The sequence below is a fragment of the Thamnophis sirtalis genome, unplaced genomic scaffold (assembly GCF_051295495.1).
Source record: "Thamnophis sirtalis isolate CommonGarterSnake01/CBP01778 unplaced genomic scaffold, rThaSir2_p1.2 scaffold_3, whole genome shotgun sequence".
NCBI classification, from domain to species: domain Eukaryota; kingdom Metazoa; phylum Chordata; class Lepidosauria; order Squamata; family Natricidae; genus Thamnophis; species Thamnophis sirtalis.
In genome coordinates, this window is record NW_028261383.1 from 169,333,637 (window position 1) to 169,475,867 (window position 142,231).

Genomic DNA, 142,231 nt, shown 5'->3' on the forward strand with positions numbered 1-142,231 from the left:
GACTAGTATAGATCTACTTCAAGCTATTTAGCTCTCATCAGCTAGCCATACCCTTACTGGGATTCGAACCTGGGCTGTATTACATATTAGGTAGATGTGTTAACCACTAAGCCACAAGGTTCTCCTCCTTTATCAACTGAGCCAAGGAAATAGGTATGTATTTAGTGTCACAACCCCTGGTATGCCCAAATATGGGAGGAAGCCTATTGTTTCCTTTCTCTGTCTATCGGCTCGTCACAAGAGACCATCCAGACAGAAACCCAATGTTTTTACAAAGGCAACAGTAAAAATATTGGGTTTCTGTCTGGATGGTCTCTTGTGACGAGCCGATAGACAGAGAAAGGAAACAGTAGGCTTCCTTCCATATTTGGGCAAACCAGGGGTTGTGACACTAAATACATAACATTTACTATATTTATACAATTAATTAACTGTACAATTAGTTATTCATTGACTTAATAAGCAGCCACCATTATTTTGTGTGTGAAGTCTATCAAAAAGGGTTCCACCACAAATGCGCGTACGACAAAAGCGCGTGTGACTAAAGCGCGGTGACAAAACCGCACCGTCAAAACCGCGCGACAACAGCGCGCCGACAGAAGCGCGCTGTAACATAACCCTAAACCTAACCCTAAACCTTACCTTAAGTTAAATCGCGCTTCTGTGGGCGCGCTGTTGTCGGCGCGCTGTTGTCGGCGTGCTTTTGACATCGCGGTTTTAGCGCTGTGGTGTTGTCGGCATGCTTTTGACGTTCGCGGTTATGTCGTGCCACGATCAAAAAGAAACCATACCTTACGCTTTCTTGTACATGTCAAGAAAGTAGTAAGATTTTAAAAGAGTCAAAATTGTTACTTGAAGCATATTGACTGCTATCTGCTACCTAACCTGTAGAAAAAAAATAACCAAGGGGATAGTTTTAATTTACTTTTTGTAAAATCCCCACTTACTTTAAAAAAAACAAAACAAGAAAGATCATATTGTTTTACTACAGCATTATTGTTGTTGTTGTTGTTTTAATTTATCATCTTGGCTCATTTTTCTTCCTGTTGGGTGGTAGTTAGCAATCAGCATTGACTGAACCTCACCTGTTCAGGTGTCCTTGGGCTGAAAAACAAAGGAGCAAAGAGCTTGCTCTGAGTTCCTATTGTTTCAGATGGCTAAAATATTAGCTTTATACTTTCTTCTGTTGGGACAGAGCCAACAGGGAACTTTGCAACAGAATGTCTCAATGGGCTGCTTCACTCAAAAGGAGGAGTTGGAATGTTTGAACTGAGCTTGAAACACATTTCTCATTTTGTGAACATCTTTTAAGTAGAGGAGCAAATGAGATTTGATCATTTACATTTAAAATGATTGATGGGAAACATGAAAATGAAGGAACATGTTTTAAAAGGCAGAATAGCTGCCTGCAGCTTCCTGTCCATCCCCCTTTGTCAATGAGCCATTAAAGCCGGAGCTGGTCCACTTTACATAATAAAGAGTTCTCCCCTTCAGCTCCAGAGTGATGGGATTAAGGCATGAGAGCTTGTTTCACGAGAGAGAGGGGGTAGGGAGGGAAGGAGGGAGGGAATCAGTCCATTGGTAATTCAACCAATGGAAAAACTGTAAATAAATAAATTTTGCATTTTAAAATTTTTGTATGGGTGCTTCTGTTGGAAGAAATGTCCTTCTGGGTTCAGCTCCAAGTGGGGAAAAAGACTCTGGAGAGACATGGAATCTGCTTGGGAAGACGGTTTAATGGTGGACAGGACCACATGGCTTGAGTTCCTGAACAGAAAAGGTGATCTCATGCTTCAATGTTGGGTGAGGAAGAAGAGAGCAAAGAGATGAAAATTCCTGGCTTTGCATTCTCTGTTCAGCCCCATCTCTCTCTTTCCTGTCCCTGGGTAAGAAATGTATTCTGATTGGTTGTCAGACTCCCATGGGGCCGAGTTTGAGTTTCCACATGCCATGTGGTTTCTGTGGAAGGCTAATGCTATCATGCCTTAATCCCATCACCCTGGAGCTGAAGGGGAGAACTCTTTATTATGTAGAAAGACTGGCTTGGGCATTTTAATGGTCCATTGACAAAGGTGGGGGCTGTTAAGAGTGAGTCTGTTTCCTGCTTTAAAACATGTTTCTCCATTTCTGATCCAGGGAAATATAATATTCTGTCTTTTCAATATTTCCCAAGATATTTCGGTTTCCTAGCAGAGGGGTGGGTTTTAACTTCCTACACTTCAATTGTGCCTCCCTCATAAGCGCATCAGAGGAACGAGGTCACCATTTCAAAGGCAGCTTGATCATTACTCCCAATATGCCTAGTTAGGCTAACAGAGGTGAGATATGTAGAGAGAAAAAATTAAGGTGTCAAGGTAACCTAGAGTTAAATTTGACTAAAGACATAGATTGGCTTTTTGTTTATCACTCACAACAGGCTAGAAAAACTACTGTGCTCTGCTTATGTGCGGAGGTGGAGCAGATAGGATAAAAAACACTGTGTAGGAAGTTATCACCCAGCCCTCTCCCAGAAAAAAACGAAATATCCTAGGAAATATTGAAAAGGAAGGCAGAATATTCCTCTGGATGTGAAAAGGAAGGAACATGTTTTAAAAGACAGAATAGCTGCCTGCAGCTTCCTGCCCATCCCCCTTTGTCAATGAGCCATTAAAGCCGGAGCTGGTCCACTTTACATAATAAAGAGTTCTCCCCTTCAGCTCCAGAGTGATGGGATTAAGGCATGATAATATTGGCCCTTTTACCCAACTCGCCACATGGCATCTGAAAACTCAACCAAACCTGGATTCAAAACGCAGCCTAGAGAGTTGTCCCTGCACGGGCCCCATGGGAGTCTGACAACCAATCAGAATACAAGCTCAAGATCAAAGGCCAGAGAGGGCATAAAACCAGGGACTCAGTTTCTCTTCTGCCTTTCTCTTCTCTTCTCCACCAACATTGAAGCATGTGATCACCTTTTCTGCCCAGGACTCAAGCCATGTGGTCCTGTCCACCATTAAAACCATCTTTCCAAGCAGCCTCCGTGTTTCCAGTGTCTTTTTCCCCACTTGGAGCCGAACCCAGAAGGACATTTCTTCCAACAACTGTAACAAGTATAGAGGTTATGTTGCCTGTATCATGGCCTTTGCTGGAGCTTCACTCTCTCAAGATGATCGGGGGCATTGGGGATGGTGGTGCATATAATCTCAGGATGAGGATCCAGAAACAAAGAGAGCAGTGAACTTTCTCAGGTAGCTGTGCATAAAGGTAAAGTAAAGACTTCCCTTGCCCAATCACCTCTAAGGGGTGATGCTCATCAATGAGCAGGATAGTGTAGAATAATCCTATCCAAGGACCAGTGGTGGGTTTCAAAACATTTTGGAACCTCTTCTGTAGGTGTGGCCTGCCTTCCGGGTCCACTGGTGGAACCTCTTCTAACCGGTTCGGTAGATTTGACGAACCGGCTCTACCGAATAGGTGCGAACTGGTAGGAACCCACCTCTGCTGCCACTCATTGGTATTTAACCAAGGATATCCACAGGAAAAGTTGCCCCTTTTATGTCATTCCAAGTAAAAAAAAAGTGGGGGGCAGGGCTAAGATAATATAGTTGAGGTGTCCATTGTGACTTTTTCCACCACCTTTGAGGACACACCTGCCATTAACTCTAAACCAATGAAATCCCTTAGAATGCTGAAGCTGTCTCCAGCCTGATGCTTTCCATGAACGTTGGAATTTTATCTTTCAGGAGCATCAGTCAGCTTTGGTACAGAGCAGTGGTGGGTTTCAAAAATTGTTTTGAACCTACTCTGTGGGTGTGGCCTCCTTTGTAAATATGAGCATGATAGTAGCAATAGCAATAGCAGTAGACTTATATACCGCTTCATAGGGCTTTCAGCCCTCTCTAAGCGGTTTACAGAGAGTCAGCATATTGCCCCCAACAATCTGGGTCCTCATTTTACCCACCTCGGAAGGATGGAAGGCTGAGTCAACCCTGAGCCGGTGAGATTTGAACCGCTGAACTGCTGATCTAGCAGTAGCCTGCAGTGCTGTATTTAACCACTGCGCCACCTTGGCTCTTAAGTGTAGAATAATCATATCCAAGGACCGGTGGTGGGTTTCAAAATTTTTTGGAGCCTCTTCTGTAGGTGTGGCCTGCTTTCCGGGTCCACTGGTGGAACCTCTTCTAACCGGTTCGGTAGATTTGACAAACCGGTTCTACCGGTTAGAAGGTACTGTGAGAAGGTAATAGGTGTGAAGTGGTAGGAACCCACCTCTGGAACAGAGGGTTATGACTACTAAACTCATCACAACTTCTTAATAACTCTAAAAGCTTTAGCAGCAATTGACACGTTTCCAATAGCAAGCTATTGTCATGAAAGCTCCTCAGTTAAGAATAACCAGCTAATCTTTATAATTATCAATGAAACTATATCAGAAGATGCATTCGTTTATGTTTTTTTTCACATTTTATGCACCTGCTGTCCCTTAATGGTGCAGTGATAATTGCTTCCTTGTTAAGATTTAAGAATTCATGCTGTTTAAATGTGCATTTATGTAAAAATTATATTTGAAGCAGGGAGTTTTCCCCCCCACCATTTATTTGTACATCCAATAAGAAGCTCAACTTAGCTTTAAATCTCTCTTCAGTATATAGGTGGGTTAAATAGATTCTTTGCGGCTATTTCAAGGACAGGAACAATATACTGAATGCCAAACTTTTATTTCGGTCAGAAATACATGTGCAATGTAGTAAACTAGATGGCCATATCGCATACAATATTCAACAGCAGGTTATGTTCTTTTGCCAGTTACATACTTAATATTTTTAGATGGACACTTTAAAAAGTCCTAAGCGTATACATAGACACCTGAAGAAAATAATGCACAAAGTTGCTTTTGGTCTCCCTGTTTGTGGCTGAATTGCACTGCTGCTTGAGTTTCTAAATCAAAAAGATGCCTTATTCACCAAGCCCCAGTGATAACAGCTAAAGGTGGCAATTACTGCTAACTTTATTGGACCTTTCTACAAGAATCAATATTGCACCGGGCTCCACAATGTTGTTGTTATTGTTGTTGTTATAAAACCCATAAATCTCCTACTTTTTTTTAACAGGAGGGAGGACAAAACTAGGAAGACATTTGCTGCTACCAGACAGAAAGACGAAGGCTGAGTTATCCAACTCACAGCTAGATAGATTTCAGCTACATGACTCTGCAGGAACTGGACATCATTGTGAAAAGTGAGTTTCTTTCCCCCCCCCTAAAAAGTTCACCAAGAGAATGTGAGAAATCTGTAAGATGTGTGAAGTGAACATACAGGTCAAATGAAGAATTCATACCTGGGCAATTGCTGTTGTTTTCCCCCCTCATCCCTATAGTTGTATCCTTCCCTTTAACTGGATGTTTTTATAAAGTGGTTAACTGTTGCCTTTGTTCCACCCGGTGACAGTTTAAAAATATGATAATGCAATTCAAGGCACTGCAGAGCTGCTCAGTTAACATTAATGCTGTAAAGATGAAGTCCCAGAGATCGCCTGTGCGATGCCATTGGTGATGAAGTGGCCATACACAGCATGGCACTACAGGATGCAGAAGACACAAATAGGTTGGGAAAAAAATAAAGGTTCCTTTTATTCCTTCATGCATTTCTGGACTATAAAAAAAGACCAGAGGCAGGAAGTGAACAAAAGGAACTTTCCTCGTCTCAAATTATTTCTTTAGCGCCTCATCTTAGCATTGTTTGTATCCAGGGAAGGGAACGATGGCTTTTTTATGACTTGTAGACTGAGAATTCCTGAGTCAGCCATAGTTCCCTACCTCTGGTATACATATAACTTGCCTGTTGCTAAAAAAACAATTCTTAAGAGTTGGGCAAAAAACTTAGTAATGATAGAGGCTCCGTCACTGATGGCACCTACAGTATATGTATCCAGGCATATAGATGGAAACGCGTACATTTATTGACGAATGGAAACCCATTATGGATTTTTTTTGTGTAAAAATGAACTTGTGATTTATAGTTTTGATGATGAGACAGGATAGATTACAGAAAGAAGAGAGTCATGAGGTAACTTTAGAGAGAGAAGTTCAAAATATAATTGTAGCTGTAACTGTTGTGAAGAAGACTGGAAAAACCAGGTATTTTTATATCTTTTTTTTTCTTTTTTCCCTATTTTTCTTCTACTTTTCTTTCTTTTAGCACTTTTTACTTTTCTTTTCCCCTTCTTCTTTCTTCTTTTTCATTCTATTCTAGTTTGCATTAGCTCTTACTATTGTCAAAACTTTCAATAAAAATATAAAATATATGTTCGTGCATGTGTGCAATTCATAGATTCTTCTCTTCTTGCATGGAGGAGCTAAAATTGGTGAGGCCCTGAACATTCCTTGTTAAAAGGCTACTCCAGAAAGTTTTTGCTAAGGTCCATACCAAAACAGGATCTTGGGATGCCACAAAAATAAAAAAATGAAAGTGTGTCTGTGTCTGTGTGTGTATAAGCCTTTAAATTATTTAATAGTATTTAAAGTGAAAAAAAAGCATTTCTAAATGAGTCCATTTAGTGATTTTGCTCATAGATTATAATACAATATACCCTGGAAACAATCATTAAATGTAATTTTTAAAATAATTTTTACGATACATTAATATACATACCAAAATGCTAACAAAATTACTTTTTAAAAAAAATACCACTAATAATGAAATTGTCTGCAAAATCAGAAAACTGGCATTCTGAAATTTTGTGGGGCCTGAAACTGTTCCTTGAATTTAGCTTCTGCCTGAATTCAGCACTGCTTCTAAGAATATCCCTTCGGATACCCTACTTGGGAATGAAAATTGTTTTACGCAGAGCTTGTGGGTAAACAATTCTCTCAGCTATTCTTAACCTCTCTGAAGGTTCCCTATATTTATTTATTTTTTTCCTCCCTGCTTCCGATCGAGAGAAAAATACCCTCCCACCTCCCCACAATGAAAGATTGAAGATAGGGAGATGCATGTTCTGAATTAAGGTTGGGATTGTCATAGCTGAGAGCTGACCTGAAGCTTCTGGGTTCCTTCACTGGGCTGAAGATCTGATACTTAATGGGAGGATTGTGGGGGTGGGAGGGTGGGAGAGGAATCAATCCACAACTGTGAAATGATAAAGTGGTATTTGGGTCACACAAGTGTGTAGGGTTATAGAAATGGCTTGTCACTGCCCTTTTCTGGAATAGTACTTTTTTTAAAAAAAATCTTTTACATTCTTCGGGTATTTGAAAAGTGCTGTCCCACCCCATTCTCCCCCACCACCCCCGCCACCAGCTTCTTCAATATCTCTACTTCCTTGATCATCCTCAATGTGCTGGATCCCAACCACCCAAAAAGTTAAGCCTGCACCAGAGTGAAGAATAGAAATGGAGGATTTGGAGCCTGATTCTTCTGGTTTCATTACCCATGTCCTTCAGGTTCCCTTTCTATGAAACTGGGCAGAGATGGGTATTTTATAAAATAAACCTAGATGCGTTAGGTATATCTGGGTCCCAAATGCCCTATTTTTTACCCTTTCCTATTTTGGAAAATCCCATTGCTATCTATTCCCTGCCCGCTTCCCATCTACTGTACAATAGGGTTGTGCAAAAGCTTCACATTGGCAATTCGGTTATGTAATAGTTGGACTGGACCTCTGAATCAAATTAACTTCCAAATCAGATTGACAATTTGGATCAAAAGGTCAGGATGCCGGAAGACCTGATTTTCCTATACAGAGTGGCTTTTGCGCATGAGCGAAAATCTCTCCCGCATCACTTCGGAAAATCAGGCAGACTCAATTCCTTGACTCAGTTCCAAGTTAATCAAATTAACCATTCAAATCCCAGATCAAGGAATCAGTCTGGAGCTGAACAGCATACCCCCAATGGATACATGCCCATTAAACCCTCAGACCCTGAGACTTTGGGACAAAAGGCTTCTCAGAGTTATCAACCGAAGGATCTCCTTCAGCTGACTGTTATCTGCAGTTTGGCGGTTCAAATCTCACCAGGCTCAAGGTTGACTCAGCCTTCCATCCTTCCGAGGTGGGTAAAATGAGCACCCAGACTGTTGGGGGCGATATGCTAACTCTGTAAACCGCTTAGAGACCCTATGAAGCGGTATATAAGTCTAACTGCTATTGCTATTGCTCCTGCAGTTATTCCATTATTTACCTCCATAGCAGATTTTTTCTAAATGTTCTTGTAAGACAGAAAACTAAATTGGAAAAGACAGGTGAGTTACCTATGTAGGACAGCATTGCTGGAGCTCTCATTATATTCTTTGCATATAGCAATGAACACCTCTTCTAAATACGCCTTAGCATCTGGGCCTCAGGAAACCAAGCATGGGGGTGGGGGGAATAATGATATTCAAACACTTTGAGATGGACGTGGCCGCAGGGACCTAATCTCCACTTCACTTTTCTGGAGTAAACGATGGCAGAACAAGGAGGGGTGGAGAAGAATGGGGACAGTGAACCGAGAAAACTTTTCTGGATCTTTTGTGCACCCACAAGTTATTCTCACTGTCTTCTTCTTCGATGTAAGGCATGGCCAATTGGAACAGGAGACAGGCTGGGCCTCTCTTACTTAAGAGAAAGAACCCCCAAAAAGGAGTGGCATTTCTTCCATCATCGACCCACCCTTGCCGAAATGTCACACCTGCTGTGGTCATTGGAATCTGAGTTGGGCAAAGGGCGATATATTTTGATTTGTACTGAAGCTAGGGACTTCCGAGCCAAGGTGGCGCAGTGGTTAGGGTGCAGTACTGCAGGCCACTACAGCTGACTCTTATCTGCAGTTCAGCGGTTCTAATCTCACCGGCTCAAGGTTGACTCAGCCTTCCATCCTTCCGAGGTGGGTGAAATGAGGACCCAGACTGTGGGGGCGATATGCTGACTCTGTAAACCGCTTAGAGAGGGCTGAAAGCCCTATGAAGCGGTATATAAGTCTAACTGCTATTCTTATTGCTACTTTGGTAAGCAGAATCTGCACAGGATTGTTGATGTTGAGGTCCTTGCTGCTGTTGTTGGATGTGTCAAAAATCCCTCATTACAGTTGCTCACATCTTAATCTTCCCAAACAACCTGCATTTGCAGGTATCAAGACAGGCCACTTACACATAGTATATAGGATAATTTACAAGGTCTATTTTTCTTCAATGAAGATGGTAATAAAGAGTAGAATCATGGGTGCATGCCCCACTGATTTAGAAGCCAGATTGCCCGTGGCTAGATTCAGAGGCTTAGATGTATAGAAGCCACAGGAGAGGTTTCAGTCCATTTAATCACTTCCTTTCCCCAAGGAATCTTGGGGAGTTGTTGAGTTTTTGCAGCCAGCTCACCAAACTATTCCTAGGATATTTTGGCAAGAGCCATGATACTTTAATTCGCATAAGATTGATGTACATTATATAGAGGTGACTTCCTCTTTTGTTTTGTGTGTTTTTTTTTAAAAAAAAGATATACAGAGGCTGATTTTGCAAGTTAAAGAAATGCAGAAACAGAATTCATTGGATCACCCAACACATTCTATAACATATGAAGGTTGCGGTCAGAAAAAAACGACATCCATACTGCAAGCTGCTAAATTCAGGGGGCGCATAAGTCGAGGACTGGTGTAGCAGGTCTGACAGAGCGGGCTGCTCATGCGAACAAAACTATAGACCGAAATCCCTTCAATTCCCACCCCTCCACCCCTGTTCTGCCCCAGACAAGCCAGCAGTAGCATCAAACCCGTTGGAACTAGAAAGGCAAGTATTTGTTTGCAGATCATAACGAGCTGATTTCAAATGCAGGACTAATGTAGGCTAGTTAAATGGACCATATTGTAAGAGCTTCGTCAATTTCTCTTCCCTTTGCTCTATGAACTTCCTTCCCATCCCTTGTTCTATCCCGAACATTGGCTGGGCTTGTAGAAGTCAACAATTCTTGACTTTCTTTTGTTTTTTTTTAGCATGACCATACTGGTGACTCACCCTTCTCCAGAATGGGCCTCATTTCACCATCGCCTGATTCACATCCCCCTCCCTACTCCCACCCCCACATTTCCCCATTGGGTTTACCTTGTCCCGCTACCCAACCCTCCCTCCCTCGTTTATTCTTGATTTTTTTTTATTTTTTGTAGTTGCCAAACTGGATAGCCAGGCGGTCAGTGGCACAGCGGAAGGTAGCTGGTTGAACTTCCCAATAAGGCACGGGGTTGCCAAAAAGGCTGATTCCATGGTACGAGGCACGCTTCACCCCAAAGCCCACAGGGCAAAAATCATTAACGCCAACATGAGTAATGTTGTTGGAATGCAAGTACACCACCTGTGGAAGAAGGCAGAAAAATTGGTTAGAATAGCAATAGCAATAGCAATAGCAATAGCAGTTAGACTTATATACCGCTTCATAGGGCTTTCAGCCCTCTCTAAGCAGTTTACAGAGTCAGCATATTGCCTACAACAACAATCCGGGTCCTCATTTTACCCACCTCGGAAGGATGGACGGCTGAGTCAACCCTGAGCCGGTGAGATTTGAACAGCCGAACTGCAGAACTGCAGTCAGCTGAAGTAGCCTGCAGTGCTGCACTTTAACCACTGCACCACCTCGGAGTGTCAACTGGCTTACCTTCATCAATGGAGACATTTGTCTTGAACAAAGGGAGTTCTCGACTTACGACCATCATTGGGGCCAGAACTTCTAAGAGCCATGATGGCGCAGTGGTTAGAGTACATTACTGCAGGCTACTCCTGCTGACTGCCGGCTGCCTTCAATTTGGCAGTTCGAATCTCACCCGGCTCAAGGTTGACTCAGCTTTCCATCCTCCTGAGGTGGGTAAAATGAGGACCCAGATTGTTGGGGAAAATATGCTGACTCCGTAAACTACTTAGAGATAAAGAGATATATAAGTCTAAGTGCTGTTGCTATTGCCAAGCATAGTGGCTGTTAAGTAAGCTGTGTCCAATTTTATGACCTTTTTTGTGCTATGGTTGTTAAGTGAATCACTGCCGTTCTTAAATGAATCACATGGGCATTAAGCTTCCCCCACTGATTTGGAAACAAGATGGGAAGTCACAAACGGCAATCACATGACTCCAGGACACCGCAACCATCATACATGCCAAGGACTCAAATTTTGATCGTGTGACCATGGGGAGGCTTGCAACAGTCACAAGTGTGAGGACCAGTCATGAGTAATTTTTTTCAGTGTCATTGTAACTTTGAACAGTCGCTAAATGAATGGTTGTAAGTTCAGATCTTAACACTTCTCAATGTAAAGACCTATCTCTATCCCAAAGGTGATTTTTTTTCCAACAGGCAACTGGACTTTCTTGTTTATCATTGATGCTTTTGCTTCTCATCCAAGAAGCTTCTTCAGTTTTGACCAGATGGTTTGGGAATGGAAGGATTTGTACTCCTTGTAGAAAGCTGGCCATTTGCATTCTTTTAGAGTTGAGGCCACTGGAGGTTTGTCTGTGTCACCTGAGTGGTGCAAATGGGTGTGGAGCCTTTCTTGGAACTGTTGAAAGAATTGTGTTATAGACTGGAGATAGAAGATGCCGCATCCCTCCCCTTCTGTTAAGAGAAGGCTGTTCAATTTTGGAACATTCCTATGGAATAATCTCCCCGTAGAGATCCGGACCCTCACTACTCCTCCGGCCTTCTGTAAAGCCACCAAGACCTGGCTGTTCCGGCAGGCCTGGGGCTGTTGATCAGCATCCAGCCCCATTTTAAGTGGGTTCCACCACAATACCGCGAAGCCCTTATCCACGGAGACATAAGCGCGAGTGCTAATCCGCGCCGTCTGAATCGCTAAAGCAAATGTGACCTTACTGCGCTGACATAAGGGCGGAGGGCAAATCTGCGCCTTCCGAAGCAACCTAAACCTAACCCTAAACCTAACCCTAAACCTAACCCTAAACCTAACCCTAAACCTAACCCTAAACCTAACCCTAAACCTAACCCTAAACCTAACCCTAAAACTAACCCTAAACCTAACCCTAAACCTAACCCTAACCCTAAACCTAACCCTAAACCTAACCCTAAACCTAACCCTAAACCTAACCCTAAACCTAACCCTAAACCTAACCCTAAACCTAACCCTAAACCTAACCCTAAACCTAACCCTAAACCTAACCCTAAACCTAACCCTAAACCTAACCCTAAACCTAACCCTAAACCTAACCCTAAACCTAACCCTAAACCTAACCCTAAACCTAACCCTAAACCTAACCCTAAACCTAACCCTAAACCTAACCCTAAACCTAACCCTAAACCTAACCCTAAACCTAACCCCTAAACCTAATCCTAACCCTTACCTTAATTTAAATCGGCTTTCTGCCGCCGCGCTGTTTTAAAGCGCCCTTCTGTCGCCGCACTGTTGTCGTGGCGGTGATGACGTCGCGGCTTTAGCAACGCGGTTTTATCACTGCTACTTTGACGAGCGCGGTTTTGTCGTGCCACGTTTTAAGTGTATGTATGTTGTGTAATTTTAAAATGATTATGTCTCTATTTTTAATTTTTTAAATTTTTAATTCCCTTGCTGTCTGTAAGCCGCCCAGAGTCCCCTGGGAGTGGGCAGCATACAAATACCAATAAACTTCAAACTTCAATTTTAACGTAGATGGCCTCTCTGAGCCCGCTTTCAAACCAGTGGTCCTCTCTGTCCAAAATGTGGATTTTGCTGTCTTCAAAGGACTCGCCTTTGTCTTATAAGTTCAGATGGACTGCTGAATCTTGTCCCGATGGATTTGTTCTCCCTATGCTGTGTCATGTATTTATGAAGTGGTTGTTTTGTTTCCCCCAATATACAGATCCGCACATGTCTCACTTCATTGTATTGCATATACCATGTTGCTGAGGTTACGTTGGGGTGTTTTATCCTTCGGGTGGACAAGCCTTCTCCCTTAGCGTATTCTTGGGTATAAAGTGTGCATGTATGTTGTGTTGACTGAAGACTGTGCCTGTGTTGACGGGGATGACTGAGAATCTCACAGAGACCTATCTGTATGCTAAAACTGAATCCAATGTTCAAGTTTCACCTTTAGATACATTTGGTGGCCCAAGTGTAACACTTGACGAAATGTCTGAAGCCTAAGAAATTAAGGTAAGATTAAGATTTTGAGGAAACAGGCAGGCTGCTTTTTAAAGCCTTGCCTCTCCCCATAATGAGTAGATGGGAAATAACATTTCTCCATGTGGTAAGAACAGGAAGAGCATAAGCAAGAAGGAATATATGTATCTTTCCCCCAGATCACATTCAACTTATTTTATTGTTGAATTTGAGATAACTTGAAGCTAGTCAAATGGCTGGAGATACCGCATAGAATCTATCATTCTTGAAGGGGAAACTCCTTTGTAAACCATCATATTAAAAAAAAAATCAGCCTATTTATTACCTTAAAAACTACTCTATTAGAGCAGCCAATGGCCGTATTGGCTGGGAATAGCAATAGCAATAGCAGTTCGACTTATATACCGCTTCATAGAGCTTTTAGCACTCTCTAAGCGGTTTACAGAGTCAGCCTATCGCCCCCACAGTCTGGGTCCTCATTTTACCTACCTCGGAAGGATGGAAGGCTGAGTCAACCCTGAGCCGATGAGATTTGAACCGCCGAGCTGCAGTTAGCAGTCAGCTCAAGTGGCCTGCAGTACTGCACTCTAACCACTGCGCCACCTCGGCTCTTGATGGGCGCTATAGTCCAAGTACAGCTGGAAAGAGACTATGCTAGGAAAAGCTGTTTCAGGCATTGTGTCCTCTGCCAACAATGGTTTTAGGAATCCAAAATGAAGAACAACAACAACCCCCCTCCCTTCCGAATCTCAGTTAAATCATTGGGTCCATTTGTGTACCTATTTAACAAACCTTGTTTTAGCAACAACTGGAATTTGTTGGGAATATGATGGGGTTTGGTTTGGTGGGGAGGAGAAAGTGAGAGAGATTCAATTGGTACAGGTTGCCATAGGGAAGTTGAGTGTCTAACGATCATGAATTCATATAAAGCCTTTACAGCAACCAGAAATAAGTTCTATTGATTTCAAAACAGCGTCCTTCCAAGGACATAACAATTGCCAGCTTTGCTGTTATTTGTATTGTTAACTAAGTTTTGTAAACTGTACAATATCCATTTTTCCTAGCAGGATAACTATATCTAAAACTCTCAGGTCTGTAACCTTCACCCGTGACCTGTCAAAAGCGCGGAGGACAAAATCGCGCTCGAGGAAAGCGCGCATGTGACATCATCACAGCGCGACGAAAAAAATTAAAAATTGAAATAAAATTAAAATTAAAGCAAGCCGATTCACATAAAGGTAAGGGTTAGGTTTAGGGTTAGGTTTAGGGTTAGGTTTAGGGTTAGGTTAAGGGTTAGGTTTAGAGCGTTAGCGTTAGGTTTAGCGTTAGGTTAAGGGTTAGCGTTAGGTTTAGCGTTACGTTAACGGTTAGGTTTAGGGTTAGATTTAGGGTTAGGTTAAGGGTTAGGTTTAGGGTTAGGTTTAGGGATAGGTTTGGGGGGGTTAGGGTAAGGTTTTAGCTTTATTTTTACATTTTTCGATCACAGCGCGATGTTTTCGTCGCGCTGTGATGACGTCAAATGCGCGCTTTCGTCGAGCGCGATTTTGTCCTCCGCGATTTTGTGGTGGAACCACCTTTACCTGGTCAAAGTGGTGTTTCATAGGGCAAAACCTTTTGAACCAAGCAACCTCAAATGGGCTAACGTAGAGAATGCATCTCCAAAATCTGACTCCTATGGGATTGAAATTTGGCAAATTTTGTGCAACATTTTATGATAAACATTATCATAAAGCATTTTATGACTATAAAAATGTCATAAAACATTTCTGGCGCGGAACTCCTGATGTTTGACTGCATGATATAGTTCAACATGGGCTGCTTTCAAGATAGATACATTTCTGAATACCTTTCTGAATTTTAAAGAACTTTTCAAGAACGTTAAAAGATCTGCCATTGTTGAAGGTATTGAAGGATCTGGTAAGGATATTTGAAAAGATAATCAAAAGGGACATAGGTCGGTCTAGTACATTTTAAAATTCCAATCAAATAACCATGATTATTGCTCATGAAACTATATAGAATATAGATAACTAAGGTATTTCGCTTTTATGCACCACAGAGAATTTGCAAAATGAGTTTTCTGGGTTGCAGAATCATCGTTCTGGACCTGCAGTGCAACAGAGCCAGATTCAGTATGGAAAAGGCAATATGTGGATTGGTAAAGGGTGACATTGAATACTGCAACGTGCTCTACATGGGGCTGCCCTTGAAGAGCATCCGGCGACTTCAGCTAGTCCAGAATGCGGCTGCGCGAGCGATTGTGGGTGCACCTCGGTTCACCCACATAACACCTATCCTCCGCGAGCTGCGCTGGCTACCTGTTGATCTCCGGATGCGCTTCAAGGTGCTACTTACCACCTTTAAAGCCCTTCATGGTAGTGGGTACTTGAGAGACCGCCTCCTGCCAATTACCTCCTCGCGACCTATTAGATCACATAGATTAGGCCTCCTCCGAATTCCATCCGCCAGTCAATGTCGACTGGCAACTACGCGGAGGAGAGCCTTTTCAGTAGTAGCTCCGACCCTTTGGAACGATCTCCCCGTGGAGATTCGTACCCTCACCACCCTCCAGACCTTCCGCACAGCCCTCAAGACCTGGCTATCCCGTCAGGCCTGGGGGTAAAGATTGTAATCCATCCCCACCCGAATGATGAATGGTGTTTCTATATTTTAATTATGTACTGTGCTTATATGTTATTGTTTGTATTCCCCTCCCTATAAGTTGTAAGCCGCCCTGAGTCCCCTCAGGGAAAAGGGCGGCCTATAAATAAACTTACAATTACAATACAATACATTGTCTTGTTCCATTTGCATGCTTTCTATAGGTATTTAAAAACTGGGCGTTGATGGCAAGAGGAACTGATGTAATTACTACTTAATACAATAGGATATTGGCTATGTAATAGTATACATGCGATTATATGTTATGAAAATGGAAAATAAAAAAAAGTATATTTTGAATTTTTTTTAAAAAAAAACCAGAATCGAGAAGACCGAGTTCTGGATTTCTTTGGATTATGTCAACCCAATTAATTTTCTATGGTTGCCCATTGTTGAAGCTTGAAGTACGATCTCCTAGACTTCATGCCTCCCTGAAACCTAGGAGATGAGCCGAGGTGGCGCAGTGGTTAGAGTGCAGTACTTCAGCTGACTGTTAGCTGCAGTTCAGCGGTTCAAATCTCACCGGCTCAGGGTTGACTCAGCCTTCCATCCTTCCGAGGTGGGTAAAATGAGGACCCGGATTGTTGTTGGGGGCAATAGGCTGACTCTGTAAACCGCTTAGAGAGGGCTGAAAGCCCTATGAAGCGGTATATAAGTCTAACTGCTATAGATCATAGGATTATAGAATCATAGAACTGGAAGGGATGTAGGAAGTCTTCTAGTCCTCCCCCCCCAAGGCAGGAGTCCTTACTCCATCCCGAACAAATGGTTGTCTAATCTTTTCTTGAAAATTTACAGTGATGGTGCACCCACAACTTCAGGAGGCAAAGCCATTCCATTGACTACTTGTTCTTATTGTCAGAAAACTTCTCCTTAGTTCCAGGTTAGATCTTCCTCTGACGATCTTCCATCCATTGCGTCTTGTCCTGCCGTCAGGTGTTTTGGAGAATAAACTGACCTAACTAAGAGCCGAGGTGGCACAGTGGTTGGGGTGCAGTACTGCAGGCCACTTCAGCTGACTGTTACCTGCAGTTCAGCGGTTCTAATCTCACCGGCTCAAGGTTGACTCAGCCTTCCATCCTTCCGAGGTGGGTGAAATGAGGACCCAGACTGTGGGGGCAATATGCTGACTCTGTAAACCGCTTAGAGAGGGCTGAAAGCCCTATGAAGCGGTATATAAGTCTAACTGCTACTGACCTCCTCTTCCCTGCAACAACCATTCAAGTATTGGAAGATGGCTATCGTATCACTTTTTCATTAGGCTAAACATACCTAGTTCCTTTAGCCGTTCATCAATATAGTCTAGCTTCTAGATCCATTATCATGTTCGTTGCTCTTCTGTCTGACTCTAGGATCTCAGCATCTTTTTTGCATGAGGGTGACCAGAAGCAGATGTAGTATTCCAAGCATGGCCTTACGACAGGGGTGGGTTTGAAAAATTGTTCGAACCTACTCTGTGGGTGGGGCCTCCTTTGTGGGAGTGGCTTGCCGCCCATGTGACCGGATGGGAGTGGCTTGCCGCCCATGTGACCGGATATGAAGATGCCGACGACACTTGTCAGAACCACCTTAAATTACCTCACACACAGCACTGGCATGCATAAGAATAGGATGTAAACTTGTTTTTTAAAAGGCATCTTTGGTTTGCGTTAAAACAACTTCAGCACACGCCATGTTCTGATTGCACCACAAACGCAGTAGCCATCCTTACCTTTCACAGAGGCACTGAGTTTTATAAATAGGAGCATGATAGTGTAGAATAATCATATCCAAGGACCAGTGGTGGGTTTCAAAAATTTTTGGAACCTCTTCTGTAGGTGTGGCCTGCTTTCCGAGTCCACTGGTGGAACCTCTTCTAACCGGTTCGGTAGATTTGACGAACCGGTTCTACCGAATAGGTGTGAACTGGTAGGAACCCACCGCTGGTAAGCACAATCAACCAGTGGAATGGTTTGCCTTCAGAGGTTGTGGGTGCTTCATCGCCGGAGGTTTTCGAGAAGAGACTGGGCAATCATTTTTCTGATATGGTATGAGGTCTCTTGCTCGAGCAGGGGCTTGGACTAGGTGACCTCTAAGGTCCCTTCCAACTTGTTATTCTATGTTCTACTTGCCCTAGCTCCTGGCCACCTAGCGAGAGTATGAATGGGTACCACTTCTGTGAGAAGGTAACAGCATTCCAAGCACCTCTGCACACAGCCATGCTGGCCAAGTGATCACGGAAACGTCTTCAGACAATGCTGGCTCCCTTGGCTAAGAAACATTGATGAGCATCACCCCTTGACGAACCGGTTCTACCGAATAGGTGCAAACTGGTAGGAACCGTGAGCTGCGTTGGCTACCTGTTGGTCTCCGGGTGCACTTCAAGGTCCTACTTACCATCCATAAAGCGCTCCATGGTAGTGGATCTGGCTATTTGAGAGACCGCCTTCTACCGATTACCTCCCTCCGTCCCATCAGATCGCATAGAGTAGGCCTCCTCCGAATTCCATCCGCCAGTCAGTGCCGACTGGCGACTACGCGGAGGAGAGCCTTCTCAGTTGCAGCTCCGACGCTATGGAACGATCTCCCCGTGGAGATCCGCACCCTCACCACCGTCCAGGCCTTCCGCACAGCCCTCAAGATCTGGCTATCCCGTCAGGCCTGGGGATAAGACCTTACTCTCGCCCCTCAAGAATGTTGAATGAATGTTGGGTTTTTACTGCTAATTATTTTCAATCACATTTTCTTTTTGTGTTTTGTCCTGCACTCCCCCCCCCCCCTATTATTGTAAGCCGCCCTGAGTCCTCTCAGGGAAAAGGGCGGCCTATAAATGCTTAATAAAATAAAATTTAAAAAAATAAACCCACCTCTGCCTTACGAGTACTATATATAGAGAGGCCTTATCACTTCTCATTATCTTGACACTAATCCTGTGTTGAGGCAGCCTAGGACTGCACTGGCTTTTTCGGCAACTCCAGCACACTGCTGGCTCATATTTAAGTGGAACACCTAGATCCCTCTCACAGGTGTTGAGCCAGGTACTGTCTTATTTTTACCTGTGCAAGGCCTTACATTTCTCACCACAGAACTGCATCTTATTGGATACCTGCAGAAACTTGAGATCAGGCAATCCCGGGGGGACTCTTGAGAGCTTGTTGTTATCCAAGTGCAGCTCACGCAGGATAGGCAAGAAAGCAAGACTGCCATTCTCAATCATGCGGATATTGTTGTGTCCGAGGCCCAGTCTACGAGGAGAGAAAGGGAATATAAAGAAAACGGAGGTTTAGTGTGATGCCAACGTCTGGTACTGCACAGTGTAGGAGAAGGTCAGCCCTCAATTCCTTGCATTCACCCTGCCAGTGAGGTGTTTTTCCTTGCCTCTCCCTCCCCGTCACTTGCCACTCTGCCCCAAAGTTTTTTTCAGTTTCAGTTCAGTTCAGTTTTCAGTTCAGTTCAGTTTATTGTATTTGTATGCCGCCCTTTTCCCCCGAAGGGGGACTCAGGGCGGCTCACAACTCGAACCGGGGAAGGGGGATACAGACAAAAAATTTAAAAAACAAACATAACAATATATAATTTAAAACTCACAACAGTCATACCAATTCGAGACGGGGGCAACAGCTCTTTAGCCCCAGGCCTGTCGGAACAGCCAGGTTTTGAGGGCTTTGCGGAAGGCCTGGAGGGTGGTGAGGGTTCGAATCTCCACGGGGAGTTCGTTCCAGAGGGTCGGAGCAGCCACAGAGAAGGCTCTCCTCCGGGTAGTTGCCAGTCGACACTGGCCGGCAGATGGAATTCAGAGGAGGCCTAATCTGTGGGATCTAATCGGTCTAGTGGAGGTAATTGGTAATTTTTCAAATGACTGCAAGTCTCGAAATTCAGAGGCGTGGGGGGAAGAGCCATGAAACGGAACAATAAAGATTTTTCTAACTTTTCCTTCCTTCAGCGGTGAAATCTTTGTTGCAGTTGGCCTGTCCTGGTTGCAAAAAATGAACAGGGAATTTTGATGATGGGAACTTGCAAATAGTAATCGTATGACCCAGGACAGTGCAACTGTCATAAACACATGCCAGCTGCTTTTAACGTCCATTCTTGAATAGTAGAGATGGCTAAAATATCATCATACCTCAAGGACCATTCAGATGAGAAATACAAGTTGGAATGGAGAAGATGGACTGATTATATTCAAAATAAATATGGGACTAAGAAATTTCAGTTAGCTTATGAATGAATGAGCAAGGAATGTTACAATTTATCTAAAGTCAGCTTTACAAAAGGGGAGTTAAAGTATAAGCAAAGGTACGATGCTAAAGTTAGTTAGCTTATTTTAGTGTATGATTGTTAAATGTTTATACCCTGTATTTGATCTGGGAGGTTGGGGGGGGAGGGTGGGATGGGATGTGGGATTGGGGGGGAGGGAGGGAAGGGGAAAGGTATATAATTGCAAAACTTATTAAAACTTTTTAATAAAAAAAAACACGTCAGCTGCCAAGCATCCAAATTTTGATCACATGACCAGGGGGATGTTGCAACATTCGTTAAGTACGAAAACTGGTCATAAGTCACTTTATTTCAGTGCTGTGGTAACTTTGAATGGTCACTAAATGAATTGTTGTAAGTTGAGGACAACCTGTATACAGCACTCTAATTTCCCCCCTAATAAATGTTTGGGGAAGAGAGTGCTAATAGACAGACCCCAAAAAACACTCAAGTAGTTTCTATAAGTGAGTTTAGTGTTGAAACTGGGGTTTCCCAGCCCAAGTCTAACATCTTCACTACTACATATCGAGCCGAGGTGGCGCAGTGGTTAGAGTGCAGCACTGCAGGCTACTTCAGCTGACTGCAGTTCAGCAGTTCGGCTGTTCAAATCTCACCGGCTCAAGGTTGACTCAGCCTTCCATCCTTCCCAGGTGGGTGAAATGAGGACCCAGACTGTGGGGGCGATATGCTGACTCTGTAAACCGCTTAGAGAGGGCTGAAAGCCCTATGAAGCGGTATATAAGTCTAACTGCTATTGCTATTGCTATCTCTCTGGCTCCTACTTGTTTAAGGTTATGTGTGAACTCAGTCCATTTCCATCTTACAAGCAGCATCAAGTTTATAGACGGGAGCAGTAAAGGAAAGTAAAATATGAAGGCCAGATTTTATATTTTCTTTTTGTCCTTTTTTTTGCAGCTTCTCCATCAAAGATGTATCTGTCTCTATTACAGACTCCATATCAAAGCTCAGGCAATATATTTAAATATTAGAGATGACAGATGAAGATGGTGACGAATGGGAAATCAAAGACCAATCAGTCCGAGCCTAGGGCATTCTGGTACAGACATTTCAATTTCCAAATGAAGCAGAAAGCAAATGCATGATTACGCTGCCATCTTCTGTCTGGTTCTCTCTAGCCAGCTACCTCATTCTTTCACGCAGCAAGCAGAAGTCTCGGTGCGCCACAACAAACTGCAGCTAAGGATTGGATAAGTGGACCAGGAAGGAAAAATGTGAGAAGGAAATGCAGAAGCATTTGGGCGGCTGTTTAAGTGACGATATAAAACTCCACATTTCTAGGGTCTGGAGGGCGGTGCTGTTTAAAAGCCTATTTAAACAGAATGCAACATAAACTTCTTTTTTATTTATTTATTGTGCCACGGTGTTTTTGGTGGCTAGGGAATGCAAGCTGGGAATTCTAGTCCACACATTTTAAAGTTGCTGAGTTAGAAAACAGGGCTGTACCACCTCAGAAAGTTGCGTAAAATATTGGCATATCTTGTTTTAAAAATTGAATCTATATTTCCACCCTCCCCCCCTCCCCCCCATGAACCCCCCCTCCCAGACCCCCTTCCAACTTCCCAGATCCCATTCCCGTCATCGTTCCTTATCAAGCAAAGTCTGGAGTATATTGAAACCAGATAGATTAAAAGTTAAAAAATAATAAAAAATAAAAAATAAAGGAAAAAAAGAAAAGAATAATTAAAAAATAAAAGGGGGAAACCCCCCCCCAGAAAAAAAAATCAATAAACTCTCTACCTTAAACTCAGCTTCAATATCGGCATATCTTAAAGACCATTCAAATGAGAGATATAAACGAGACTGGAAAAAATGAATTGACTATATACAAAACAAATATGGGACTAAGAAATTACAGATAGCCTATGCCTGAGATTAGGAATAATCTAAACTGTCCATAGCTAGCGCAACAGGAAGAAGCTGAGTTCAATGCAGAGATGTTATTAACTTCTTTTTTTTATTATTTCCTTTGTCTTAATATATTGTAGACTGTGTTTGTTAAAAATCTATACCGTTTACGGGCTCTGGGAAGTCGGGGGGGGGAGGGAGGGGGGTGTTAGGGGGGAGGGGGGAGGGGGGATACATAGTATGTGTTAGATTTTAAGGTAACACGACTGCACTTGTATACTGTTGCTCTTTAATTCCACTGTAAAAATAGGACAAGCTGAATATATTAATAGATTGTAGAAATACACCGAAGGGAGGAGTAGAGGGACAGAAGAAAGAGGGGTAGAGAGGGTGGGAGAGAGGACTGGAGGAGGGGGAGAAGGAAGGGAGGGAGCGTATCGGGAGAGAGGAGTGGAAGAGGGGGAGGGGAAATAGGGTAGAGGGGAATGATGGAGGGAAGATGGAAAGTTGGAGGGGGGCGAAAGAAAGGGTGTATGGAGGGTCGAAGAGGTACATTGGGTTTTTACTTTTGGGGGTATTGCTGACAAGAGGAATGGCTGTGTTTATTGTTTAATGTTATATGGCCCCGGTTATGCACAGTATATATGTGACTGTAAGAAAATGGAAATGGAAAATAAAAACACATTTACACTAAGAAAGTTGCGTATCCAAAAGCTGCATGCCAGAGGGATTAGTGCTCGATGTGCAACTTTGTATGAAATAAGGCTAGCTTTAAGGTACGGTAAGTGACTCCCCTGGATCGAAAAAACTGCCATACTTCCTGGGTACAGCTTCAACTTGAGTTTCTTCCTCCAAAATATTGACAAATATTAGGAGCTGGTCCCCAAAGGGGAGCAGTGTGGCAAAAGACGAGGATAAATCATGTCCCTGCATGGTTCTCTGAGTCTTTCCCAAGGCTAGGACTGCCCCGTGCAGCAAAATATGTGGGCCTCCAATGGGCACTGGGTTTGATCTTATGGGGCAGTAACAACCTTGGGTGGTGATTCAATTATGGGGGAGCAACCCAAAGGGAAAGTTAAATCCTTTTTCTAGCACTGCAGGCAAGCTGCTGCGTGACCCGTCAAAACCGCGTTCCACAAAAGCGCGGTCGACGAAAGCGCGCATTTGACGTCATCACAGCGCGACGAAAAAGATCGAAAAATTGAAATAAAAATTAAATTACAGCAAGCTGATTCACATAAAGGTAAGGGTTAGGTTTAGGGTTAGGGTTAGGGTTAAGTTAAGGGTTAGGGTTAGGTTTAGAGCGTTAGCGTTACACTTAGCGTTAGGTTAAGGGTTAGCGTTAGGTTTTTCGTTAGGTTAAGGGTTAGGTTTAGGGTTAGGTTTAGGGTTAGGTTAAGGGTTAGGTTTAGGGTTAGGTTTAGGGTTAGGTTTGGGGGGGTTAGGGTAAGGTTTTCGCTTTATTTTTACATTTTTCGATCTTTTTTGTCGTGCTGTGATGACATCACATACGCGCTTTCGTCGACCGCGCTTTTGTCTACCACGGTTTTGTGGTGGAACCAGCTGCTGAGCTGCTATTAACATTTAAAAACAAACCCTCAAAAGATTCTTTCCGATGTTATTAAATCAAAAGTGGAGGGATTCAGTTCTGAATCAAGGACCTTCATCCTTTGGGCTTTGTCTGGTTTTTATACAATAGAAGTGATGAAAGGAAAGGGCCTCTTGGGACTTGGGAGGCAGAGAAAGCAAATTCTTAGAAAAGGCTTTCCTGATCAAGTTTGCTTCTTCAAGGAAAGGAATTAGAACAGCCCTTAAAAAGTTGCTGACAAATACAGCTCTTTCCCCCTCTAGTGGCTGAAATATATATTCAACTTAAAAAGGCCAAACCATATTTAGATCTAGTTTAAGCTTAAGAGTGTATGATAAAACCCCCATCTCCTATTTTCCACCCTCATCTTTCTCAGTTGAAGCACTGGCTTTATTGTATCGATGCCACGTTATTTAGAACAACATTAGCTCTCCAAATATAAATTTGTGAATTGGGGGAGTGGGTGGGCTAAAATTCAAGAGCCTGACTGGACAACTTAATATGGCTGTATCTCCAACTAAATTTTACTTCAGTTAGTAAGTCCTATCCTAAGTCAGATTAACAGAAAGCTATTGAAAAATTTAGAAAACTGGATTTTTTGCCAGTTTTTCCAGGCCTGTCTTGTCAACCTGCCTAGAAACTGTTCAATTCTTTGAAATTATACTCTATAATAAAAGATGGTGAAAAGCAAGTATTTGACTGTGGGAAGTTATCATCCAGCCCTCTCCCAGAAAAATGAAATATCCTAGGAAATATTGAAAAGGCAGAATATTTCTCTGGATGTGAAAAGAAACATGTTTTAAAAGACAGAATAGTTGCCTGTAGCTTTCTGCCCATCCCCAGCTAATGGGCCATTAAGATGGCCAGGCTAGCCCACTTTACATAATAAAGACTTCTCCTCACTGCAGCTGTAGGGGGAAGGGATATTACTCAACTGACCACAAGGCAACTGAGAACTCATCACAGCCTAGAGAGTAGCCCCCTGCATGGCACCATGGGAGTGGTGTGTAAGAACCAGTCAGAATACATTTCTTACACAGGAACAGGAAACAGAGAGGTGGGACTGAACAGGGTATAAAAGCCTAGCAAGCCCCTTCCTCAGCCCTTCTCTTCTTCTCCATCAGTATTGAAGCATGTGATCACCTTTTCTGTTCAGGGCTCAAGCCACGTGGTCCTGTCCACCAATAAACCATCTTTCCAAGCAGCCTCCATGTCTCCAGTGTCTTTTTCCCCACTTGGAGCTGAACCCAAAAGGACATTTCTTTCAACATGACCATTCTGTGACTCGAGATGCTGCGTTCAATTTGCTTATCACATACATACACCCAGCCTTCATCTTTGTTCGTTGATTGTTTTAGATCCGTTTCTTTGGTTAGTGATATAGAGACCACTCAATTAACTTAGACGGCTTGGCGATGTCTGTTTTAAGTCATTCATGACAGGGGGGAAAAGAAAGGAACCAGCTGGCACAATTGCACATGGTCACACTTAATTATACACCATACCGAGCACGCTGCGCCAGTAGGTTACGTCTGCATATTTCTACCTCCCATTTCATGCTTGGAATACCTTCCCCTAGTCTGAACCATGGAAGATTACTTGGGATGACCTCATACAGTCGCAGTTCTTCTCTACTTTGGAGGAGCAATGTCACAAACCGCATCTCGACTAATCACGGAGCATGGATGGAAATGCTTTCACCTACAGCCTGGGGGTAGGGCGCGGGGGGGGGGAGGGTGGCAGTAGAAATTTCTCAGGAGCTTGTTGCTAGGGAGACTACAGCTGAGCTGGGTGGATATTTTAAACCCCCAGACATTTTAACATTTTAGCCAGTTAAAAGATTCTGAAGGAGTGCTTTTGTGGCACACACACACACAGACACACACATACACAAAGGAAAATGAGAGGGAGGTCTGGAGGTCTGACATTGGTAGGTGAAGATTGATGTTGCAGGTGTTGGTTTAGAAACAGAGAAGTGGAGTGAATCTTTGCCTATACAAGGGGATTCTCCTTGGTTTTAATAGAACTGCTTCCCTCTCCTCTATCTTACCTTATCCCTCCTCTCCTCTCCTATCCCTTCCCCTTCTTCTCCTTTCTTATTTGGTGAAACTTTTTTAAAGAAATGTACCTCTTAAATGCTGAAGCAGAATTTATTGCCCAATTGTAGGGATTGCAAATCAGGAACAAGGGAATGAATGGATGTTTGTATTTTGGGGGCACTGGATGGTGAAATGCTCTATTTTTGTGTTTTGAATTCATTTGTTTTCTCTTTGCAGTTATTGTTCTTTAAGCACATGTTTCTTGAAGATCTAAAATCCTCAGTTTTAACTACAATTTGTAGAAGGCTTTAGTTAGGATGGAAGTTGACTTTGGCCCCATACTTGGCACCTGGGCAAATTGCTCTCAGTATAGAAGGGGGTCTTCTAGGCAGAAACCTCCAAGATAGAATCTCTCTGTCAGTTACCAAGTTATGGAAGAGATGGAACAACTTTGCTTCTATATGCACAAAGATTAAAACTTCAATGGGCCAAAAGTGGGTTGCTTCCAGTTCGGCCTGGTTCGGCCAAACCGGTAGTGAAATTCAGAGCTGGGTCGCAGAACCGGCAGCGACCCAGGCCTGGCATGCCCCCGAACCAGTTCCCTTGCCGCCGCTGATGTCTCTGCCATGTTAGATTTTAGTGACTGCGAGAGTGCTTTTCACTGTAAATTGTTCTGCACAAGCGCACAGAACAATTTCCATTGAACAGCGCACACACGAGAGCAAAGTGAGCATCGCACATGGGTTGCGAACTGGTAATAAAATGGATCTCCTCCTTTGGTCCTTCTAACTCCATATATGGCATTTTGTGATCAACACGAAGTGATTCCCTGCAAAGACCTTGGAATTTACAAGGTCAGAGGAACAGGAAATGCAAAAAAAGATTCAAGGCCAGAGACAAAATATATTACTGTTTCATCATACTAAGAATTGCATCTCTAGGGGAACTAAAAGCTGTATCAAAAGTTTCGTGAGGATGACCAGTAAAAGAGACACATTCCTTCCATTAAAAAAACAAAACCTTAATATATGTTCACTCTGAACCAGTGACGTGCGGTGAGGTTTATGGCTGGTGAGGCACTGACACAGGGGTTTCAATTTTTTTTAGACTTGTGGAATTCAACTCCCAGAATTCCACAGCCAGGCATGCTCAGTTACGATTTAAAGTGACAGCATTTTTTCTCCTTTGCGAAATAAGTTTTCCTTCATTCTTTTTCTTCTCCCTCCCCCTCCTTCCTCCCTCTCTCCCTCCCTCCCCCACCTCTCAAACAGACACACACAGAGAGAGAAGTTGGATCCCTCTCTTACTCACTCACTCACTCTCAAACAAACACAAACACAGAAGTTGGATTGGATATATTTTCCAATGGCTTGAACGCAGCTCCTCTGCCATACCCTAAGGAAATGAGTGACTTTCCTACTTTTTGCCCCAAATTTCATCTGCCCAATCACGGCAAGCTCTTCAAGAATGACTTTCCTATTCACACTACCTGTAGATTTTGGAGTAGCGGATCAGATCCTCTAATTCAATTGCTTGGATCTTATTGTGGTCCAGATGTAGCTCGGTTAAGGTTTCAGGAAGGTCTGGTTGGAAGAGAAGAATAGGATAATGTTAGCTTTGTGAAAATCCACAGCAATCTACAGTGCTTCAAAACAGGTAATGCAACAATAAGAGGAGAAAAGTTATATTTACGCAATAGCAATAGCAAAAGCAGTTAGACTTATATACCACTTCATGGGGCTTTCAGCCCTCTCTAAGCGGTTTACAGAGCCAGCATATTGCCCCCAACAACAATCCGGGTCCTCATTTTACCCATCTCAGAAGGATGGAAAGCTGAGTCAACCCTGAGCCGGTGAGATTTGAACAGCCGAACTGCAGAACTGCAGTCAGCTGAAGTAGCCTGCAGTGCTGCATTTAACCACTGCGCCACCTCGGCTCTTGCAATGGACCAACAATGGTTAGCCGACTTTTATAGTTCCCTGGCTTAACTCAAGGGCCCGAGTTCATGTATAGCATTGAATCATCATTAACCAAAGAAGCTTGTTTTATTGAATGAACCCTGCCCTGCCACGAACGTTTTGAACTGAGATTGATGCTGCAAATGAAATAAAATGGGATATGGCAATACAAGTAGTCCTTGACTTACGACAATTCACTTAGTGACCGTTCAAAGTTACAATGGCACTGAAAAAAAGTGGCTTATGACCATTTCACTACTTAATGTAGATTATAAAATCTTTACTAAAATACTAGCAAATAGGTTAATGTTGGTTATTCAACAATTGATTCATAATGATCAGACAAGTTTTATTCAAGGGAGACAAATAAGAAGTAACGTAAGATTAATCGTTAATGCACTAGAATATTTGGGAAAGAATAACCAAATTCCTGCTGCGCTCATATTTCTGGATGCTGAGAAAGTCTTTGATCAAGTTAACTGGCAATTCCTGTTGAAAACACTGCATAAATGCAAATAGGAAAACGTTTCTTACAATCAATTAAAGCAATATATCAAGAGCAAACAGCTCAAATTATAGTTAATGGAAGTTTAACAGATTCTTTTCAAATTGAAAAAGGTACAGGACAGGGTTGTCCCTTGTCCCCATTATTGTTTATTATAACTTTGGAAATATTGTTGAATAAAATACGGGGCTTGGAGGGCCTAAAGGGAATTAAGATTAGGCAGCAAGAATATAGAGTATGTGCCTTTGCGGATGATCTGGTTATAATATTAACCCAACCGCAGGAATCTAGTAAGATCTTAATGAATATGATGACCATTTTCCACAGTTACCACCTTTGCAGCATCCCCGTGATCATGTGATCGATATTCAGACGCTTGGCAACTGGTTCATATTTATGACCATTGCTGTGTCCCAGGCTCATGTGATCCCCTTTTGTGACCTTTTGGCAAGCAAGATCAACGGGGAAGATTCACTCAACAACCACGTTGCTAAATTATCAACTGCACTGATTCGCTTAACAACTGTGGCAAGAAAGGTCGTAAAATTTGCTTAACAAATGTCTCACTTAGCAACGGAAATCTTGGGCTCGATTGTAGTCGTGAGTCGAGGACTGCCTATAATGCATTCTGAAATGTTCTGAGGCCACAACATTTGGGCTGGTCTACAGAAAAGCAGAATTTTTCCTTTAGAGGAGAAGAATTCCATTTCTGTTTAGCATTTACGAAAAGGTTCGGATCCCCGAGGAAAGACACAGAGTCTGGAAGGAGATGGAACTATCCCTAAAGCAAGGATCTTGTAACAACAGCTTTAAGACTTGCGTGCTTCAAATGCCAGACTTTCTGAGCCAACATTTTGGTTGCTAAGCAGGAGCGTTGTTAAGTGAAACTGATATTATATAACACTTTTAATTAAGAGGGTACCTTGAATAAACATAACTTTGAGTTTCAAATAATACTGATTTCGTTATTTGTCTTAGGTGACATCTGTGAAAAAAATTCAGGTGCTCAGGCATGAAAATATGCCGCTCAAACACTATACTTTTCTGCTCACACTGAAAAAAAATTAGAGGGAACATTGATTGCAGGAAAAGGAAATATGGATTTTGGGGTGAAGAGACTAGAGTTCTAGGGGAAGGATATGGGAAAATAAAGAACTCTGTGTCTTATTTTTTTTTTAAAAAAATATGGTCTCCCTCCTGAGTCACTGTTGCGTTCCTGAATTCAGCTGGTTCCTCTCAGTATTCTTTGAAAAAGCAAAATAGTTCCGCTGTTAACCCTGAGATCATTTTGGAAATTTTAGGGCTGCCACAGCAAGGCCAGTGGCAGCTGTGGGAATGTAAAGGGGGAGACAGAGCCAAAATCACATTCTTTCCTGTGGGAACCAAGGACATCCCCACCAGGTGCTTGGAAGGCGTGGACCAAAGACAGCTGGAGGAGGATTGTGACCTGATTAGGCCATATGATGGATATATGACCTGGGGGGACATCAACTTTGGGTGGAGAAAACCTCGGGTCCTTCAGAGTCGCTTTTCACCAGCTGTGCCAAGATGGCATTCCTAATAAAATTTTACTTTGAGGAAACCCCATGTCAGAGTTCCAAGTATCATGTAAAATTAAATCAGAGTCCAAGGCAAAACGATCCTTAAAGTTCCAATTTAATAAATCAGACATCTTGGCATTATGCTATGAAATCCCAATACTGGAAATTACATCAGAATCCCACCCAGTTAAAAGTTCATGATCTTGTCCCCACACTCATAATCCATCACATGGTCCAATCTTCTTCTTCCACGCTGGCATCCACACCCAGCTGCTTCTGGTCAGGTGCAAAGGTGCGGAGACAAAAGATGACCTTGAGCTTCTAGAAAGGAATTTTTTATTTTGAAAACAACACATTCTACCCCTTGCTATTCCCCCCACCCTTAATGAGAATGTGGCAGGCCAAAGATTCTTAAAGGAACAGCTGCAGGCCTGACACCCCAGGCCTCAGAGCTTTGATTTCGTTGGGTCTATTACTTGGAACTCTGACATCTGCACTACTACTAGGACAGGGGTGGGTTTCTCGCCCCGTTCCAACCGGATCGGTTGGAACGAGGCTGGCGGCGTCCTCGCGCGCGCACGCACGCACGCATGCGTACTAGCGTCTGCGCGATGCTCCAGCTGCTCCTGGAGGATCGCGCAGGCGTTCTGCGCATGCGTGGAAAGCGCAGAATTCATAAAAACAGGGTAAGAAGCGGGCGCGGGTGTACGGGCGCGCGCGGGCGTGGGGGGGGCCTTCGCCGTTCCTGGAAGTTACTTACTTCCGGGTTTGGCGACCAACCGTATCGCAGGGACCGGTGCGAACCGGTCGAAACCCACCCCTGTACTAGGATTAAAAGCTGAGAGAAGCCGTAGCCCTGAATTTTATTAAGAGGTAGATATGGAGAAGAGAGAAGATGGAGAAGATCTCACCTTTGGGTACACCAGTGAGCTTTGCTTCTGAGATCCTCAGGTAGTTCAATTTTAGGCCGTCAAAGGCTCCGGGTTCAAATCCACTGTTCTCCAGAGGGTTCCCACCCATCTCTGCAAAAAGAAGTAAGTTTCATATTAGAACAAACAGTGTTCGGCTTCATCAGATCCAGATTAACCGAGCCATCTGACATCTTTATAGAACTCCTGGTTCTCTATATACATGGCAGAAGGAGTGGAAGAAAATTATGAGAAACCCACTTCTTCCTGTCCACGCTGATCTTCCTCATCTATCAATTGGCAGGAAGCCAATAGGAAGCCCCCACTGGCCCTCGCTCAACAGCTGTCTAAAAATAGCAATAGCAATAGCAGTTAGACTTATATACCGCTTCATAGGGCTTTCAGCCCTCTCTAAGCGGTTTACAGAGTCAGCATATCGTCCCCATAATCTGGGTCCTCATTTTACCCACCTCGGAAGGATGGAAGGCTGAGTCAACCCTGAGCCGGTGAGATTTGAACCACTGAACTGCAGATAACAGTCAGCTGAAGTGGCTGCAGTACAGCACTCTAACCACTGCGCCACCTCGGCTCTTGACATCAACACACTGTGGAAAACCAAAGAGGCTGCTGAACGCCCAGATCCAGGCAGATACGTAGACGGCCCTACACAAAAGGTGCCAGGATTTGACCTTCCCCGCCAGCATTGGTTAACTCCGAACAGGATCTGTAGCCAACATGGGTTTTGCCAGAACTCATTGTTTAAGTGGGGTCTTGTCTCCATCCCTCAGTGTGACTATGATGCTCCTTGACAAAATATCCATCACATTGTGTCCGAATGTCCATCAAAACCTTACACCAGCCTAATGTCTTATTTTTTTTTCAACATAGACCATCCTGTCCTTGAACAGCTGGGTGTACTGGATATTAATATTTTAACTACTATTGTTGCAGAAAATGACAGGCTTTAGACTTCTCAGGATACAGGAAAAGTTTTTTTTTTGCTTATTATTATTATTATTATTATTATTATTATTATATCAATTTCATATATACATTCACAATTATATGATCTCATAACTGTTATTAATAATATGTATTTATAACAATTTTTCCCTACTGTTGACAATATACTTGAAGATTGCTTTTTTAACATCCCATAGATCCATCTTATCTTACAACGGTCCTACTTCTTCTTCCCTCCCTCCCTCCCTCTTTCCTTCCTTCGTTTCTTCTCTCCTACTCCCCTTCCTTCCCTCCTTCCTTCCCCTTCCCTCCTTCTCTCCTTCCCTCCTTCCTTCCCCCCTTCCTTCCTTCCCTCCTTTCTTTTCTCCTTCCCTCCTTTCTTCTCTCCTTCTCTCCTTCCTTCCCTAGGAAAAGTTTATTTGGCAGCCAGGTTCAGAAAAGCGAGCCCATGGCTTAGCATTGCCAGTTCTGAACCACCTTCATTATCGAAGCACGTGTTCTTATACATTCTCAAAAGCATTGCAACACGGAAACACTTAACTCTTAGTGGTTACCTTGAGGAGAAAGCCTTATAAGGAGATGGGGTCTTACTTCTCCTTTTGTTTATGGAGTACGTGTCATTAACGAACTTTAATTGAACCTTGTGGTTTGGACTTTTGACATAGGTTTTTGACATAGGGACGTTGGCTAGAACACCTTGTGGTTAGGCACTTGCTTCCTGTTCTTTTGCAAGCTGCAACTCTGTCTATGTGGCTTTCTAATATAGAAATAAAGGGGCCCCGAGAGGCTGTCCAGCCTGACCCAGTAGTTTTCACACTTAATGTGCAAATCTCACTTTACGTCCTACTTTATCATAAGTCCATGTATTTAGAGCCGAGGCGGCGCAGTGGTTAGAGTGCTGTACTGCAGCCACTTCAGCTGACTGTTCTCTGCAGTTCAGCGGTTCAAATCTCACCGGCTCAGGGTTGACTCAGCCTTCCATCCTTCCGAGGTGGGTGAAATGAGGACCCAGACTGTGGGGGTGATATGCTGACTCTGTAAACCGCTTAGAGAGGGCTGAAAGCCCTATGAAGCAGTATATAAGTCTAACTGCTATTGCTATTGCTATTTGCCATACGCTAAATAAACAGATGAATAAAATCAACCAAGCCCTCTTCCGCAACTTGTGGCATATCTTAAATAATTTATCTATGTGCCCTCCTTTTCTCTCTAAGGTAGCTATGTAAAGGAAGAATGAATGCAAAGGGTTACAAACAGGGTGAGACACATACTACACATCGTGATCAATCTTTAGGAGCCAAAAAGTACAATCTGTTTCCATTTGATCATGGATTAGTAAGGCCCATCTCCTCCCACCCTCTGCCAACTCAGCTCCAAATTACCCTGTCTTGAACCCATTTTTTCCCCCCCTTCTTGGAAAAAGCAAATTGTACTTGCTTGCCTGAAACACGCAGTTCCACTCTCAAAGCTTATGGAAAAAAGCAATTAAATGTTCGCTAAATGCGATGGTGATGTTAACAGAATAAGATATGCATATTTGATTCTATGCTGAATCATTTGCAGTTTTAAACAAATTTATTGGTGGAGCAATTTGGGCATTTTTCTACAAGTGGTCTTGCAGTTGTAATAAATCAGATGCATTGAACTATGATACAATTGTTTTTTGATAAATGACACACACACACACACACACACACACACACACACACACACACCCCTCCTTATCCTGCTGATATTACCATCATTTTCTACCCTGGCCCATGTGTGAGACACGGCAGTCTTAAATTGTCCTTAATTTTAATGTAGTGTTACCCTGTTATTCTGATTCTGTCCAACTACAGTCTCAAGTTGTATATCATCCACTGCATTTCACCACCCCTCAGGTCAGCAGTAGTAGTGAGAATGAGCACAGAAGTGCCATCTGGGTACTTCAAATTCATGATGGATTTCCCCCCCCTCTTTTCAAGTCCCCAGTCTCCTTTTTCTGCCACCATTTGCCTATAGACAGGACAGAGTTATTTTACTTATCACCGCAAAGAAAACTACATGGACACACCCTAGATATGGTTGATCCAGATCTATAGGGGAGACCATATTACTTTCGGAAGCGAATGTGATGTGGGAGTTACATTGGGAGCAAGAGTTTCCCAGGACAGAAATGTCAATTATGTCAAATGCCAAGAGTTAGCTTCGAAAACTTCGAGAAGCATAAAGCAAAATATTTCGAAATAGTTCTGAAGGAGCTTCTAGGGTAAGAAGCAAAATGTTTTCCAGCCAAAAACAAGAAGAAGAAGAAGAAGAAGAAGAAGAAGAAGAAGAAGAAGGAGAAGGAGAAGGAGAAGGAGAAGGAGAAGGAGAAGGAGAAGGAGAAGGAGAAGGAGAAGGAGAAGGAGAAGGAGAAGGAGAAGGAGAAGGAGAAGGAGAAGGAGAAGGAGAAGGAGAAGGAGAAGGAGAAGGAGAAGGAGAAGGAGAAGGAGGAGAAGAAGGAGAAGAAGAAGAAGAAGAAGAAGAAGAAGAAGAAGAAGAAGAAGAAGAAGAAGAAGAAGAAGAAGAAGAAGAAGAAGAAGAAGAAGAAGAAGAAGAAGATCCAATTGCCTTTTGAAAAGCATCATTGGGGCAACCGTGGCCTGGATGACTGAGAATCTCCCTAGACACAATGGGAAAGGGAGAAAGCTGGAATTAAATCATTGGGATGGATAAGAATTGGTGTCTATTTCCTGTCTTCACAGAGGGCAGTCAACTGTTTAAGGGGGTCTTCATCCCAGTATATAAAGGTACTAAGCTAGTTGTGCTGATTTCAGATGTCTAGCTTAGCTTTGACTGATTTTGGGCCCTGGAGTCTGATGCTTGTGGAGAGTGTAGAGGCTATTGACTGTGTAAATCAGGGGTGTCAAAGTCGATTTCATTGAGGGCTGCATCAGGGTTGAATTTTAGCAATAGCAATAGCAGTAGACTTATATACCGCTTCATAGGCCTTTCAGGCCTCTCTAAGCGGTTTACAGAGTGTCAGCATATTGCCCCCAACAATCTGGGTCCTCATTTTACCCACCTCGGAAGGATGGAAGGCTGAGTCAACCCTGAGCCGGTGAGATTTGAACCGCTGACCTGCTGATCTAGCAGTAGCCTGCAGTGCTGCATTTAACCACTGCGCCACCTTGGCTCAATTTTGACCTTGGGGTGGGGGGCATTGACAATTCAACGTCACTTGTGTCGGGGGCACCTGTGTTGGCCAAGTGCTAAGGCAGGTTTTCCTTCAGACCCTCCCTCCCTCTCATTATAATCTCCTTCCTTCCTTCCTTCCTTCCTTCCTTCCTTCCTTCCTTCCTTCCTTCCTTTTCTTTTCTTTTCTCTTCCCTCTTCATTCTTCTTTCTTCTACCTTTTCTTATTTTTTCCTTTCTTGCTCTCTTCCCATCTTCCCTTCTTTTTCTTTCCCTCTCCTCTTTCCCTTTCTCCTTTCCCCGTCCCTTCTTGGATGCTCAAATGCAAAACTGGAAACATTTCTCCTTTTGCTTTGCTTTGCTTTGCATTTGTTTTACTAGCCCTCTGCCAGCGAAAAAGGAGCCCAGCCACCCCCCCTCCCAATTTTCAGCCACAACGGCCTCCTGCAGCCCTTTGCCAGCACAATCAAGCTCTGTTTTCGCTGGCAGAGGTACCATGGGCCAGTCCTTTGCTGTTTCCAGGGCGGCTCCATGGGCCTTGAGCAGTGGTGGGATTCAAATAATTTAACAACCGGTTCTCTGCCCTAATGACCATCTGGGTAGGTGGGGCTCGGTGGTCATGTGACTTGGTGGGCGTGGCCAACTCAAAGTCACTCAGGTCGATGGGCGCTTCGCCTTAGCTGTTACAATGGTAATAAGGGTTAACCGGAGAGGCAGTTTCTGTAAGCATGGCAATAAAGATGAGGCTAGAAACAACACCAGAATGTTTCCTTCCTGCGTTCCTTACAGGATTAGCCCTGTAAAGTGGGAAAAAAACAAAAGGAGATTTCTTCCAAGAACCGGTTCTCCGAACTGCTTAGAAAGTTACCATCCGGTTCTCCTGAATAGGTGCGAACTGGCTGAATCCCATTGAGTTTGACACCCTTGGTGTGGGTAGTTCAGCAAATTTGCATTACAAGGATAGACCGTTCATCTGGTATTGTTCTAAGAACTGTCTCTGTTGTTGTAACCTTGCTGGATTCATACAAGGCTGCAATGGTGGCCCACACTCTCACAGGAAATGCTAAAAGTGACTCACTTCCCTTTGTGTTTCTTATTTGTGTTCTTTTTTAAACTTGTAATTCAGCTTGAGTTACACCTGAAAGGCATGTGGAAAGGAGGGGTATACAAGGTAGCCTAGCGATGACTAAAGGACTCCTGATGTCACACCCATCTTGTTCCTGCTGCTGTGCTGAGACTGACAGATGTTTTCCCTGCCTGTTGACAAGAGTGCTGGAGGGTTGGATCAATCCCTTGATCAATCACAAACTGCAGATGTGTATTTAGGGCAATATCCTTTGGAGCAGATTTTGAGTTGATGCAATACATGCAGGATAGGGATTAGCAAAGGGAGTGGGAACATAAATTTACTGCTGGGGCAGTTTTGGCCAACTTAAGGGTGAGCAGCAGTGGTGGATTTCAAAAAATTTTGGAACCTCTTCTGTAGGTGTGTCCTGCTTTCCAGGTCCACTGGTGGAACCTCTTCTAACAGGTTCGGTAGATTTGATGAACCGGTTCTACCGAATAGGTGCGAACTGGTAGGGGCTGCACTGGTTACCGATTGGTCTCCGGATACGCTTCAAGGTGCTAGTCGTCACTTATAAAGCCCTTCATGGTATTGGACCTGGGTACTTGAGAGACCGCCTGCTGCCAATTACCTCCCAAAGACCCATTAGATCACACAGGGTTGGCCTCCTCTGGGTTCCGTCTACTAGCCAATGTCATCTGGCTACTACCCGGGGGAGGGCCTTCTCTGTAGCAGCGCCGGCCCTTTGGAACGAACTCCCCGCGGAGATTCGGACCCTCACCTCTCTCCAGACCTTCTGAAAAGCCATTAAAACCTGGCTGTGTCGGCAGGCCTGGGGTCGATGAGTTCCCTTCCCCTCTCGATTGTGTGTCTGTTGGTTATTTTAAATGCTTGTGTTTGTAGTTCTTGTGTTTCCCTTCCCCTCTTGGGTTTGTGAGCCGCCCTGAGTCCCGCTGGGAATAGGGCGGCATATAAATAAAACGAAACCTGAAACCTGAACCCACCTCTGGTGAGCAGATAGCAAATAAACACTGCAACAGGGAAAGGCCCTAAAAATCTTGATGGGGTTTTGAAAGAGATAATGGATATTGTTGATTATGAGATGATATTTTGAATGAGTCAAATTTGTGGGAGGTGAGAGAACTCCTCAGCTTAAGATACTCTGAAATTTTAGAAGTTTTCCAAAGCTGATCCAGGAGCCAGTAGAATAATTTTGTGAATATATTTGACTTTCTAATGTTAATGTTAATGTTTAATAAATTTATATGGCACCCAATCCCGAAGGACTCCGAGCGGCTTACATAAAAAAAAAACAATTTAAAAGAATACTAAAAATTTAAAAAATAGAGAGACAAGGCAGTTAAAAAGGCACAACATGCACTCAACCTTAGTGGGGCTGGACCTCATTTAAGAGGTCAACAGCCCCAGGCCTGCCGGAAAAGCCAGGTCTTAATAGACTTTCGGAAGGCCGAGAGAGTGGGGAGGGTGCGGATCTCTGGGGGTAGATCGTTTCATAGGGCCGGGGCAGCTACAGAGAAGGCCCTCCCCCGAGGAGCCGCCAAACGACATTGTCTAGTTGACGGCACCCAGAGAAGGCCTATCCTGTGAGATCTTATCGGACACTGGGAGGTATGTGGCAGAAGACGGTCCCGTAGATATCCAGGTCCTAAGCCATGTAGGGTTTTAAAGGTGATAACCAGCACCTTGAAGTGCGTTCGGAAACCGATCGGGAGCCAGTGTAGCTCGCGAAGGATAGGTGTAACGTGGGTGTATCTTGGTACACCCAATATCGCTCGCGCGGCTGCATTCTGGACCAACTGTAGTCTCCGAACGCTTTTCAGCGGCAGCCCCATGTAGAGCGCGTTACAGTAGTCAAGTCTTGAGGTGGAAATACTCAACTTTTGGTGGATTGTGCTTTAATCAATTCTTAAGCATACTTAATGAACGCAGTGAAGAAGAAAAGTATACGCAGATTGCCACTCATGCTTTGTTCCTAAGTAACTAAATAAACCAGAAATGAACACTCTGAAACTTCATCTGAACCCCAAACTTAATTTATTCCTCCCAAATTGCTGGCTTGCAAATTTGCAATTCTTTGGGAAGAGGAAAAAAAGAATTTTTCGAGCCCTCTCTTCTTGATTTTTTAAAATTTGTTCATATGTTCACATGAACAATCTCCCTCCCTACCTCCCTTCCTCTCTCCATGCTACAGTATGTATTTATGCAGGGGAAGATGGTTATGAAAATGTTTGCCAGGAAGGCAAATAAACTCAAAAATATAGGTTGACTGGCTAACTACTGAATAAATTGTTAATGCATATTTGCATTTCCAAAATATTGGGCAACATTGGGGACACAGAGCTGCAGTGGCCTTTTGGTCTAGTCTTGTTTGATATTAACCATATTTATTTTAAGAACTAACCAATATGCCACACAATATTGGGTGTACTTGAGAGACCGCCTGCTGCCAATTACCTCCCAAAGACCCGTTAGATCACACAGGGTCGGCCTCCTCCAGGTTCCGTCCACCAGCCAATGCCACCTGGCTACTACCCGGGGGGAAGGCCTTCTCTGTGGCAGCTCCGGCCCTTTGGAACGAACTCCCCGTGGAGATTCGGACCCTCACCTCTCTTCAGGCCTTCCGAGAAGCTGTCAAAACCTGGCTGTGCCAGCAGGCCTGGGGTTGATGAGTTCCCCTCCCCTCTCGACTTGTATGGCTGCATGACTCTTGTGTATTTTAATCACGTGTATTGTGTTTTATGTTCCCTTTTCCCCCTTTGAGTTGTTCGCCGCCCTGAGTCCCTCCCGGAGAAGGGCAGCATACAAATAAACTAAATCTGAAATCTGGATGCAGTTTTCTGCCTTTTAAAGAACCATTCACCGGGGTCTGTGTCCCATGTTTCTAAAGAAAAAGCAGCAAATACAAAGCATGACTTGGGGAAAGAAAAGTGGGAAACGGTTTGATGCCTCACCAATGCAATTCATGTTCTGGAGCCCATTGAACACGGCCTTTGGGATCTTCTTGATTTTGTTCTCATGGATCCGGAGTTCCACCAAGGAGTTGGGCAGGTTAGGTGGAATCTCCACCAAGTTGTTCTTGGAGATGTAGAGCTTCTGCAGCTTAATCAGAGGACTAAAAGCTTTCGGATGGATCTTGGAGATCTTATTGTTCACCAATACCAAGGCCTGTGGGTAGAGTCATAGAAAGAGATGACATGTGAGCAGCATTGAAGCACATGCTTCTTACATAGATGTAAGAAGGTAGAATCCATTATTATCCTGGCGACTAAGTCTTGCAGAGCTAGAGAAATTTGTGAGGAAGTCTTGCAGAGAAATTAAATGTCAGACTCCTATTGGTACAAATAAGATATCTGCACACTTTTCAAATCCGCTTGCAGAAGGTAACATATAAAGAAAGAAGCAACATTATAAATAAGGTCGATGCAATTGCTTGCACTTCAAAATACAATTTGGGGACTGGAGTGAGACCTCCAGAAATCTTTTAGCAGAATATCATGATAAAGAATACAGCCAGTGGCTTGGGATTTCCGGGAAGCATAAGCCCAGAGTTCCTGTGTTTTAATCCCAGGGGTTTGAGAGAAGTGGAGGTTGGAAATATTTTTTTAAAAAGATTTTTATTTTATCAATTACTTATATACATTCACAATTATATGATCTCATAACTGTTATTAATAATATGTATTTATAACAATTTTTCCCTACAGTTGACAATATACTTGAAGATTGCTTTCTTAACATCCCATAGATCCATCTTATCTTACAACGGTCCTACTTCTTCTTCCCTCCCTCCCTCTTTCCTTCCCTCATCTCTTCTCTCCTACTCCCCTTCCTTCCCTCCCTCCTTCCCCTTCCCTCCTTCTCTCCTTCCCTTCTTCCTTCCCTCCTTCCTTCCTTCCTTCCCTCCTTTCTTTTCTCCTTCTCTCCTTCCTTTCCCCCTTCCTTTCCTCCTTCCTTCCCCCCTTCCTTCTCTCCTACATTCCCTCCTTCCTTCCCTTTCTTCTCTCCTTCTCTCCTTCCTTCCCTCCTTCCTTCCCTCCTTGCTTCCCTCCTTCCCTCCCTCCTTCCTACCCCCTTGATTCTCTTTCTTCTCTCCTTCCTTCCTTCCTCCTCTCCTTCCCCTTCTCTCCTTCCCCTTCCTCCCCTTTAACCTTCCCCTCTTCTTCCCATTCCTCCCCTCTTTGAGGTTGGAAATATTGAAGGCCATTCATGTTCAGAAGTTGAGTGTTCCAGGATCCAGTCCTGGCAGAACAAATAGATTTTCATTCTACACCTGAGGGTAGCGACTGTGTATTCAAAGTGGACCCAACTAGGTTCTCCTGTCCTGCTTATATCCATCAGAAGTGGAGAGGGGGGTCTTTGGCAGTACATACATAGAGGCGAAAGAGCCCTTTAAAGTCATCTTTGCGCAGCTCCGTAATGTGGTTGTTTTGCAGATCTAGTAATGTGGTGTCTGGTGAGATTTCCTTAGGCACTTGCTTGAGACCTGGAAAAAAACCGGAAACAGATGGGTCAGAAAGTCGGGATTGGCTACACAGCAGAGGTGGGTTCCTACCAGTTCGCACCTATTCGGTCGAACCGGTTCATCAAATCTACCAAACCAGTTAGAAGAGGTTCCACCAGTGGACTCGGAAAGCAGGCCACACCTACAGAAGAAGTTCCAAAATTTTTTGAAACCCACCATTGCTACAGAGACAGAAGATGGGATATCCAGGGCAGCTGGGGTGGGTTTCAACCGGTTCGCGGCGGTCCCTGCGAACCGGTTGGTCACCGAACCCGGAAATAAGTAACTTCCGGAAACGGCGAAGGGGCCGCCCGCCCGCCCACGGTCTTTACCCGGTTTTGACGAGTTCTGCACTTCCACGCATGTGCAGGATGCATACAGCGCCTGCGCGATCGTTCAGGAGCAGCTGGAGCGTCACGCAGACGCTAGTACGCATGCATGCACCGCGCGTGTGCACGAGGACGCCGCCGGCCCTGTTCCAACTGAACCGGTTGGAACGGGCCGAGAAACCCACCCCTGCAGGGCAGAAGACCTGGCCAGGTTAAAAGAGGACTAGCTACACTATACTGGAAAACCAAAATGGATGAGGCCCTGTACTGTGAATCACAGAGAAGAGAATGAATTTAGCACCTGCTGAAATTAAGACTGGCTTCTTTTGCACTTAGCTACTCAGCTCCACACATTAGTCACAGCTGAGCTTGCCAATCAGAAAGGTCAGCAGTTTGGCAGTTCAAATCCCTGGTGCCGCATAATGGAGTGAGCTCCCGTGACTTGTCCCGGCTTCTGCCAACCTAGGAGTTCGAAAGCATGTAAAAATGCAAGTAGAAAAATAGGGACCACCTTTGGTGGGAAGGTAACAGCGTTCCGTGCACCTTCAGCCTTTTGTCATGCTGGCCACATGATCACGGAGACTTCTTCGGACAGCACAGGCTCTTTGGCTTTGAAACGGAGATAAGCACCGCCCCCTAGAGTCAGGAACGATATTAGCACATATGTGCGAGGGGAACCTGTACCCTTACTTACATTGATAAGACCATCTACTCAAGCAATGGGGGAGGGGGAAATATTCAAGTTCTTATTTACAATTAGTCAGCGAATTCTTTTTAAAAACCTTGCAAATCCTATAAATATATTAGCAATACGTATTCCACCACTCCACACCCCCCCTTCCTAAGTACCATGAAGTGTAATCACTGATTGGGGTGGGTGGGTGGGTGGGTGAGGTAGAGAGCATCATGGACGGCCAGGAGAACTAAAAAAGGGGGCAGAACTTAGCAATAGCAATAGCAGTTAGACTTATATACCGCTTCATAGGGCTTTCAGCCCTCTCTAAGCGGTTTACAGAGTCAGCATATCGCCCCCACAATCCGGGTCCTCATTTTACCCACCTCGGAAGGATGGAAGGCTGAGTCAACCTTGAGCCGGTGAGATTAGAACCGCTGAACTGCAGATAACAGTCAGCTGAAGTGGCCTGCAGTACTGCACCCTAACCACTGCGCCACCTCAGCTCTTTGTAGTCCAGCATGCTATCCAGTTTCTTTCCTCTCTTGGCTTGCAATTGTTTCCTTGCCAACTCACAATGTATGACCCAAAGCAGCAGAGTGTGGGTTTTCCACACACCTGTGAGCCAATGACTTGAAACAGTCCAGCACAGCAGCGTCACATTCACAACTTGACCGTTGCAAATGCCCACAAGAAAGAGAGCACGAAGATGGGATGGTTCTGCCTTTTAGAGTATTGTGCTGCCTTACAGTTAGCTCTGCTTCATTATGCAGAGGGCATATGATCCTCCAAGTACTCTTGCTCAGTTATACCTGGCCGATGCTTTTGTACCAGTGGTGGGTTTCAAAAATTGTTCGAACCTACTCTGTGGGTGTGGCCTCCTTTGTGGGCGTGGCTTGCCACCCCATGTGACTGGATGGGAGTGGCTTGCCGCCCATGTGACCGGATATGAAGATGCCGACGACACTTGTCAGAACCACCTTAAATTACCTCACACACAGCACTGGCATGCATAAGAATATGATGTAAACTTGTTTTTTAAAAGGCATCTTTGGTTTGCGTTAAAACAACTTCAACACACACGATGTTCTGATTGCACCACAAACGCAGTAGTCATCCTTCCCTTTCACAGAGGCACTGAATTTTATAAATATGAGCATGATAGTGTAGAATAATCATATCCAAGGACCAGTGATGGGTTTCAAAAAAGTTTGGAACCTCTTCTGTAGGTGTGGCCTGCTTTCCGGGTCCACTGGTGGAACCTCTTCTAACCGGTTCAGTAGATTTGACGAACCGGTTCTACCGAATAGGTGCGAACTGGTAGGAACCCACCTCTGTTTTGTACCTAAGCCACTGAACCATAGGGAGCCATAAGCCGCCTTTGTAAGATTTGCTGTTTCCTCGAGAACAGGGATGGCCCGGTGACTTTCAAGAGCCACTGAATTGTCTTGAGAAGCTATTTCGTGTCATATTACAGGGGGAGCTGCGTATTTAAGGATGGTGTATAGCTCAAGGGAAGAGGGCGAATGCTTTGCATGCAGAAAACATCATGTTCTTTCCTTGCTCTCTGTAGCCAAAAAAAAAAAAAAGGGATCACATGGAAGAAACTGATGGGAGGGAGGCGGGGGGACAGAGCTGGTTTGGAGGGACATGGCCACCACCCAGCCAGAGCTGGTGTAGATAAAACAGAAATGCCTTCAAGCAATTTGATTGTCCTCTTTCTGTCTAGAACAGTGTTGCTTCAGGAGCTATCGTGCTCCGAAAATGGGCCACTGGCAGAATGCCAGTTCTGGCTCTCCTGCGTCGCTCAGCTGGTGAGAGCTCTGATCTCATCATTTTGAGCAGGAGCGAAGATGTTTGCATGGCCAGCGTTGAAATATTTTGCAGCGGTTGGAGATGGGAAAGAAATCCATGCAGAAGCGTCCTTTGACTATCTTCCCAACACACGTTATTATGACCTAGAGCTCCACATGTACAATATACCATGAGCTATTCCATACCTGGCTGTCCCTCCTCCTCCTCCTCCTCCTCCTCCTTCCCCCCAAAATCTTACAATCTGGACTGACAAGCTGTGCCTGGGCTCTGATTAAAGTCTAAAACAAAAAGATGTCAGCTTTCCAAGGAATTCCTCTTCCTACATGGGTGGGACAATATTGGCAGCAGACGTAACTCCTTCATTAGCTCAGTAAAATACAGGCCTGAGCCCAGGCGCCACAGTCTTATTCTGATCTGAGTTCTGGATCAGAATAAACCGTGCTGTATTTTGGGTTGCTATTACAGTCACAATATCCTCACGTGGATTCACTGTGACTCTGCCCACATAACTGCATTCATCTATTTACCCTGTTTGCAGTCACACAATGCTAAGTCACGCTTGGTAAATGTGATGGGACTCATGCATGATTCATGTGCTAGCAGTGAGAGAGCCGTTATTCAAGGCTGCAGGAGGGATGAGGGATAAATACTTTTGTCTGCACGTGCCTGAAAAATATCCACAGGATTGTTGCTGCTGTATTAAAAGTTTGTGGTAGAGATCTTGTCTTTTCTTTATCAATTGTGTTGGGGATGCCTTGTCTGGACTGAACATTAAATTCTTGCCAAAACTGCATCTGTTGAATGGCTGCCTGCTCCATGTCTCCTTGTCTGCCTCTGATTTATTCACTAAGTCTTAACTATTCATTTACGGTGATTAAGATGGCCTAACTCACTACACCATGAAGAAACCCTGTTGCACAGCTCAGAACTGTCAATAGTGAATTGTTTTTTTTACGTTGACCACTTCAAATAAGGCCCTTAATGAGCTCGCCCAATGAAGAATGAATAAACGGCTGTAAATGACTGTTTCCAAAAATCAGAAGCAAAAACAAGGTTTTCGAAAGAGAAAATTGCCTGCTCTAAAGCCTTTGAGAGTTTCACAAATGCACAGATAACCCCGCAATCAGAATTGCGTTCCTAGGCACCCTCTTCTTTTTATACAGAAGTTGGAACCATATCAAAATAATGCATTCAGATAGAGCTGCGCATTACAGATAAAAGTCATTGAAAGGTTAACATTAAAATAAAGATGTTTCCTCCTACTTAGTCTTTGGAAACCTTGTTTAAGTACCCTGGGGTAAGGTAAAGGTAAAGATTGATTGATTGATTGATTGATTATATTTGTATGCCACCCTTTTCCCCTGAAGGGGACTCAGGGTGGCTCACAATTCAAATCAGGGAAGGGGGTACAGACAAAAAATAAAACAAAACATAATAATGCATAATTTAAAAACACACAACAGTCATACCATTCGAGACGGGGGCAACAGCTCTTTAGCCCCAGGCCTGTCGGAACAACCAGGTTTTAAGGGCTTTTCAGAAGGCCTGGAGAGAGGTGAGGGTTCAAATCTCCACGGGGAGTTCGTTCCAGAGGGTCGGAGCAGCCACAGAGAAGGCTCTCCTCCGGGTAGTCGCCAGTCAACACTGGCCGGCGGATGGAATTCGGAGGAGGCCTAATCTGTGGGATCTAATCGGTCTAGTGGAGGTGATTGGCAGCAGGCGGTCTCTCAAGTACCCAGGTCCAATACCATGAAGGGCTTTATAAGTGACGACTAGCACCTTGAAGCGTATCCGGAGACCAATAGGCAGCCAGTGCAGCTCACGGAGGATAGGTGTTACGTGGGTGAACCGAGGTGCACCCACGATCGCTCGCGCAGCTGCATTCTGCACAAGCTGAAGTCTCCGAATGCTCTTCAAGGGCTGCCCCATGTAGAGCACGTTGCAGTAGTCCCTTCGCACATATGTGCTAGTCATTCCTGACTCTAGGGGGCGGTGCTCATCTCCGTTTCAAAGCTGAAGAGCCAGCACTGTCCGAAGACGTCTCAATGGTCATGTGGCCGACATGGCTAAACACCGAAGGCACACGGAACGTTGCTACCTTCCCACCAAAGGTGGTCCCTATTTTTCTACTTGCATTTTTACATGCTTTCAAACTGCTAGGTTGGGAGAAGCTGGGACAAGTAACCAGGAGCTCACTCAGTTACACAGCACTAGGGATTCGAACCGCCGAATCACTGACCTTTCGATCAACAAGCTCAGCATCTTAGCCACTGAGCCACCGCATCCCATTCAGATATTCTTACCCAAGAGTACACCCTTGGGTACTTGGGTAATTCTGGTACATCTTGACCAGTGGTGGGTTTCAAATTTTTTTAGAACCTCTTCTGTAGGTGTGGCCTGCTTTATGGGAGTGGCTTGCCAGCCATGCGACCGGGTGGGAGTGGCTTGGCAGTCATGTGACTGGGTGGGCGCGGCCAGCTTGTAAAATGTGGTGAAACTCACTTAACAATGTTCTTGCTTAGCAACCAAAAAGTTGGCTCAGGAACTCTGGCATTGAAGCATGCAAATCTTAAAGCTGCCAAGTTACAAGACCCTTGCACCACTAATCCTTTAGGGGGAAAAAACCCCAGGGGTGTTCAAACTTGACAGCTTTAAGACTTGTGGACTTCAACTCCCAGAATTCCTCCTCTCGCTCTTCATCTTGATGATGTGCGGACGGGCAGGAGGGAGGGATCTGGAACCGGTTCTAAACGGCACTGTAGATTTGTGGAATCTCTTCTATAGAAGAGGTTAGAACTGGCAGTAACCCACTCCTGATCTTGACCTAGGGACCAGAAAGAATTGCTTCACATTCAGAGTCTGGTGATTTGGGCATCGCTGATATGCCCCTCAGACACCCTCCTCTGTAATTTCTATTAGATTATACAGGTAGTCCTAATTTAGCAACCATTCAAAGTTAGGATAAATTTCCCTAGAGCTGCCTGCATCCCACTTCTGGAGTTCCGATGTCCACACACCCTGTGATCATGTGATCACATTTTGGATCCTTGACAACTAGCTCACAGTTACAGCGGTTTGCAGCATCCCAGAGTCACATTACTGCATTTTTTTTGCGGTTTTGCCCGTTTCTGGCTTTTACTTCCAGCTTCTGTCAAAAAATGCAAATTGAAGAAAATGAATTCATTTAACCATCAAGGGACTTGTTTGCTTAATGACCACCACCACCAAAAGGTTATAAATTCAGTCACATAGTGACCCATTTAATGATTGCCTTAATGATACCCACTGTACAACTGTAATTACAGGCTCAATTATAGCTGTAAATTGAGGACTACCGGTAAATGCTTTGGAATCAGTATGCCCTGAAGAGCACAGGTAGAGTGAATCTGAATTTCTTGGCAAATCTCTGGGGGAACTGCAATAAGGATATCTGAGTCACTGGTGGGATTCAGCCGGTTCGCACCTATTCGGGAGAACCGGTTGGTAACTTTCTAAGCAGTTCGGAGAACCGATTGTTGGAAGAAATCTCCTTTTGTTTTTTCCCACTTTACAGGGCTAATCCTGGAAGGAAGGCAGGAAGGCAACATTCTGGTGTTGCTTCTAGCCTCATCTTTATTGCCCTGCTTACAGAAACTGCCTCTCTCATTAACCCTTATTACATTGTCACAGCTAAGGCGAAGCGTCCACCGACCTGACTGACCTTGAGTTGGCCACGCCCACCCAGTCACATGACCACCGAGCCCCGCCTACCCAGATGGTCATTAGGGCAGAGAACCGGTTGTTAAATTATTTGAATCCAACCACTGATCTGAGTCCTGTTCGACCACAGCAGCAACAAAATCACTAGATTGGAATTATGAGACAGAAGAACTTTCAGCCCAATGAATTTCTGCTCATGTAAACAAACTTCTGGTCTCCAAATTCTTTGCTTTTAAGTGCATATATTTCAACTAGGGCTCCAGAATTTGTTGTCTGGGGGTGAGGGGCAATGGCAGCTTCAGTTAAAAATGAAACTGAAAATCACATAAATTTGCCTATCATTGCTAATGGAGATACATACACATAGATACCTACATGTACATTGTTCTAACCCTGGAAAGGGGCTAAAATCTTTTATAAGTCCAAAACCTCCCTGATTGATTATATCAGTGTTTCTCAACCTTGACAACTTGAAGTCCACAGGACTTCAAATTGCCAAGGTTGAGAAACACTGGATTATATGAATAACAAAATAATATAATATGATTTAGTATGAGAAGGCAAGGGAGTGACAGCACAATCAGTCTTGCAGGACTTTCTGTCTTAATTATTAGTTTTTGTTAGTTTCTACCTCTTTAATTTTAAAAAATTGAATAAAGTTTAAAAAAAAATAAGACAGCCTCTGTTTTACTAGTGTTTCAATAGCAGTCTCTGGAATGGCCTGGCAATCCTATTTTAACCTACTGTCCTCCGGATGGTGCCCTTGTCTCAACTCTGAGCTATTGATTTATGCAGTTCTGCACTTGCAAAACACCCATTCTGTTGAGAAAAACGAGGGGAAAACAAAGAGCATCAGGACAGCTGTAGCCCCCACCCTCATGCCAAACTTTTTATGTTGTCAATCCAAGGTCTGGATCAGTGGTGGGTTTCAAAAAATTTTTGAACCTACTCTGTGGGTGTGGCCTCCTTTGTGGGAGTGGCTTGCCGGCCATGTGGCCTGGTGGGAGTGGCTTGCCGGCCATAGGGCTTTCAGCCCTCTCTAAGCGGTTTACAGAGTCAGCATATCGCCCCCAACAATCCGGGTCCTCATTTTACCCACCTCGGAAGGATGGAAGGCTGAGTCAACCTTGAGCCGGTGAGATTAGAACCGCTGAACTGCAGATAACAAGCAGCTGAAGTGGCCTGCAGTACTGCACCCTAACCACTGCGCCACCTCGGCTCTACCAGTTTACCTCTGTTCGTAGCACTAGGATCTCCAGAATGAATGCTGGATCAGAGTCTTGCCCAATTGCTGTAATCTCCTCCCCCCCCCCCCCGCTGAAAAGAGAGACTCACCCAGATCGGAGCATTGGACCACCCGTAGGTGGCAATGGCAGCCAAAGGGACAGAGGCCTGGGTAGAAAGGAATGTCTTCTGCCTCAGCTCCACTCGAAGTAGGGAAGATCCCAGATGCCTCTTCCTCTTCTTGGACCGAGGGATCGTCCATGGAGAAGTCCCAGAATCCTCTTTGTACAAATGGCAGTTCGCTGCTCACCAGACCCAGGAGGGGTATCAGAAGAAGGAAGTGCTCCATAGTGGGAGGTCCCAGGCTAAAGTATGGAAAAAATGGGCAGAGATCAGAGAGTGCTTGGAGTTGAGATTCTCGGGGTCTTCAGAATCAGAGTTTCTTTGTTATTGACAATAATTCCAAGCATGGTATCATTGGGCACTTACCACAGCCCAATGCTCTGGTAAGACAACCAGAGCTAATCTTTGGATTTTTCTCATTCCTCTTCAGTGACATTATAAAGGTAGGACAAACTTTGCTCAAGCCCATTCTACAACTCCCCACATTACCTGTTCCACTGGTTACTCTGTCACAGCTACCCACTTCCCCCACCCCCTGTTTTCCCCTCTCTAGAGATCTAGAGTTGCTGCCCTCCCATTCTTCTCACCCCCAGATGATCATGTGATAAATGGAAATGTCCCTTTTTGTCCTTTTGCATGAAACTGTAGTGCAACAAAGATCTTACTGCCATGGATGAGCCGAGGTGGCGCAGTGGTTAAATGCAGCACTGCAGGCTACTTCAGCTGACTGCAGTTCTGCAGTTCAGCTGTTCAAATCTCACCGGCCCAGGGTTGACTCAGCCTTCCATCCTTCCGAGGTGGGTAAAATGAGGACCCGCATTGTTGTTGGGGGCAATATGCTGACTCTGTAAACCGCTTAGAGAGGGCTGGAAGCCCTAGGAAGCGGTATATAAGTCTAACTGCTATTGCTATTGCTATGGATATAGCCCAGGGAAAGAGAGGGGAAAGGGGAAGTATGGAAGGAGGGAGGGAGGGAGGGAGGGAGGGAGGGAGGGAGAAAGGAAGGAAGGAAGGAAGGAAGGAAGGAAATGCAATGGACCCACTTTTTCTCCAGTAAATTCAAGAGGATATAATTTTCAATTGTTTCCCTCTGATGCTAGGTGCTAAGAAACAAGTTTGAACTGAGTCTCATCAAGCCAACTACAAGCCAACATTTCTGGGCAGCCCAAGGGTAAGGGACGTTGCAAATTACTGTAACTTTTTTTTTTATTTCTGTTATTTAGGGTAACACTCTATTAACTTAATTTAATTGAGTTTAGTTTAAATAGGGAACTTTATTTAATTAATGCAAGACTGACATGGATGTGGCAACAGAATGACTCCCTAATGGAATCCAGATTTGAATCAAGCACTTCCCGGTTGAGACTCCGCACCGTTAATCATTTCATTATATGAAGGAGAAGAGACAAAACCCCAAGCCCTTACGAACCAGGAGGGACGGGTGATGAGTCAGGAACATCAGAAAATGTGGGAGGGAGGGAGCATCCTCACTCCAGTGTTGATTGTGCAATAAATATCTTTCAAAACTCAGCCCAGAATTGCTGGAGTAAGGACTTGGATCCTTGCCAATGGCCTATCCCCCCCAAAGCTGGGTTGACTTGGCAACGTATAGCTTCGTTTCATTCAATCCAGGGCCTGCAAACAGCTGTAACGCTGCCTCTCTGAGGGTGCCAACTCGGTCTGCCAAGAAAGACTCGTTTTGAAAGCACTGGTGGAAGATTTTGCTTTTTCTTGTTTGCAAAGGAAATGGGTGAAAAGGAAACCAGGCTCAGCTGGGGAAGCCTATTTGTTACTAAAGCTTGCTTATTTCAATTATTAACCACACCATACTTCAACCAAAGGCAATATGTTCTCTGGCCATCACCCAGATCCTCCATCTTTCAAGCCCAACTTTTTCTAATTAATTTGGGGCATTCTCTTATTCCTCATTTTTGGGAGATGGGAACAAAGAGTGCCTCTTAGTTCCTGGCCCACAATTCCCCCCGCTGCTAGTTGCTACATTTGGAGTCTCTGATTGCTCCATGCTCTGGTTTTTGACTTTTGCTTTGCATTTAATGAAAGGCTACCTTACTTTTGTTTATGTAACTGAACTAAAGCAGTTTCTGGCAGGGCACTCAGCCGGGTTAAATTTGTCTCCCTCTTTCTGTTACATGAGGTACCTTACCATCTAGACAGCAGTCAACCTCTGCCTCATTTCTCCTCCCATGCCAAAGCAACCGTTAAAACAGTTTTGTCCTCTACACAGCAGCTGCTTCATCCTTCAGATCTGAGTTAACCTCACATCTGGCCTGCAACATCCCTATTATCTGCCTTGGTGGTCCTCTCAGCTATCCTGCTGGGACTCTCCTCCTCTAGTCAGTACAGGATACAAAAAAATATACATCTCACAGATTTTCAGTGCAGCCAGTTATTTCTCCTTTTAATCCTCCTTAGAACAATTGCCATTCATCCGTCTAACAATTCTAGTCTTCATGATGGAACCTGCCTTTCTCTATCATATCTTGCCTCCCATTGCCTTCTAGAACTGCAGAGCAGTGGTGGGTTGCTCCCGGTTCGGCCCGGATTGGGTGAACCAGTAGTGGCAGCAGTGGGAGACTCTGCCCACCCACCCGGATTCTTCTGCACATGCGCAGAAGTGTTGCGCGCACACGTAAGCGCACACACGGGCACAAGCAAACTGATAGCGAAAAAAATTGAATAGCAATAGCAGTTAGACTTATATACCGCTTCATAGGGCTTTCAGCCCTCTCTAAGCGGTTTACAGACTCAGCATTATTGCCCCCAACAACAATCCGGGTCCTCATTTTACCCACCTCGGAAGGATGGAAGGCTGAGTCAACCTTGAGCCGGTGAGATTTGAACAGCCGAACTGCAGAACTGCAGTCAGCTGAAGTAGCCTGCAGTGCTGCATTTAACCACTGCGCCACCTCGAAACCCACCACTGCTGCAGAGGCAGCTGTCCCTGTTTGGTGCCTACCACAGTAACATCTGTATTGCATCCCATGATCTTCAGGTTCAATTCAAAGTATTGGTGATGGCCTATCCATGGCATATGGCCGGGTTTCCTAAAGAATCGACTCTCTCACATGTTTTTTGCCCACCTCCCCGGTGAGATTCAATAGAGTGGGCATGCTGCAGGTCCCATCTTTGAAGCAATGCACCTGAGCGTACTTTCCTTACCATGACATCTGTCCTCTAGAACAGTGTTTTTCAACCTTGGCAACTTGAAGATGTCTGGACTTCAACTCCCAGAATTCCCCAGCCAGCGAATGCTGGCTGGGGAATTCTGGGAGTTGAAGTCCAGACATCTTCAAGTTGCCAAGGTTGAAAAACACTGCTCTAGAATACTAATCCCTGTCAGCCTCTGCTTTGCTGCTGCTTCGGCTGCCATGAAACGGGGAGGGGGGGGGGCATGGTATTTGGGAGGGGTTACTTATTGTGCTGGAGGAAGATTCTGGAGTTCCGCTGCCTGTCAAACTACGCATGCGGAGGAGGTTCCCCGCCAAGGCTAACAGCACCAACATTCCATCTTGGTGATGCCTTTCGAAGTTATCTCACACCTGACACTTAGGAGAATTATGATTGGACTGGAACTGGGATGCCAAGGGGTGGGGAATGGGTTATTTTATATATCAATTGCTTTCGCGCCTAAATAATCAGTCTTCGCTTTGCTACACCTTTAATCATTTATAATTAGTAAAAGTACACTTGATTTCTACCTATGGAGTCTCGTGGTCTTCTTTCCTAATTACTCAATGAAGAGGTGCTGACAATCCCCCTCCCTCCTGAAGTTTGCATTGCCTTGACCTTGTCATCCTCTAAGTCAGGGGTGTCAAACTCAAGGCCCAGGGGCCGCATCCGACCCACAGGGTGCTTAGATCTGGCCCGTGGGGCCGCCCTGGAAATAGCAAAGGACTGGCCCCTGGTGCCTCTGCCAGTAAAAATGGAGCTTGCGAGGGCTGCAGGCTGCCCTCCCGGAGTCCGGTTTTTGCTAGCGGAAGGTTGCAGAAGGCCGTCGCAGGCGAAAATGGAGCTTGGGAGCCCATTTTCATTAGCAGAGTGCTCAGGCCACCATAGGCGCCCCCAACACAAGTGATGTTGAACTGGCCATGCCCTTCTGGCCAATCCCCCCCTCCCTGCCTCCCCACCCCGAGGTCAAACACAACCCTGATAGAGCCCTCCATGAAATTGAGTTCAACACCCCTGCTTTCAGTGAACCTTGAAAATAGAGTTCCCAACCTCCCAGGACCTGAGAGGTTTTTTGTTGAATGATACATGACTAGGTCTTGTTCTCTTTTTTTAATGTATGCTGGTTTGACTCTCCTGGGGGGGGGGTGTAGGGCAGTGTTTCTCAACCTTGGAGACTTGAAGTCCTATGGACTTCAACTCCCAGAATCACAGCTGGCTGGGGGATTCTGGGAGTTGAAGTGCACAGGACTTCAAGTCTCCAAGGTTGAGAAACACTGGTGTAGGGTGTTATTATCGGTTGCCTTTACTATAAACCACCCAGAGTTGGTTGAGTTAGGCAATTCTAGAAATATGATCAAGCAAACAAAGACATTCTCATCAAGTTCAGCAACTACAGCCAAGAAATTCTGGGAATTGTAGTGGCAAACATTAGGGGGCATCATTGAGGAAAGTATTATGTACAGCCTACAAATAGATTAGGCATCTTCTTCATAATATGTAGCAAGTCTGAAGGAGAAGCTGCATTTTCACAGTGCGGATTCTTTGGCAGTCAAATGGAACAAAAGTAAAATACGTAAATAAAATAAATAAAAATTTAAAGATCAATGACACAGGAATGTGTCTTTGAAAAAAAACATTTCCGAAATGGAATGAACAGATAGCATAAGGTGAACAGACATTTCACTCAGAACATCACCATCAAAATTGTGTGTGTGTGTGTGTGTGTGTGTGTTTGTGTGTGTTTGTGCCTTTAAGCCAGTTTTGCCTTCTGATGATCGCCTAAACCTTTCAGTTTTCTTGGCAAGATTTTCAGAAGTGGATTGCTCTTCCTTCCTTCCTTGGACTAAAAAAAATGGACCGGTCAGCCCAAAAAACCAGCTGCTTCATTATCTCTTGCTTTCTAGCCTCATGTCCTAACAACTACGTACACCAAACTGGAAAACAGTAATCAATGAACTCACATGAAACTGTCTTAGGGTCAATATCATTCAACCTTTTTATTAATAACCAAGTTAATTAAAAGGTAATCAAATATGCAGGGAAGGCTGAGCAATGCCCATGATAACAGCATGGGGTTGTAATCTAATCTGCATAGATTGGAAGACTGGACTAAGATTAAGATGACCAGATTTTAACATTGGTAAAGCGGGACAGGGGTGGGGATGGGAGTGGGGGTGGGGTGGTTCTTCATTAAAAATTTGGTCTATATGGATTCTCTCCTCTCCTCCTGGCACGCACCCCACTGATTAAAGCGCTTCCTTTCGCCCACAACAGAGCTTGGGCGGGCGAATCACCGGCACGCACCCCACTGATTAAAGCGCTTTCTTTCACCTGCCCGAGCTCTGTTGCGGGCGAAAGAAAGCACTTTAATCAGTGGGGTGCCGGGAGAGAGGACTGCGTCATGCATTCTTTCCAAAAATCGGGACTTTTTTAAAACGCCGCGGGACGCGGGACAAATTGTTAGAAATCGGGACTGTCCTGCCAAAAGCGGGACGTCCGGTCACCTTAACTAAGATGCCCTTCAACAGAAAGAAAGATGAAGCATTACATCCGAGACAGAGAAAATATAGGGAACATATAGAAGATATAGGATTGATGGCTTGAAAGCACTAGATTGGAAAGGGATTAAGGTGCGGTCATTGACAACACGCTAAACATGGGCCAGGAGTGTGAGACAATTTCTAGAATGGTTAAAGCCATTCTGGGCTCCGTCGTAGAAGTGCTGCCTGAACAACAAGCGAAGTCTTTATTCCCCTCTGCTTTGCACTGATGAAACCACACCTGGATTACTTTTTTACCACTCGATTTTCCAAAAGGTTAGGTTAGAAGGGTTTTGGAAGACATCAACCAAGTTAATATAAAGACTATGAGGCTAGGTGGCAGAACCGTGGATTGTTCAATGGGGGTGGGGGGTGGGGGTAGAAGATTAAGAGCCAAGGTGGCGCAGTGGTTAAATGCAGCACTGCAGGCTACTGCTAGATCAGCAGTTCAGCGGTTCAAATCCCACCGGCTCAGGGTTGACTCAGCCTTCCATCCTTCCGAGGTGGGTAAAATGAGGACCCGGATTGTTGGGGGAAATAGGCTGACTCTCTGTAAACCGCTTAGAGAGGGCTGAAAGCCCTATGAAGCGGTATATAAGTCTACTGCTATTGCTATTGCTATATTAAGGGAAGATAGGATATGAGCCACTTCTTGAGAATAGAATAGCAATAGCAATAGCAGTTAGACTTATATAGCGCTTCATAGGGCTTTCAGCCCTCTCTAAGCGGTTTACAGAGTCAGCATATTGCCCCCAACAACAATCCGGGTCCTCATTTTACCCACCTCGGAAGGATGGAAGGCTGAGTCAACCCTGAGCCGGTGAGATTTGAACCGCCGAACTGCAGAACTGCAGCCAGCTGAAGTAGCCTGCAGTGCTGCATTTAACCACTGCGCCACCTCGGCTCTCTATTCTAGAATAGAATAGAATTCTTTATTGACACACAAGGAATTTGTCTTTAGTGCATAACCTCTCAGTGTACATAAAAGCTATAAGTGATAAATCATGATCATAGTCATCATAAAAATACATTCATCATACATCATAAGATACAACACTTAGTGATAGTCATAGGATACTAAATAAGCAATCAACATAAATCATACTAGGAAATTAAATAACAACAATATAAATCATAAAGATACAAGCAACAAAGTTATAGTCATAAGAAGAAAAGGAGGTGGGTAATAGGAAAGATGAGAAGAATAATAGTAATATAGCCTTACTAAATAGTTTGACAATGTTGTGGGAATTAGTTGTTTACCAGAGTGATGACATGGGGGGGGAGGGGAACTGTCCTTATGTCTAGATGTTCTGATGTGCAATGCCCCATTTAGCGTAATCTTGACAGTAGAAGTTGAAACAATTTTTACGTCCAGGATGCAAGGAGTGAGTGGTTTAACTGTTTTTTCTTGCAGAGGGCTGAGTGAGATTCTTATGTTCCCTTCCAAGTCCACAGTTCTATGACTCTACAAGTCTAAAAATTGTAATTGTAATTATCATTTTAAAATTCAAATTCTCCTCCACATTATCCTAATTGCAGTTGTTTTCATATCAGAGTCGTTCAGCGTTTCTATGGGCTGGATGTTCTGCATTTAGCCGAAAGCGAATGTCAATTCTCCTAAAATGATTCTCCTAGAAAATTTACCTACAGGCAAGTGCTATTCAGAATAAAGGTCTCATAGTTTGCTTTTTAAAAAAAGTTCCTTTTTGTGTATAGAATCCTTAAACAAGTACTCTTTAATTAAAGACACTACAACTGGTATAGTAGTATATGTCCATTTCACTAAAAGAACTGCTCTCGCCATTGCATTGTATTATCAGCCATCCCCATTCCCTAAATTTCCACCCAAAAAAAGAAAATCCAGAAGAAGAAGAAGAAGAGGAGGAGGAGGAGGAGGAGGAGGAGGAGGAGGAGGAGGAGGAAGAGGAGGAGGAGGAGGAGGAGGAGGAGGAGGAAGAGGAAGAAGAAGAGCCGGTGAGATTAGAGCCGGTGAGATTAGAACCGCTGAACTGCAGATAAGTCAGCTGAAGTGGCCTGCAGTACTGCACCCTAACCACTGCGCCACCTCGGCTCATTGGTTGCCCTCTCCCCTCTTTGGAAGAGCTTTATAGCTCCCGCTGCCTTAAGGAAGTTCAAAACATTCTTAAAGATCCATCTCATCCTGGGCACCCTTTTTTTTGAACTATTACCATCTGGCAGATGGTACAGGGTAATAAAAACAAGCACAAATAGGCTGAAAAACATCTTCTATCCCAAGGCCGCAGTGGAGGGATCCTGCCAGTTTAACAACCGGTTCGGTGATGGCTTGCTTTGAAAGAAAATACTGGGTTTGGTGCAGTGGTTTGAGGCACTGGGCTAGAAACTGGTGGAAGATGGAGCCGGGGTGGCGCAGTGGTTAGGGTGCAGTACTGCAGGTCACTTTAGCTGACTGTGATCTGCAGTTCAGCGGTTCAACTCTCACCGGCTCAAGGTCGACTCAGCCTTCCATCCTTCCGAGGTGGGTGAAATGAGGACCCGGACTGTGGGGACAAGTTGCTGACTCAATTTGCTAAAAGAATTTGTAAACCGCTTAGAGAGGGCTGAAAGCCCTATGAAGCGGTATATAAGACTAATAAATAAATAAATAAATAAATAAATAAATAAATAAATAAATAAATAAATAAATAAATAAATACATACATACATACATACATAAATAAATACATAAATAAATACATAAATAAATACATAAATAAATACATAAATACATAATTTTTTAGGCATGAAGTCATTTGGGTATCTCTGAGCTAATCATTCTCTCTCAGTTCCTGGATAAAGGCAGAAGTCAACCACTTCCAAAAATACTGCTAAGAAATTAATTTTAAAATGAGTTAGATGTTCATTATAAGCTTTCTGCCCAGTAGCGGGGACCTACCAGTTCAGACCGATTTTGCCGAACCGGTAGTGGTACGGCGGCCTGGGTCACTGGAACTGTAGCGACCTGCCATGCTGTGCCACGCCCCAAACCGGTTCCCCAGTCTCTTCTGCCGCTGCGGGCATATTTCTGCGCATGTGCAAAACCGTTTTTAGTCAACTGCACATGCGCAGCAACGCACGGCAAGGGCATGTGCGAGCGAAGGGAGCAAAACGCCCTCTCAGAAAAACCGGTAGTAAACTGGTTAGGAACCCACCACTGTTCCCACCATATTAGAATATGTTGCGCCATCACAATATGCTAGGTGAAAAAACTCGAAGCTTTTTCTGCTCACTGCTGGTCATCCACCTTTGAGATCTGTGAACCCTACATTTCACAGTCCCGAAAACTAGAAGCTTATTTTTTTTTTAAAAAAAAATGTACATTTTGCATTAACAAGCCGTTAATTGCCAACTGCCCTTCTGACCTAGAAGAAAGATGATTGGCAGTTCTGGCATACAATCCCTAGTTGAGGCAGTAAGGAAGGATCAATCCCTCCACTGCTCACTCCCCGCATAGAATCAAAATATTCCATACCTTCAAATGTCTTAATACTTACGACCCGATTTGCTTGCTATTGGAGATCGCGCAAAGCTCGAGATGCGGGTGAATCTCGGATCGAAAACGCACCCACAGCCGGCTAAATGAGAGCCCAGTCCTCCCCCCCCTCCCCCCGATTTATCTATGCTGCTATTTCAGATTGCAAGCAAATCAGCATGTTTATAACTGTTTATAAATACTTGGGGGAAAATATGGTAGCTTTCCCTGGGTTTTTGCAGTAAGCAGATGTCCTGTAATTGCAAAAAGGAAAGGCTGTAATTTGGCCGTTATTTTAGCCTGCCTGTAGGCCTGTGGTGTTCAGAAACAGGCAGATTCCTGGATCCCCAGAGCTGCCTTGGGGGCTACTTTGGACTGAAAATCAAGCCGTGGACAGGAAGGACAGGGAAAAGAATCCACACTGGCCTTTTCTCTTTCTCCAGTCCCCACTCCCTGCTTTAGATGTGGAAAACTACAATTGAGACGGGGCTTCCCAGAGGGAATGCCTGGAGAGTTGAGATCATTGTCTCCCTTTCTTGCAGAGGTCCACACCCCTCTTTTGTCCGTAAGGAAGTGGGGCTCTTGAGAGCAGATGTCAGGTTATGGTTCGAGTGTGTTTAGGGCCCTTTCACCAAGCAAGCAGGGCAGCTGTCTCCAACCTGAAGCGGAACATGTTGGTTGATCATTAGAGGGGGGTGGGATGGCCAACACTTCTAGAAAAAAACCAAATATGGGAAAGAATAAAGTAGGAATCTTTGATTTCAAGAGCTTTCGTCTGTGTAGGTGGAGCTAGAGGGGATAAGATGGTGAACGTGGCATGACAAAACCGCGCTCGACTAAAGCGCGCCCGATTAAACCGCGTCGCTGATGTCATCAACAGGGCGACAACAGCGAGCGCGGAGAAAGAAGGGCGCTTTAAATAGCGCTTTGAAAGCAAGCCGATTCAACTTAAGGTAAGGGTTAGGTTTAGGGTTAGGTTTAGGGTTAGCTTTAGGGTTAGGTTAAGGGTTAGGATTAGGTTTAGGGTTAGGTTAAGGGTTAGGGTTAGGTTTAGGGTTAGGATTAGGTTTAGCGTTAGGTTAAGGGTTAGGTTTAGGGTTAGGTTTAGGGTTAGGTTAAGGGTTAGGTTTAGGGTTAGGGTTAGGTTTAGGATTAGGTTAGGGGGGTTAGGTTTAGGTTTAGGGGTTAATTTTAGGTTTAGCGTTTACAGCGTGCTTTTTTCTCCGCGCTGTTGTCGCACTGTGATGACATCAGCTACGCGGTTTCGTCGAGCGCCCTTTAGTCGAATGCGGTTTTGTGGTGGAACCGATGGTGAATTCCAGTGTAGTGTAAGCCAAAGTGTAAGACAAAGAGAGAAATAAAAGAACATGAGTAAAGCTCGGGTAAATGCTAAAGTTGAAGTATATATTGTGGGGGAGGACGGTTGGAAGTGATAAAACATACTTCGCAACTTCATAGTGCAATTTCTGCTTATGTACTTAATAAGTGATCATAAAACGCCAGACTAGATGAGGCATGTTGTTCTCCTGCCTTCTCCTGTAGAGGGCGCTTTTTTAGAGGCTTTTTTAAACAGTTAAGCACTAAGCAGAGTCATCCACGGTGACTCTGGGAGCAACTAGCTCAGCCTGACCTCAGCTCTTGCCTTTTTCCTTTTACATTTTTTTTTCTTTTCATGATGACAGAGGTGAGGCTCTGCCTCCCCTGCCTCCTCTGACTGCACGTCACTGGTACTTATGTATAATGCAAATACAAAAGGGTAAGGTTTTTATTGTGGCATCTTAATGCATTTTTTTTTTACTTTGATGTTATCATGGCTAGCAACAGACACTTCTGACTTGAGGCAATTTTATGAGTGGTTCAAATTCAGAGCCAAGGTGGTGCAGTGGTTAAATGCAGCACTGCAGGCTACTTCAGCTGACTGTAGTTCTACAGTTCGGCTGTTCAAATCTCACCGGCTCAGGGTTGATTCAGCCGTCCATCCTTCCGAGGTGGGTAAAATGATGACCCGGATTGTTGTTGGGGGCAATATGCTGACTCTGTAAACCGTTTAGAGAGAGCTGAAAGCCCTATGAAGCAGCATATAAGTCTAACTGCTATTGCTATTGCTATAAATATTCTTTTTTTAGGGACATGGATGAAATCTGAAACCAGAATGGTTATGTTTTCAATCAAGACTCTCTTGAGGTCGATAAGCTGCTGCTTATCCCTTCACTTTTACCCTTCCTGAATTGCCACTGCATCCACTATTCACCCAAAACAATCCCGCTCTCCATCCATCCATCCATCCATACGCAAATTTCTCATTGTTTGCAATGGCTTCCAAGCCTGTTGGCTTTATACTTGCTTAGGTAACTTCTCAGAGCAAGACCATGAGGTGACAAGTCAATCCGAAGAGCCACTGAAGAGCCGAGGTGGCGCAGTGGTTAAATGCAGCACTGCAGGCTACTTCAGCTGACTGCAGTTCGGCTGTTCAAATCTCACCGGCTCAGGGTTGACTCAGCCTTCCATCCTTCCGAGGTGGGTAAAATGAGGACCCGGATTGTTGTTGGGGGTCAATATGCTGACTCTGTAAACCGCTTAGAGAGGGCTGAAAGCCCTAGGAAGCAGTATATATGTCTAACTGCTATTGCTATTGCTATTCATTTGGAGAAACCCCAGGTAGAAGCATCAAAGCTCAAGGCTATGCTGGTAGCCTTCTTTTCGGTAAGCAGAATGAATTGGTTGCTCTGGATACTAGAGCAAATTGTAGATAGTAGATGCTTTGCTCCATTTAAAAGGGGACCAATCCTGCTATTGTTTCTACAAATCAAAAATGGTTCCCCCTTTTCTTTTCCTCTGACCAAAGAAGAAAAATCGGGAATGCTTGGAGAAACACATTCCAACCTCCTTAACTTAAGAGTACAATCACAGAAGCAAGATTCACACAGGCTTTCCTTATGAGTTGTAATGGCAAGAATTGGGGGTCAGGATACAGCATTGGGGGTTGGGGCTGCAGTGGCCCAGCAGTTAATACGCTGGGCTTGTCAACCAGAAAAATGCTTTGTTGCTGCATTCAATAAGGCAGGATTTCTCGGAAACCTCTGAGTCTCTTTTTCCCAAAATATTTGTGTGACAAAAAGTCTGTTTATTAGATAAGTCAGCAATGGGAAATCCCCTCATTTTTAAAATTATTTTTGCTTACTCCTCTTTTCTCCCCGCTCCTCCTCAGTCTCAGCACAAGTTTTTACAATGCAACCGAGTCCAAATGACCATCTCGGCACCTCCTTTAAATATCTGAACCACTCAGCAAAGAAATTTGCCCAACAAACACCTCACTTAAAAGTGGTCCTTTGTTGTAATATAGTTCCTTGTGTAGGCGTAGCGGTCACCCATGGCCCAGTGGATAACGGGGCATGCAGAGCCACGCTGAACCACACAGGAGAAAACAAACTCCTAAAACCCCATAACATCCTGATAGTTCATAACATAACATCCTGAGATGTGCCCTACCAATGACGCCCAGGATTTGACCATATATAGACAGAACTTCCCTGAGCAGTAGATTAGAAATTGTACTTTTACAGGTTGTTTTTAACCACATGCTATTGCTCCTCCTGCCTTTGTCCTATCTCAATAAAAGGGGCTCTCAGACCCCCAATCTGGGTCGCTCCATCCCGAGAAAGATCGTGTCCTGTCTTTTCTCCACATTGGCCTCATGGACGACCCACGGGAACATCACATTTTCTTAATATTCTTAGCAGAGCTCGCAGTAATGGGAGAAAGAACGGCTGCAAAAATAAATAAAAATCACTCATCGTTGATCTGGCTGTCTTCATCGCCAATGTTTCTAAGGCGGCGCGTGAAATAAGACAAGATAACTAGAACCGAGGTGCGAGTAAATAGCATCACGAGGGCAGGGGGTAATATTGGCTAATGCTGAGAATAAATGAAGAAAAAATTAGGAATACTCCGGGTGTCAAATGAATGATTGAAGGGTATGAAGTAAAGGTATAACGAAGTCAAGAAAACTGCATGGCTGAATTAGATTCCCTTCACCCCGATTCCCCCATCTCCATCTCCCAGACTCTTTCAGGGTCTAAGAAGCTGAAATAAATTGCATACCATTTGAGGAAACCATAAAAATACCATTTGCATAAAAACACCCTTATCTTTGCCACCATTCAAGACAGGCTGATAATAGAGTGGAGGTGAACATTCTCTGGTTTAAAAAACAAAAAAGATGGATGGATAGGAAAGGCTGGACTGGAGCAAAAGAAGCTGTCCTTGGGATGCCACCCACCCACATCTCTGCAACAATTTTGAGCAATAATAAATAAACAAGCAACTGCTTTGACATATCCCGTAACATGCTTAGAATTGCTTTGTGTGAAGATCAAGTCCTCCTCCTTGGAGGAAAATGGGAGCATTTCAGAGGAATGCAGTAGGCAAGCATTACCTTTAATTCTTAAACTCCTCCTCCCCCCATACACACACCCTAATTTGTGTTAGAGAAAGGAGTGATGGCAAATTAAGGTTGACTGAAATCCAATATTCTGGATATGTAGATGGAGAAAGCCAGGTTTTTAGAGGCTGGGGCAGTGGTGGGTTTCAACAATTGTTGGAACCTACTCTGTGGGTGTGGCCTCCTTTGTGGGAGTGGCTTGCCACCCATGTGACCAGATGGGAGTGGCTTGCTGCCCATGTGACCGGATGGGAGTGGCTTGCCACCCATGTGACCGGATATGAAATTATGAATTAGTACTTAGGTCGGTCCAAGTAGCTATTCAGAAGTTAGTGGTTAGAAGCAATCGTAAAGCAAGATATGGAATTAAAACCAGAAATATTTTTGTTGGCTATTTGAAAGGGATTATAATATATGTTTAATTTTACACATGTTAGCAGCTGCTGGAATTGTGTTTGCACAACAGTGGAAAAACAGAGGTATGTAAATGAATAAATATTACAATGTGCAGGAATAAATAAATTGACAATTAAAATCAAGAAGGCTCTGAATGCTTTTTCACGTGGTTTCAAAAAAAAAAATTGAAACTGGTTCGGTAGATTTGACGAACCGGTTCTACCGATTAGGTGCGAACTGATAGGAACCCACCTCTGGGCTGATTTCTAGAAGAGACATGTGCCATGTCAATATCCCCCTCCCTACATTTAGACTTTTATCTTTCCCCTCTTTCTCCTAATAAATTCTGGCTGTGAGGACTGAAGCTATAGAGCAATGGAAGATGGTGGAGGGAGGAAACCAGCACACAGCCTGTCTACCTTTTCCTTCTCACAGGAATGAACAATCTGTTACCTACCATGGAAAAACTCGATATTTTTTGACTGATCATGTTGTCTGTCGTTTACTTGTACTTTTACTGTAACTTTCACTAGTTAGTTTAGAGATTCACTGTAGTTGCTCCTAACGTTTTCTTCTCCTTTCTTTCTTTAATAAATGGATCAGATAAATATTCCCTTGAGCCTTTGTTTCTGATGACTACCGAATATAAATATGACCACGTAGTTTTCTTGGACGCAAAAGTGTTGGGCTAATCTAAATCCCCTCTCTCATCGTTATTTTTCGAGGCATGAATGGAAAAGCGAAGATGAAACTGACACAACGTGCTTATCGAAATAGGACCAAGAAGAAAAATGATTCTAAAATTCTACTTTGCTTTGATCAAAAGTGGTCTGTTTCAGTGGTGGGATTCAAATAATTTACCAACCAGTTCTCTGCCCTAATGACCAGCTGGGTAGGTGGGGCTCGGTGGTCATGTGATCATGAGGGCGTGGCCAAGTCAATGTCACTCAGGTTGATGGGGAACTTTGCCTTAGTTGTTACAATGGTAATAAGGGTTAACTGGAGAGGCAGTTTCTATAAGCAGGGCAATAAAGATTAGGCTAGAAACAACACCAGAATGTTTCCTTCCTGCCTTCCTTACAGGATTAGCCCTGTAAAGTGGAAAAAAACAAAAGATTTCTTCCAAAAACCGGTTCTCCGAACTGGTTAGAAAGTTACCAACCGGTTCTCCCAAATAGGTGCGAACTGGCTGAATCCCACCACTAATCTGTTTCCTAGTTCTTGAAAAGATCCCTGAAAAAAAATTAAAACCAGTCTTCCATACATAGGACAAATCTCTATTTTCCCCATTATTGGGGGGGGGGATTCATTATGAAGCCTTCCATTTATAGAGGACAGTGAAACAATGTGCTAAATACCAAATGTCCCCCTTACAGTCAGCATTTCCTTTTGGGTTGTAAGGAATATTTTCAAATATCCCATTCAAAACAATGGAAGGCATTCAAGACAGTAATAGAAACCTCAGGAGGATATAAACTTTCCTCAAAGGAAATTTGCTTAAGCATACAATAATATTTTCTCAGGCAGAGGTGATACTAACATTGTACTGTGTGAGAGAACAATCAAAACTGGAACCATTAGATACTGAACTGGGCTGAAAGAAGAGCTGCGTCCTTTAAGGGCAGGGGTGTTCAACTTTGGCAACTTTTCAGATTTGTGGATGTCAACTCCCAGAATTCCCCAGTCAGCCATGCTTGGACACTCCTGCATTAAGGTGTTCAGCAAAATAACTTTTGCCCCTCTAAAGCTTAAGCCTCATATTCTGAAGATCCCAAAGTGAAACCATTCTCAGAAATGAATTGTCAGGACTGGCTATAGGAAATTCAGTTCCTTGCTAAAGAAATTTTGTTGCATAAAGAAAAGCAGAGGGTGACACTCATTTCTGGTGCAGCCAATGTTTTCAACAGACTAGGAACTCTTTTTAAGGTTCCTGCGTTCATCTCTCCCCAATCCTGCTTCCTGAAATAGCCTTCTCCCTCTTGCTGTCTGATAGGGCCAGGCCTGAATTTGCTTAGGCAGAAAAAGGGTTGGATAATCTCCTATGTTTGCACAGACCCAAATTTCAGCCAGAAATTAAGAAGGAACAATTGGGGCTTTTATGTCTAGAATGTTATTTCTATCATGTTTCAACATTCAGTTGTAAGGGGGAGAAGCAAATTGGTAACAGTACATTATACTGGGAAATAATTTCTTAATTATTGGTGTACATTCATACAAGTCTAAACCCTGTCTAGAAGTTAAGAATATAGTCTTGATTCCAAAGATTTTTAGATTGGGTACTAAGAAGAGTTTTGAAACTCTTGTGAATAATACATTAGTGAAATTAATTGTCCCAAAATGCCAATCTTTCAAGGAAGGCTAAGTCAACAAACAGATAAAGCAGTAATTTCAGGAATGGTCTTTAAGTCCACAATTGAGTCCAAAATTTCCATTGTCAAACAAAACAGTTGCTCAGTGAGTTTTGGCCCATTTTACAACCTTTCTTGCCACAATTGTTAAGTGAATGACTGCAGTTGTTAAGTTAGTAACACAGTTGTTAAGTGAATCTGGCTTCCCCATTGACTTTGGCTTTTCAGAAGGTCTCCAAAAAATGATCACATGACTCCAGGACAGTGAAACCAACATAAATAAACGCCAGTTGCCAAGCATCCGAATGTTGAACTCGTGATTATGGAGATGCTGCAGTGGTTGTAAGTTAAAAAAAGGTCATAACTCACTCTGTTCAGTGCCATTGTAATTACTGTAATCCTTGAAAGTCAAGGATTATCTTCAGTAGGGTAGAAGAAGAGAATCTTGAAAGCCTAGTATATAATGAGTTTCTGTCTCATTCTATACTAAACAAAACCAAGGCAGGATTATTGTGAGTTTCTTTCTCACCCCTCGCCCTTGTCCTGCACCAAGTAATCTTTCCTCTAAGTCCCACTTCAATGGTCTTTTTTTTCCTTCCATATGCTCAAAGTCAAGTCTACCTTCTTTTAACAAAGGCATAATGGTGGAGTGGCTTTGAACAGAAGTTGAATAAATTCAAGGAGGGTGGGTCTCTCAAGACTATATTAGTCAGTGCTTCCTCTGGATTGGATCAGCATACTTTCAAACATCACTTGCTGCGGGAGACTGATGGGAAAGGCATTATATCTCTGTCTCACCAGGGGCGTCTGGTTGGCCACTGTAAGAAACACAATGCAGAACGAAGAGGCAAAAGTGCTATTCCCAAAGTCTTATGTTCGTACTGTAATCTTGGGGTAGAAAACAACCTGATTTTACTAATTGGGATGTATATGTTGTTGACAGAGACTGGAACTTTTTTAAAATTTAGTTTGTCAAACATGTACAAGATAACAGGTATAAGTATAATCATGGACATGAGCCAGGGGTGGGTTTCAACCGGTTCGCGGCGGTCCCCGCGAACCGTTTGGTCAGCGAACCCAGAAGTAAGTAACTTCCAGGAACGGTGAAGGGCCCACCCGCCCGCCCGCGTTCCTTACCCGGTTTTGATGAGTTCTGCACTTCCACGCATGCGCAGGACGCATACAGCGCCTGCGCGATCCTCCAGGAGCAGCTGGAGCATCGCACAGATGCTAGTATGCATGCGTGCGCTGCGCGCGTGCACGAGGATGCCGCCGGCCCCATTCCAACCGAACCGGTTGGAACGGGGCGAGAAACCCACCCCTGACATGAGCAAAGGAAATGAGTACAAATACATGGGGACAGTAGGACAGGGACGGTAGCAATGGTGGGATTCAAATAATTTAACAACCGGTTCTCTGCCCTAATGATTTCTTCCAACAACCAGTTCACCAAATTGCTTAGAAAGTTACCAACCGGTTCTCCCGAAGTGGTGCGAACTGGCTGAATCCCACCACTGGACGGTAGGTATGCTGGTGCGCTTATGCACGCCCCCTTTACAGACCTCTTAGGAATGGGGTGAGGTCCATGGTAGACAGTTTAAGGCTTTAAGCTGTGGGGGTTTGAGGATGTAACAACAGGGTCAGGTAGTGCATTCCAGGCGTTGACCACTCTGTTGCTGAAGTCGTATTTTCTGCAATCGAGTTTAGAGCGGTTTACCTTGAGTTTGTATCTATTGTTTGCCCATGTATTATTGAGGTTGAAGCTGAAGTAGTCGTTGACAGATAGGATGTTGTAGCGGACAATTTTGTGTACTATGATTAGGTTTTATAGGTATATTCCTCTTCATCATGTTCCAATGACATTTTCCTTTCATGGCTCCTCAGTGCTGATAATAACTTGAGGGGACAATTCTTTTTAACAGGGCAAAGCAGAGGAGAATTCCCTTTCCAGCAGCACCATCCTCCTCCTCCGTGATCACAACCTCCTGCCATATGGCTGCTATTTATAGTAACACAGCAGAAACAGCATAAGTTCAAGTGACAGGTTTAAAATCATGTGCAACGCAGTCCTTTAATACAGATTTACCACCTCAGCGACAAGCCTTTGTGGTAATAAATTACATCTTTTCACCTCACTTTCTGCAACTTAAGTTTTGAAACATGTCATATCCAAGTCCCAAATTGCAACTTACAAGAGCGCACGAGTCACCCGCTGCTTTTGACTCTTCCTGGTAACATGGGAATGAAAGGAAACTAGCAATGTGGTATTGTTGCATCATCATCACCTAGAATAGCTTCCCTCCACTTGATGCTCTCCAGATGTGGCTAGGAATTCTGGAGCTGCATTGTGGCATATCTGGAGGGCACCAGGTTGGGAAAAAAAGCTATTTCTGGATTATCAATCCATTGAACCTATCAGAGAGCACAGCAATTGCTGGTGCATTGTGGCTGCATCCCCTTTTCTGCAATACATTAATGGAAAGCTGCAGGAGCTGTGTAAATTGGCAATAGTTGTTGTATTTTTATAGCTTGGTTGCAATTCTCTTTTTTTTCATGTGTGAATCAGTCATAAATCTGTCCCAGAAGCATTCTGGCTTCTGATCTTTTACAGACTTGGAGCTTTTACCACAGCTAAACTGGAACAATTTTAATCATAGCTAAACTAGAACTGAAATGAAGGATATTACATGGTTTGATTCTTCCTGGTCAAGTTTAAAAAGGTTAAAATTAAAGGAAAGGAAAGAAGAGGTGCTTTAGTGGACCAGCTGCCAAGAAGAATTTGAAAAGACTGTTACAGCATACTGTTGAACCAAGATCCTTGGAAAGTCATGATGAATAAGAAGAAAAGATTGCCTCTATTGAACATCTGTACTCTTAATTATTGGATATGCAAAAGTTTTAGTATCCCACGCAGGTGAATATCCTCATTGTTGGATATTCCACCTGAGTTAATGGGTTCAGGACTAAGACCCTGCTGGAGCAATGCATAAAGAATACTTTATTGTGATCACACAATGTACAATGATCAGACAATTAAACACTTCAAGCTTTAGAGGCATCGTTTCCAGGAAATGCTGAAATCTGGCATGCATTTCTTAGAGTAACCATCTGTCATTAGGCAATTAAAGCCTAATGTGATGTTTTGAACATTTGAACATTCATAGATATGCATAAAATAAACAAAGGGAAAAGCAGTGCTGCTGAAGAAGACAGGAGTTCAACAAAGCAGAAGTAGCACAGAAACAGCCATTGTTCAATATTTCTGTCCTTAGGGTTGCACTTTCTGTCCATATATACGTATTTGGTGGTATAATAATGTGGTCATTTTTCACCATTCAATACTTATCCCAGCACAGAGGTGGGTTCCTACCAGTTCGCACCTATTCGGTAGAACCGTTTCGTCAAATCTACCGAACCGGTTAGAAGAGGTTCCACCAGTGGACTCGGAAAGCAGGCCACACCTACAGAAGAGCTTCCAAATATTTTTGAAACCCACCACTGGTGGGTGTGTAATGTCCCGCAGTTATCTACGCATTAAGAATGATCTAGTAATATTTCCTTATACATTTTAAGGACCTTTCCTTACATAATTGGCGTTTTCTTTCATACTTTTGGATTTCTAATTTCTGTTTCCGTGAGTTGGCAATTGCTAAAACCAATCCCACGCGAAAAAGTATTCAAAGCCTTCTTGATTTTAATTGTCAATTTATTTATTCCTGCACATTGTAATATTTATTCATTTACATATCTCTGTTTTTCCACTGTTGTGTAAACACAATTCCAGCAGCTGCTAACATGTGTTAAATTAAACATATATTATAATCCCTTTCAAGTAGCCAACAAAATATTTCTGGTTTTAATTCCATATCTTGCTTTACGATTGCTTCTAACCACTAACTTCTGAATAGCTACTTGGACCGACCTAAGTACTAATTCATGATTTCATATCCGGTCACATGGGTGGCAAGCCACTCCCATCCGGTCACATGAGTGGCAAGCCACTCCCAAAAAGGAGGCCACACCCACAGAGTAGGTTCCAACAATTTTTGAAACCCACCACTGAATCAGCCCCTATTCTGGGGTTTTCTGACTCACCCCTGGACCAATTTGACAAAACACATTATGTGTATTTGAAGCATCCATGGAGTCCTTCAACTCTCAAGTCCTCTGATTTTTCCGTCAGCAGTAAGAATGATTGAAACTCTATGGCTATTTTGCATTTCCACTTGCTATATGAAGAATTTTTGGAAACTTATTAGTCAACTGTATCTCTCCATTCCCCCAGGAAAACAACATATGTATGTGCATGAAGGACAGAAGGAGAGGAAAGACCAAGTTCCTTCACTTGTTTGCCTCTTAAAACTAAGTCCTACTGATAACCAATTTCATTGTATTTAAGTACAATGACAATAAAGATTATACTTATAACTATCCCCCTTCCATTCACTTCAGCTCTAAGAACGTAGCTCAGTATTTCTCAACCTTGGCCTACCTGAAGATGCGTGGACTTCCACTCCCAGAATCCCCCAGCCAGCAGAGCTGGGAGTTGAAGTCCATGCATCTTCAGGTAGGCCAAGGTTGAGAAACACTGACGTAGCTGAAAAAGGGTGTGGGAGAAGGGCCTTTCTGAACTTTGTCCTATGTCTCATCAGGGCACTTGTGCCACTAAGTTTAGAACAGGAGTCTTGTCTGAATCCTGATCCATTAAAATAAAATAAATGCACAGCACATAAAAATGTAACACAATCAATTGCACTTTGTACAGTGCGGACAGAAATTATTTTGGATAAAAATATGGTGGGTTATGCAAAATGTCCTTTAAAAAAGGATAAAGTTTACCCCTCAGTTATTTTTGTTAGGCATAATTACTGATTGTACATTTGTAGAGATTAACCTGATTTTGCACTTAATAACCGCAGCTAGACTGTTGGTGGCGCAATACTGGAAGAAGGAAGACTCGCCTACTATTCAAGAATGGACATTGAAAGTAACAAACCTAGCAGAGATGGCTAAAATATCAGCATATCTCAAGGACCACTCAAACGACAGATATAAACTGGAGTGGAGAAGATGGATTGACTATACTGAAAATAAATATGGGACTAAGAAATTTCAGATACTTATGACTGAAGAAACAAGGAATAATATAATCTGTTTAGAGCTAGTCTAGCAAGGAGGAGTTAAAGCTCAAATGAAAGATGATATTAACTTTTTTTGTTAAAGATTTATACCCTGTATTGGTTCTGGGAAGTCTGGGGGCGGGGGAAGGTTGGGGGAGGGTTAGGGGGGAGGGGGGGAGGGAAGTAAATATTTGTAAAAGTTTTTTTTCCCCAAAATTCTCAATAAAAAAAGAAATTATTTCCCTGTTGAAGCTGTTCCTTTGCATTTGTATTTTGAAGCAGCTTCAGAGGAACAATGTAGTCGTTACATACAGCCGAACAATGTGGACTATAAATTGTGGTGAACTGACTCCCTTTAGAATCTGCCTCCTCTTCTAATGTTTTCAATATGGTCTACTGAAATCATGCATCAAAGTAACATTAGGGAAGAGGGCAGTTAAAAAGAAAATAAGGGTTAGGGTTAGGGAGAGAGGATTGGAGGCAGGAGGAGAAGGAAGGGAGGGAATGTATTGGGAGAGAGGAGTGATAGAGGGGAAGTAGGAAGTAGAGGGGAATGTTGGAAGGAAGAACGAAAGTTGGAGGGGGGTGAAAGAGGGTGTATGGTGGGTCAAGGTGGTTACTGGGTTTGTATTTTGGGGGGTATTGTCTATAAAAGGGAGGGCTGTGTTTATTATTCAATGTTATATGCCCCGGTTATGCACAGTATACATGTGATTGTATGGAATGAAATGGAAATAAACATTTTTAATTTAAAAAAAAGAAAAAAGAAAATAAGGGTTAAATATTAAACAAGTATCCAAATATTAAAAGCAAATTTCACCATAAGATTGTGACCTGGAAGGTGTGTTATCCAAAAGCATCACGGAAGGTACTGAGAGAATTAAACCAATGTTCTAGGGCTATTTATTAAACACATTTTTAAAAATCTAGGCTTAGATGTCAAAGGACATTTTTTTCCCTATTAGTGAATTATGCTCTATTTCCCCCTCCCTTCCAGGCCACCGGCTTTGCAGTGCCATTGGCTCATGGTTGGCCTGAGCTTGCTGGACAGCAAACCTAGTTAGTTTTGGTTCACTGACAAATGCGCGCTCGACAAAAGCGCGCCAACAAAACCGTGGCGAGAAAACCGCGATTTCAAAATCGCACCCACAGAAAGGCGACGACAAATGTGCGCCGACAAAAGCGCGCCATCAACAAACAACACGAAAACAATGTAATAACCATAACCCTAACCCTAACCCTTACCCTAACCCTTACCTTAACCCTAAACCTAACCCTAACCCTTACCTTAACCCTAAACCTAACCCTAACCCTTACCCTAACCCTAACCCTAACCCTAACCCTAACCCTAACCCTAACCCTTACCCTAACCCTTACCTTAACCCTAAACCTAACCCTAACCCTTACCCTAACCCTAACCCTAACCCTAACCCTAACCCTAACCCTAACCCTAACCCTTACCCTAACCCTAACCCTTACCTTAACCCTAAACCTAACCCTAACCCTTACCTTAACCCTAAACCTAACCCTAACCCTTACCTTAACCCTAAACCTAACCCTAACCCTAACCCTTACCCTAACCCTAACCCTAACCCTAACCCTAACCCTAACCCTAACCCTAACCCTAACCCTAACCCTAACCCTAACCCTTACCCTTACCCTAACCCTAACCCTAACCCTAACCCTTACCTTAACCCTAAACCTAACCCTAACCCTAACCCTTACCCTTACCCTAACCCTAACCCTAACCCTTACCCTTACCCTAACCCTAACCCTTACCCTTACCCTTACCCTAACCCTAACCCTTACCCTTACCCTAACCCTAACCCTAACCCTTACCTTAACCCTAAACCTAAACCTAAACCTAACTCTAACCCTAAACCTAACCCTAACCCTAACCCTAACCCTAACCCTAACCCTAAACCTAAACCTAACCCTAAACCTAACCCTAACCCTAACCCAAACCCAAACCCTTACCCTAACCCTTACCTTAACCCTAATCACGCTTTTTTTTTGTAAAAGGTTTTTATTTTCCATTTTTTCATTTTCATACACTCACATATATACTGTGCATAGCCAGAACCATACAACATTAAACAATAATCGCAGCAATTCCTCTTGTCAACAATACCCCAAAGAATAGAAACCCAATATACCTCTTCCACTATCTGTACACCTCTTTCTTCCACCCCCCTCCAACTTTCTATCTTCCCTCTATCATCCCCCTCTACCCTACTTCCCCTCTCCCTCTACCACTCCTCTCTCCCGATGCACTCCCTCCCTTCCTTCTCACCCTCCCTCCCCTCCTCTCTCCCGCCCTCTCTACCCATCTTTCTTCTACCCACACTCCTCCCCTCACGCTTTTGTCGGCGCGCATTTGTCGGCACCCTTTTGTGGGCGTGATTTCAAACTCACTGTTTTCTCGGCACGGTTTTGTCGGCGCGGTTTTGTCGAGCGCGCATTTGACGGGTCACGTTTTGTTTTAACCTTAGCTTATTATATTACAATTCAAAGGCACCAAAGATCCTGCAACTGTAGCTAACAAAGGAATCCCCTGAGACTTTAGGAGTTCCTCTGTTCTTGCCAATGACTTTGGCTTAGATAACAAGGGGACAAAAACAATACAGACAGTCAGAAAGAGTACAAAAATTAAAATAACAATGGGTGGATTTGCAAGCAAAGCAGACACAACACCCTGCTGGCATGGAGTAACCAGATTTTATGAGATGTAAAACCAGATGATCTTAGCTTTCTCCCCAGCGGTCTCTGAGAAGCTAATACCATGCTTTTCTGCACATGCTTTTTTTTTCCACCCTGGAGCAACTCAAAACACAACCAAACCACAGAGATAAGAGCCAACAGCTTGACCGTGAAGCAGAATGAAACAGCTGAGTGAGATGACAGCTTTCAATAGTTAGTTCTTTTTCCATTGTCTTTATCTATGCTTAGGGTAATTTACATTTGCATATCGAGGTGATTGACATACCAGAAGAATACATGCTTGCACACTGTTATACCTACAGGGACATTATTTTGCACGAAGTGTGAACAGAACAGGGCAAGAGCTACATTGGAACCCTTTCTGTTTCAGAGGCTTTGTTTTGCAATAAATTGCAATTGTTATTTGGAGGGAGTATGTTAATGAATGCTAATTAATTAATAATACAGTATATTTTCCATTGCTTTTGCTATTCAACCTGGTGCCACACACTCGTCCTTAAAGTTTTCATTGACATGTTATTTACCTGTGAGCGCATATTCCAAGCAGAATGTTTTGTGCTTTGCAAACCTCCAGTTCAGACTATAATTTTAGTTTATTCCGTATTCCAATCATGCTGGAAAGTCATGTTGGGGTGTGCATGCTTTTTGTTCTTTTGCTTTTTTTTTTAACATGGCAGCTATACACCCCTAGGCGCATGCGACTGGCACAAATGTGTAGCCTTAAAAATAAAGATGTTCTTATTATTCAAAACTGCGCAATTTGTGTAGATCACAGAGAAAAACAGTCTTGGAGATTAAAAGCAATCACGGATTTCTAGTCTGTCAGAATGGGAAGGAAGAGATAAGATAAAATTATGTCAAATAGGTCCTACATTTTTAAATAGCAATAGCAGTAGACTTATATACCGCTTCATAGGCCTATCAGGCCTCTCTAAGCGGTTTACAGAGAGTCAGCATATTGCCCCCAACAATCTGGGTCCTCATTTTACCCACCTCGGAAGGATGGAAGGCTGAGTCAACCCTGAGCCGGTGAGATTTGAACCGCTGACCTGCTGATCTAGCAGTAGCCTGCAGTGCTGCATTTAACCACTGCGCCACCTTGGCTCTTACGTTCCCACCAATAAGACGTTCCCACCAATAAGACTTAATGAGTTATGTCTTGGATAAGAATGCATGTAATTGAATTATGTAGGGAGAGCATATTCAGGAGAAACCTTTATAAAAAGGGGGAATAGAATATAGAAGGAGAAACAAAAGGAGAAGAATAGGATGAGGAGCATCACACGTGTCACATGAGTGAGCTAAATATCAGAATGCCAGGATAATATTGTATGATCATGCAGACTGACCATCCGGTTAAACTGGCTATGTTTAATACTGACTTTAAGGGTTTATTCTGTTCCAAACACATTGGCCTCAATAAAACATTCCCTGTTACACACTTGAGGTTTCCTTCCTTCTTTTTATCTGTTCTCAATATCTGCACTCTTATATTTTTAACAACAGCTTGCCAGGGAGAAAATGAGCCCTGAAGTTTTTTCCTCTCCTTTAATCTCCATGTTGGAGACGGCTTCCAGTGATTTATTTATTTTTCCTTGTGAGACCACTGCTGATGGCACAGGAACAAAGCCAGGGAGAAAGGTGGCAACTCTATCAAGCAGATTGTCTTTAGTGGGACAGCCCAAAATATGAATGATTGCCTTCCTGGAAGAGTTACTTCCAGTAAAAGCTGCTTTCCACCCAGGCTGCAGCCAACAATTACAAGCAGCGAGCATCTCCCATGCCTCTTCCAAACCCACAAGGCACTCCGAAGCCCACAATAGCAGCCTTTATAATCCCAGGTCCCAAATGGTTGCGATTATAGGTGGAGTCACACCCAGTTTTCTATTCCAATTTTGGAGCTGACGCCAGGCTGGTGAAAATCTGTCTCACCCTTAGCAGCTCTCCCTGGCTGAACAGGTAGTCCTCAGCTTAGGACCCCTCACAACTGAACCCCAAATTTCTGTTCCTAACCGAGACAGTCGTTCAGTGAATTTTGCCCCATTTTTAGGACATTTCTTGCCACAGTTGTGCAGTAAGTGAGTTATTGCAGTTGTTCAGGTAGTAACATGGTTGTTACGTGAATATGGCTTCCTCATTGACTTCGGTTCAGAAGGTCACAAAAGGTGACCTTGGGATACTGCAACCCAGAGGTGGGTTGCTCCTGGTTCAGCCCGGTTCGGCCGAACCGGTAGAGGCAGCGGCGGGAGGCTCCGCCCACCTGCCCAGACGCTTCTGTGCATGCGCAGAAGTGTTGTGCATGAGTGAGCGAGCCAACCGGTAGTAAACAGTTAGCAACCCACCACTGCTCCAACCTCATAAATATAAGTCAATTGCCAAGCAATTAATCAATTAAATCAATTAATTGATTTAATCAAATCATTAAAAAAAAACGACTGCTGACCATTTTTTACACACGTGACTGTGTGAAAAATGGTCAGAAATCATTTTTTTCAGTGCCCTTGTAACTTAGAATGGTCACTAACCAAACTTTTGTAAGTCGAGGATTATCTGTATACACACTCTGGGCCTGAGACAAGCCAATGTAGCTTGGGCTGTAATGCAGTGGTGAGATTTAGCCAGTCCGCACCTATTCGGGAGAACCGGTTGGTAACTTTCTAAGTAGTTCAGAGAACCGATTGTTGGAAGAAATCTCCTTTTGTTTCTTTCCACTTTACAGGGCTAATCCTGTAAGGAAGGCAGGAAGGAGACATTCTGGTGTTGTTTCTAGCCTAATCTTTGTTGACCTGCTTACAGAAACTGCCTCTCTGGTTAACCCTTATGACATTGCAACAGCTAAGGCGAAGCGCCCATCGACCTTAGTGATGTTGAGTTGGCCACACCCACACAGTCACATGATCACCGAGCCACGCCTACCCAGCTGATCATTAAGGCAGAGAACCGGTTGTTAAATTATTTGAATCCCACCACTACTATAATGTGATGTGTGGACATCCTGGGGAAGGAAGAAGAGGATGTGTTGTTTGACCAAACCAGTTTGATCACTGTTGCATAAAAGCCAGATGGCCCCAGCCCCTCAATAAACATGATGTGTTGGAAGGTTTCCTTCTCAAATCTCTCTGAAATGAAGGGGAGCAGGGCTTTAATTAATGCAATATTAGGAAGCATTTGCAAATATGCACAATTTGTACAAGATGATTAATATTCAGTCTGGCCAGAGTCCAGGATTAAGCACTTTTAGGGGGAAAAAATACAAGCAGTATTTTGGAACCCAGAGTTTTGCTAGCAGATGGTGGATGAGATGTGTTTGATGGTCCTTTGATATGATTTTTCATTATGTTCATTGTTGGGAGATAACATTTTGTTATTCATCTTATTCCAGATAAAAAGGATAGGCTTCAAGTCCACACAACAAATTAAGTTCTAAAAAGACCAATGTGGGAATGCAGAGCAGCCTCTAATGCTCTACAGCAGCTTAACTGTCTCAAAAATGTGGGACTCTGTCTTTAGGTTGGCATTCTTCAACCTGGTGCCCTGCTGATGGGTTGGATCATAGAAGCAGCTGGCAATCTGGTACCCCCCCAGCTAATGTAGAGCAGGGGTGTCCAGCTTTAAGGCTTGTAGATGTTAACACCCACAATTCCCAGCCACCTTGCTGTAGGGTATAATTCCCGGTTCCACCACAAATCCGCGAAGCCCTTCTGCGCGGAGACATAAGCGCGAAGACTAAATCGCGCCGTTCTAAGCGCTAGGGGAAAACGCGACCCTACCACGATGACATAATCGCGGAGGGCAAAATCACGCATTCCCAAGCACTCAGTACCCTAACCCTAAACCTAACCCTAAACCTAACCCTAACCCTAAACCTAACCCTAAACCTAACCCTAAACCTAACCCTAAACCTAACCCTAAACCTAACCCTAAACCTAACCCTAAACCTAACCCTAAACCTAACCCTAACGCTAAACCTAACGCTAAACCTAATGCTAACGCTAACGCTAACGCTAACGCTAACCCTAACCCTAACCCTAACCTAAACCTAACCCTAAACCAAACCCTAAACCTAACCCTAACGCTTAACCTAACGCTAAACCTAACGCTAAACCTAACGCTAACCCTAAACCTAACCCTAAACCTAACCCTAAACCTAACCCTAAAACAAACCCCTAAACCTAATCCTAACGCTTACCTTAAATGAAGTCGGCTTTCTGCCGCGGCGCCGTTTTAAAGCGCCCTTATGTTGCCACGCTGTTGTCGTGGTGGTGATGACGCGTGGTGATGACGTCGCGGCTTTAGCGCCGCGATTTTATCGCCGCGATTTTGACCAGCGCGGTTTTGTCGTGCCACGATAATTCCCATGAGCCCTAACTAAGTATGGTCAAAGCTGTAATTCCTGCAGTCCCCAAATTATCCAGGCTACCAAGTTGCCAAGTTTTAAACTGTAGCACATCCATGTAGGATGGTAGTTGTAATCCAACACGGTGGAAGGGCACCCAGTTGGGGCAGGGCAACCTTTAGTGAGTAACACCACACACTGCCCCCTAATTTTAATCAGCTGAAAGCCATTGTTTCTCAGAAGATCTTTGATCAGCATTTAAATGAGCAGTTAAAAGAACAGTTTTTATTTCCAAAAAAAAAAAAAAAGTCAGCTGTGAAATGTACTTTATTGCCTTTATCTTTCTTTCAAGACAGCTCAGAGAATATCTATATTATAGATATACCCACACATTTATGCCCGAAGTAGTTATGTGAGGAATTAGAGCAACTAGTAACTTTTGTAGCTTGGCAAAGTATTAAAACCCATACCCCAGCATCCTAATTAAACTACCTTACTCTTGTGCTGCTCCAAAAATGCTAGAGAGCGGAGTTGTCTGTAGGAGTGGGAAGGTGGGTCGTAGCAATGCAAGCAGCATTGAGGCATTGGGACTTTAAGCTCTACCTGTTTGCTATGTTTATGGCCATGCAGTGACGTGCGGTGAGCTTTATGGCTGGTGAGGCAGCAATTTTTTTAGTCTTGCGGACTTCAACTCCCAGAATTTCACAGCCAGGCATGCTCAGTTCCGATTTAAAGCGACAGCATTTTTCCCCCTTGCAAAATAAGTTTTCCCATTCTTTTTCTTCTCCCTCCCCCTCCTTCCTCCCTCTCTCCCTCCCTCCCCCCTCTCTCAAACAGACACACGCACACAGAGAACTTGGATCCCTCTCTCACTCACTCACTCTCAAACAAACACAAACACAGAAGTTGGATTGGATATATTTTCCAATGGCTTGAAAGCAGCTCCTCTGCCATACCCCCCCCCCCAATTCCCCTGCTGCCTTCCAATCGGAGCCTTTGATTGCAGGTGGAGCAACGTTGCCTTTTCAAACTTGTAATCAGTGAAGCTGGGCTTATATACTTTTATCCAGCTGTGTGTGCGTGTCTGTGTGTGTGTGTGTGTGTGTGTGTGTGTGTGTGTGTTTGAAAAAGCAACATGGTTCTGCATGCAATCAAACTTTTTGAATTCCTCCCCCCACCCCACACACGGACCTTTTCCAGCTGTTTCAGAGAGGATTTCAACTCTGCTTTTGCCTGCCCTCATGAAAGGCCAGAGCTCTGAGTCAGACTGAGCTAGTTGCTCCCAGAGAACTCTAGAAAGCCTCTAAAAATGCCCTCTACAGGAGGCGAGAGAACACGTGCCTCCTTTGCATACGAATTTTTTTGCTTTTTAACCCTTGCTTAACTCTTAAAAGGCGAAAAATTGCTTATGCACAGGAGGCCCATAGTTCTCTCGCCTCCTCCTATAGTTAACACTAAGCAGACTCCAAGTCACTATGACTTGGAATCTGGCAGCAACTACCTTGGCTTGAATTATTTTTTTAAAAATTCTTTAAAATTCTTTCCTTTTCCTCATGACTGGTGAGGCCACGCCTCCCCGGCCTCTAGTGACTGCACGTCCCTGTGGCCATGTCACCGTGATGCACAAGGGCTCTGATGCTGCCTTTGTCATTCTGATGAAAACAGTGGGAGTCTATAGAGGCCATTGTGGACAGAGAACACTTCAAAAGGTCTAATCTAAACAGAGGTCCTTCAGTGAACTACTCATGCTCATACAGCCCTGGGAGTAAGACAAATTCATTTCATAATGGACAGAGCATTGGCACTTCTCTTTTTCAAAACGAATCACCGGCTGCAAGAAACAGAGACTGAAGAAACGGTATTCATGTATTTCTGGGGTAGTTCCAAAAATTAAAAACTTTTCGGAAGAGAAACGACAACCTCACAATCTTGGTTGACTTATGCTGATTTATTCACTTTTTCTGAAGGAGAAACAAAGTTAAGAACCGGAGAAAATCTGGCAAAGGAAGGCCAAGTTAAGGCTCCTCTTCCTGTCCCACCAGATTCAAGGACCCCATTCCCGCATTTTTCTATTTAAAAAATGATTAATTGTCCAAGCACCACAGCAGCTCACTGGGCCCTATCTCCCCCACCCAACTTTTCCATTATAATTCCGTTTGTAAAGATAAAAAAAAGGAAAATGCTTTAATCATTTGTAAGGCTCAAGACCTCTGCCCGTTCACTAAGACCTTCCCCCACTTTGACGTTTACAGTGTGTCAACCAGGGGTGGGTTCCTGCCAGTTCTAATCTCTTCTATAGAAGAGGTTCCACAAATCTACAGTGCTGTTTAGAACCGGTTCCAGATCCCTCCCCCCGCCCATCCGCACATCATCAAGATGAAGAGTGAGAGGAGGAATTCTGGGAGTTAAAGTCCACAAGTCTTAAAGCTGTCAAGTTTGAACACCCCTGGGGTTTTTTTCCTAAAGGGTTAGGGGTGCAAGGGATTGGATTGGATTGGATTTATTACATTTATATGCTGCCCTTTTCCCCAAAGAGGACTCAGAGCGGCTCACAATTCAGTCAGGGAAGGGGGTACAGACAGGGGATAAAAAGACGAACATAACAATACACAATTAAAACACACAACAACCATACCATTCGAGGAGGGGGGCAAAAGCTCTTTAGCCTCAGGCCTGTCGGAACAGCCAGGTTTTAAGGGCTTTGCGGAAGGCCTGGAGGGTGGTGAGGGTCCGAATCTCCATGGGGAGCTCGTTCCAGAGGGTCAGAGCAGCCACAGAGAAGGCTCTCCTCCGGGTAGTCGCCAGTCGGCATTGGCCGGTGGATGGAATTCGGAGGAGGCCTAATCTGTGGGATCTGATCAGTCTATTGGAGGTAAGGGTCTTGTAACTTGACAGCTTTAAGACTTGCGTGCTTCAAATGCCAGAGTTTCTGAGCCAACATTTTGGTTGCTAAGCAAGAGCATTGTTAAGTGAGTTTCACCACATTTTACAAGTTGGCCACGCCCACCCAGTCACATGACTGCCAAGCCACTCCCACTCGGTCACATGACCGGCAAGCCACTCTCACCCGGTCACATGGCTGGCGAGCCACTCCCACAAAGCAGGCCACACCTACAGAAGAGGTTCTAAAAAATTTTGAAACCCACCACTGGTGTCAACATACAATGCTTGTCCCCAGTCCAGAACCTCAAATATCTTATGTTGTGATCTCATGTGTAAGAATGGCAATACAATATGTAGTATGGCCCCATAGAAGCAGGAGTGTGAGGTAGACAAGTTTGGTTCAGTTGTTAATTTTTACAGCATATCAACTTCTTTTCTTCCCCAAAGGGTAGACTAGAAGGCGGGATGTTCCTCTCTGTTTCAAGAAGTCATCTCTCAAATGCAATAATACTATTGGTCCCACCTTCTGCTACTCAAATTGCTCCACCCCTTACTTGCTCAGGGACTGCTTGTTATCTAATTTAAATAATAGCCCTGAATCTGATATTGCGTCATCACAGCTACTAGGTGTATAGAATTTATAGCTCTTTATTTAAAGTTACCAAGATGTAGGCATGACCAAAGGTGCATTAGACCAGTGGTCTCCAACCTTGGCAACTTTAAGACTTGTGGACTTCAACTCCCAGAGTTCCTCAGCCAGCTTTGGTGGTCTCCAACCTTGGCAACTTTAAGACCTGTGGACTTCAACTCCCAGAGTTCCTCAGCCAGCTTTGGTGGTCTCCAACCTTGGCAACTTTAAGACTTGTGGACTTCAACTCCCAGAGTTCCTCAGCCAGCAGGTCTTAAAGTTGCCAAGGTTGGAGACCACTGCATTAGACGGTGCAGATATTCTTCTTCTATCTGGTCACCAGCTTTCTGTACTGACTGTTTTGCTTTTTCCTTCCCTACCTATCTAAATTATAATCTGTTTGATCTTGCTCAGTTTATTAAAAAAAAAATTATAGACACATCTTCTGACTGGAAACCATTTACGGTATGTACTTTTCGCTAAAACTATTTTAAAAAACCAATTTGTGATTTATGGGTTTGAGAAATAGCAAGGGTAGAATAAGGAAAAAAAGAAAGCCACAATATAACTATAGAGAGGATAAAATATAAATGCAATGACTATAACTCCTGTAAAGAAGACCAGAAACTGCTTTTTATATCTCTTTTTTCCTTCTTTCTTTTCTACCTTTTCTCTTTTATTTCTTGCTTATTCACTTATTCGTTTACTTTTTTGTTCTTTACATTTGTATAATTTTTTTCTCTGTAAAAAAAAAAACCTTTTCGATAAAAGTAATACCATAGTACAAAAAAAAAATTGTGGATACGTTTTTATGGTTGAGGCTTGATTTCCTGTACGTTTTTTTTCATTTCATATCATAAAGTATGCAATGCCCAGATAGGATGTCAGAAGAGGAGCAGACAGCCTGGGAAAGCCAAAGCATTGTCTTGCAATTCAAGAATATCGGGCCCAACCTAGTCAGGCTGCAGCCCCCTAGTTGGTGCTTGCTTGCTGGTGATTTACAAAGCCCGAGGGTCTGGAAAGAGTATGCATGCAGTTGGAATTGCTGCAGATGTAGGATAGGAATTGTTGATGCAAACAGCCAAGGTTAAGATGGCATGATTTTATTCCAACTCAAGGGGGGGGCGAGCATGGACTCGCAGAAGAGAGGGCCTAGTAAGGGAAAACAGAGCTATTCCAGCCACCAGCCCCATGCTGTGAATGTCAAAGTAAAAACTAATAAGAGTTGAACTTTCTCATCAGCCTTGAGAACAGGCAATTCCAAGTTCTCTTTTCTTTCTTGTTTGTTTAACTTTTAACACACTTTGACAGTAATAGGGAGGAATGTTAGAAGGAATGCGATATAAAGAAATGTAAACGTAGGAGCTTTCCAAACAAGGGCTTTATTGTGTCTTTGCCCTATTGCTTGGAATACTACTCTCCAGTGTGTGTGTGCCAGAGATGGGTTCCTACCAGTTCGCACCAGTTCGGTAGAACCGGTTCGTCAAATCTACCGAACCGGTTAGAAGAGGTTCCACCAGTGGACCCGGAAAGCAGGCCACACCTACAGAAGAGGTTCCAAATTTTTTTGAAACCCACCACTGACACACACACACACAGAGAGACAGACAGACAGACAGACTCACAGAGAGAGAGAGAGAGAGAGAGAGAGAGAGAGAGACAGACAGACAGACAGACAGACAGAGGGAGAGAGAGAGAAAGGAAGAAAGCAAAAAAGAAAGAAAAAGTGAGAGAGATGAAAGGAAAAAAGGAAAAAGGGACAGAGAGACAAAAGGAAGGAGAGAGAGAGAGAGAGAGAGAGAGAGAGAGAGAGAGAGAGAGAGAGAGAGAGAGAACACATGGCCGGCAAGCCACTCCCACCAGGTCACATGGCCAGCAAGCCACTCCCACAAAGGAAGCCACACCCACAGAGTAGGTTCGAAAAACTTTTGAAACCCACCACTGGTGTGTGCATACACAGATGTGTGCGTAGACTTTTATCCTCTGCCTTTGGAATACTCCTGTGTGTTCCCACTGTTTTGTTGGCCTTTTTAATTCTGACAAAAAAACGATCTTCTATGGATGGAAACCCGGACTAGGCACATCATGTTTTTGACTGGTAAGGTGTAGAAAAGTTCATACATGTAGTCCTTGCTTAATTAAAACAAGTTGGACCAACAACTCCATTGCTAAGCAACCCAGTTGTTGAATAAGACACCATGTGACCGCGACTTGCAATTTTATTGATGATTTCTTCCCTACAGTAACTCCGCTTGTCAGATGCTGGCTAGGAAGCATGCAAATAAGCAATCATGCTCAAGATGCTGCACGGTGCATAAATGCTTGCTGGTTGCAAACACCCAAATCTCAAATACCCAGTCGTAAGGATGTTCTGACAGTGGCAAGTGAAATGACCAGTCCTAAAGTTACTTTTTCAGTGCCGTTGCAGCTTTGAATGGTGACGGGAAGCTCCTTTGGGAGAATTGTAATGGAGGACTTTGAGTGTTACCCATCAAAAGCCAATGACTAGCTAATCCATCTTTTTCCCTCTTAGCAGATTTGAGACCAGGAAGAAACATTGGTTTGTGTTCTGACCTAGGCTTCCCCAAGATCATGAAGCAGACTCCTCATCCCGATAAAACCTCTTTTAATTAGCAATAGCAATAGCAATAGCAGCAATAGCAGTAGACTTATATACCGCTTCATAGGCCTTTCAGGCCTCTCTAAGCGGTTTACAGAGAGTCAGCATATTGCCCCCAACAATCTGGGTCCTCATTTTACCCACCTCGGAAGGATGGAAGGCTGAGTCAACCCTGAGCCGGTGAGATTTGAACCGCTGAACTGCTGATCTAGCAGTAGCCTGCAGTGCTGCATTTAACCACTGCGCCACCTTGGCTCTTAGGTTAAAGGGAATTCCTCTCCAGCAAAGTCCTGGCAAACAGTCTTTCATTTCACAACTACAGACCTTTATCAGGCTTGGAGAGTTGCCAGGCTGATATCTTCCAAACGCCATGCTGTAGCAGCAATTACTTGGCAAGAGGTTGAGGTTTGTTTTATTTATATGCCGCCCTATTCCCTGCAGGGACTCAGGGCGGCGAACAACTCAAACGGGAAAGGGAACATACAAATACAAGACAGGCATTTAAAATGACCAACAACCACACCTGTCGAGAGGGGAAGGGAGCTCATCAACCCCAGGCCTGCCGACACAGCCAGGTTTTAACGGCTTTTCGGAAGGCCGGGAGAGAGGTGAGGGTCCGAATCTCCGCGGGGAGTTCGTTCCAAAGGGCCGGAGCTGCAACAGAGAAGGCCCTCCCCCGGGTTGTAGCCACATGACATTGGCTGGTAGACGGGACCCGGAGGAGGCCGACCCTGTGCGATCTAATGGGTCTTTGGGAGGTAATTGGCAGCAGGCGGTCTCTCAAGTACCCAGGTCCAATACCCAGCTCAGGAACAGATCTTCACCCTAATAAATTGAACTAACTGTCTCCTGCAAACCCCCCTTCCTCTTTTGCTCCTGTTTATCCCCTATGGGAGGGGCCATTCACCATCCACCTGTGGCTTTGCTCCCGAGTCGGCCCTTGTTTCTTAGCTGTTCCCTTCTCCTGGCAGCTCTGCACATGCGCACATAAGGAACAGGCTCCAGCTGTTCCTCTGACCAATTAATATCCAACTCCGAAGGCAGCTGATAACTGTCGGACAGCACTGGCCCTATCTCTGCCTCCAATGCAGAGCCCTCATCAGAGCCTTCCCCAGACTCCAGGACTGGCCCATGTTCCTCCCCAACCTCCTCACTGTCTGAGTCTGCTACCAGCTCTGCTGGCTGCAGTCGGGCCACAACAATCTGTTCTGGGTAGGAAAGGAAGATTATACAAAGTGGAGAACCCCTGGAATGAATGACTTTTAATTCAACCTTAGCCAAAGCTCAGACTCCTGGGCTAATTGGAAGTTCTCCCTTGCACTCTCGGTGCCCTGTTGCAGAGCTGTTTTGCAATTGTTATTTATTTCCACGACACTTTCTCAGCAGCCTTTTGGAGTGGAATGTGCTCTCCATGATTGTTAATTAGAGCGTGTAGGGGTGGACTTCCTGCAACCAATGATCTTGGACCAGCCTTGAACATGTTCACATCTTGGCCCTGATCTTGCACTTTTCCCCAAATATCATGCAGCGCTCTGCATGAAGCTGTCAATTACAGGCGTTTCCCCCGCTGCGGCTGCCACTATGCCAGAGCCAGATTCTGCTTTTCATGAATAGAGGTGAAGAGTTTTGATTCCTACTCTCATCTGCACTGCAGCCCGGCAAACCTCTCCCCATTTCCAACCTAAAGGATAAAAACTGGAGCTTGCCTTTTCAAATAATTTGGCTCCTTGTCCATACAAAAGGCTCATTTAGGGTCTGAACTTTATTTTTTAAGAATAGTGCCAGTTGGAAGACAATGTCAACATGTGCACCAGGAACCAGCTGGCTACGACACCGGAATCTTCCAGATTTGCAGTCATGTGAGGGTGGGAAAACATGTTGAAAAGGGAGGATAAGTTGCTCTGGTTGGGTGAAAGGAACTATTTAAAAATAAATGCAGATCAATGTTGTTGTTTCACATCTCCTGCATGAGGCGTCCTTTGGACCTTTCTTTGCTGCTATGCTGCAACATTCTGCTTCCATACTGGAGGCAAGAAATTATACCAGCAAAGCATTGAGTATTCCCACAGCTGATCCCCATCCTGACTCTCCTGCGCTTTTCAGAATCACTGCAGTCCCCTGATTTCCCTCCCTCCAAGGCAGTGATGGGTTCCTACCGGTTCAGCCTGGTCGTGGTATGGCGGCCTGGATCGCTGGAACCGGCAGCCACCCAGGCCTGCCATGCCCCTGAACTGGTTCCCCGGTCACCGCCGCCATCTTGTTTTTTAGTTCTGCGCATGCGCACAACAATTTTAAATGAGTTGCGCATGCGCGCATCCAGCGTGTGCACGAGCAAACTGGCAGTAAAGCTAGCCCGAACCCACCGTTGCTCCAAGGCATGAGTGAGAAAGCCTCCTCAATCATGTTATACATCTTGAAGCTGCCCTTACGATAGTGTCAGAATACAGGTAGTCCTCAACTGAGCCCAATTGAACCCAACATCTGGCTTCCCCGTTGATTTTGCTTGTCAGAACACCGCAAAAGGGGGTCACATGAGCCCGGGACACTTCAACCGTCACAAATATGAGTCAGTTATCAAGCATTTTAATTTTGTTCATGTTGAACAAAAGAGAGCCGAGGTGGCGCAGTGGTTAAATGCAGCCCTGCAGGCTACTTCAGCTGACTGCAGTTCTGCAGTTCGGCTGTTCAAATCTCACCGGCTCAGGGTTGACTCAGCCTTCCATCCTTCCGAGGTGGGTAAAATGAGGACCCGGATTGTTGTTATTGGCAATATGCTGACTCTGTAAACCGCTTAGAGAGGGCTGAAAGCCCTATGAAGCGGTATATAAGTCTAACTGCTATTGCTATTGCTATTGACCATGAGGATGCCACAACAGCCGTAAGTGTGGGAAATGGTCATAACTCACTTTTTTCATGCCACTGTAACTTTTAACAGTCACTAAATTAACTGTTGTAAGTTGAGGACTTCCTGTGTATAAAGGGGGAGGGCAGAGTGCGAACCCAGGTGCAGCTCAGGATGTCTGAATACAATCTTATATTAAAGGATGGAAACAAAATGAGGACGAGGTTCGTGAGGATGCCACAAAAAACAGATATTTTTCATCTTGATTAGATATTACCGGTATTTGCAATTCTTATTATGGTTGCATCATGATTAAGTACAATTGGGACAAAGAATTTCATGACTCCCCCGTGGGGGAACCATTTCCAGCTGACACTATAGAAGAAGAATATGGAAGCATATCTCTGAGTTTCAAGAGACAATTTTGCGGTGGGTGTGTGCATGCATGTGCAGAAATAGGTGATAGCTTAATGTTGATGCATTTGCTTTCCAATTTCCGGTGTCTCCAATTAAAAATGTTCAATTAGGAGACCTTGTAGCAACTGTAGGAATTATGATTAATAATGATAGGCCAAATGGACTAATGATCAGAAAGATTCCTGCTGTTTTCAAACTATGCGTCTTTTTGAGTTTAAGATTTAAGATTTAATAAATTTGTATGCCGCCCAATCCCGAAGGACTCCGGGCGACTTACATACAGCAATTCTAAAAAATACTAAAAAAATTAAAATAGAGAGAGAACAAATTAAAAGGCACATCATACACTCAACCTTAGTGGGGTTGGACCTCATTCATGAGGTCAACAGCCCCAGGCCTGCCGGAACAGCCAGGTCTTAGTAGACTTTCGGAAGGCCGAGAGAGTGGGGAGGGTCCGGATCTCTGGGGGTAGATAGCAGTTAGACATATACCGCTTCATAGGGCTTTCAGCCCTCTCTAAGCGGTTTACAGAGTCGGCATATTGCCCCCAACAACAATCCGGGTCCTCATTTTACCCACCTCGGAAGGATGGAAGGCTGAGTCAACCCTGAGCCGGTGAGATTTGAACAGCCGAACTGCAGAACTGCAGTCAGCTGAAGTAGCCTGCAGTGCTGCATTTAACCACTGCGCCACCTTGGCTCGTTCCATAGATCGTTCCATAGGGCCGGGGCAGCAACAGAGAAGGCCCTTCCCCATGGAGCCGCCAGCCGACATTGTCTAGTCGACGGCACCTGGAGAAGGCCCATCCTGTGAGATCTTATCGGACGCTGGGAGGTATGTGGCAGAAGACAATCTCGTAGATATCCAGGTAAAGGTAATAACCAGCACCTTGAAGCACGTTCGGAGACCGATGGGGAGCCAGTGCAACTCGCGGAGGATGGGTGTAACATGGGTGTATCTCGGTACACCCAGTATCTCTCGCGCGGCTGCATTCTGGACCAATTGTAGTCTCCGAACACTCTTCAGGGGCAGCCCCATGTAGAGCGAGTGATTTTTTTTCCACAGCTGGCAATATTCCTTGATTTGTTTACTTGTTACTTGGATTGCTTCTTGTTAGGATGAGTCATTAGTCCATACAACAGTAACCGGTTGCGTTGCTCATCAAGAAATGATGCTTATCCACTGTTTTGTGTGAATTGTGTGCATGTTTGAATCAATCCCTAAGCCTAAGTAATTCACAGGTTGTTATGAAGACAGAAGGAATAACGCCTCCCCACAAACGCTTGGAAGAAAGGTGGAATATATATGTGTGATAAATAAATCAGCTTGAAATTTTGACATAGCATCAGAATGATATGCATAATTAGACTATGCCCATATTGGATAAAGAAATTAGTCACTATTGCTGCATTTCCTGCTTTTTTCATGACTTCATTCCAAACAAATACTACTTATACTCAAGATATTTTCTCCTTCGTTGGGATGTTCAGCCTGAAATTCTAGGCATACTTACCTATACATATTTAACAGGGCTTTCTTTGAGTTGACGAGTCTAGATTAGCATGAAATTCAATGGTGAAAAGAGCAAGGTTCTACATTTAGGCAAGAAAAACGAAATGCACAGGTACACTACAGGTGGTACCTTGCTCAATAGTAGTATCTGTGAGAGGGATCTTGGAGTCCTAGTGGACAACCATTTAAATATGAGCCAGCAGTGGGCAGCAGCTGCCAAAAAAGCCAACACAGTTCTAGGCTACATAAACAGAGGGATAGAATCAAGATCACATGAAGTGTTAATACCACTTTATAAGGCTTTGATAAGGCCACACTTGGAATCCTGCATTCAGTTTTGGTCGCCACGATGTAGAAAAGATGTGGAGACTCTAGAAAGAGTGCAGAGAAGAGCAACAAAGAGGATAAGGGGACTGGAGACTAAAACATATGAAGAACGGTTGCAGGAACTGGGTATGTCTAGTTTAAAAGAAAGAAGGACTAGAGGAGACATGATAGCAATGTTCCGATATCTCAGGGGTTGCCACAAAGAAGAGGGAGTCAAGCTATTTTCCAAAGCACCTGAGTGTAGAACAAGAAGCAGTGGGTGGAAACTAATCAAGGAGAGAAGCAACTTAGAACGGAGGAGAAATTTCCTGACAGTGAGGACAATTAATCAGTGGAACAGCTTGCCTCCAGAGGTTGTGAATGCCCCAACACTTTAAGAAGATGTTCGATAGACATTTGTCTGAAACGGTATAGGGTTTCCTGCCTAGGCAGGGGGTTGGACTAGAAGACCTCCAAGGTCCCTTCCAACTCTGTTATTGTATTGTAACAGTGTGTCAGCCTACTGCAATGGAGAGTATATAATTAAAGCGCTCAATTTGTAGATTCAGTGTCCCTGGCCTTTTCTTCCCTGGTGATTTGTGATATCTTATAGTGGTAGCCATCATCCCTGTGCTAAAGCCTGCTTTGGTTACTGTTGTACTACAAGTCATAATGCTTGGATGAGGCTGAAAGTCATTTGGGGAGAAAGGCACATTTTAATTCCAAATTAATTGCAACTTAAAGCCTCAAAGCTTTGGTTCCAATGTCACCTCCCTCATTCTTAGCCATGGCACCACAGCACCGTTTTACTTACTCATTTCTCCCTTAGCTTTATAACCCACTTGCCTACGAGGTCAGGAGATTAAGGCGGCCTGCCTCTCAAATTTACTCCCATGAAAACAATCCTCTGAACCTGTAAGGATATTTTGCAAGATTGCAGGGATGTTTTAAAGGGGTCTAAACAAAACACAACACCACGGAGATATGGCAGGGGTGGGTTTCTTGCCCCGTTCCAACCGGTTCGGTTGGAACGGGGCCGGCGGCGTCCTCGTGCACGCGCGCGGCGCACGCATGCGTACTAGCGTCTGTGCGATGCTTCAGCTGCTCCTGGAGGATCGCGCAGGCACTGTATGCGTCCTGCGCATGCGTGGAAGCGCAGAACTCGTCAAAACCGGGTAAGGAGCGCGGGCGGGCGGGTGGGCCAGTCGCCGCTCCCGGAAGTTACTTACTTCCGGGTTCGCCGACCAACCGGTTCGCAGGGACCGCCGCGAGCCGGTTGAAACCCACCCCTGAGATATGGTATGCCTTTAAAAAAAAAAAAAAACCCTAGAAGAGTGGGAAAGAACATTGGACTGAGATATTAGGTACACAATGCCTGACAAATTGGTCTCTCCCCTATGATGTAAGGAGAGAGGAAAAATGGGGACAGAATTCCCCATTTTTCCCCATTCCCCAGAATTATAGGTAGCTGGTCGCTACCTATAAAGCCCTACATGGCATCGGACCTGGGTACCTGAGAGACCGCCTCCTGCCAATTACCTCCCTCAGACCGATCAGATCTCACAGGTTAGGTCTCCTCCGGATTCCATCCGCCAGCCAATATCGGCTGGCGACCCCCCGGGGGAGAGCCTTCTCTGTTGCAGCTCCAGCCCTCTGGAATGATCTCCCTGTCGAGATCCGGACCCTTACGACCCTCCCAGCTTTCCGCAAAGCCACCAAGTCCTGGCTGCTCCAGCAGGCCGGGGGGCCTGTGAAACATCCAGCCCCGCGGAAATTGTGAATGTTGTGGTTTTGTTTTTAAAGTGTTGTCTTTGTCTAGTCTTCCCCCTTCCCTTGTCTATTGTGAGCCGCCCGGAGTCCTTCGGGAGTGGGCGGCATACAAGACAAATAAATACAAATACAAATACAATTCAAGTGTCAGGACCATTCAGGACTAGGGCTGCCAGTTTCAACCAGCGGATCCTAGAATCCATCCCGGAGTCCTGATTCCAGCCATGACAATAGCAATATAATAGCAATAGCAGTGGACTTATATACCGCTTCATAGGCCTTTCAGGCCTCTCTAAGCGGTTTACAGAGAGTCAGCATATTGCCCCCAACAATCTGGGTCCTCATTTTACCCACCTCGGAAGGATGGAAGGCTGAGTCAACCCTGAGCCGGTGAGATTTGAACCGCTGACCTGCTGATCTAGCAGTAGCCTGCAGTGCTGCATTTAACCACTGCGCCACCTTGGCTCATGACAATGTGGCCTTTGGTACAATCATGGGAGAAAGGGAAAAGATGGCAACTGGAAAAACCAAGTACAGGATTGACTGACCAACACAGCTCTGGAACAATCAAATTAAAAATAAGAAGCCTGCGGGCCGAGGGGTGGGGGTGGGGGGGGGGGAAATGCCACGTCCTGTGGGTCAGAGGAGCCCGTGTGGCTTTGACATCTGTGGCTCTGCGGAGCCAGCTTGAGGATTCTAATGGCAGGCAGTGGATCATGCCTGCCAGCTCAGCAAGCAGCGGGCTGCCAAAGGAATTGCTCGGCCAAGAAAGGCAGAGTTGGCGCAAGGATGCAGACTTGGCAAGCAGGCATATAGTTTTTTTCTCCCGGGCAGCCTTTCCTCCACAAGCCGTCTGGATCTGCTCTTCCAAAGATGGAGGCAGCAGTAAGGGGCTGTGCTCCCCACATCTGTTGGCTTAAGCTCTTCTGCCACTCCCCTCTTGCTTTATCTGTGAAAGCCACCAACTCTTCCCTGCTATCTCCCATTTTAGCTGGATGCCTCTCGGTTGTTAACCTTGGATCAGCTCAGTTCATCTTAATTTTCTCCCTCTTATTCTCTCTTTCCAACATCTATATAACCATCTTCCCCACCTCCCTGGTGCTCGATCCGCTAAAAGGATTGAGGAGGCTTTGCTTAAACTGGCAGACATGGCAGGTTTCCGATCTTCCCGGAGGGGGTGTGTGTCTCGTTGTCTAATTGCTTCCAAGGGTGGTGGGAATAGGAAGCTCCCGGCTGGCTTTGCAGTTCCGGTTTGCAAACATTTACGCTGGCTATGAATGAAAAAAAACCTCTTCCAGCCTCCTCTGCTCATGTTTCGACTCACACTGGACAAATCCAAGACAGCTTGGATTTAAGAAAGGTTTTTTTTTAAAAAAAAAATGCTATGCTAAATTGAGAAATTAGAGGGGAGAATACAGGGTGTCTCTGTATACCCTTAGCAAAAGATGTCGGGTCTCCGTGTTGAAGAGCCGAGGTGGTGCAGTGGTTAGAGTGCAGCCACTTCAGCTGACTGCTAGCTGCAGTTCGGCGGTTCAAATCTCACCGGCTCAAGGTTGACTCAGCCTTCCATCCTTCCGAGGTGGGTGAAATGAGAACCCGGATTGTTGTTGGGGGCAATATGCTTAGTAAACCGCTTAGAGAAGGCTCTATGAAGCGGTATATAAGTCTAACTGCTATTGCTCTTGCTATTGCTATTATCCCCTTAGCAAGATAGGCGGCAAATAAATTTAACAATAAATCTCTGCCTCTATGCTCTCCAAGTATCAGAAAGATCCGGTGCTGATTGGCTAGGAAAGATAAAACCCAGAAGAGTAACGAATCAAAGAACAGCAACAAAACAGAAAGGTAGACAAAATAAAAGTGCTCTTTTATAGCTTGCAACTCCGTGTGTCGTTTAGGGGAGTACCTGAGAGACCGCCTCCTGCCGATTACCTCTCTCAGACCAATTAGATCACACAGGTTAGGTCTCCTCCGGATTCCATCTGCCAGCCAATGTTGGCTGGCGACTCCCCGGGGGAGAGCCTTCTCTGTCGCAGCTCCGGCCCTCTGGAACGAGCTCCCCGTGGAGATCCGGACCCTTACTACCCTCCCGGCCTTCCGCAAAGCCACCAAGTCCTGGCTGTTCCAGCAGGCTGGGGGGGGAGGGGGGGGCTGAGAAGCATTTACCTCCACGGAAATTGTGAATGTTGGTTTTGTTTTTAATATGTTGTCTTTGTCTCGTTTTCCCCCCTTTCCCTTGTCTTTTGTGAGCCGCCCGGAGTCCTCCGGGAGTGGGCGGCATACAAATAAATAAATAAATAAATAATAAATAGATAGATAGATAGATAGATAGATAGATAGATAGATAGATAGATAGATAGATAGTTGTCCCTGCAAGATGGAATGAGAGGCTAAATGACTCCACAAGGGGCTTAGATGGGGAAGGCAGTGACTTGGAAGCGAGTTAAAATCGCCACGACCAGAGGCAGGACACCTCTGAATATGAGAGATTGACGGAAAATGTCAGGGAAAGGCAGTTTCTGCCCTTCTGGCGAGTTTTGAAGAGTCCTCTGGCAGCTCCCGGGATACGATCAAATCTGGACCAAAAGGCGCTCTTCTGATGGCGAATCTTGCATAATTGCAAGTGGGGCTAGAGGGCGCTAGAGTCAATGAGCAGATCTGAGGCTCTCTTTTTATGGGAACTCAGAAAGACCCTTCGGAGCTGCATCCCCCCCCCCCAAATTCACCCTTTAATTTTAACTTACTAGTTTGCAGAGGCTGAGAATGGGAGATTGCACGAGATGGGGAAAAAACCCCAAAGCGAAAGGGATATAAGAGAGGTGCTTTCAAAACCAAATCCCTTGGAAAGTCCTGCTTTAGAAAAAGGTCTGGTAGATTCAGTTCACTTCTCTTTTTGGATGCAAGGAATTTGGGCATGGAGACCTTTGATATATTAGCTAGATAAGCACAAGTACAGCTCCAGATACAATTCCCTACTTCCAGCTTGGTTGATTATGGGAATTGTTGAGGATTGCCCCAGCCAGTTGACACATTTACTCTGTTGCAGAAAAATCTATACTTAGAAATAAGAAAGATCCATATTCATGGATTTCCGCTCCTACAAATGCTGGGATCTAAGACAAAAACCATAGATGAACATGCACAGCTTCTACCCCACAATATATGCCATCTCTCCTCACTTCCTCAAGGCTGAACTCCCCAGTGAATGCCATCTCGTCTCCAACTCAGCCGCACCTAAGTGTGGACCAAGCCCAGTGTTTGAGATGATAGTCCCAAATTCCCTTCTTAGTAGGGTTGGAGCCATCCTTCAAAAAAGGTTGGAGACGCACCGTAAGGGAGCCTGAATGAAGGGTGGCTAGCTGCTGAGATTCCTTGTGTTACACACCTATTGCAGTTCCTCTCCAGCTACAACACAGGGGTTCCCTAAAAGATCTTTCCAGGGAGCGAGAATGAAACGATCAAATAAGTCTTACGAGGTTAGGCAGCTGCCGAGCAGATGAAAGGAAACCTGAGAATAAGGGAGCTTAAGAACAAGCTGTTAACAGTAGGATTCTCATCGGTTTACGGGGAGGGGGAGCAAAATGTGGGGAATGACAACCAGAGAGAACAATTCCAACCCTTACGTACACATGAAATTTATGCGGCTAGAGAAAGGGTGCGTGAGACGTAGAAATGCAGGACTCTTACAATTTATTCCTAAGAGCCTAAGAGAAGTGATAGTTAGAGCGGGGATGTGGGGGGAGAGAGACAGGGTGATGGGACGGTAAGTGGAACAGAGTGGATTTTTAAAAAAAAAAATTAGGGAGGAGGAACTTCTACTGGGTTTAGAGTAAAAGAACATTGTGGCTTAAGTTGAGGGCGAAAGCAAAGGATGTAAAAATTCAAATCCCCAGTTTCTGCTGGTTCCGTGGCTGAAATTCCTGTGTGGTCCACTGCATTTAATCCATTTGCCCCAAAGACTCTCCAAAGGAGAGAACAAAACAAAACAAAAACTCCACACCAAACTTTGGAAAGTAAGTTAAGAGAAGAGAAAGGGAAGGGAAAAAAGAAAAAATACCTTCAGATCAGAGTTTGGTCCTCAGAATCACACCTTGAAGCAGATCTTTCTTCTCCACCCAAGCGCCTTCTGCTTGGCTGCCTCGTTAAAGTCCGTCCTTTTTTTCTATTCCTCTGCTTGTTTGTTTTTTTTTGTATGTTTCCCCCCTCTCACTTTTGCCAGCAGACTGGAGCTGAGTGTGTGTCTCAAGCCCTTCGCAGGACTGGAGGAGGCTGTACTGTACTAGAGGGGATTGAGAGGGGTTGACTTCCTTGTAGGCAAGCTGGTTTCAATGAGGTACAGAGCTCACACACACACGCTCACACACACGCACACACAAATGACTTCAGGGGCTGAACCATCATGTGGTTTCCATCAACCACCTGCCAAAAAACAGGGGGGAAAAAATTAAAAGAGGGAGAAAAAACCGCTCAACCTCAAGGATGGAAGTTTGCAGCCACTTCTCTCCTCCACTCCAGAATGACAGACCCTTTTTCGCCTGTTCTTTTCAAAGTAGTCACAAGAGTTTGTGGGTTGGGAGGACAGCAAGGAAACCAAACTGGTCCCCCCCCCCCGAAAAAAAAGTTGTTGGAGAAGGGAGGGGGACAACACAACAACAACAAAAAGAAAATCTCTCTGACTTGGTGGCGCCAGAAAGGATGGCTTTTGTGTTGGTTTAAGGCCATGCAAAATATTTGTCTTCCCTGACTGGGGGAGCCTGGCTTGTGATAAACTTAGAAGAAAGGAAGCCATCTTGTTGGTAAAGAAATGGTTCTGTGCTTTGAAGAAACAATCAATGGAAGAAGATAAACAATAAAGGGGCTGAGGGGAAGTCCTGGGATACGAAAGGATGAGAAATAAGAATATAGTACGAAGAGGGGAATGGGGGGAGATGGATCGTTGAGTATACAGCATGCTTTATGTAGAATAACGATGGAGAGGCTTAGGGTGAGGTATAGTAATTCATCGGAGTGCAGCCTCTTGCAGCCCAGAGTAACTAATGGCTGTTGGACATGGATGAGAGGAATAGTAATTAACAATTTCCAGAGGGCCCTTTTCCTCCCCTCTCCCGGGGAGGCAGACAGAAACATAAGAACTCGGCTGAATTATGCATCCGTTTATCTAGCCTTCTACAATTTTATTTATGATGGGACTGCAAATTCCAAAAATCTATAGTTAAATCCCCTGAGAATTGTGGGAGTTGGGACGGTGCCAGCTCGGGAAAAAATGATTTATTGTGGTTGTTTTCTCATCCCACCAAAAAGGGAAACCTTTTTGTCAGAAACAAGCAGAGGATGGAAACAGAGGGATGCCACACCTGGATGCATAAAGTTGTTATGGAAATCGGTCATTTTGCAGTGAGTGAAATGACAAAATTCACCAATAAAAAAAAGGACACAACATTCTTAACATAACCAATTGAAATTAAAACAAGATAAAAAGAAATAAATAGCAATAGCAATAGCAGTTAGACTTATATACCGCTTCATAGGGCTCTCAGCCCTCTCTAAGCGGTTTACAGAGTCAGCATATTGCCCCCAACAACAATCAGGGTCCTCATTTCACCCACCTCAGAAGGATGGAAGGCTGAGTCAACCTTGAGCCGGTGAGATTAGAACCGCTGAGCTGCAGATAACAGTCAGCTAAAGTGGCCTGCAGTACAGCACCCTAACCACTGCGCCACCTCGGCTCAAGGGGAAAACAAGGGGAAAGGAAAACATATAGAGCGTGTATTCCATTAATCCATATAACCATCTAAACAGGCTCCGTTTTAGTATGGGATTCCCAGGCTAGCTGACAAAGCCATGTTTTAAGGGTCTCCCTGATGGCCAATAGGTTTGGGTTCAACCTTATTTTGGGGGGGTGATTAGTTCCAGGTGACCCTGAGTGGGAGTTTTGAGTGGAATGATGTTCCACAAGGAGAGGGCTTAGTAGAAAAGGCTTTCTTCCTAGGTTCCACACAACAACATTCCCTAGCCAATGGGACCCACAATGTTCTGGCCCCCTCATCCGTCCAGTAACGAAAGCCGAGACAAGCTTAACTAGAATGTACTTTAATAGCAAGAAACCAACATCTCGGTGGCTGAAAGCCAAGCAAACAAACAGATAAGGACCTTGGCAGCAACTCAGACAAACCTTGGCAGCAATCCAGCCTGCCAAGTTAGTTACAACAGTTCTCTTTAGTCAATGCGTTAACTTCTGCAAAAGGGGTGTGTGCACAAGCAGTCTTTTTTATAGTCTAGAGAGGAGCCTAATGACCACCAGCTGAGTGCAATTACCTCCAGTACTTGCGTAACTGTTCCTATTAGCTCTTCGATTCCGGGCATCCAGAAACAACTCACTGCTGGCTTCTGGATCACTCTCCCTTGTCTCCTCCCCACTGGTCCAAGGCTCAGGTGCCACTGGTGGCCAACTAGTCTTTCTGGGCCCTGCTTGAAGCCGGAACCCTGTCCAGGGTCCTCCATATCCTCCAGGGCCAACTCATAGGGGCCCTCACTCTCAGAGTCTGGTGGCAGCTCCAACGTCTCCTGCTGGGCCACAACACCACAACATGCCTTTCCTGTCAAATATGATGCATGTAACTGGGGAAAGGCAGCCCCTCAAATATCCCAGTCACATGCCACGTAAGGCTTTAAAGGCATTTTGAATTGAACCCAGAAGCCAACTGACCACCAATGCAGCTTGCATAGCAGAGGTGCATTGTGCACAGATCTTGGAGCACACAATAACTGCCTATGTCGCTGCATTTTGTACCAACTGAAGCTTCTGGATACTCTTCAAAGGCAAAGACATTGCAATAGGGCACAAGTGACTGATAGTAGAAAGTTGACATTGGGTTCAAATAAGTAAATAAGTAAAACATTCAGGCTCGTTTTATTATTTACTACTTTGCCAGTGAGCTGGGGTGGCACAGTGGTTAGAGTGCATGGACTGCAGGCTACTGCAAGCTGACTGGTAGCTGCAGTTTGGCAGTTCAAATCTCACCAGCTCAAGGTTGACTCAGCCTTCCATCCTTCAGAGGTGGGTAAAATGAGGACCCAGATTGTTGGGGACAATAGGCTGACTCTGTAAACCACTTAGAGAGGGCTGTAAAAGCACTGTGAAGCGGTATATAAGTCTAAGCGCTATTGCTACTATCCTTTCCCAGCCTGGTATCTTCCGGAAATACTGATTTCAGCTCATTTCCACCCAACACAATATAGAGGAGAAGCAGCTTCACCTCTCACTACTAAAATTCCCCTTTGCTGGTATAATTTGAATGCTGTTAAAGGAGAGCAAGCAGTCAGTCATTCTATTTGTGCAATGGATGCTGCATTTTACTCCAGGCAATATAGCAATAGAAGTTAGACTTATATACCGCTTCATAGGGTTTTCAGAGTCAGCATACCGCCCCCACAGTCCAGGTCCTCATTTCACCCACCTCCAAAGGATGGAAGGCTGAGTCAACCTTGAGCCGGTGAGATTAGAACCGCCGAACTGCAGCTTAGCAGTCAGCTAAAGTGGCTGAACTACTGCACTCTAACCACTGCGCCACCGCGGCTCTTCAATATGGGGAAAGAAGTATGACTGGGTTTACATATTACATTGAGCAATGGCTTGTTTATCCATGCTTTCTTGGATAAACCATAATTGGCTGGCTTCATAGAACACCTTAAGCTATAAACTATCTTTTGTGTACCCCAGTGTCGGAGTTCAGCCAACATACTAGATCAGAATTAAACAAACCAATATTGATTGGCATGTACATCGTTTTGCCTATAGGCAACATTAGCCCTGAGAGAATATTATAAATATTTTGTCCCTTAAAGATGAATCGGAACAGCTAGTTGGCTAGATTTTTGCAAAGATAAATAGATAACATTGCATAACAAAGGGTTGCGGATGCCAAAATCCTGCCTGCCAAACACAGTCACTTAATTTATTATCATTCTTATTCTTGCGAGCAAGCCACCTCGGCATCAAAACAGCTGGCACTGTCTGGGAACCTACAAGCCCACATTTGCACATCCATGCGCACCGATCATAAATTCTGAGTGCCTTAATGAGGTTTCCCAGAACTGGGCTGCAAAAAAGCGGGCACTAAAAAAATACACAAAACTCTTAATTCCATGCTGCCATCTAATGGTTGTCCTCATTGTTGTAGCCCAGATCTGATAACCGTATTTAAATAGCAATAGCAATAGCAGTAGACTTATATACCGCTTCATAGGCCTTTCAGGCCTCTCTAAGCGGTTTACAGAGAGTCAGCATATTGCCCCCAACAATCTGGGTCCTCATTTTACCCACCTCGGAAGGATGGAAGGCTGAGTCAACCCTGAGCCGGTGAGATTTGAACCGCTGACCTGCTGATCTAGCAGTAGCCTGCAGTGCTGCATTTAACCACTGCGCCACCTTGGCTCTTGTGTCCCCAACTTACTGGAGTATAATTTATCCAGTGTATATAAGTTGCTTTGACAGTAAATCGAACCAATTTTCCCAATAAGCTGGGTTTGGATATGACCTGGTTCTGAAAGGCACATTGGAGGAAACAAAAGTAGGAATTGGGGCACCTCAAAAGGACATGCACAGTTGTTGGGAAATGCCCGTCAGAATTGTGAGTTGGACATGGAAGATCCCAGGGCAGAATTTTGTTCAAAAATGCTTGAAGATTTGGAATATAAAATGTTTGCACTGTATATCATAAGTCTCAACACTTAATCTCGGTTTAGATCAAGGCTGTCAAACTCCCAGCCCACTGCCTGGATGCGTCATTTATTTATTTATTATTTATTTATTTATTTGTCTTGTATGCCGCCCACTCCCGGAGGACTCCGGGCGGCTCACAAAAGACAAGGGAAAGGGGGGGAACGAGACAAAGACAACATATTAAAAACAAAACCAACATTCACAATTTCCGTGGAGGTAGATGCTTCTCAGCTCCCCCCAGCCTGCTGGGACAGCCAGGACTTGGTGGCTTTGCGGAAGGCCGGGAGGGTAGTAAGGATCCGGATCTCAACAGGGAGCTCGTTCCAGAGGGCTGGAGCTGCAACAGAGAAGGCTCTCCCCCCGGGGAGTCGCCAGCCGACATTGGCTGGCAGATGGAATCCGGAGGAGACCTAACCTGTGCGATCTAATTGGTCTGAGAGAGGTAATCGGCAGGAGGCGGTCTCTCATGCGCTGCCCACGCCCATTCCTGGTTTAACGAAGGGGTGGGAAGTCCCGATACATCATGTGACGCCGCCGTGACAACATGACACTCCTGGTTTAGATCATCCCTCTTTAACCTTATGTTTTTCAGGTATGTTGGACATCAGTTTCTAAGCAGACTGGTGATTACAGTTAATAAAGTTGTCTGAAATTAGTAAAGTTGTCTGGACGCCCCCAAACCTAGACTTTTTGCACAAGATTTGTTCTTATGTTACAAATTCCAATTTCCAGATGTGGTCTTTTTGGAGTATAGCTAACATCATGAAGTGCTAACTGTAGTGAAAGAACCATCTATAAGACTATACATACCGGTCAGGGGTGGGTTTCTCGCCCCGTTCCAACCGGTTCGGTTGGAACAGGGCCGGCGGTGTCCTCATGCACGCGCGCAGCGCACGCATGCATACTAGTGTCTGTGCGATGCTCCAGCTGCTCCTGGAGGATCGCGCAGGTGCTGTATGCGTCCTGCGCATGCGTGGAAGCGTAGAACTCGTCAAAACCGGGTAAGGAACGCGGGCGGGCGGGTGCGCCCTTCGCCGTTCCCGGAAGTTACTTACTTCCGAGTTCGCCGACCAACCGGTTCGCGGGGACAGCCGCGAACCGGTTGAAACCCACCCCTGATACCGGTAGCAACAATACATAATACAATGCATGGTTAAATATATTTTCAGGTTGGAATATTGCATGGTTATCTTTATGCCTTAATCAGACTGGACTATTCCTTCCTATTTTTATCTGGATGTTTAAGGGCTTAAGAGATTTTCTCAGACATTCCTATCCTGGTCCTGTAGCTTCTATGCCTTGACAATTTAGTTCTTCTGGAGCAGTGGTGGGTTGCAGGCGGTACACCCCGGTACGGGCATACCAGAGCCTGCCCGGAGCACCGGGTACCGTTCCGGTATGTTGCTCGGGAGGGCCCACCTGCCCACCCTCGTGCTTCACCTGTCTTTAAAGTCTTCGATGCTTCCGCGTATGCGCACGGCACGTACAGCGCCTGCGCGATGCTCCGCTGAGCATCTGGAGAGTTCTGGAGGCTTGCAGAGGCATTGTTAGAAAGTAAGACGCATGCGCATGCTGCGTGCACTGTGCATGTGTGCGTGTGTGTGCATGCGCACACGCGCTGGCGTATCTATGTGGACGCCGCCAGGCCTGTTCCAACCGTACCGGTTGGAACGGGATCCGGAACCCACCACTATTCTGGAGATAGTTTGCCTGCAGTGAATTTGAGAAAAGGATGTATTTACAGGTAGTCCTCGGTTTACAACAATTCATTTAGTGACTGTTGAAAGTTACAACAGCTCTGAAAAAAAGTGACTCATGACGGTTTTTCGTACTTAAGGACGTTGCAGCCTCCCCGGGGTCACATGATCCAAGGTCAAGTGCTTGGCAATTGGTTCATATTTATGAGAGCCGAGGTGGCGCAGTGGTTAAATGCAGCACTGCAGGCTACTTCAGCTGACTGCAGTTCTGCATTTTGGCTGTTCAAATCTCACCGGCTCAGGGTTGACTCAGCCTTCCATCCTTCCGAGGTGGGTAAAATGAGGACCCGGATTGTTGTTGGGGGCAATATGCTGACTCTGTAAACCGCTTAGAGAGGGCTGAAAGCCCCATGAAGTGGTATATAAGTCTTGCTTCCCACAAGCAAAGTCAGTGGAGGCAGACAGACTTGCTTAACAACCAGATGATTCACTTAACAACTGCAGATACTTGCTTTACGACCATGGGAAAATTCTGCTCCTAATTGTGGTTGTAAGTCGAGAACTAGCTCTACTGTGCCTACTGTAACAATGAAACACAGTTTGATTAGAGCAGTGTTTCTCAACCTTGGCTACTTGAAGATGTCTGGACTTCAAGTTGCCAAGGTTGAGAAACACTGGATTAGAGACATTCAGCACTTTTCATCAAGTGCTGTCAAAATCCAAGACTCATGGGGGGGAGCCTAATAATTGTGAGAGGAAGAGGAGACTTAGTCGCCAGAGTTTGTGAACGCTGCTAAAGGTATCTGAGAAGGATTCAGATGTATTGGCTAGGGCAGGGGTCGGCAAACTTAAACACTTAAAGAGCCATTTGAACCCGTTTCCCACAGAAAAAGAAACACCGGGAGCCACAAAGATCCTAACCGGAAGCCCCCTGTTCAATTCTGAAGCTGACCGGAAGTTCAGTTCCCCCACCATAGAGTCTCCTCCTAGCGCGGCGTACGTTTTCCTCTACCTGTCCTAACCGAAAGCCCTATCAATTGTGGAGACAACTGGAAAACCCTCCCCTTGCCATAGAGTCTTCTCCTGGCACACTGTGCTTCTCTCCCCTCCCGCACCAGAAGCTCCTCTCAAAATGGTGGTGCCGACCGATGGAGCCGCAGCAGAGGGAGGAAAGAGCCACATGCAGCTCCAGAGCTGCCGTTTGCTCACCTCTGGGCTAGGATACTTTCAACCATAAGCTGCCCAAACATTTTCACTGTTAGCACATCCCCTTTTCCCTCTTTTTTTAAATTAAAGCTATGTCTCCAGACAAATGCACATTTCCTGGTTCTTGCTCATGCATGTTCCTCTTGTCCATTCTGGAGCTAATCCCAGCTAGGTCATGACAGCAACTGCAGGAATGTACCCTGGATGGGACATTGATGTAGGCAGACAAATTTCTGGTGCATTTTTAACCTCTGAAGGGGCTTTTGCTGGAGTCCCTTGAGAATCTTAAATCCTGTACAGAGTAACTTAGAATTTCCCATCCTTCGTACCCTGTTTGTCACTAAACTTTCCTGATAGTCTAATTAATAAATAAACCTGTGGCAAGTTTTCAATAAGATCACTAATAGCATTTGGGTTCTGTTAAGAGAGCCAGATGTGGCAATGGCAATCCTTTTATGGCTGCATTACAAAACCTCCCTTTTCTCAGATGTTACGTATGAGCGAGAATCTCTCAGCTCATTCAAATTGTCACTTTCTCTGAAAGTCTTAGTAACACTAAACAAGCCTTTGAGTTGGGATGGGAAGAAGATACGTCTGCCGTTGACTTGTAAGGATGCTGAGACGCAATTCTGGAGCTGATTGTGGTGATGGCTCTAGGGACTAGGAAATAAATTTGAGATTTCTCGTTGGGCAGCCACCCTAAGAAGCCTTGACATGTGGTTTTGCTCCCAGTTGATCTGAGCAATAGCACAACATTCTTTGCATTCCAGGAGTGCATAGCCATTCCCTCCTCCACCCCCTACCCCTTTTCCTTCTTGGTAATTAGCTTCAGCAGATTCCTTTGGATTTATTTATCTGTTTTATTTAATCCACAGATACGTATTGCATTCTAGCAGACTAACGCAGACTTTCTACAGGAAAGAGGAGCCCAGATGCAAGAGAAGGAGAAGGGGCTAATTCTATGAAACCAAGCCTGAAAAATCTCATCTAGTACATGAAATTGGAAGAGACCTTGTGAGGTCTTCTAATCCAACCCCTGCTCAGGCTGGAAACCTGTACTGTACCATTTCAAGCAAATGGTTGTCTAATCTCTTCTTAGAAACCTCCAGTGTTGGAGCACTCACAACTTCTGGAGGCAAGTTGTTCCACTCAGGAAATTTCTCCTTAATTCTAGGTTGCTTCTCTCCTTGATTAGTTCCCACCCATTGCTTCTGCCTTCAGGTACTTTAGAGAATTTGTGGCAGCTCTTTAGATATTTTCAACACATCACCGCTAGAAGCTCTAGTATCAGTAATAGTAATAATAATAGTATCAATAGTAATAGTCACCTTGGGTGCAATCCCAAAACAACTGAATCACCACTTGAACACCATCAGTATAGGCAGTGCCGGATTTTCCTATAGGCTAACTAGGCTTCAGCCTAGGGCCTCAAGATCAAGAGGGGCCTACATTCAAATTGTTAGCAAAATTAAAATTACACTATTCTAAAAACAGTGAACACTAAAACACTGAACCGAAAATAAGGAGAAATTCTACGCATATGACTAATAAACAAACATAAAAATGTATTGGTTAAGATCGTTCCAGCGCCGCGGCAGTTGGGGAGCCCGCCCACGTTCCCGGCACCGACGGTCGGGCAAGAGTCGCGGCTGCTCCCAGTAGCCGCCCCGTCGACGCGGAGCCCACCAGCGGCCAGGCAGGTGAGGGCGAGGGGGCCAAGCCGGGCAGCTGAGCGCAGCAGGGGAGGCGGCTGGCCTCGCTGTCTTTGCCGCAGAGCAGAGCCGCCCTCCGTCGGGAGGCCAGCTATATATATTGATATATATTGATATATATCACAGTAAAGATGTATTTTATTGTCTCTCATGTAATTTACAAACTTAAAAATGGGAGGTGAAAGGGCCTAATAAGTGGAATAGCCTAGGGCCTCTTTTCATCTAAATCCGGCCCTGAGTATAGGCATCAGTCAATAGCAAGGTTACATCTCACAACAATACCTTTCACACTAACAAACAACATCTCTCTATGCACATTCTTGGGAAAGACTGCATAAGTGGATAAAAATGCCAAATCTAGTTTAAACATCTGGCATATACAAATTGGTATATAAACCAACAGTAGTGTTCCAAGTAATTATAGACATCCTGGACACCATACCAGAAAGCCTTGGACAGCACTTCGTAAATCTGCACATTGATAATTTTTTCATTTGTAAATTAATTGGATACTACTTGGAATCACACAAATATCATGTCAAACCACTATAATATCCTGTGTTCAGGAGCATAATGTGATGTGAATGGAAAACAATACCAGCTAAACAAAACAATACCAGCTAAACAAATGGCAGCTGAGTGAAATGACAAAATTCACCAATAAAAAAAAAAGGACACAACATTCTTAAAACAACCAACTGAAATTAAAACAAGATAAAAAGAAATAAATAGCAATAGCAATAGCAGTTAGACTTATATACCGCTTCATAGGGCTTTCAGCCCTCTCTAAGCGGTTTACAGAGCCAGCATATCGCCCCCCACAGTCTGGGTCCTCATTTCACCCACCTCGGAAGGATGGAAGGCTGAGTCAACCTTGAGCCGGTGAGATTTGAACCGCCAAACTGCAGATAGCAGTCAGCTGAAGTGGCCTGCAGTACTGCACCCTAACCACTGCGCCACCTCGGCTCAATTTAGAGCAGGGGATGTGGCCATACATCCTCAGAAATGCTGGAATTCCCAGCCTTCTTTTGCAACAAAGGTCCTGAACTTAATCAGTAAACTGAACATCGAATAAAATTAAAATTAATCATTGGACTGTCCCATACTTATCTCACCATGATTATGTTGCTCTCCATTTCAAAGAAAAGATTAATTTTCTTTAAAAGTCCCATTTTCAATGTGTGGATTAAACTCCATTCAGAATTTTTGCACAAATAAGAATGGGGTTGGAAATTGTATCCAACTTCAACATGCCACCTTCCCATCTCCATGATTCTATTAAGAAACTCATTCAACTTGACTCAGGCTTCCTATGAATAATTCATTGTGAAATGCAAATGGTTACCAAGTCCCCTTCATTATTTTTTCCCAGTAAGCAGCTACACGTATATGGTGATTGGAATATTGAGGCAGCTTTTATATATGACTCATCAAACCACAGTGCTTGAATCACAAATGATTTTAAATATGTCGATGAAATTAAAGTGAGGATTAACTTTTAAAATATCCGTGTGTCATTTTCAAGTGCAAGAGTTACAACTCAGAAAAAAAGATGAAAAAACGATCATCTTCCAGATATTATGAAATTGTGGTATGCCCTATCATGTGTTATGTTGAGTAAAATCTCTGGGAGTTGTAGTTCAGCAACATTTGGTGAGCTATAAGTACTCCAATACTAAATAGCAAATACTACATATTACACACTACAGAGGCATATGGCAACCCACTTCAATATACTGCTAAAAATAGTAATAGCACTTAGACATATATACCGCTTAACAGTGCTTTATAGCACTCTCTGAGAAGTTTCCAGGGTCAGCATATTGCTCCCAACAATCTGGGTCCTCATTTTATTGACCTCAGAACAATGGAAGGCTGAGTCAACCTTGAGCCGGTCAGGATCGAACTCTTGACATTCAACAGAATTAGTCTGCAATACTGCATTCTGACCACTGCACTTCAGGGCTCTGAATGAAATAAACATTCCCATTCAGGACATCAGCATAGGTTGGAGATGACTACTGGCTGTTTTTTTATATCAATGGGAGGTAGCTCAGGGAAGAGTCAAATTTATATACTTGTTTCAAACCAATTTTGATGGTTTCCAATGAAAAGTAAACCCAGCAGATTGAAATCCTGAAAGAGAAAAGTCTCCAGGAAGAATGACAAAAAGATACTGAAGTCACAAAAAAATTCTTACTAGAAGGAGAAATGGGAGACACCAAAGCAAACCAGCGTGAATATGCAGGTGGATTTCTAAAATGCTGAAGGAAGAAGATAAAGTAGAGAGAATGGACGAGAGGTGAATAGTTAAAAGAAGAATATAAGACAATCCCTAGGAACTATAGCATTAGCAGTTAGACTTATATACCGCTTCATAGGGCTTTCAGCCCTCTCTAAGCGGTTTACAGAGTCAGCATATCACCCCCAACAGTCTGGGTCCTCATTTCACCCACCTCGGGAGGATGGAAGGCTGAGTCAACCTTGAGCCGGTGAGATTAGAACTGCTGAACTGCAGATAACAGTCAGCTGAAGTGGCCTGCAGTACTGTACCCTAACCACTGCGCCACCTTTGCTCTATTGAACTATAGAACTATCGAACTGTAGGGATTGTATCAGGCTAAAGCTCATGATAAGCTGAGGCTTATGAAGGATACCAAGAATATCAACATAAGGCTTTGAGGGGTAGGACAGAAACAAAAGAAAAAGCAAAGAAATTATAAGACCTGTTCTCGGGAGAAAAAGATAAATTAGTCATGAAATGATGGTGAGAAAGCAGAAGGTTTTAATTCATATTTTATGTCTTGTCTTCTCTGAGAAAGAAACAAAATAAAAATAATTATCATATTGGAGAATTAGTACGATGTGATGGAATATAGGGAGGAGTTGGGTTTCCCATGAGGGAGGCAGTGCATTCCAGATAGGTAAGAGGCAACACAGTCTAGATATCGTATGTGACAGACAGAGGGTGAAGACAGTCTCTTCCTAATAGTTTACAGAGTATATTTTAGATGTAGTTAGTAGTAGTCTTCATTCTGGCAAGATTTTTTCTATAGGTGTGAAAAATAAAGACTCAGTTTGAAAGAACTGCCACATATCACTTTTAGTTTGGGGAGTGGCATGTGGCTATCCAGCTTCTCAAAAGCCAGAGAAAGTTTGATGCTCTATGTTTACAACAGGTATGGGGAATATCAGAAGCATGAATACAAATTTGGTACTGTTAGAGCAGAAATATCAAGACTGAATATTAACATTCTAGGAACCAATGAACTGAAATGATTTGGTCCCTTCTACAAGAAAACCATAAAAGAAATTGAGCAGTCATCATTATTGATTTACAACTAAAAAAAAAATCATGATATGATTATTTCAATTTGAATTAAAGGCAAGCCAATCAATTATAATGATCCACCTTGAGATGATATTGCTACTATTTGATGAATAAGAGTAAAGGCAATATCTATTTCTGCTTTATTTTTTTTTACAAAGGCTTTCAATTGTGTGGAATGAAACAAATTGTGGATAATCCTTAAAACACAGATATTCAGCCACTTAATTTACTAAATAATTTGTATGATCATCAAGAAACAATTAGAACATGAGGTAACTAAGTGGGAAAGTAATGAATCAAGGGTGTTTATTGTTGCCTTACTCATATCACATATGCTGTTCCTTTAAAAAAAAGCAGCAGAAATTGGAATTAAAATTAAAATTGCTGGAAGAAATAACAACGATCTCAGATATGCTGATGATCCTGTTTAAAAAGCTGGAAGTAATTGGGAAAGTGTTTTCTCACCATATAAATTACTTTGATTTAAAAAAAAAAAAAAAAAAGTAACAGAACAGATATTTAAAACCATGACAAGAGAGGAAGAGGGAAAAACAAAATAAAAATAAAAAAGAGATTTATAAGATGCACAAAACTTAAGAATGTCCAAAATAAAATTAGCTAAGTATTAAAGATGATCTCATATCAGTTTTAACTATTTAACTATTCTTAAAATCAAATCAATACAATTAGCAAAGGCAATCAATATGGTAAGTGTTGTTAATCAGAATAGGAGTTTCTGTTTAAGAAAGTCTATATTTATTACAACGGATCAGACAAAATCTAATATTTTAAATCTTATGTTGAAAAAATCCTGCATTTCATGAAGTTTATGTGTGAATTACAGTCTATAAATAGATTCTGGAGTCAAGTCAGGTAAATTCCATGTCAGGATTGTTTGCTGAAGGTGAAAGAAGAGAATGCAAAACCACTTTTCTTCTAAGATAGATAATGTCAATATGCAATTATAAATGCAAATAGGCAGAAAAGAATTGAAGCTAGTAATAGGATTTATCTACTCTGGCTCAAAGGTTCACAGGGGCAATGACTGTGAACTTGAAATAAAAGACATCTGGTTCTTCAGAGGAAAAACTGTGGGGGGGAAAAACCAGATAAAATATTTTGTGTGAAGATATCTCACTGACAACAAAGTCAATCCATGTTTTTATACAGTTCTAAAATATATTTTGTGACTAAAAACTGACCAAAGAAAGATTAACACCCTTGAACTGAATGCTGAAGAAAGTTGTTAAAAATACTAAAAAAATAAAAAAGAACAATTCATTCAGAACTAGTTGAAGCAAAAAAGACTGCTTGCTGGAAGCACTAATAACAACGCTAGCTAGACTATCTACTGGCGATCACCTTGTAGGAAGTTATCACCCAGCCCTCTCCCAGAAAAATGAAATATCCTAGGAAATATTGAAAAGGCAGAATATTTCTCTGGATGTGAAAAGAAAGAAACATGTTTTAAAAGACAGAATAGCTGCCTGTAGCTTCCTGCCCATCCCCACTTTGTCAATGGGCCATTAAGAAGGCCAAACTAGTCCACTTTACATAATAAAGGCTTCTCCACTTCAGCTACAGGCAGGTGGGATTAAAGCATGGTAATATTGGCCCCAACTGACCACATGGCATCTGAGAACTCAACCAAACCTGGATTCAAAACGCAGCCTAGAGAGTTGCCCCTGCATGGTCCCATGGGAGTCTGACAACCAATCAGAATACATTTCTTACACAGGAACAGGAAGCAGAGAGGTGGGACTGAACAGGTTTTAAAAAGCCTAGCAACCCCCTCCCTCAGCCCTTCTCTTCTTCTCCACCAACATTGAAGCATGTGATCCCCTTTTCTGTTCAGGGCTCAAGCCATGTGGTCCTGTCCACCAATAAACCATCTTTCCAAGCAGCCTCCATGTCTCCAGTGTCTTTTTCCCCACTTGGAGCTGAACCCAGAAGGACATTTCTTTCATCAACCTGATTGCTACAAATCTTTAGTTTGCTACAAAAAACGCATGTGGAAATCTACCCTAATTTTAACAACCACAAAATGGTCCATCAATTTACTGAGTCTTGCAGTATCTAAAGAAAGCAGTAGACTTCTCTTTTGTGATTTCATAGTGCAGGGAGGTTTATACAGTAGAAAAGTAATACGATGAAAATATGCTTTTGGTATGCAGCATCAAAGATGCGGATTTTCTATTAAATTTCAAGAGACAGAAGAGAAAAGGGCATGTATTTTGATTGGACTACTTATTGCAATTTCCTTGGGCTAGATGGATTCTTTTAATATAAACTTTTGAAGGAGACTTGAAAAACAAAGAACAAAAATGATACTGTCAGATGTGTTGTTTAATAACACGCCAACAATGTTAAATCTTAAGTTGTCATTCCATTATGTCTAAAACCCCATTGCTATCCAAAAGAGTTATTTTGGCTTGGATATGCTGAAGACATGCTGGAATGGATGGGCATCAGAATTCCCCTTCTTTCAGTCCCTCGGTGCCATATTCTAATTTATTCTGAAGACTTAATGAGATTTGCCATAGGAATCTATAATTAAAGAAGAAAAAAGCTAAGAAGAAGTAATTGCTTGTTTCTGATTCTTATTTTCCTACAGCCTCATCTCCTAAACCAGGCGACCTCTTAAATATAGACACACACGCAAAAAAGAAAACATCTGTCATCAAAAAAAGAAGACACTAGAAGAAATATAGCTATGTTTATTTGCAAAGATGCGAAGGTAGAAATAACAACTACAGATTATTTCATCCTAGTGGAAAGGCTGTGATGATCCTTGATTTATAAATTACTCCTGGCTGCGGCCCAGAACCATTGATGGACTGCTTCAGGATCTGCCTGACTACACCCCTTATGGTAGTTGAACTATAAACCAGCCTTGGCATCCCAGCCCTTCAACTAGAGGACTGTGCTATAGAATGTAGATATTATGAATGGCTCATCCTATGCCAATTAGCATCCTCACCAGAGGTGGATTCCTACCAGTTTGCACCTATTCGGTAGAACCGGTTCGTCAAATCTACCGAACAGGTTAGAAGAGGTTCCACCAGTGGACCCGGAAAGCAGGCCACACCTACAGAAGAGGTTCCAAATTTTTTTGAAACCCACCACTGGTCCTTGGATATGATTATTCTACACTATCATGCCCATATTTATAAAACTCAGTGCCTCTGTGAAAGGTAAGGATGACTACTGCGTTTGTGATGCAATCAGAACATGGCGTGTGTTGAAGTTGTTTTAATGCAAACCAAAGATGCCTTTTAAAAAACAAGTTTACAACTTATTCTTATGTATGCCAGTGCTGTGTGTGAGGTAATTTAAGGTGGTTCTGACAAGTGTCGGCGGCATCTTCATATCCGGTCACATAGCAATAGCAATAGCAGTTAGACTTATATACCGCTTCATAGGGCTTTCAGCCCTCTCTAAGCGGTTTACAGAGTCAGCATATTGCCCCCCACAGTCTGGGTCCTCATTTCACCCACCTCGGAAGGATGGAAGGCTGAGTCAACCTTGAGCCGGTGAGATTAGAACCGCTGAACTGCAGATAACAGTCAGCTGAAGTGGCCTGCACCCTAACCACTGCGCCACCTCGGCGGCAAGCCATGGGCAGCAAGCCACACCCATCCGGTCACATGGGTAGCAAGCCACTCCCATCCGGTCACATGGGTAGCAAGCCACTCCCACAAAGGAGGCCACACCCACAGAGTAGGTTCGAACAATTTTTGAAACCCCACCACTGATCCTCACATATTAATTAGCCTACCATCCGCTCCTACTGAAGAAAGGATCTACCTGCATTCCCTGTTCCCCTGTCATCTGAGTCCCACACACTCCTCTTAATTGTGCCTCCCTTTCGTAGAATTCGAGATTAAAAGCCACCTCCTTGGAATTGAACTCTATTCCCTAGAGTTCAGGAGTGTCAAACTTGCATTGTCATGATGATGTCATGTGATGTGTATCGGGACTATTTTTTTGCTTCGATAAACCGGACGGAGGCGGAGGCAGCACATGACGCATCCAGGTCGTGGACCGCGAGATTGACACCCTCAGAAATGCAGTGTTCATTCACAAACTTAGCCGAGATGGCTAAAATATTGGCATATCTTAAAGATCACTCAAATGAGAGATATAAACCAGACTGGAAAAAATGGATTGACTATATACAAAATAAATACGGGACCAAGAAATTCCAGTTAGCCTATGCTTAAGATCAGAAATGATTTAAACTGTTAAAAGTTAGTTCAGTAAGAAGAAGCTAAGGTCAATGTAGAGTGTCATTAATTTCTTTATTTCTTTTTTCTCAATAGATTTTAGACTGTGTTAGTTAAAAATCCATACCGTGTACGGGTTCTGGGAAGTCGGGGGGGGGGAGGAGGAGGGGGGTTGGGGGGGTTGGAGGAAGGGAGGGGCATACAAAAAAAATTGTACTTCAATGTTTTAATGATTGACGAATGATGAAATATTTGTGTTTTTTAAAAGAAATAAAACCTTTTTCTATTAAAAAAAAATTAACACAAACCCATAAAAATAAAAGTTAAAAAAATTCTTTTTTCTTCCCATGAAACCAGGTAAATTAGTGCAGGTCTTAAAAATAAAATTGAAGCCAAACATTTAACTCTTCAGACAAGACCAAAAAATAAATAAATGCAGTGTTCATTGTTGCTATTATATAGTAACTCTGTTGAAAATTTTCATTTTAGAATGCAGCCACATACAAGGATCCACAGATCAGCACGATCACACTAAAGTAGGAGATTTGGACATTAAGTGTGAAACCTACTGGGTCAGGCTGGACAGCCTCTCAGAGCCCCTTTACATCTATATTAAAGCCACATGGGCAGAGTTGGAGCTTGCAAAAGAACAGGAAGCCAGTGCCTAACCACAAGATGTCCCTATGTCAAAACCTATGTCAAAAGTCCAAGGTTCAATTAAAGTTCGTTAATGACACGTACTCCATAAACAAAAGGAGAAGTAAGACCCCATCTCCTTATAAGGCTTTCTCCTCAAGGTAACCACTAAGAGTTAAGTGTTTCCGTGTTGCAATGCTTTTGAGAATGTATAAGAACGCGTGCTTCGATAATGAAGGTGGTTCAGAACTTGCAATGCTAAGCCATGGGCTCGCTTTCTGAACCTGGCTGCCAAATAAACTTTTCCTGTATCCTGAGAAGTCTAAAGCCTGTCATTTTCTGCAACAACACATTCATTCGCATTATAGATTTAGTAAAGGTACTAGTAAAGTTTTCCCTGTCCAGCTGTGTCTGACTCCAGGACACAATGCTCATCTCCATTTTCTTGAGCAAGAGAGCCAGCGTTGTCCAAAGACATTCTCCATAATCATGTGGTCAACATGGCTATACGCTACTGGCATTTCCATGCTTTTGAACTGCTAGATGGTGGGCTTATAGGTGGGCATATTGATGGAACATAATTTTAGTAGATTTAGCCATATATTCCATTTATAGCTGTGTCTGGAAAAAAATATCGGTGGGAAATGGAAACTATTCTTGATTAGTAGGAAATTCCCATGCAGACGAATTAAGACATCTTTTTCACATTTTCCAGGCCTTTGTTTTAGACCTGAACCAGATTTCAGGTGATGACAGAAATTGTGTCTCTTCCCTATTCTGGCAAAATAATTAACCATTTTTCAAAGCTACTTGGCTCATAGTTAGATGATTACTGACTTCAATTTACATAGCTTATTTTGGCTAGTAGTATCTACAGGACATACTCCACATGTAGCCAAAATGGGAAGAAAGAATCTATTTCTGAAGCTTGGTAACAAAAGGTGGTTTAGAGGGTGCTGGGAACAGAGGAGTGAGGGATATGGAAAGTGTACTCCATGGATTTGCAGTTTGCTTTGGGGAATTGATATTGTTAGGCCTTTAAATGACCTGCTAGGTCAATGTTTCTCAGCCATGTGGACTTCAACTCCCACAATTCCACAGCCAGTATGGTAGCTGTGGAGTTCTGGGAATTGATGTCCACACATCTCAAAGTTGCAAAAATTGAGAAACACTGTACTACATCTTGGAATGATGGGCAAATCTAGGCTAAACCACCTTCAGAAATTGCTTATTAATGGGATTGTCCCATTCTACCCACTCCAGCAAAAAAGGCTTGCTACAAACGCCGTGTCAGGTGCGACTTCATTTAATAATCAGGAAAGAAAACCACTCAACTCCATTTGTTTGAAATTAAGTGTACTTTTACTAATTACAAATGAACAGTAGCGAAGCGAAGCTGAATCTGGTTAATTAGGCGCGAAAGCAAAGAATATCATGTATAATTCAATCCCCTCCCCTTGGCACCCCAGTCCATAGTCCAATTATAATTCAACCCAACTGTCAGGTGGGAGATATCTTCAAAAAACATCACCAGGATGGAATGCTGGACAGTTAACCTTGGTGGGAAACTCCCTTCCTCCACATGCGCAATGAGATGGTCAGGTCAGCGTCTAGAATCTTCCTCCAGCACATAACAATTCCCTTCCCAAATACCATGCCCCCCCCTCCCCGTTTCAATGGCAGCCGAAGCAGCAGCAAAGCAGAGGCTGACACCCCGACTGTCAAGAAATTTCAGCTGGTAGGATCTAAGGAAAAGAGCCTTTTCTACTATGGCCCCTGCCTGTCAAGCATAAGAAATCAGGGGTCCAGGCAGTTCAAATGAATATACAGGCTTTATTACAAGCTTAAGCTCTCTACAAGAATCTGAACTACTAATGGTCAAAGCAAATTGGTGGTAGGTAAGAATTAATGGAATTCAAGGTGGGCTGGACTTAGGTTTCTTGTGGGCTCAAAGAGACTGATGACACATTTGACCTTTCTCTCAGGCTAAGCCTGGTCATCTCCTACACTACCCTTTGAAATATTCTGCTACTGATGAGATGCACCTCCACCCTTTTGGCCTTCCAAAGGGCTCAAAACTGGGTTTTGCTGGCTGGCCTGGGGCCCAATGGGGATGTTTTATGCTGGGAGTGCCTGATGGGGCAGAGAGAAGATCCGACTCCTTGCCACCCATCCTCTTGGTTTTTACTTTCTGTTCTGACCCCTGTTGTCCCACACCAAAGCACGCCGAGCCAAAGATACTTTATGGAATTTATTAACAGACAGACAGGTCCTTGGCAGCAATCCAGCACAGACAAGCCTTGGCAGGTATCCAGCACAGACAAGCCTTGGCAGCTATCCAGCCTGCCAAGCTAACACTACAGTTCTCCAACATTAGTTAATGTGTTGACTCCTGCAAAAGTGGCATGTGCACAAGCATTCCTTTTATAGTCTTGAGAGGAGCCTAATGACCACCAGCTGAGTGCAATTACCTCCTGTACTTGTGCAACTGTTCCTTACGCCTATTAGCTCTCCGGTGTCGGACATCCAGGAACAACTCCCTTGGCTCCTCCACACTGTTGACGTCAGGATCACACTCCCTTGTCTCCTCCCCACTGGTCCAAGGCTCAGACGCCTCCTGGTGGCCAACCAGCCTCTTTGAGCCCTGCTCGGAGTAGGAACCCTGTCCAGGGTCCTCCACATCCTCCAAAGCCGACTCATAGGGCCCCTCGCTGTCGGAGTCCGGTGGCAGCCCCAACGGCTCCTGCTGGGCCATAACAACTTTCTATTTAATCCTTGCTAATTTTAACTTCTTTATATATTATGTTTTTATCATTCTTAAACTACCCATAATTGCATCAATGTAAGATGCATACATTTAATAAATAAATAAAATGACCAGATTATGTAGGTCATGCAAGCATAGGACTAGTCCACGTACTAGCTTGGTTCTTCCATTTTCAGCAGTACCAAAAAAAAGGAAGAGCCAGAAGCAAATTGGACCCCTTTTATAAGGAGGCTCACCAGTTCAGGAAATGAGGACCATAAAGTCTTTTGGCTAGGAAGAACAAGGAACTAGGGAATCTTTCTTCTATCTCTAAAATTTCAGGACGTTACCCCCAGGGATGTGGACAAGGCCAAGAGGGCTGTAAGTACCTCCACCTGTGTACTGGATCCGTGTCCCTCATGGCTGGTTACTAACTGCAGTGAGGTGACACGAGGCTGGATCCAGGCGGTTGTAACCGCCTCTCTTCGGGAGGGGAACTTCCCCGCTGCACTGAAAGCGGCGGTGGTGAGACCCCTCCTGAAGAAACCATCTTTGGATCCAGCTGTTTTTAATAACTATCGTCCAGTCTCCAACCTTCCCTTCCTAGGGAAGGTTGTTGAGAAGGTGGTGGCCTTCCAGCTCCAACGGTCCTTGGAGGAAGCAAACTACCTAGACCCCTTCCAGTCAGGCTTCAGACCCGGTTACAGCACAGAAACCGCTTTGGTCGCATTGATCGATGATCTCTGGAGAGCCAGAGATGGAGGACACTCCTCCATCCTGGTCCTCCTTGACCTCTCAGCGGCTTTCGATACCATCGACCATGGTATCCTTCTGCGACGACTGCGGGAGGTGGGAGTGGGAGGCACCGTGTTGCGGTGGTTCTCCTCCTACCTCTCGGACAGGTCGCAGTCGGTGTTAGTGGGGGGGCAGAGATCGTCCCCTAGGCCCCTAACTTATGGGGTGCCTCAGGGCTCGGTCTTATCCCCCCTACTATTCAACATCTACATGAAACCGCTGGGAGAGATCATTCGCAGGCACGGGATTAGATACCATCAATATGCGGACGATACTCAATTGTATCTGTCCGCCCCGTGCCAACTCAATGAAGCGGTAGACGTGATGAGCCGAGGCCTTGAAGCCGTTATGGACTGGATGAGGGTTAACAAGCTTGTGCTCAACCCAGAAAAGACCGAGTGGCTGTTGTGTTTCCCTCCCAAAGATTCCACCAATATTCCATCTCTCAGGCTGGGGGGTCAAATTCTATACCCCTCAGAGAGGGTTCGCAACTTGGGAGTCCTCCTGGATCCACAGCTATCGTTTGACCACCACTTAATGGCTGTGACCAGGGGGGCATTCGCCCAGGTTCGCCTGGTGCGCCAGTTGCGACCCTACCTGAATCGGGAGGCTCTCACAACAGTCACCCGGGCCCTTGTGACCTCTAGGCTGGAATACTGCAATGTGCTCTACATGGGGCTGCCCTTGAAGAGCATCCGGCGACTTCAGCTAGTGCAGAACGCGGCCGCGCGAGTGATTGTGGGTGCACCTCGGTACACCCGCATAACACCTATCCTCCGCGAGCTGCGCTGGCTACCTGTCGATCTCCGGATGCGCTTCAAGGTGCTATTAGTCACCCATAAAGCCCTACATGGCAGTGGATCTGGATACTTGAGAGACCGCCTTCTGCCAATTACATCCCTGCGACCAATAAGATCACATAGATTAGGCCTCCTCCGTATTCCATCGGCCAGCCAGTGTCGGCTGGCAACTACAAGGAGGAGGGCCTTCTCAGTAGTAGCCCCGACCCTTTGGAACGAGCTCCCCGTGGAGATTCGCACCCTCTCCACCGTCCAGGCCTTCCGCATAGCCCTTAAGAACTGGCTCGCCCGTCAGGCCTGGGGACAATGATAGTTACCCCTCCCGAATGATGAATGTATGTTGTTTACTATTTTATTATATGTCTCTATCTTAACGTCTGTATTCCCCCTCCCCGATTTTATGTGAGCCGCCCTGAGTCCCCTCAGGGAAAAGGGCGGCCTACAAATATTAATAAAATCACAAAATCACAAATCACAAAATGTAGTTCTTTGGGAAAGTCCTGGGATTGAGATACAGAGATCCCACAAACCTTAAGAATAGTTTGCACAAGAAAAGGTAAAATCTTCTGGCCCAGGAGATGGAGATTTTATCATCGAGATCTTCAGCTTGGAAGAGGACAATAGCTGTAGAAGGAATTAAAGGGAGACTGACATTCTCGCTGCTCCCAAGCTGCTTTTCCAGTAATCAAATCCAGATGTGCGTTTATTCCATCACCAGGCTGGGATATTTCCACTGTTGACTCTGAACCTCTATACCATTGACTTAAAATGATGGCTAATCTGGTGAGGGGGGGGGGTCGTCCTGGATATAGTGATGGGTGGCCCTTGTTTTAACCGGACAGCCACACAGGAGGCTCGGAGGACCGGGGGGGGGGAAATAAGTTAGAGGAGAGCTAAACTGAATAGGAAGGGATTATTTACTCCGAGCATTAGAAAATCAGTATCTTTGAATTCGATATGATAATTTTAGCAATCAAAGTTAGATTTCAAAGCTTTGCGTGGATACCGAAGGCTTCCAGTGAATTTCAGCCCTTAGGGCAAAAGCTCAACTACTGCAATTAGGTAATTTAAGACTTCGGCTTTAATAAGTCTACCGGAAATGCTCTTCAGATGGCAATGTGGTAAGCCTGCCTAACACAGTTGGGGGCCCACTTGTCCATTCTGCTAATGGAGACCTGGAGTTCTCCTCCCCAAAAAATTATGCCATATGGTGGTGAAATCGTGAGGTCATTATTTCCATACCAAACGCCACAGGAGAACAGTAATAGTTGCTCCGGAGATTAAAGTCTCTGGTGAGCCCAATAACCTATGCCTCTCAGAGGAGGCTCCTTGTAGCATCTCTGAATGATATACTGCTCTGGTCTTATTTCTTTTTATTTTTGATGGAAATGGTTTCTTGAATTTTTTTAAATTCTGCATTAAATCAACCTGTCAGGTTCCGAAGAGCTAATGAAACCAGCCAAACACAGAAACGGTAGAAAGGCCTGGAGCTGCCACAACCATTATTCTCAATGTAGAGAAACCTCTTATAAGATCACGATTGCAACAAATAAATAAAGGAAATGCAACTAATTTGTACCAGATCACCTTAACTGCCCTTCCAGCCCACTACTGTCTGCTATCCAGACTATGAGCAAATCTCAAGAAACAAGCAACAGTCCTCACTTCTTACTTTATATATTGGGCTGAACTTAGATACCAAATAGAAAAGGGGTGAAATTCAGCAGGTTCTGGAGAACTGGTAGCGGAAATTTTGAGTAGTTGGGAGAACCGGCAAATACCACCTCTGGCTGGCCCCAGAGTGGGATGGGAACAGGGCCGGATTTTCCTATAGGCTAACTAGGCTTCAGCCTAGGGCCTCAAGATCAAGAGGGGCCTACATTCAAATTGTTAGCAAAATTAAAATTACACTATTCTAAAAACAATGAACACTAAAACACTGAACCGAAAATAAGGAGAAATTCTACGCATATGACTAATAAACAAACATAAAAATGTATTGGTTAAGATCGTTCCAGCGCCGCGGCAGTTGGGGAGCCCGCCCATGTTCCCGGCACCGGCGGTCGGGCGAGAGGCGCGGCCGCTCGCAGTAGCCGCCCCATCGACGCGGAGCCCACCAGCGGCCAGGCAGGTGAGGGCGAGGGGGCCGAGCCGGGCAGCTGAGCGCAGCAGGGGAGGCGGCTGGCCTCGCTGCCTTTGCCGCAGAGCAGAGCCGCCCTCCGTCAGGAGGCCAGCTATATATATTGATATATATTGATATATATCACAGTAATGATGTATTTTATTGTCTCTCATGTAATTTACAAACTTAAAAATGGGAGGTGAAAGGGCCTCATAAGTGGAATAGCCTAGGGCCTCTTTTTATCTAAATCCAGCCTGGATGGGAATGTGGATTTTGCAATATCCTTCCCCTGCCATGCCCACCAAGCCACGCCCAAAGAACCGGTAGCAAAAAAAAAGAAAAGAATTTTACCACTGAAATAGATGCCTCAACAGTCATCCCCAATCCTGTAACCACCAGAAGCTGTCTTGGGACAGCAGCTCCCAGAATTTCCCATTAGCAACTCTTCTGATTTGTATTCTGTCTATAATATTTTACCCATTATTAAGGAAAAACACCTGGTCTGAATCATTAACATGCTGAAATATTAATACTGGAATATAATATACTGAAAAACATTTTCTTAAAGTTTTTGTCTCAAGGTTTGCATTTCTGCCTCTCCCTCCCGCTTCCCTCTTGTTAGCTTTGAAAACAAATCATTATAATTCTAAAACATTAAATATTAAATATTCTTAGCTAGTACAGTTATGTAAGATGGCAGTTAATTTGGATTGCAAAGTATGTTTTTTGAATATTTGAGTTGCCAAATGCATGCTTTAATATTATTTTGGGAATAGATTCCACCGTTTGATGTGCAAGATGATCGGGATTTAAACAAAATTTCCCCTCCACTCTGACTGCTGGATCACATTTACAGCATGCTATGCTAGTAAACTTTATTTATAAATCTTCCATATATTATACATTTAATTATATATATTCTTACACATGCACCCACATATCACACACACACACAAAAATAAAAAGAGAGGTTTTCTCATGGCAAATAGCAATACCTAGTTAACACTGTGGGACACAGTGGCTGAGTGCCTAAGATTCTTATCAATCAGAAAGGTCAGCAGTTTGGCAGTTCGACTCTCTAGCACCATGTAACCGAGTGAGCTCCCATTACTTGTCCCAGCTTCTGCCAACCTAGCAGTTCGAAAGCAGTAAAATATGTCAGTAGAAAAATAGGGACGCTAACAGCGTTCCATGTACCTTTGGTGTTTAGTCATGCCGGCCACATGACCAGAGAGACGTCTTCGAACAGTGCTGGCTCTTCAGCTTTGAAACGGAGATGAGCACTGCCCCCTAGAGTCAGGAACATCTAGCACATATGCGCGAAGGCAACTTTTACCTTTACTTTAGTTAACACTGACTGATCTCAAGGAACTAAATACAGCTCGATTTGGTTAAAACTAAGATAGGAGACCACGAGGAAATCTATGGACTATATAGCATATAGGGATGGGCTGCTACGGGTTTGTCTGGGTTCGGAAGAACCCAAACCTAACATTATGGCCAGTTCGGAGAATCTCCAAATCCCACCTCTGGCTGGCCCCACCCCTTCAAAAATTTCACCAACAGGTTCTTTGCCCAGTTGCTGGATGGGCGTGGCTATGGTGGGCATGGCCTGGTTGGCCTCCTGCATCATGGCAGGGGAGGAGGGCTTTTCACCCTCCCCAGACTCCTGAGGCTTTCCTTGAGCCTCCGGGAGGGCAAAAACTGCCTCCCCCAGGCTCCGGGGCTTGTTTCCAGCTGTCCTGGAACTTCCGTAGCCCCGTTTTTCTCCCTCCCCTAGCCTCTGTGTGAGCCCTGCATTTACCTTGCATCCCAAATGGGCTGTGTGGAGACTCCTGTGAGGGAAGGAGAGGGGTAGGTAAGGTGGGCGGGGCCAGCCAGGGTTGGGATTTGGAGGTTCTATGAACCGACCATAACGTTAGCTACGGATTCTCCCAAACCCAGGCAAACCTGTAGCAGCCCACCCCTGCATATATTGGCCAGCTTTGATGAACCATTATTTGTTTAACCATGTCTTGTTCAAGTGGCCAATATTGGCTGGGATTTACACATTGCACTAAGCACAAATGCCTGGGTTCAAACACAAGCCATATAAGTCATAGGTGTAGAAAGCAGAGGTGGGTTCCTACCAGTTCGCACCTATTTGGTAGAACCGGTTCGTCAAATCTACCGAACCGGTTAGAAGAGGATCCACCAGTGGACCCGGAAAGCAGGCCACACCTACAGAAGAGGTTCCAAACTTTTTTGAAACCCACCACTGGTCCTTGGATATGATTATTCTACACTATCATGCTCCTATTTATAAAACTCAGTGCCTCTGTGAAAGGGAAGGATGACGACTGCGTTTGTGGTGCAATCGGAACATTGCGTGTGTTGAAGTGGTTTTAACGCAAACCAAAGATGCCTTTTAAAAAACAAGTTTACATCCTATTCTTATGCATGCCAGTGCTGTGTGTGAGGTAATTTAAGGTGGTTCTGACAAGTGTCGTCGGCATCTTCATATCCGGTCACATGGGCAGCAAGCCACTCCCATCCGGTCACATGGGTAGCAAGCCACTCCCACAAAGGAGGCCACACCCACAGAGTAAGTTCAAACAATTTTTGAAACCCACCACTGGTAGAAAGCCATACTTCCCCCTGTCCTCTGAAGTCTGTTTCATACCTGATCTTCCAATGAACCCCAGGACAATAAAACAAAGGGCTTTTGACACCCAGGATGAAATTGGCAAAGCACGGTTTTATGTGGATGAAATTGGCAAAATTAATTTAATATTAAGAAAATCCCCTCTAGGTATTACAAATTCCTCATGATAGAGGAGAAATAAGAGGTTTCATTGTGCAAACCCTTCACCCCAAGGTCACCAACTTTATTCACAAAGGGTAAAAGATTGCAAAACTACACAATGAGCCAAGCAGCATTTCCTCTCTATCGGACCCGGTATGCTTCCTCGTAATCCCAACCAAGTTCCTGTGCTTTGTAAGAATAATAGAAAGACTCCTCTATGAAAATAACTGCTTTTAAAGTAAAACTCACAACCAACTTTGATTTCAGGGACTGTTTTGCCTTCACTTCCCCTTCAAAAAAATTGTCCTGTGTTCTTTGGAAAACTCAGCTTGAATCAAACCAAGAAATTTATCTAGCATAGGGATGGATCCAGAGGTGGGTTCCTACAAGTTCGCACCTATTCGGTAGAACCGGTTCGTCAAATCTACCGAACCAGTTAGAAGAGGTTCCACCAGTGGACCCGGAAAGCAGGCCACACCTACAGAAGAGGTTCCAAATTTTTTTGAAACCCACCACTGGTGGGTGTGTAATGTCCCGCAGTTATCTACGCATTAATAATGATCTGGTAATATTTCCTTTTACATTTTAGGGACCTTTCCTTACATAATTGGTGTTTTCTTTCATACTTTTGGATTTCTAATTTCTGTTTCTGTTAGTTGGCAATTGCTAAAACCAATCCCATGTGAACAAGTATTCAAAGCCTTCTTGATTTTAATTGTCAATTTATTTATACATATCTCTGTTTTTCCACTGTTGTGCAAACACAATTCCAGCTGCTGCTAACATGTGTAAAATTAAACATATATTATACTCCCTTTCAAACAGCCAACGAAATATTTCTGGTTTTCATTCCATATCTTGCTTTACGATTGCTTCTAACCACTAACTTCTGAATAGCTACTTGGACCGACCTAAGTACTAATTCATAATTTCATATCCGGTCACATGGGCGGCAAGCCACTCCCATCCGGTCACATGGGCAGCAAGCCACTCCCATCCAGTCACGTGGGTGGCAAGCCACTCCCATCCGGCCACATGGGTGGCAAGCCACTCCCACAAAGGAGGCCACACCCACAGAGTATGTTCCAACAATTTTTGAAACCCACCACTGGGATGGATCTCTTGTAAACCTCTATCTGGCTTGTCATCAAAGAGCCTTTTTGATCACCTATTCCAGTCTGAACAAACCTGCCTAACATGCACATCTTGGGAAAAATGATTGGCAGTTTGCCACTTCCAGGAAAACAGGAACAGGGATTTCTCCAACATGCCACCCGCCCCCCATGCCTTGGAACAGCTTTCCCTTAGAGGTGAGTGTTGCCCCCAAAAATCCCTGCCTTCCAAAAGGAAGGGAATTAAAGACATAGGTCTTCCAGTTTAATCTGACGGTGTCATTGCGCAATTGTTTTTTTGTGTCTTGCTCCAGTTGTTCTACTATGAATATGAATGATCACTGCTCTTCCTATTTATTGCTGCTCCATGGACCTTTTTTATCATTTTTACTCTGCTTGTTTTGTTTTGTTTCGTATTGAATTATGCGGTATACTGCTGAGTCTTGTGATTGCAGCAAAATAAATAAGTAAATAAATAAACAATCAAGCGGGCTAAGCAAATCCAGACAAGTCTCCTAGCATGAAGTACAGACTTAATCAAAACCACTGGGAGCCAGGAAAGAAAATCTGGGAGACTGGGTAAAAGAAAGTGGGAATGAAAAGGTGTGTTGTGACATCATTTGGAATCATTTCCCTACCTCTATTTGTCGTTGGCTGCTCCTTACGGGGAACTCAGTGCTATTACACACTTTCCCGTTCCCTCAGGGATGGTGTTGCATTATTTTCCACTGTCTCTAGACTCCATCGCTTCATTTAGCTGCCAGGGTCTCTGTGAGGGATAGGAGTAGAGCTTTTCCTTACTCATAAAACAGCTAGGAGGAGCAACGTTGGAATCCTTCAGAGGTACCTGTGATGTTGCTAAGTGGTGGAAGAGATTCAGCTGAACTTAGTCTCTATGAGGTGAATATCTGAAGCTTGGGGATGTAGGTTTCTGCACTTAACACTATTTGGGGTCCTGTTCTTGTTTCTGATTTTATAACCTCACCCGATGAGGTAGCATCCCTAGCCAGACAGAACCAGGATTCTAGTGAATTTTTGCTCAACAACTCCCTTGCTTTTTCTTGTCAATAGGAATAACTAAATTAAACAGAAACAGAAAACATACTGTAATGTTAAAATTAGGGATCTTTATCTGTTGTTGCTACGCAAACTAGGATTTTGAAGATGAAATTTGAACCTGATTAATGATCCTAGATTATAAGAGAGACATGAGAAAGTAGAATTCCAGAGTCAATCCCCACTGGCACTCATTCATGGCACCGGGTGACATCTCACTCCTTAAGCCCATGAGTGACACAGCTCCTTGGCTGAATTTGTGTTTTACTTGTGTTTTTCTCTCAAAACATTCCCCCCACCCCTGAATATCCTGTCACTGTCCAAGGACAGCCTCAAGGTACATTAAATCTCTTCATCTTACCTCCCCAAAATGCTGGAAATGTGAATCGGTGCATGGAACATATTATCATTTATGGTGGACCTGTGAGGAGGCAAAAAAATTTTGGAAAGGGATTAAAAATTGGCTGGAGGCAATAACAAGGCTTAAAATAGATTGGAAACCTGAAGTTTTTCTATTAGGAATTATGTCGGTGAAATACAAAAAAGAAATCCAATATTTAATACTACATATACTTACAGCGGCAAGGATCGCCTTTGCCCAGAAATGGAAAAACAAACTAACCCAAAATGAAGATGAAATAATAAGAAAGATTATGCCGAAATGGATAAACTAACTAAAGAAATACAGGGAAAGGAAGAATCAGAATTCTACCAGATATGGAATAAATGGTATAGATGGATGGAGGAAAGAAACAAAAATCAATGAAAGAATATAAAACACTCAAAAATAATAGTTTTGAGTAAAATAAGAGGGTTAAGAATGGTGAAATCTAAATGAAATACGATAGAAGGGGAAATAATATAATGTGAGCGATATCGATTGATGATTGCTAAGATAAAAACACAGGAAGTTCCTGTTCGCACTATATTGTATAAATGTGGTGTACGTCTAAAAAATAAATAAATCTCTTCATCTTGAAGGGCAAGGCTATCATATCCAAGGTAGGTGGCAACTAAGGGATAGAAAATATCTGCCTCTGTGTCATCAAATGGTCATCTGGATCTTTGCAGCCCAAATACGATAGCTGAATGTTGGAGGGAAAGCTGGTGATTTTAGCAACGTGAAACAGAGACGGCCTGGACAGGGTAAAGATCAGCAGCAGGGAGAGCAAGTTTACTGCTAGGGATCTTCCAGGGATCATCTCAGCTGTGGAATAAAAGCTCTGTCCTTAAGCACGAAACGGGCAATGTGCCCACAGTTGGCTCATCCTTAGCCTGGATTCCCCAAGCGGTTTGCTATTATTTAAAATCTGCTCTCCAAGTTGCTCATTTTGTAAAAGGAAGGTGGAATTTTAAAAAGTAAAATGGAACGGAATGAAATGTCAGCCAAATGGCAGATGAGATGAAGTAAGCAAGATCCCAGATTAGGTCTCTTTGGATTGTAGGCAAGGACTTCTCCATGCCAAAAAGGTTGCCTTATATTGTCTTTACTTGGAAATCTTGCCTTGACCTCTTATTCCATATATTTCTAATGTAGAGCGTCTGGATGCATTTTTTATTTATATTTCATATTTCTAAACCACCCATCTCCCTCAAAATGGGGCTCTAGGTGGTGTTTATTACTTTATTAAAGGTAAATGTAAAGGTTCCCCTTGCACATATGTGTCAGTCGTTCCCGACTCTAGGAGGCGGTGCTCATCTCCGTTTCAAAGCCGCAGAGCCAGTGCTGTCAGAGACATCTCCGTGGTCATGGGGCCAGCATGACTAAATGCCGAAGGCACATGGAACGCTGTTATCTTCCCACCAGAGGTGGGTTCCTACCAGTTCGCACCTATTCGGTAGAACTGGTTCGTCAAATCTACCGAACCGGTTAGAAGAGGTTCCACCAGTGGACCCGGAAAGCAGGCCACACCTACAGAAGAGGTTCCAAACTTTTTTGAAACCCACCACTGGTCCTTGGATAGGATTATTCTACACTATCATGCCCATATTTATAAAACTCAGTGCCTCTGTGAAAAGTAAGGATGACTTCTGCGTTTGTGGTGCAATCGGAACATTGCGTGTGTTGAAGTTGTTTTAACGCAAACCAAAGATGCCTTTTAAAAAACAAGTTTACATCATATTCTTATGCAGGCCAGTGCTGTGTTTGAGGTAATTTAAGGTGGTTCTGACAAGTGTCATCAGCATCTTCATATCCGGTCACATGGGCGGCAAGCCACTCCCATCCGGTCACATGGGCAGCAAGCCACTCCCACAAAGGAGGCCACACCCACAGAGTAGGTTCGAACAATTTTTGAAACCCACCACTGCTTCCCACCAAAGGTGGTTCCTATTTTTCTACTTGCATTTTTTTTATATATGCTTTCAAACTGCTAGGTTGGCAGAAGCTGGGAGCTTACTCCGTTACACAGCACTAGGGATTTGAACTGCTGAACTGCCAACCTTTCTGATCAACAAGCTCAGTATCTTAGCCACTGAGCCACCATGTCCCTTTACCCATTAATGGGTTAGGTTATTTCAAATTATGTTTGAAATTATGTAAGGCAACATCTTTCATGAGTCCCACCTCATTTGCTCCAGTCCAGACAATGGCCTGTTCCAGGGGTGGGTTTCTCGCCCCGTTCCAACCGGTTCGGTTGGAACGAGGCCGGCGGCGTTCTCGCGCACACACGTGGCGTCCTCGCGCACGCACGCGGCACGCGCATGCGTATTAGCGTCTGCGCGATGCTCCAGCTGCTCCTGGAGGATCGCACAGGCACTGTATGCGTTCTGCGCATGCGTGGAAAGCGCAGAATTCGTAAAAACCGGGTAAGGAGCGGGCGCGGGTGTGCGGGCGCGCGCGGGCGCAGGGGGGGGGCTTCGCCGTTCCCGGAAGTTACTTACTTCCGGGTTCGGCGACCAACCGGATCGCAGAGACCGGTGCGAACCGGTCGAAACCCACCCCTGGCCTGTTCCCTTTGCATGGGCTGCTCGTGAGGTCAAGCTGGGCAGGGTGAACGCATCACAGTCAGCTTCCCTCCCTGACCTTGTCTATTTATTTACATCCCATGAAGCTAAGGTCCTGCTTCTTTCCATTTGTCCTGAGAACAACACTGGGAGTGTGGCTAGGCTGTGAGAGACCACCAAGCTGGCATTTGTGCCATGAGTTGGGACTACAATCTGACTAACTGCCTGGTCTTAGGCTAACACTTTAACTACAACTTGCCTTTTCTAGCAGCCAAGACTGATGGGGTTGGATCCGTGGTGGGATTCAAATAATTTAACAACCGGTTCTCTGCCCTAATGAGTAGGTGGGTAGGCGGGGCTCAGTGGTCATGTGACCAGGTGAGCGTGGCCAACTCAATGTCATTCACGTTGATGGGCGCTTTGCCTTAGCTCTTACAATGGTAATAAGGGTTAACCGGAGAGGCAGTTTCTGTAAGCAGAGCAATAAAGATTAGGCTAGAAACAACACCAGAAAATTGCCTTCCTGCCTTCCTTTACAGGATTAGCCCTGTAAAGTGGGAAAAAACAAAGAGATTTCTTTCAACAACCGGTTCTCCAAACTGCTTAGAAAGTTAACAGCTGGTTCTCCCGAATAGGTGCGAACTGGCTGAATCCCACCACTAGGTTGGATCACAATGTGTGATGCTTTCCCTCCAGGGTATGGCGATTCAGCAACAATGCCATGCCATGCTCTCAGCCTTCTATAGAACAACAGGAAGGGGAGAGAGGGCATTGCCACTCCTGAGAGAGACCAGGAGGGTGCAAGAAAGATAATGGGGACACTCTGAGTTTTGGCCCTCTTGGGGAATATGGCTAGGCTGAGGCTCTGGGTCTCAGAAAGGGCCAGTCAGGCTAAGCCCTTCCTTCCGGCACCTCTTCTCTCAGGCCAGTTTTCATGCAGCATCACTGTTTTCACAGCTGCAGTTCTCACATGCCTTTGAAATGGCATTACCTCACTTTCTCCTCCCCCCCCCCGGCATAGCGCTAACAAGCAAGCAGCAAAGCTAAGGCTGCTTTGAGACCAAAAAGATCCAGACAAGCTTGGTTCCTACAAGCCACCTTGGTCTAGTCAATCTCTCTCCAGGTAGACCTCATATTTGCTTCTCTAGAAAATCTTCTGTTCCTCCTTAGCTGGCTGCCATGAACAACTTGTTCCCGTTTCCCCCAACCTGCTATCGTTCATATATCTCTAGATGGCAGCTTCCCAGCCAAAAGTGATGCATCTGAAGGCAGTGGACCAAAGAGGGCTGATGTATTGTGTGAGAAATAATAACCCAGCCCTTTCATAAAGACTGGGTCAACACAATATCCTGAGCCAATGATTTTCCAACTTTGCAAAGTAACAGATGACCTCCTATAATGATGTAGGAATTTATAGGGCAATCACCACCACCCGAGCCAGGAATCAATGAAGGATTTAATTCAGTGGTGGGATTCAAATAATTTAACAATCAGTTCTCTGACCTAATGACCAGCTAAGTAGGTGGGGCTCAGTGATCATGTGACCATGTGGATGTGACCAACTCGGTTCCACCACAAAACCGCGCTCGACTAAACCGCGCCCGACTAAACCGCGTCGCTGACGTCATCAATAGGGCGATAACAGCGCGGAGACAGAAGCACGCTGTAAACCCTAAACCTAAAATTAACCCCTAAACCTAAACCTAACCCCCCTAAACCTAATCCTAAACCTAACCCTAAACCTAACCCTTAACCTAACCCTAACCCTAACCCTAACTCTAACCCTTAACCTAACCCTAAACCTAACCCTAACCCTTAACCTAACCCTAAACCTAACCCAAACCCTTAACCTAACCCTTAACCTAACCCTAAACCTAACCCTAAACCTAACCCTAAACCTAAACCTAACCCTAAAGCTAACCCTTACCTTAAGTTGAATCGGCTTGCTTTCAAAGCTCTATTTAAAGCGCCCTTCTTTCTCCGTGCTGGCTGTTGTCGCCCTGTTGATGACATCAGCAACACGGTTTAATCGGGCGCGGCTTAGTCGAGTGCGGTTTTGACGGGTCACGACCAACTCAATGTCACTCAGGTCGATGGGCGCTTCGCCTTAGCTGTGGCAATGTAATAAGGGTTAACCGGAGAGGCAGTTTCTGTAAGCAGGGCAATAAAGATTAGGCTACAAACATCACCAGAATGTTTCCTTCCTGCCTTCCTTGCAGGATTAGCCCTGTAAAGTGGGGAAAAACAAAATGAGATTTTTTCCAACAACCGGTTCTCTGAACTGCTTAGAAAGTTAACAACCGGTTCTCCCAAATAGGTGCGAGCTGGCTGAATCCCACCACTGATTTAATTGGTATGAGGATTGAGCAGGAAATGAGTGTAAAATTTAGTTTCTGTATTGCAAGGTGTCTCTAACTTGGGGCACTACTACAACTGCCTGGTTGGGTAAAATGAAGGGCAAAACTAATGTAGATTTTCCTTTACCCGTACAAGCCTGATTTTTTAAAAAATGTGAGCTGTTTCTTAAGTCACCATGGCCTCCTCAGGACTCCTAAGCCTTGGTTTGAGAACTCTTATTCTAAACCAGTGGTTCTCAACCTGTGGGTCGGGACCCCTTTGGGGGTCGAACGACCCTTTCACGGGGGTCGCCTAAGACCATAGGAAAACACATATTTTTGGGAAAAAAATATGGAAAACATAAAACAATTTTATCAAATAAACTTCCAGCCATAAAAACTGAGAGAAAATAGAGTCTGTTTGAGGGGGATACATTGGAAGGACCCAAAACACTGGAGTTTTTTCAGTGGTTGGGAGTGACCACAACATGAGGAGCTGCATTAAAGGGTCGCGGCATTAGGAAGATTGAGAACCACTGTTCAAAACCATCTTGCAATTTGCTTGGTTTCGGTGGAAACGTTACTTGACTCAGCCATTGTGGTTTACAAACTCCAGTTTATGGTACAGTTTATGGTATATGAAGCCACTTAACTGCATTTCAGCAAGCTGTAGCTTTTAGTGCAATTCTTGTTTATATCCCCACATCATTATTTCTAATCGAGCTATTTCTAATCAAACTCTTTACATTTCCACGCTTGTCAAGCTATCCAGGGGAGATTGAGGAGCATTGCGGTTTATATTTTTGTAACACACACTATAAAGTTTTCCATCTAGAGCAGAGGTGGGGAACTATGGCCCCTTTATGACTTGTGGACTTCAACTCCCAGAATTCCTGAGCCAGCGTGGTCCACAAATCACAGGCTCAGGGAACACAGGACCGCATAAGTGACAAGTCCAGCCATGTCTTTCATTTGGAGATCTTGGCAGGTGGCGTAGCCAATGAATAATTGAACGATCTTTGGCATAGCACTGTGCTTTTGGGTGGAAGTCTGAATTAATTAGAATATTTATCTTTCCAATCCTCCCCCTTTCCATTTTTCTCCATCTCTCAAATTACCCAGAGCAGACTCAAGGCGGGGAGTCCAATTTTACACACAAGGTGGGTGGGAGCCTCGCGCCCTACTCAACATTAAACAAGAGGGGGGGGGAAATCCCGGCTTTTGCAAATTTGGTTTTAGGATCAGTTTTCTTTCCGACTTAAGTCCTGACTTCTATGACCGAACTGTTTTTGTATCTGGGAAAAATAACAACCCTTTTGACTTCAAAAGTACTGAGTTAATTACATCCACTTAAAAAAAAAAATTAAAAACCTTAGCAATGTCACTTAAGTTTGCCTTATTCTTCTTTTCCTTGTTAAGGTATCGAATTGATGCAGAAAATGACAGGCTTTAGACTTCTCAGGATACAGGAAAAGTTTATTTGGCAGCCAGGTTCAGAAAGCTAGCCCATGGCTTAGCATTGCAAGTTCTGAACCACCTTCATTATCGAAGCATGCATTCTTATACTTTCTCAAAAGCATCGCAACACAGAAATACTTAACACATTTCTTAGTGGTTACCTTGAGGAGAAAGCCTTATAAGGAGATGGGGTCTTACTTCTCCTTTTGTTTATGGAGTACGTATCATTAACGAACTTTAATTGAACCTTGGACTTTTGACATAGTTTTTGACATAGGGACATCTTGTGGTTAGGCACTGGCTTCCTGTTCTTTTGCAAGCTCCAACTATGTCTGTGTGGCTTTTTAATACAGAAGTAAAGGGGCTCTGAGCGGCTGTCCAGCCTGACCCAGTAGGTTTCACACTTAATGTCCAAATCTCACTTTACGTCCTACTTTATCAGCAATACTGAACACTCTGCATGCATTTCCTGGTGCTCTTGCATTGTATCTGCTGCCCACGGAACAAGAGTTCTATGCCAAATTTAAGTGAAAGAAAAGGGGACAGTTAAAATCTTGCTGATCGATACCATCCAGATGAAATTGCCCTCATCATTACACATGCCTATGTCCATGAGAGGCCGACTATGGGAATATTTGTTCAGAAGCAAGATTTCTCACATTTAGAAGAACTACAGCATCTATGAACTCACCTGGAGAAACATCTTTTTTTAAAAAAAAATTATCAGCAAGAAATGGTGATACATAGCTGTTCTGACCCCCCTCCTCCGTCCAGGAGCGAAAGCCAAAACCAACATAAATGAGAAGGTTTCTTTTAATCAGTCCAGACTCTCGTTGGCTGCAAGCCACATAAACAAGGAGATAAGCACTCTGGCAGAAAGTCCTACAAAACTTGGCAGCAATGCAAACAAACTCTGGCAGCAATCCAGCCTGCCAGGTTTGTTTCTTGTTCATCCTTAACGTTGACTTCTGCAGAAGGGCGTGGCACAAGCAGTCTCTTTTATAATCAGGAGAGGATCTTCATGAGCATCAGCTGAGCGTAATCACCTCTTGTAATTACGCCATTGTTCTTGAGTAGCCCTTCGATGGCGTGCATCCCAGAACAACTCACAGGTGTTTTCTGGATCACTCACTCTTGTCTCCTCCCCACTGATCCAAGGCTCAGACACCACCTGGTGGCCAACAAGTCTCTCCTCGCCCTGCTCGGAGTCAGAACCCTGTCCAGGGTCCTCCACCTCCTCCAGGGCCGACTCATAAGACCCCTCGCTGTTGGAGTCTGGTGGCAGCTTCAACAGCTCCTGCAGGGCCACAACACATAGCAGTAGTTTAAATAGTGGCACATTTAAAAGGCTGAGTTCAAGAAGCATACAAAACTTTGAAAACCCTTCATTTACATTCTAAAGTATGGTCCAACAGATCTGGGCTGCAATTCACACGATCTCTAGCTTCAAGGATGTCCACAAATAGGGTCAGAAATATCACGCTGGTGCCCATGATTCCATGATTAAAGCATATAATGCATGGAAGAAAGGGGAACATTGACCATGCTTTCACTGTGTGTTGTATGGGTGGCCTCTATTTTTTATTTTGCAGCCCTGAAACAAAGCATAGAGCCATAACATGATGGCTTGATCCCCCCCCAAAGTGATGAACCGCAAGTTTTCCAACCTTGTTTTAGCCTAACCTAGTGTATTTGTGCAAACCAAGCCAATGTGTAGAATAATCAGGCCAGAAGCTGCTTTTTAGAATAAGGAAACTTTAGAAGAATGAAACTTTCCGAAATTCAAAAGACGAGATATCCTTTCAGATTCATCAAATGTACACAGGTGGACTGCAGTTTCATTCTGATTTTTAACCACTGAAAAAACTCCAATGTTTTGGGTCCTTCCAATGTATCCACCTCAAACAGACTCTATTTTCTCTCATTTTTATGGCTGGAAGTTTATTTGACAACTGAATACAAGTGTGTTTGTGCCCATGTATGTGTGTGTGTACATTCCGATAGAGAGACACTATAAAAACCGTAAACTCTTGCTTCTCCCAGCCCCAAAGTGGCTGTTTTCAAAGTTCTAACAGAGACACAAATATATCTAAAAATATGCGCCAGTACCTCCAGCTGTTCAGAAGGAAAAGTTTAGGAGTTTGCGTAGTTGTTATCCCTTCCCAGCCCCAAACTCTTAACGTAAAAAACTAAAAGACCAATAAAATATAATTGAATTATGAGATTCCAAGACAAATTACATGTTACAAACAGGCATGCAACAATTCCTTAACCTTTTCAAAAACAAAATTACATTTAACTCCCCCCCCCCTACTCCATCAGCTGTAGTGGCAACAAGGAAGAGTGGGGAAATTGCAGATGCAGAAAAACAATTCGTCTTTTGCCCCCCCCCCCCTTGAGATTTTCCATTCAAAATATCCCTCCTCCCAAAGGGGAAAAGGATACAGATCAGCAGCTGTGTCTTACTTGTAATTTCTGGTTCTGCCCTCTGGCAGGAAAACTAAACAGGATCCATTATTGCGAGAGAAATACCTGCCTGGACAATTTTTTTTAAAAAATTATCAAGGGTCTTTACAAAGGAGATCCTATTCCCCATCAAATATTTATAGCAATAGCAATAGCAATAGCAGTTAGACTTATATCCCGCTTCATAGGGCTTTCAGCTCTCTCTAAGCAGTTTACAGAGTCAACATATCGCCCCCACAGTCTGGGTCCTCATTTCACCCACCTCGGAAGGATGGAAGGCTGAGTCAACCTTGAGCCGGTGAGATTTGAACCGCCGAACTGCAGATAACAGTCAGCTGAAGTGGCCTGCAGTACAGCACTCTAACCACTGCGCCACCTCGGCTCTTTGATTCCCTCTTTTGCCAACCCTTTCTTGTCCCAAAGGTTTTCAGATGATGTGGATTGACAGCACAGGTAAAGCTGGTCAGGACACTTACACAACTATTCTCTTCCGCTACACAAAGCTACACATCCATTCCTGCATGCATTAATTTCTTTATATAGCAGTAGACTTAGCAGTAGACTTATATACCGCTTCATAGGGCTTTCAGCCCTCTCTAAGCGGTTTACAGAGAGTCAGCATATTGCCCCCAACAACAATCTGGGTCCTCATTTTACCCACCTCGGAAGGATGGAAGGCTGAGTCAACCCTGAGCCGGTGAGATTTGAACCGCTGAACTGCTGATCTAGCAGTAGCCTGCAGTGCTGCATTTAACCACTGCGCCACCTTGGCTGTTTAGCCAGGGAGACTTAATGAGCTACTTCCATCTTGGCTCTTAAACGGCTTGTGTTCCTAATTTATAGCAAAAGGCTTGAAACTGTAAAAATGGGAACAGTAATAATTTCTAACTTGGTGTCATATTAAAAAAAATCCCCATCTTACTGTGGTGAAAAACCAATCCTATCAATTCCGAAGACTTTTTGAAACACCCAGGTCTTGGATGAAATTTCTAAATCTTACGTGGATGATCTTGGGAGAAAGGCTGTTCAAAAAGAAAGGATGACAGCAACCGGGAAGTCCTGTGTCAGCGTTCCAAGTATCATGTAGAATTAAATCAGAGTCCAAGGCAAAACGATCCTTAAAGTTCCAATTTAATAAATCGGACATTTTAGGCACATCTGTGTTAATCCCAATTCTGGAAATGACATCAGAATCCCACCCAGTTTAAAAGTTCATGATCTTGTCTCCACACCAGTGGTGGGATTCAGCCAGTCCGCACCTATTCGGGAGAACCGGTTGGTAACTTTCTAAGTAGTTCAGAGAACCGATTGTTGGAAGAAATCTTTTGTTTTTTTCCACTTTACCAGGGCTAATCCTGTAAGGAAGGCAGGAAGGAAACATTCTGGTGTTGTTTCTAGCCTAATCTTTATTGCCCTGCTTACAGAAACTGCCTCTCCAGTTAACCCTTATTACATTGTAACAGCTAAGGCAAAGTGCCCATCGACCTGAGTGATGTTGAGTTGGCCACGCCCACCCAGTCACATGACCACCAAGCCCCACCTACCCAGATAGTCATTAGGGCAGAGAACCGGTTGTTAAATTATTTGAATCCCACCACTGCTCCACACCCATAATCCATCACATGATCCATTCTTCTTCTTCCACACTAGCGTCTCCACCCAGCTGCTTCCGGTCAGGTGTAAAAGTACGGAGACAAAAGATGACCTTGGTCTTCTAGTAAAGAATGAAAAACAATACATTCCACAATCCTACTCCTGTCTATTCCCCCCTCCCATCGACTATACTAATGAAACAGCATAATGAAATAAGAGAAAGTGTGGCAGGCCAAAATTCTAAAAGGAATATAGTTGCAGGCCTGACAGGCTGTCTCCTTGGTCCCTGATAGCATCATGCCTTCGGAGTAAAGATCCAAGGGAATCCTGCTTTCCAGATCTTTTTAGATGACAGCTACAGCTAGGAGTAGGCAGTACTAAAGAGTTTTAAAAACTACAGTCAGCATCTTGCATTGTATTTGGAAGCCAACCAGTTCAGTGCTCACAGTTGTGATATCACACAGGTGAAAAAGGCCCTTCTCACCTCAAAGGTCCCAGGAGACATCACAGTATAAATCAGTTCAACATAGCGGGATGTGATCCTGCCAGTGGTGGGTTTCAAAAATTGTTCGAACCTATTCTGTGGGTGTGGCCTCCTTTGTGGGAGTGGCTTGCCGCCCATGTGACTGGATGGGAGTGGCTTGCCGCCCAGGCGGCTGGATATGAAGATGCCGACGACACTTGTCAGAACCACCTTAAATTACCTCACACACAGCACTGGCATGCATAAGAATAGGATGTAAACTTGTTTTTCAAAAGGCATCTTTGGTTTGCGTTAAAACAACTTCAATACACGCAATGTTCTGATTGCACCACAAACGCAGTAGTCATCCTTACCTTTCACAGAGGCATTGAGTTTTATAAATAGGAGCATGATAGTGTAGAATAATCATATCCAAGGACCAGTGGTGGGTTTCAAAAATTCTTGGAACCTCTTCTGTAGGTGTGGCCTGCTTTCTGGGTCCACTGGTGGAACCTCTTCTAACCGGTTCGGTAGATTTGATGAACCAGTTCTACCGAATAGGTGCGAACTGGTAGGAACCCACCTCTGGATCCTGCACAGTGCCAAAGATGGAATGTCATGGACTTCAAATGGCTTCAAAGATCCATAGCCACTCTATCAAGGAAGGACTGTGTCTGTTCTTCCATATTCAGGCCCTCACAGCCTCCAGGTGTCAATATAGCATCTGATAACTTCTCCTGTTCCCTTAAGTATTGAGATGTTGTATGCCGAAATAACTTTGGGAGGCCTGGTAAAGAGATGCAACCAAAGGAACTGTTAAAATAAAAGGCAGTTCAGCCCACAGTAGGAAATGGGTGGAGGAAGAGGTTCAAAACAGACTCTCCTTAGTTTCTTGGACTGTAAAGGAGATGGGTGTAGGGTGGGGGTAAGACATTCACATGCAGACTTGCAAAATTCTGTTAATGTAGCTTTACAATAAAGTAAAATTAGCTCATCTGGTTGTATTTCATGTCTGATCTACCTCATAAGACTGACATCAATCGTTTAAGTCTGAAAGCTTTGGCAAAACTCAACATGCGCCAACATCTCAAGTACCTTCTTGAATCCAAGCAGATCTACCCATATTGGATGTATGAGGTGGTTCTATCAAAAGATCCCTCCTACCTGAGGAGGTTGATAGCTCCAATCATGGATCATTTTGATCCGGAGCCAAGGTCGCGCAGTGGTTAGGGTGCAGTACTGCAGGCCACTTCAGCTGACTGTTATCTGCAGTTCAGCAGTTCAAATCTCACCGGCTCAAGGTTGACTCAGCCTTCCATCCTTCCGAGGTGGGTGAAATGAGGACCCAGACTGTGGGGGGCGATATGCTGACTCTGTAAACCGCTTAGAGAGGGCTGAAAGCCTTATGAAGCGGTATATAAGTCTAACTGCTATTGCTATTGCTATTTCACACAACAGCATATTATTCTATAGTCCAACATTTGAGTTCACACAATGTTCTAAGACAACACATGGTTTGTAGTTTGGTCTTAGCCCAGTGCATGAACATAGGTAATTGTGAATAACAACCCATGGCTTTTGACAGCCTTCTCCATTCTGAGCACTCTCCAGATATACGAATGTCAATTCCTGCCTTTCCGCAATGGCTGTGCTAGTGGAGGATTTTGAGGAATTGAAATCCATCCGTTTGAGCACCCAATTTGGAAAGACTGATTTATGGCTTACCATGATGCAGGAAACTATCCAGTTGGTCCTGGTTAAAGCAAAGAAGGCTTGGTGTGTTCTGTGAACCTGAACACACATACTGTATGCGGGTTGTTGTTGGCTGTTGCGAGGCAGAAACCAGCTGGGGCATGACTGTATGATTTATGTTACCCAAAGGATGCTGAAGGGGAGGAACCGAGGTCTTCTTGTCCTAGGAGGAAGGGAAAGAGAGCTGTGGGTCAACAATCTCTGAAAGAGAAGATTGTCATCCCCTAGCTTGGAACCAGAACAGGAAGTAGAGTTTCATACACTCACTTTTGAGGGAAAACGTTCATAAGTAGCCTAATTCACTCATGAAATAATGCTCAGTGGCCAGGAAGAAAGAAGACACAGCAAAATCTGCAGATGGCATTATGCAGTTCTAGTCTCTGGGACCTCTTTACTACAGGGCTTCACAGTATTTTGACTCCTACATGGAGTAAATCATGAAATCCTATGGATAGAGAATTGAAAGTAAATTTGACTAAATCAGATTAAAAACCCACCTACTCCACTACTTCAGTTTTCCACACTGACCTCCTGGGGATCTCATAGGCAAAATGGAGGGAAAGAGGATTGAAAGAAGTAGGAAATTATCTAATATGCTTTATAATAACACAACAATCATTTCAACATTGATAGTTGCCAGCCTTCTACAAAACCGGGGTGGGACTCAGAATTTTAACCATTTCTCCTGTCTAAAAGGGGAGATTTGGTTTTGTGAAAGCCTTGCACAAATATCGCTACTTAGCCTTCCTCGCCTTTTCGAATGTCTCAGATTTCGGCCTCCATGATCTCCATTCATTAGGGCTTCATGGGAGATAAAATCTAGTACATTTGGAGCAGTGGTGGGTTTCAAAAAATTTTTGAACCTACTCTGTGGGTGTGGCCTCCTTTGTGGGAGTGGCTTGCCGGCCATGTGACCTGGTGGGAGTGGCTTGCCAGCCATGTGTTTTCTTTCTCTCTCTCTCTCTCTCTCTCTCTCTTTCTCTCTCTCTCTCTCTCTCTCTCTCTCCTTACTTTTGTCTCTCTGTCCCTTTTTTTCTTTTTTTCTTTCATCTCTCTCTCACTCTTTTTCTTTCTTTTTCTTTTTTTATTTATTTATTTCTTCCTTTCTTTCTCTCTCTCTCTCTGTTAGTCTGTCTGTCTGTCTGTCTGTCTGTCTGTCTGTGTGTGTGTGTGTGTGTGTGTGAGTGTCAGTGGTGGGTTTCAAAAATGTTTGGAACCTCTTCTGTAGGTGTGACCTGCTTTTCGGGTCCACTGGTGGAACCTCTTCTAACCGGTTCGGTAGATTTGACGAACCGGTTCTACCGAATAGGTGCAAACTGGTAGGAACCCACCTCTGATTTGGAGGTTGGAGAAGATTGCAGCATCAAGCATGGACTTTTGTACATGCGTGAAACTCCACCCTAAGACGCAACATCTGTTTTATCCTGACTTGTCCCAAGGAAATATTTTGGAAACTCAGATCAAATGTTATTCTTCTCAAATATTAAAATATTCTGAAAGCATACGGTTGCATAACATTCCCCTCTTTCCTGATAAGGAACAGAAGCATTCCTTGGGCAATGTTGGGTAATATGCTCCTTTGCTTACAGCTGCAATGAGTTGAGATTTCCCCTCCTCCCCCAACAGACCCTTGGCTTTCAAATATGTTCCCTTTTAGATAAGTGTGGCATGTCACTGGAGTTCTCGTCTTAACTGGAAAACAGCCAGCAGTGGAACCAAGGAGATCTGCCAGCAAGCAAGGCACTTTTGCACTGAGCTGTATTTTCATGCATTCATTTCAACAACCCAAGTTCCCAGCTAAGACTTTCAGATCCATTGGATTATAACTCCCTGAATTTCCAGTGAACCTCCTAAGAACTGGAGTCCAGTGCATCTGGATAATACTGAACTGGGAAAAGCAGCAAATGGGACTTAGGATCAGATCATTCTACCATTCTCTTTCTGCCACATATATGTTCTTTCATTTGTTGTACACAATGGAAGAGCGCCATTTGGGGGGGGGGGAGTCAGGACCTATATACTGCACAAGCAGTGGTGGGATTCCAAAATTTTTACTGCCGGTTCTGTGGGCGTGGCTTTGTGGGCATTGCAAGGGAAGGATGCTGCAAAATCCCCATTCCCTCCCCACCCCACTAACCTGCTTTCCAGTTCCGTTCTCCTGTTCAGGGCAACAAAAGAAGATCAGCTGGGAGGCAGCAGGGGGCGGGGCCAGCCTATTTGCCGGTTCTCCAAACTACTCAAAATTTCCGCTACTGGTTCTCCGGAACCTGTCAGAACTGGCTGAATAGCACCTCTGTGCACAAGCCAGAAAGAGGGCCGTGAAAATATCTATAGACCCCTTGTTTCCCCTTGGACATAAACAGTTTCAACTTCTACCTTCAAAACGACGCTATAGGGCAGGGGTGTCAAACGCACGTCATTATGGCGGCATCACATGACGTATCGGAAAACTTTTTCCCTTTGCTAAACCAGGCATGGGTGTGACCAGCATGTGACATATCTGGCCCACAGGCCAGGAGTTTAACAGCCCTTGCTTTGGCATTGCACATCAGAACAACTAGACATAAGGACAGTCCCCCCACCCCCAATGCCATCACTCTGCTAAACAACTAATTCCCACAACTCTAAAAAGTATTACCATCATTATTCTCATCTTCCCTACTGCTTGTCTTCTTATGACTATAACATTTGTAGGAAGTTATCACCCAGCCCTCTCCCAGAAAAATGAAATATCCTAGGAAATATTGAAAAGGCAGAATATCTCTCTGGATGTGAAAAGAAAGAAACATGTTTTAAAAGACAGAATAGCTGCCTTTAGCTTCCTGCCCATCCCCACTTTGTCTATGGGCCATTAAGAAGGCCAAGCTAGTCCACTTTACATAATAAAGACTTCTCCACTTCAGCTCCAGGGGGATGGGATTAAAGCATGATAATATTGGCCCTTTACTCAACTGACCACATGGCATCTGAGAACTCAACCAAACCTGGATTCAAAACGCAGCCTAGAGAGTTGCCCCTGCATGGCCCTATGGGAGTCTGACAACCAATCAGAATACATTTCTTACACAGGAACAGGAAACAGAGAGGTGGGACTGAACAGGGTATAAAAGCCTAGCAAGCCCCTTCCTCAGCCCTTCTCTTCTTCTCCACCAACATTGAAGCATGTGATCACCTTTTCTGCTCAGGGCTCAAGCCATGTGTTCCTGTCCACCAATAAACCATCTTTCCAAGCAGCCTCCATGTCTCCAGTGTCTTTATCCCCACTTGGAGCCGAACCCAGAAGGACATTTCTTTCATCACTTTGTTGCTTATCACTATTGTTCTATGTACATTGAGATCTTATGCACTGGAAACAAATTCATTGTGTGTCTAATCACACTTGGCCAACAAAGAATTCTTTTCTGTTCTGTTCTGTTCTTAGTTGTTATTTCTTTTCCAGCCCTGCATGATTATTTTCTGTCTGTCAACTCCCAGTTTAAATCCTCACCCCAGGAGCTCCTGGCCTCCTCTCTATCTTAAGTGTTAACATTTTCACTAGGTGACTCCTGTTAGGTTGGTTAGCAGATGAACCAATGGCTCTTTATCCTCTACAGTAATGTGGGAGCCTGCTCTACAGGTGGGGGAAAAGGTACAAGAATTGAACACTGTTTTAAGGATAAACAGAGCTTATATTTACTAGACTGCAGTGAGTGGAATTCTTTCATGATGGCTTCTTAGCTTCTCTTCAGTAAATCAAGGGTTCTGGCATTCTTTGTGCGCCTCTTCATCCCTTCCATTCCTGGTCACCAGGGAGATGCTTGGGAGAAAGGAGAAAAGGCAAGGCTACAAATGTTAGAGTAAACTTCTCCCTATTGCTCCAGCACTCCTGAAGAACTAAATGAACAAGATGATGTGCAGCACACACTAGAGAGATGTGAATTGGGGCAACAACATTGTGGCTTGTGCATATGAAAGCGCAGAAGACACAGGAGGAAGTTGAGGCCCTGGAGAAATGAGATAGACAAGGTAATAGAAGCCAAATGAATGACAAATAATAATAATTTAAAAACACTCCGAAATTAATCCAGGAGGAAACCCTGTAATAATAACTGATTTATTTTTTTCCACTTATCCCCTCACTCTTCTTTTGTTTATTTATTTGCAATTAACCTTGTAGGATAAATGCTTAGAAAAGGAAAGGAGCAGATATTGGGGAGGGGGGAGAGATTCACCTGCATCCTACCTACCGAATAGGTGCGAACTGGTAGGAACCCACCTCTGGGTGGGGGGGAAACAGTGAAATATAAATCAAGTAACAATAAGTGTCAGTTTCCAGAGTCCCATAGCAAGCTAGCTTCATGCCCAACAAGTGAACTTAAGGGTGGAAGTGCACAGAGAAGAGCTGCGGCTGTGCAGATAATCCTTCCCAAAGGATTCTGTGGGATTGAGTTAATTAGATGCACTTGATAAGACTATTACAGGGTTGGAAAAGCAGATCCACTTAATGGCCTGGGATCAGCTCCCATTCTTACCCAAAAGAGAGTTCGACCGTGCCGTACCCTTGTACAGAAAGCGAATGGGATGAAGCTGAATTAAAATGTGGCTTTCCAGATTTCAGCCCTTCTCCCAGAGTCGGGAACGACTAGCACATATATGGGAAGGGAATCTTTACCTTTACCTTGAAAAGTATTATGGATCATCCTGCTGCAATTCCCTGGATTCCTATCAAATATAAGCTTTAATTCTGGTCACCTGTCATAATGATTGATGTTTGCTTACAATGTCTGTATTTACTATTTATTCTAACCCTAACCCTTCAGCTCAGCAGACCATGCCTGAAGCAACTTAAATTGGATTTCTCTAGTCTAGTGAAAAGAAGGACTAGGGGCAGAGGTGGGTTCCTACCAGTTCGCACCTATTCGGTAGAACTGGTTCGTCAAATCTACCGGACCGGTTAGAAGAGGTTCCACCAGTGGACCCGGAAAGCAGGCCACACCTACTGAAGAGGTTCCAAAATTTTTTGAAACCCACCACTGGTCCTTGGATATGATTATTCTACACTATCATGCTCCTATTTATAAAACTCAGGGCCTCTGTGAAAGGTAAGGATGACTACTGCGTTTGTGGTGCAATCAGAACATTGCGTGTGTTGAAGTTGTTTTAACGCAAACCAAAGATGCCTTTTAAAAAACAGGTTTACATCCTATTCTTATGCATGCCAGGGCTGTGTGTGAGGTAAATTAAGGTGGTTCTGACAAGTGTCGTCGGCATCTTCATATCCGGTCACATGGGCGGCAAGCCACTCCCATCCGGTCACATGGGTGGCAAGCCACTCCCACAAAGGAGGCCACACCCACAGAGTAGGTTCGAACAATTTTTGAAACCCACCACTAACTAGGGGTGATATGATAGCAGTGTTCCAAATATTTGAGGGACTGCCATCAGGAAGAAAGGGGGTCAGACTATTTTCCAAAGCACCAGAAGGCAAGGCAAGAAACAATGGATGAAAACTAATCAAGGAGAGAAGCAACCTAGAGCTAGAGAGGAATTCCCTAACGGTGAGAACAATTAACTGGAACTCCTTGCCTTCAGAAGTTGTCCTTCACTGGAGGCTTTTAACAAGAGATTGAAATCCATTTGTCTGAAATAGCATAGGGTACCTTGCATGAGTAAGGGGTTAGGCTAGAAGACTTCCGACTCTGTTATTCTTTTAAAATCATAAAGCCAGGAGTTGGTGGTTTTTGCTTTGTTTGCTTTTATGCTTATATAAAACTCTTTTTATAATTGTATTGTTGTTTGTGTCCCATTCAGGATGCTGCTGCGTTATCTAGACACCTGTACAGATCTCTCAAGTAAATAAACTTTCCCTTTAAATAACAAGAAGTCATAGAAATTTGCCACAGGTATACTCTGACGACAAATGCGCGCTCGACAATAGCGCGCCGACGAAACCGCGGGGAGAAAATCGTGAGTTTGAAATCGCACCAACGAATGAGCGCAGAAGCGCGCCGACAACAGCGCGCCGACAGAAGCGCGCTCTAAACCTAACCCTAAACCAACCCTAAACCTAACCCTAAACCTAACCCTAAACCTAACCCTAAACCTAACCCTAAACCTGACCCTAAACCTGACCCTAAACCTAACCCTAAACCTGACCCTAAACCTGACCCTAAACCTAACCCTAAACCTGACCCTAAACCTAACCCTAAACCTAACCCTCAACCTGACCCTAAACCTGACCCTAAACCTAACCCTAACCCTAACCCTAACCCTAACCCTAACCCTAAACCTAAACCTAAACCTAACCCTAAACCTAACCCTAACCCTAACCCTAACCCTAAACCTAAACCTAAACCTAAACCTAACCCTCAACCTAACCCTAACCCTTACCTAAACCGTAATCGCCCTTCTGTCGGTGCTCATTTGTCAGTGTGCCTTTGTGGGCGCGCTGTTGACATCGTGGTTTTATCGCCGCAGTTTTGTCGATGCGCTGTTGTCGGGAGCACATTTGTCGGGTCACGCACTCTGACATGTTTCACTGGCCATTTGGTCAGTCCTGCAATCAAATGGTCACTGAATCAACCCAGACCCTCTTTAGGTTGATGTCTTTCCGATCTTTTTTGCTAGAAGAGAAGGAAGAGTTTGGTTCTTTCAAACTGAGCTCTTCTGCAATTCACCCGTGTCCATTGGGTCTCCAAGCCAATCTGTGGGTCAAACTGAAGACCAAATGACCACTGGCAGAAACAGGGGCTTTATAAAATGAAGGAGGAGAAGGAAGGCCAACTTTCTGTTATTTCACGGTGAAACTTTCTC

The 142,231-nt window shown here is 44.2% G+C and overlaps 1 protein-coding gene across 1 annotated transcript; it reads right to left on the reverse strand.

Annotated features, from left to right (window-relative positions):
* Nucleotides 1-8,614: 8,614 nt before the first annotated feature.
* BGN (biglycan) lies at nucleotides 8,615-93,818 on the reverse strand. Its single transcript, XM_087710876.1, has 8 exons — nucleotides 93,537-93,818; nucleotides 47,906-48,159; nucleotides 39,924-40,036; nucleotides 38,505-38,718; nucleotides 30,348-30,458; nucleotides 26,922-27,015; nucleotides 18,789-18,927; nucleotides 8,615-10,296 (listed from the first exon to the last, which is right to left on the reverse strand). The coding sequence occupies exons 2-8, from the start codon at nucleotides 48,141-48,143 to the stop codon at nucleotides 10,099-10,101; spliced, it is 1,107 nt and encodes a 368-aa protein (XP_087567002.1). The 5' UTR covers nucleotides 48,144-48,159; nucleotides 93,537-93,818; the 3' UTR covers nucleotides 8,615-10,098.
* Nucleotides 93,819-142,231: the final 48,413 nt, after the last annotated feature.

What these genes read in the sequence shown, in the direction of transcription:
- BGN (XM_087710876.1), bottom strand. Translation starts at nt 48,143, where the DNA reads ATGGAGCACTTCCTTCTTCTGATACCCCTCCTGGGTCTGGTGAGCAGC. An exon ending in AAGGGCTCTTTCGCCTCTAT is followed by an intron (nt 38,719 to 39,923) that starts GTATGTACTGCC and finishes CTCTACCCACAG; the next exon opens with GCCTTGGTATTGGTGAACAA. An exon ending in CTGATCTCAAGTTTCTGCAG is followed by an intron (nt 10,297 to 18,788) that starts GTATCCAATAAG and finishes CTTCTTCCACAG; the next exon opens with GTGGTGTACTTGCATTCCAA.